This window comes from Pinus tabuliformis, chromosome 9 (genome assembly GCF_031772625.1).
Source record: "Pinus tabuliformis cultivar Carrire ecotype Pingquan chromosome 9, CPIR1, whole genome shotgun sequence".
NCBI classification, from domain to species: domain Eukaryota; kingdom Viridiplantae; phylum Streptophyta; class Pinopsida; order Pinales; family Pinaceae; genus Pinus; species Pinus tabuliformis.
In genome coordinates, this window is record NC_142307.1 from 1,262,678,206 (window position 1) to 1,262,822,384 (window position 144,179).

The following is a 144,179-nucleotide window of genomic DNA, read 5'->3' on the forward strand; positions in this document are numbered from 1 at the left end:
TGGATAACACCCTTCGGAGGCTTGATAGTCGATTCCATAGGAACCAGAGGTGAAAAAGATCAAATGAAGGTGATTTCAAACTGGTAGGTTGATCAGTATGATGATCGTTCGGTGTATTCGCATTACCGTAGTCGTTATTCAGAGTGGCCACCATGACATCGAACTTCAGCTTTGAGGAGGAAAGTATCAAAACTATGTTAGAGGAAGAGGCATCTCGGGCAACCATATGGGTCTCCTAATTGGGAAATGGGTCAGTCAGCACAATGAAGAAGTGGATGATTTAAGGAACTAATTCACTTCAGTGCGGTGTGCATAATCATGTGTAAAGTGATCCTCGTTACAAATCAAACATGGGTATTGGGGATTTTGTTTCTGTTGTGCTCTATAACAACCCCCCATTTCATATCATTTTTATTCTCAAAACTATAATATGAAATGGGTCCCTTTTTATTTTAATTGGTATCAACTTAGAAGTATTCAAAAAGGTCCGAAAACAAAATGAAAACATTACAAAACCTTTTTGATAAACCAATTTTTGGTCTTATAATATATAAATGATTAATCTTTTATCATTGCAATAAAGCGATCGCAAGATCGCATGTCGCAGTGACAAAGGAGGCATAACTTAAAGACCCATTGGTTTTCCTCGACGCGACAACACGCAATAGGCTATCAGATATCGGCAATAACAAGTTAGCATAACAAAATCCCCTTTCGCTCCGATGCGATGCAATAAAGTTCTTTTCGCTCCGATGCTATGCGATTAAGTTCCTTTCGCCCCGATGCGATGCGATATCGCTATCGGCGATCGGGGATGTACCATGCATGCTTTTCAAAGTTTTCAGTTAATACTCCCGATGCGATGCGATATCGCTATCGGCAATTGGGGATTCCAAAGGGAACCAATATAACGATTTAAGTCTTCCCCGACTGTCGATTGCGATAAAGCCAAAAGCGCGAATTTCAAAGAATTGTTAAAGCAGGGATATTACGATTAATTCGTATTAAAGGCCTTATCTTCCCAACAGAAATTCACCTGCGCTCAACCGCCAAAACATCCAAGGCACGCTTGAACAAATCATTCGGCCAATAAACGATATGATGGGCATTTAAAGGATTGGCAGGTTTTAACGGCCATTTAATGAAATAGTAAGTCTAAAAATCTTTTCACAGATTGTATCCGCGGCCACTTTAAGTTAATCCTTCATCATGCATTGATCAATATATCTCGCTCATATTTGGTTTGCACTACCAATTCTCTGTATTACGTTCATTTTCACTCCTGTGCAGAACTCTTCCGAAGCAGTAGATTTAAGCAGAATGGGGAAGAAGTCTAAGAAAGCTGCAATCGCCTCCGCTTCGCCAGCCACAGGACAACTCATCGCTGATCCAGGAGCTAAAAGAAAAGGATTGATATCCGACACTACATGTCTAGGACTTGGCAAAACTACTTGGCAAAGTACCTATAATTTGATTGAAGCCGAAGAACCCGAGGTGACAGCAGTACAAGCCACAGTAGATACCACTCGAAAATCTGATGCTACTCTAAAGGATTTAGCCAACTCTTTCCTTCATCGGATAGCAGCTCGGGAACAAATTCTCCCATATACAGATGTAGTGAGGTGGGCAATTGAGGAAATCCCAATCACAGACAGAACCTTTCGCACCAGAGATGGGAGAATCTTCGGTTCATTTCAACCTAATGATTTAAGGCAAATGTATCATTTTCCTGTACCAGAGAAGAAGTACAACAAGGCATTCCTGGAGAAATTCAGAGAAGAGAACGAAATTGAATCCGAACCCATTCGGGATTGGAGGCAAAATCCGGCAAAACACAAGCATGAATCTTCGGGTAAGTACTCTGTTGATTCTCTATGTTCTCCTTATTGTTATGCTGGGATAATGATGTGTAGATTGTGGGGGTTGCATGATTCTGCTAATTTCACTATGGAAATGGTTCCTTTGATGGAAGCGGCATGTAATAGTGAAATAATGGATTGGGAAACTATACTGTCAGATAAGCTAGCAACCGCAGTTCTTGATTTTAGAAGCAAAACCCGCGTCACTGAAAGGCTTATTCCCCCATTCTACTACAATGCTTATATACTGGACACCATGTGTTTTAATTCTGAATTTTTCATGCTTGGATGGAGATGGACTCTGCAAGACCCCATGCCCATTCACATATATCATCAGAAGTTGTGGAAAACTTACTACAAGCACCATTTATACCAAGTCTGCAATGGCTTTATGTTACCCATTCATTACTCTATTTTTGATAAACCTGCTCCTAAGATTTCCTACCAAGCAGGGGTCGATTTGACATCCATAGGAAGATGGTTCGGAGAGGAAAAGTTTACTTATATAAGAATTTTCGGCAGCCAAGCTAAACCTCATGTCCTTCCTTTGTACATACCTGATAAACTGTTGACTAGGGAGATAGCCTATCAGATTATATCCGAAGGAGTTACACAACCTCTGAAGAAAAATAAGAAGCAGGTCTGGCCCTCTTTTCCTCTGAGATGTGATGTCTACACTTTGCATGATTTCAAACATGCAAAGAAAGAAGCTGAAAAGATGAAGGCATTAACTCTAGAAACTCTCCCTAATAGGCGATTTGATCCAAACAAAGTCGCCTATAATGCACTTGAACAGGCCAAATTGACAAAGTTTGATCATAAAGAAGATAAGTTCGATGACCTGTTCTCCTCAGCCGAGTCAATGTCCCAAGTTAAATCGCTGGCCAGAATGGAATACAAAGATGACGGGTTAGTTGAATTCAACAGACTTAGAGAACAGAGGTTGCAAACTCTGCCTCTAGATCTGTTAGCAACAACCCCAACAATAGAATCAAGCGAGCCTGAGCAACGACTAACTAAGGAACCTCTTGTTACATCAAAAGAACAAGAGGAAGTGCATATGAAAAGACAAGAGGAAACCTAGACGAAAGAGCAGGAACAGAGCAGCATAGAAGTGAATGTAGATACTCAGATTGACCCGAAATTGCTCCAGGAATGGCAGCAATTCGACTCAATCATCAGCAATCTTGAGTGCTCGAAGGACGCCGAAACATCAAAAGCGGCAGACACACAGGAGACCACTTCAAAACAGGTTCCAAGTGGAACCAGCGGCCTACCCAGTTCTAAAGAAGTAGAGATAATCCCAAAGGATCCCTCCGATCAGATTATTTTGCAAGTAGAAGAAATTCCTCCTTTAGATGTCTTCTATAGCCCAAGACACAAGGTTGTGGTAAAACGACAGAGGAAGAGGAGAAGGACTGATCAACCTTCCCTATTCCTAGAACAAACAGTGACGGGCAACGTGGTTTGGAAAGAGGAATTTGACCCCTCTTATGACCTCACAAAACTATCCCAATATGTTGGAGCCTATTCGGCAGCGACAATAGACAAGGCATCAGAGGTGAGTATTTTATTAAAAACAAAAGACCAGGAGATCTTTTCACTACAAGCACAACTATCAGAGGCACAGAAGAAGGCGGAGCAAGCAGAACGGCAATTGTTTACACAACAGAAAATATATAATCAATTGACTAAACAATTGCAGGAAGAAAAATAGAGGATTGATCATAGTGCAGTCCAAAAGCAGAAAGAGCTGTCTGAGGCATTGGCACAACTGAAAGCAGTGAATGAACAAATGTTGAAGTCAAAAGATGAGCAAATTGCTCAACTATCAGCCCAGCTAGAGAAAACAAAGAATCTTCCACAGCTAACTGAATTCAGAGCAGAGGCATTACAAATAAACAAGGCATTGATAACACAGATAAAGATTTTATGTCAACAAATCGCCCAGGCGGAACCTTTATGCGAGTTGACAACATCAATAAGTGAAAAATCGGAAAAAGATAGAACAGATTTGGATCAAGCCGATGAAACATTAACTAATTTTCTTGAGTGGCAAGATACTGATCAGGGACAGGCGGCTAATTTACCAAAGATTTTAGAATCACATAAGGAGATATTATTTACAGAATGGCAGTCCCAGTTAATGAAAGCAGAGAGAGCAATTTCAAGATGCAAATCAACCACAAGTAATTTGGTTGAATTGGTTAATAATACTCTCTACTTGTCTAACATGATTTCTCAATGTACTCCAGGTAAATTGACAGCGGCTAAAACATTGGAGCGGTCATGCTATCCGGAACTAGAGAAAAATGGGAGATTAATCGCAGGAATTAACAGTTTGACATGGGACACCTATTGGTTCTTCTTAGTCAAACCATATAGCCAGAGAGCCGCCCTCAAATGCCTTACAGATGTAATCGGGTATATCATTCCCGATATACAGGATGCCACCTATGCTGCCCAACTCAATTCTTGCCTCAACAGACCACCCGAAGTGGAGCCAATGCTTGCGATATGCCAGCTCAGGTTTAAAGGCAAACAGCCTAAATGATGATTCATGCCACCGACTGCCAGATTTCTGTGAAAAAGATATTCAGAATCAATTGATACCAATTAAGTAGGATTTCAGTTTCATAGGTAGTTAGCTTAATTAAGTATTTATAGACCCTTTCATTGTATTTGGAAGGGGTCGTAAGTTTTGCATATGACTTAAAACCTGAAGTTGCACTATTGTACTTCAGGTATATTCTTTTATAAAACTGGACCAATCATTCTGATTTTGACAAAGAAGCTTTAATGCGAATGTGCACTATTGTCTTTGTTTGAAAGTATTTATGCGTTGGAAGAAGAATTTCAAATAGCGATTGATATTGGGAGTGATAAGCAGCTCATATGGTACTATTATCTATGTCTGAATTCATTCTTTTTATATGAATTGTCATTTGATCGCTTTTGCTATTATCGGATATATGTATGTGTTTTTAACAGCATTCTTTATTCCTTCCACTATTGGATGTTTACAGTATTCTTTTCTTTTGATCATATATGTATCGATGATATAAATGATAAGTGTAGCAATATTGTGTTAATCACTTTGTTTAACTATTTAAACAAAGTAATCATTGAATGAATAAATGTCTATGTTTATTAGATAGAGTCATCTATATGCCTGTCAATAGACAAAGATCATCAAGCGCTACATTGCAAAGAATAATAGTTCCCGGGATTAGTAGTAGTTCTTTTATTTTTGCTGATAGATTAAGTTATTCGCCTATCGTTAGATTAGATAATCAATCGTTCATCCACCCCTTTTATTCATTATTGGGAAATTGGTCCCATTATACCCAGTCGGAGCCACCATTCCAAACGGAAAAGGAGCTATATTAAGGTCCGGACCGGGTGGTTATCCCCCAATGTTAATACAACGATTTACGGGGCATCAACAGTTTCTCATCGGAAAACGAATTTGTTTGTTTATCCTACAGTGAGGAATCTTTCTTTTTCTTACCTTTACCTTTCTTCTTGCTTCCATGTTTCTGATGACACTTGCCTTTATCAGATGAGATGACAATTATCTCGAAAACAAAATTCACAGGAGGATGTGATGGGGGGTTTTGTGCAGGAGCGACAAGAGAAAAACCAGATGGTTTACTCACCGACTGTGAACTAGCAAAACCTATAATGTCATCGATAACATGAGATTCTTTACCGGGTGGAGGAGGAACAATATTCAAGGATCTCGGAGCGTTTAGTAACTTATCATAGAGTGTGCCCAATTGGGTATATACTAGATCTAAATATTGAGCAGGAGAAATAACTTGCCTTTGGGTCACGACTCCACCTTTAGCCACATCTTCTGTTATGGGAGCTAACAGAGACTTGAAAAACCATTACGCTAACAAATAATCGGGAACATAAGTCTTGACCAACTAGCAACGACATCTCCACTCATGAATGTGATCCGAAATGTGAGTAGAGTCTGATTGTTTAAATTTAGTCAATAGTTTTGTTCCAGTTTCATATCTGATGGGAAACTAGAAATGTGTCAGGAAGGTAGTGGCTAAAGTGTTGAAGTTGTGAAACGACACTCTAGGTAATTCAATATACCATTTAGTTCTAGTACCCATAAGCGCTCATTGGAAAAGACGGAGTCAAATGGAATCATCATTAATTGAATTAGATGAACATCATACATGATATGTCATAACATGCATTGACGGGTCTTCTCCTGGATTCCAATTGAACTTTTTGATATCAGAAGGCAACTTAGTGGGAATAATTAGCCACCATGATGAATGAGAAATGGGATCGTTAGTAAGTCGAGTTAAATTTGGTAATTCAAGAGTAGCCACAAAAGGAAATTTCTTGTTAAATTCTGGAGGTGGATGACCTGGATATGAAGGGATAGCCTCGGCAATAGGGATTTTCATTCATGGATAAGGAGGGTTCTAATAATAAGGAACCTAGTTACCAGAACATGGAGTGGTCTGATAACCAACATACAATTCAATATGTTGTCCAGTCCTAGGATGGTGATAAAGTTGTTGGAATGGTTGGGTTTGGATTTGTTGGCCTTGAAAAGGCATTTGGTGTGATCCATATTTTTACCTGATCACGGTTTGCATTGCCCCCTGGTATGGGTTCCATTGGTCCTGCGCCAAATTCTGAATAATTTGGCCTACCGAAACTTGAGGAATAGCTTGTTCAAGCGATTGAGAAGGTAAGGGACCTTGTACAGATTGACGAATAGGGATCAGGGAGAACCAGACACCATTGGAATGGGATTTAAAGGTTGGCTCACATGTATTTGAGCTTGTTTAGATACTAAACAATAGGTAGGAATTTGTGATGAAGATGGTACAGTTTGACAATTCAACAGTCGATCCCAATATGAACTAGGTTGTACGGGTAAAGTAGGTTACCAAACACTAGAATCCATTCCAGGATGAGGAGAATTGTAACTAGGAAGATTACCATATTGAGGTATACCAACAATAGGTTTCCCCCTAACCATGGGAGGAGGGGATGATGGAGGCAATTGTGATCCAGATGGAAGGTACCAAACATAAATAGGGTTGGGTTGTTGAGGGTATATTTTCCCACTAACATAGGGGCCAGCTTGTTGCTCTATTGTAGGTGTATATGGAGGAAGAGGAGAAAATTGTGTGGCATTCATAAGATAGGTACCTCACATTATTCCTAAATTGGATGTCATGGGAGAGGTCCAAGGATTGGAAGTCACACCAGAAAAGGTACCAAATAACAACTGATAGTCAGGCGGGATGGACAGGCCACCATATAAATGAGCTTCTGGTGATCTTATAAACATGGATGAGGATGCAACTCTTGATGTCTCAACCATAGTGGTGTACACAGGTTGGTAGTTTGAATCGGTTCCATTAATGGTTAACAATCCCAATGAAAATTGTCGCGAGAAATTCATGGGTAAGCCCAAAGAATCAGGTAAATGAGATTATGTCTGAGGTTGAGGAGGTAGAAGAGGCTAGATTTGATAAAAATGAAGTCCTTCCTAATGAACAAGAGTAGAAGGGTGAGGCTCTTCTTGAGGGATCTCTTCAATACTTAGAAGTTCATATGGAAGAGGTTCACCGTCAGGCCCAAGATATATTGGTTTTGTCTGAGACAAATAAAGAGAGGAGGAAGGTCCCAAAGACTCAACTAAATATAGTTGAGGCTCCTCAGGTTAAATAACCTCAGGAAGCAAAGTTTTTGACTCAAGGAGATCAGATGCAATGACCTCAGGTAACAAAGTTTGAGGGACCTTTTTTTCAATTGTGTCAGTGTCACCAACAGGATTAGATGTAATCTCGGGTTCATAACTCAAAGGGACAGATGATTTTGTCTTATCAATATCAGGTGGAGGGCCATCAGTATTCATGATGTTCCTAATTCAGTAGTTTGTGGTTGCCTATGTCTAGGACGACGGTTAGGAGTAACCTCTAGAGGAAGTGGAGGCTTATTTTGCATTCTACGCAAACGATGGGGAGGGGGATTTTGTTCTTCCACATTGGGAAATAAATTTTATTAACGCAAAAATAAATAAATCAAAAAGCAAGTAATCTAGGCATAAAGGATTACCAAGCAACAGTGAACTATAATATACATCTTGGTGAACCAAGGACTTAACATACGGTAGTCAATCTCCCTGAATGTTGTGTTCGATGTATCACGGTATACAAGGCGGCAGACTCAGTTACTTTTGAATGGATAGCAACCTATTCAGGAATCCCAAAATATACGCGACGGTACATGGCAGTGTAATCCGTAGTAGTGTTGTCTATTGCGTAACTGTTTGATGAGATTGTTCCCATATACTTTACATGCATGGAGCGCCACCAATATACTTGAAGGTACGTGGAGTACAGTCCTATACACTCACATACGTGGAACGAGATTTCACCCTCAGGATGCAACGACAGCTCCTACATTTAATGACATCGGAACACGTCTCTAGACTAGACCTCTAAATGTTTGTTTAATGTTACAAATGCTCCTTAGGTTGATTCAATAAATTTTACTCGTTATCTTTGATTATGTTTTAGTTTTAGGGTTCACCATGAATGTCACCTGAATATCATAAGATGCAAATCTAACATGAGAAAATAGAAAGTCTTTCTCTTTCAATGAAAATATAGCTAAGGGAAGAAACAATTAAGATGCAACACACAATATGCAGCAAACAAGATGCAAGATGAAATTTCCCTTCAGATGCAACTGTTCCTATACTAATGCACAAGAAAAACACCAAATTCTGATGCAAAATTTTTCGTTTCACTGCACTTAATTTTCAAAATGGAGAAAACTAAGATGAAAAAGTTCAGTTATTGATTCAATTACACTTTTCAAACTAAGTACTAGAACAACAATTCATCCAAGTGACTAGAAACCAAACAAAAATAGTGTGCAAGTGACCAAATGATAAGAACAAAAAAAAATCAAAACCAATTCTTATCAAAGGCAAACAACACAAATGCAAACCAAATGGAGGCTTTAGAGAGACCACAAGACACTAAAGACTCAAGGAAGTTCAGCTGGAAGTAGGCTGACCAAAGATAGGCTCAAGAACCAAGGCAAAATTCATGCAAAAACAAGGGCCAATGCTGGTGCAGAAGAGGCACTAGTGCATTGCAACGTTGGTGCAGAGTGGGCCAGGGTGAGGTGCAACGCTTTATCAAAGGCATAGGGGGTGCGTTAGGCCTAGGTTAGAGGTTTCTAGCACAAAAATTGCAAAAATGTTTCAATGAAATCACTTCCTAGGTCTGTTCTTGGTTGGATGATACAACAAAGGTCTCTCAAGGATGTAATCAAACACAATGGACAAGGACACCACCAAGGGAATGCTTTGTTCCTCAGTATGGTCACCAATTTGTTATACAGGATTTTTTATTGTGGAAAAAAGTATCTCCCCTAGGTCGGTGGCTAACCTAGAACAACAAAGAGACAAGTAACACAATGCTTTTCCTTAAATTAAATATTTGAAAGAGTGAGGCCTACCTATAATTCTTCACACACTTTGCTCCTTCTTTATCTTTGAAGCTCCAATTCCAGTGTGGATTGCCAAAATTGAAACCTACATAGTCACATAACACAAGCCAAGAAACTACGAGATCTCTGTCATATCATCTAAGTACTTCATTCAATATATTAACATGGTATTGAAATAAGTGAAACAACATCACATATAGGAAAACAATGAATTATTTGCAAAACTATAAATGGATGGTGATTACAACCATAAGTAGCAGTTAATATTGTAGAAGAGCTCCTCTAAGTTGTTGACTTGTCCTCTCCTTGTCACAATATCCACCTCTAATCACCCTAAATTAAGTTGGGAATATATAGAGAAGTATGGTAAGTTGGGAGTTCTTATCCAATTACCAATCTAGGGTAAGATATCCACCTTTGATGGAGGGATAAGATCAAAGGATAAGTGTTGAAAACTCCAATGTAGGGATGGATAGGATCCGAATTTTTTATCCAAGATAAGTAGTTGTTACAAGTTCTGGAAACTCCTAGAAGAGGAAGCTTTTGGAATCTCGATCATTCTCTCGGATTTCTAGAACCAATGCAGGTGCAAAGGGTAGCAACCTGTTGGTGACTAACGTAGGTGCAAATGGGAGCAACCTGCTAGTTAATGCACCTCAGTAGACTTATATGGAGCATTGGCCCTCAAACTGGCTCAAATGAAACATTTTAGGGCTCAAACTCTGGGAAATGAAAGGTACATGCATAGGGCTTTGTGCAAGATGGTGACAAGGGGGAATAGGATGTTGATTGATCCCATTAGGAGTCTCATTGATCGTACATGACAAAATGACCTATAACAAACTCTGTTACTTCAATGCCTCCTTACTCATTTAACTTGTTGAGCATTCCCTTAATCCTCCATTCAATCCATATTATGTTATGTTCATTGTTGGGTAGTAATTCTTTATTGGTTGGTGTAATAAGACCCCCTCTTTGAGCCATATTTTCCCTCTTATTTTGACTGAGTAATGGCTTTATGTTATTGAGAAATATGAATTGAATGATTTGTCATAATGTGAGATGAGTCAATAACCTCCACCTGGTTAACTCTCCTAATTGGGGAATCTTTTTCCACCTTGATTTTGTTCACAAACCTTTTTTCCATGTATGCTTTGTTTATTATTACCTTGCAAATGATTTGGCATGCAGAGGCCAACCTATGCTTGGTCTCTTGTAATGTTGGTTATGGTTAATTGCACATTTTACCTAACCAAAGATCAATGCAACTAAGCTTTCTCATTGATTACTAACGCTGAGAACATTACAGCCTCTAATTTTCCTTTAGACTAAGACAGTGTTTTGTGGGGTCATCTCATTGAATCTAGCCACGAATTATGATGGCATTTCACATCTTCACTTGAACCATTTATAATAGTGTATTGTATACCTTTGTACCAAAATTTTGCCTCACATATATGCATCTAATAATGTAACATAGCATACTAGATTTATGCTTGTTTTTCTAGCTCATGGCCTAAGGTCCTATTGTATTTTTATGAATATCACCTTTTGCGTTGGTTGTGCTCCATTAAGCCATTCATTAGAGGTCATTGTTGTCAATCCAAGTTGTAATTTGTTTCCATCTATGTTTTGTTATGTATTTCTAATTAAAGGGAATTTTGTACCAATATCATGTTGTCTATCAAGATTTTAAGAGCTTACACTTTGTTACAGATGTTTATATCTTCCCAAGCTCTATCTAACCGACAATGGCATGGGTGTATTCGAGTTGTGCAAGTAGTTTTAGCTATGTCGTGCAATATGGTTAGTAACTTCTTCATATTGGATATCTATTTATTTTTTAACGTAATACTAGTATTTGCTTGTAATTGTAAAGAGTTGCGTAAAAATGGGAAAAGCATGTGATGATTCATTGGTTAAGAATTTATGGGAAAAGAGGCAGTTAGGTCTCTTGAGATTGTTGTAAATCATTAATTATTCTTGAGTAATTGATTGTCATCACTGAAGGGTTTCTTTCATGCTTTGTGATGGCATTTATAGTTTTACATTAGCTTTGAGTATGTGACATGCTTTGTTCTTCCTTTTGGAAGAGATGGATGCATCTTGAATTTTCATATATAAGCTAAGTTGTTGCCCTATTTTATTTGTTTGTATGGTGTCAACTTTCATTGGTTGTCTATTTATATGCAAGTATTTTTTTGGTACATATAAGTCTTGATCAACTATGAAATGGGTTGCAATTCAATTCTACATTTTATAGCCATGACAATGTAGGCTTTTGACCTTCTTCAACAAAAATGGATCCACTAGGATAAAAGTTAAGCCTTCCATTCAATATAGAGTGGGAACTTTTGTTAGTTTATTCTGATATTTATAATGTAGACCCATATTTACGGTAAAATGCAAATGGAGACATTTTGAGATATCCACTTGCAAAATTGGGAAAACTATGACACAATTTAGGTGAAGAGTGGAGTACAATTCCTGCAATATATCCAAATCTTATAGTCTAGGTTAAATGAGTGGAGTATAATTCATATAATATAGACAGATGTTATAGTCACTGCATAAAGAAAGAATTGTAATAAAATTGGTACCCAATCATAAATGCCTTGCATCTCAACCAAAACCTACCCTTTTGGACCATCAAATCCCCTTCAGCTTCAAGAGAGGGACTCAAGTTAATGAACGATATTCCTGAAATGGAAAAGAAGGTCCACCCACCAATAATACAATTGAACCACCTAAACCAGGAGGAAGCAAAAACTTAAACTTATTCTGAAAGTTTAGGGTTTAATTTCATCTTAATATGTAGATTTAACATAATGCAACATAGTGTTGACCAAGCCCCAAACACATTCAAGAACTGAGGTTAGATCTCAAGCTATGGGACATAACCTGTGTTTTTTTGGTGATCTATGCTACCTTTATATTTTGATAATAGATTAATGATAGCGTATCTTAACTCAAGCAGTTGGTGGAGACTTCCCAACCAGTGCCTAATAAGCATGTAGATGCATTTAACCTCTGAACTTGGCCATCTTAGAATTTGGAAAAAAAAATAAACAACGTAATTACCCCATTCTTGTGACCACGCAATGAGAGTCGGGTAACCTAGTAACCACCTCTGGTTAATAGAAGGAAGTGTGTTACAAGCGGTATCAGAGCTCTCAAGGTTCAACACTCGGACCTAATGGGCTTTATCACAAGCATAATGAAAGATTAAGGGTGTAACCCTAGAATTTTTGGGACCACTTCAATTTATGGCTTACTTAGAGTAGAGTGTAACGCTAGAACTTTTGGGACCACTTCAATTTATGGCTTACTTAGAGTAGAGGGCCATTTATTCCAAAAGCCTTGGCATATGTGTTTCTTGTGTTTCTCATGTCCATCTTGGATTTCCTATGAATGAAGAGAAAGCCTTCGAGTCAAAGAGAGGAGAAAATTTAGAGATTACTATTCTAAGAAGCTAATTTACATGGATTGCAGTTCTAAAATTATGGTGTAAAGATCTGAAACACCCAAGGTGGAACCAACCACCAAGTTGCAAGCCCAAGTTAAACTTAGGAATTTTCCTACTATCAACACAACAACTCTTCCTCTCACTTTAGGTTATCTCTTCTATAGCACAAGAGAGGGGATTACCTAACTTGTAATTTTAAGTCCAATGTTTAATGTGTGAAATGAAATGTTCAAGGTCCTAAATCAAGTCTGAGTTTGAAATCGGGTTTCTGTTTTAGGGAGGTTTGTTTCAGATTTACAAACTAGATGCCAAACTAGTATAAATATATACGAGTGAAGTGCTAAGAGTTGTTACATATCTTATTTGAAATGATGATATCATTTGCTAAGAAATTACAATTTTTGTCAATGCATCCATAATAAATCTGCCCCTCCATAAAGTTGAAAATCAACAAAGTCAAAACCTAGAAGTATAATCAAATTGGGTCTTGATAACTCTCTTTGAAAGACGGTGTTTTGAGTATTGATATGTTAATTTAGGTGCATATTCTCAAACAAATGATCTATAAGTATAACCATAAGTTGTTGCACTCAAATAGAATGCACCCTACCTTATGAATGCACTATTTTTTTTTATTTTTTTTTAAAGGTGTTATCAAAAACACGATTTGGGACTTCTGGCATGAAAACAACCTAATTTCTATGGATCTATTCTAGTTAATCAAATATCTCAATTTTTGGATGAGGTGAATATTACTTGCTTTGTAGAATATCAACACTCTGTGCTTTTGTTTCTATGCCCTCAACATCCAAGTAACTCTTGTTGCTCAAACTTCTCTACCCATTTCATGGATTTTTCAACAATATTTTGAAATTTTTGTTGTAGTGGTTGTATCTATCTATTTGTGACTTGCAGCCTTGCAATACTATGAGTTGATTTTTCTATTGTGGGTTTCTATGGATCAGTATCACAAATACTTTCCCAGGATGTGTACTATGGATTCACCTTGTAGTAGTGTAATAAATTAATGGTATTATGAATTAAAATTGTGGTAAAGCGGATTATCCCTAAGTTATCACAAATTAAATCCATTCAAAGGCATATTTTTCCAAGTCGGGGCCATATCACAAATACTACATGTGATATCATATCTTTTAGGTCCAAATTAGCATAAGTTTGTATTTTGATGTTGTGTCATGGAACCCTTAACTCTTCCAAAGGCTCCATGGACTCCTAAGACTCCACCTTCATTAAACTCTTAGCAAAGCAAATGCAAGAGAAGAAACACCAATAGATCCCATTCTTGATGAAGCAACTTGTTATTTAGTTCTAGCAATAGAATGAATTCTAGGGAAAATTGATGCACAACCAAATAACCATGTTCTAGAAAATGGTGACCATTGTTTACACTTAAACCATACAATATAGCTATGAGAGTGACCCATTTCCTAATAGGACCCTTTTCATATATTCTATCTTTTATTTATTTTATTATGTGTTCAAACTTCAAATTAGCTTAGTGTACTCCCTCATGTTATCATCACTTATTTTACTTTAGTCCCATTAACCTACTTTTAATAAAATTATCATATCTTCGAGTTAGAGACCAAGATATTTGTCCCATATTTTAACGAAGCTTTGAATGGGGACAAGAAGGATTCCTAGCTTCATATCAAGATTATAGTAGCTAATATACACATGGAAGAATAGGCCCTCACCTAGTGGTAGACACATACACAAAATACTAGTGGCCATAAACCAACCTCTCGTCAACATTTGGGACAACTAGAAAGCAGTGGTCAGGATATATGTTGACACCTAATCTTCATGATTGGGTGAATTTATGTAAATAATTAAATTATGAATGTGAACAATCATCGGGAGATGAACTGAACAGCCAGCCCCTATTGTATATAACAAAGACCTACCTAATGGAATAAGTAGAATAAGTTTTTCTGCCTAATTGAGTTACTGCCTGGCCTGACATGGTATCAGAGCCAGCTCCCTTTTTTAGCCTTTGTGTCTTTGTAACTCCTGGTCTGCTCCACTGCTCCCCATATAATTCAGCCACTGATTACCTGCGTTCTATCTGCCATCCCTGCCTTGTACCTGCGCTCTTTGCCTGATATAGTACCTACGCTCTGCTCCATATTCCATTACCTGCTCCATACAGTACGCTGCCATACTGCTACGTTACCTGCGCCCTGCTCCATACAGTATGCTGCCTTACCATCACTGTTGTGTTTGTATCCTTCTGGCGTCACTTCCCTTTCCACTATTAGGATTTGTTTGAGGCACCAACCGTTCACGACCCTTGGCTCGCCTCCGCTTGATCACTCTTCTTCCAGCAGGAGTCCGCATCCGTAATCAGAATCCATGGGTTCGAGCTCTTGACTTACGAGACCTAGATCTCTTAGTGCAGCCAAGTTCAGCCTTACTTGCTCTTACCATCACTGCTGAGTTGTGTCTCCTTGACTGCGCAGAGGTCTTGCGTTGTGTCTCCTTGACTGCGCAGAAGCCGAACTGAAGAAAGACGTGTTCAACCCCAGACGAGCAGTATTCAATTTGATGATTTAGAAATCCGTGATGGTCAAACATTGGAAGACAGTCACAGTTGGGAGAAGCACACGGCTGTTTTAAATACTTTGATTGAAATGGCCCAGTACTTAAGAAGATGTAGGAGGAAGTCTAAAGACATGTATTTATACGGCCTTGGCCTCTTCCAATGGTGCGCAATTAGCTGCCTCGCTTGATCAAAGCCAAGAGCCATCTCCAATCACGCCTGTGTGCTTCTTTATATGGTAATGTCATATGTCATATGTAATATAATGGGCATATATTACATTTAAATCGTTGAAGTGATATGTAATATGTAAATATTTTACATTTAAAACGCTGAAGTGATATGTGATATGTAAATATATTACATTGAAGTGATATGTAATACATAATATTTGAATGTAATGCTGGATGCTTTTATCAAACATTGGAGGGATTTGAAGAAAATAAGTTTGGAGAAAATATATTGCATAAAGTTGTAGTGTGAGGTATTGACGTACATATTGGTATATGAGGAAGAGATTTGAAATCTTTTGAGAATGCCCTTTTGAGTACAATTTTACTGTATATTGGCAGAAGTATTTTCTATCAGCAGAAGTATTTTTTACAGAATGCATTCGATCATATCCATGGTGGGAATAGTTCTCACTGGCAAGGATAACTATCTTGAATGGTCCCGGATGATAAAACACACCCTCATTTTCAATGAGTTGTGGAAAGGAGTGTGTGTCGGAGAAGGAGACAATGACCCAGTACAGCCTACCTCAGACAAAGAGCTCGTCATTTGGGAAAACAAGAACAGCAAAGCTTAGGCAATAATCGCAGCATCTGTAAATGAAGAGGTGAGTCGCCATATTTCATCATATTCAACTGCCTTTGAAGCTTTACAAAAGCTGAAAGAACTCTATGACTCACATTCTGCACTTGAAGTTGTTCAACTTATGATTAAACTCTTCACTCTTGAACTGCAAAATAATGATCCTCTTGCTCTTGCATCTGAAGTAAAGTCTATAATGCATGATATCAATTCCACTAAGGTTGAGCTGGATATTTGTCTTATTGATTTTCTCAAGGCACTTTATCCTACTTGTTCCAATTATCTTGAGTCATTGCAAGCAAATGGAAATCTCAAAGATATAACCTTTGACTCTCTCGTGAAAAATTTTGCTGAAAGAGAGAAAGCTTTTGGAAAGAAGACAACCCCTGAATCTTCTGAAGAGACTGTGTGCCTTGCTCATAAAGAAAAGCATCTTGCTCAAGATCCTACAAGAGGAAGAGGTGGACGAAGAGGAAGAGGAAGATATTTCAGAGGCAGGGGGGGCAGACATTCTCAAGGAGAAAAGGCAGATCTGCACTGCATTCGCTGCAAAAGAAATGGATCACATGATGCCTCTACATGAAAGCTACCATGGGACAAAATTGAGCAGAAAAGAAATCAACAGAAACGTAAAACTGATGATACAGACAAAGGTAAAGCACCTGAATCCGCTCACTATGTTGAGGCACAATGTAACATTGGAGTAAATGAAGATTCGTTTAATGCTTCACTTGCTTCCTGGAAAAATGATTGGTTGCTTGATTCAGGAGCAACCTGTCACATGACTCATAGAAAAGATTTTTTTGAAGATTTTACTGACAATGTTGATGGAGCAGTATACTTTGCAGATCAATCAAAAATCAAGCCATCAGGGCTTGGCACAATCAGGCTTAAACTGCCTGGTCTTTCAGACTTTCTTCTGGATCATGTTCTATATCTCCCACAGCTCAAGAGAAACTTGTTGTCCTTGGTCCACATCCGCCAGCAAGGTCACTCCATTCATATGTTTGATGGCAAGCTTGAGGTAAGAAAAGCATCTGACCACTCACTTGTCATGAGGGGAATAGAAGAAGAAAGGCTTCTCAAACTGCAAGGAACATCTTCTCATGCACAACATTTCTCATACAATTCTCATCATGAAGAAGGTACACTTCCATCAAGTTTATTATGGCATGCTAGATTCAGACATTTGAACTATGACAGTCTCCGCTTATTGAAGAAAAATGGTGTTGCTGGTTTGCCTACAATTCCTAGAAAACTTAAGCAATGTGATGCTTACATTCTAGGAAAGCATAGCAAATAGTCTTTTCATGATTCACATTCAAGAGCACATAGGAAACTTGAACTCATTCATTCAGATTTATGTGGTCTAATGCCTGTTCCTTCTGCAAATGGAAATAAATATATCATGACATTTATTGATGACTACACCAGAATGTGTTGGGTTTATTTATTGAAGAACAAATCTGATGCTTTTCAAACATTCAAGAATTTTCATAAATGGATTGAAAATGATGCACAATCTCATATTGGGTCTATTCGCACTGATAATGGAAAAGAATACACATCAAATGAATTTGAAAACTATCTTCGCCAACATGGGATCAAACATCAAACAACTGTGCCTTATAATCCCCAACAGAATGGTGTAGCTGAAAGAATGAATAGAACAATCTTGAATATGGTACGATCCATGCTTTTCTTCAAAAATGTAAAGATAATGTTTTGGGTTGATGTTGTTATATGTGTTGCATATATAAAGAATAGATGTCCATCTAATGCTATAAGAAACAAGACTCCTTATGAAATGTGGTATGGACATGTTCCTTCGGTAAAACATCTCAGGGTCTTTGGTTCCACCTGTTATGCTTTGATACCAAAGGTACATAGAAACAAACTTGGTGCTAGAAGTCGTAAGTGTATCTTCCTGGGGTACTCAAACACCTCCAAATCATACCGCCTCTATGATGACGTAAATAAAAAGTTTGTTGTATCTAGAGATGTAATTTTTCTTGAATCATCCAAAACTGACAATGTTGTTGAGCGGCAACTTGATCGCTTGGATAGATTCGCAAAAACAAAATCATTTCAAGAATTTGATAATCAGATTCCACATCTTGAAGGGGGGATTCCTATACTAGATCAACATGTGGAATCTTCTTCTAAAGAACACTCTCCCCCACATGAAACTCCAACAACGGATGATGCTTTAAGTGGTGTAATTGATAGAATTGGGAGACTCAATCTTGATTCAGTCCCAACTCAATCAACAGAGCAGCCTGGACCATCTCAGAAAGGTCCCCCAAAGTGGCTGACGAAGACACTTGAAAGTGTTCATCCTGATGAAATTCGAAAAACAGGAACCAGAAATTCAAACCGACAAAATGGAGGTGATGTAGATGACTCTAATTCACCTGTTGATATGGATGTTTCTTATGATTGTGAATTGAACTTGTCTACAGATTTTGAACCAACTTCCTTCAAAGAAGCTGCTTCTCATGTTGAATGGAAAGAAGCGATGCAAAAGGAGTATGATGCCCTCATAAAGAACGGCACTTGGAAGCTCGTTGATCCTCCATTTGGAACCAAACCAATTGGCTGCAAGTGGGTCTACAAGAACAAGTACAAAGCTGATGGCTCACTTGACAAGCACAAAGCTAGGCTTGTATCAAAAGGTTTTTCACAGAAGGAAGGGGTTGATTATGAGGAGACTTTTGCCCCCACAGCAAAATGGGCCACCATCCGGACACTCTTTGCACTATCAGCTCAAAACGGTTGGAAAGTCCATCAAATGGATGTAAAAACTGCTTTCTTGAATGGAGATCTAAAAGAGAATGTTTTTATGTCCCAGCTTGAAGGATTTGTTGTGAAAGGACATGAACATAAAGTATGCAAACTTGTGAAGTCCTTGTATGGCCTCAAACAAGCACCGTGAGCCTGGTATGAAAAACTAACTGAGCATCTTCTGAAACTCAATTTCAATCATTTTGATCTTGATGATGCAACTTTATTTGTCAATAAAGTTGGCAAAACAGTTGTATATCTTGTAGTATATGTAGATGATCTTTTAATGACAGGGAACAATGAAAGCTACATTGCATCCATAAAGAAGGAATTGGGAAAAAGTTTTGAAATGATTGATTTGGGCTATGTTCATTACTATCTTGGCATTGAAGTAACCCAACATCCAAAGTCCATATTTCTTTCTCAAAAGAAATACATTGGAGATTTGTTGAACAGGTTTGGCATGACAGAGTGTAATCCTCTTACTACTCCAATGGAACAAAACTTGAAGCTCACATCTATTGAAGGAAAGGAATTTGAGGATGCAACAAAGTATAGACAGCTTGTAGGAAGTCTCAACTACCTAACTACCACCAGACCAGACATTTCATTTGATGTTGGAATCCTCTCCAGGTTTATGCAAAAGCCTTGTGAGGGACATTGGTCTGCTGCAAAAAGAGTTCTAAAGTACTTGAAGGGAACTCAAGACTTTGGAATCAAGTACACACAGGTGGATGACTTCAGCTTGATCGGATACTCTGATTCAGACTTCGATGGAGACAAAGAAACTAGGGTATCCACTTCAGGATATGCTATGAGTCTTGGATCAGGAGCTGTCTCTTGGAGATCATGCAAACAATCAGTTCCAGCAGATTCCACAACAGAAGCAGAATACGTGGCAGCAGCTGAAGCAACAAAAGAAATTGTGTGGCTCAGGAAAATTCTTGAAGATTTGCAGGCAAAACAAGTACAATCAACTCCACTCATGATTGACAACACCTCTGCAATAAAGTTGGCCAAGAACCCAAAGTTCCATGATCGAACGAAGCATATCAATACTAAATATCATCTGATTCGACATCATGTTGAGGCCAAAACAATCCATCTCCGTCATTGTTCCACAAATGACCAAATTGCAGACATCTTCACCAAAGCACTTGGAAGGGAAAAGCTTGAACAATTCAGAATGATGCTTGGACTCACCAACATCCCTTCAGATTAAGGGGGGGAATTTTGACACCTAATCTTCATGATTGGGTGAATTTATGTAAATAATTAAATTAGGAATGTGAACAGTCATCGGGAGATGAACTGAACAGTCACTCCCTATTGTATATAACAAAGACCTACCTAATGGAATAAGAAGAATCAGTTTTTCTGCCTAATGGAGTTACTGCCTGGCCTGACAATATAATTCTACCCTTTGGGATATTAAGCTGTCATGTTGGCTCAATGGTTGCAACTCAAACATATTATGCAATAATGCAGAAAATTAAAACATAACTCAAGAAATTGAATTCAAAAATGCCTTATATGTGAAAAGAGTCTAATTCGAAATCTAGAAATGAAGTATCTAGATGTTAATTCAATCTGGAAATTGACCAAACTAGCAATGAAAGGTGAATTGTAAATCTTGGCAAAGAGATAGATGATTGTAGGTGAGCATAGAGGCTAGGAAATTTAGGAAGTTTTCTTACACTATATATTTACTTTTCATTTAGACACTTAACACCCTAGTGTATTTTTTTCCGGGGGAGAAAAATCATAATTTCCATCATATGTTGAAAACTACATGTTGTAGATGCCCATAGGCATATGAAAATACAGTGACCTTAGTCACCTGATAATTCCAAACAAAAACTATGTAAACCCAGTGGGGTTTTTGTACATCAATAGTTACATAAGCAAAAAATCACCAAGTGATCGTTGTTCAGATGCCCAAAAGTGATGTATACATATATATAAACCTGTTATAAAGACAAAAAATGTTGTTGTTTTAGGGGTTGTTCGCCCGCCGAAGATCTTGATCTATATATGGCTTGTGAAAATACTGGAAGGTCCCTTCCAGTGAATGTTCTGTGATCAGCCATTCTCCTCGAGGACGATGTGATGCCTCTTTCGATAGCTTGTCTACATCTTCATTGCGCTCCCTGTAGATATGAGTGCAAGAAATATGATCAAAATGTGTTTTGAGAAAAACAATATCATCCATAATAGTTCTTAGAGTATATGCATGGCATGTAGCTGTGTTGTTAAACCAATTTATGACTGTTTTGGAGTCCCCAAAAATTTGAATGTGTCTGCAATTTTTGAGAATGGAAAAATGTATCAAGTGTCGAAGGGTGATCAGCTCTGCATAATTATTTGTGCCCTCGCCTAAGCCCATGCAAATGTGGAAAGAATGTGTGACTGATAGGTGGATAATTACACCCCCCCCACATCCTTGTGCTTGTGCTGCCCCATCAAAGTATGCCCAGGGCTTTGTTGTGTCAATCTGTTCCTGAGCGATGATCCTGGGTCGATTGATATGTTCTTCAGCTGGAATTTCCTCATAGGCCGAGCAGATCTTTGGTGGAATCAGTGCCCAATTTATAGGCCGGTCCCGGAAAATGATATTGTTTCGACACATCCATATGTGCCAAGAAACCAGAAGTGGCAGATTTCTACTTTTAGGATCCGTAGCAGCTCCCCACCAACTGTCCCAAGCAGTAGGGATGTCTGCACCATGCTAGCCTAGACTGATGTTAAGAGTGAGTAGTACTTGCGACCATAACTGTTTTGAGGTAGGACAATCAAGGAATAATTTATGGTTAGATTCCTCTTCCTGATGACAGAGTACACACCGGGAAGGTCCCATGAATGCCCTTTTCCTTAAATTTACTCCTGTGGGTGTTTTATCCTCAATGATATTCCACATTAGTAAGATAGTGCACAAGGGAGCTTTTAACTTCCAAAGCTGAGTCCACCAACTCATTTGTCTGTCCGGTTTTGCCTCTGCTTGTATGAGGTCATACCCATGCTTGGGTGAGTAGTGGCCCTTTTTGGAGAGACCCCAGAGTAGTTCGTCCTCGTCATCATTGAGTCGGACATGGGATTCTGTCAGAGCTTGGCGATAATTTTCCCACTGTCTTTCCCATTGAATCGGAATGTGCCAATCCTCACCAATGTGCCAAGCTTGATGAAAAATAGATGAGTTGCGATGATCACCAAGTTGAGAGATATACAGGACACCTATGTTGTTAAGAAATGTGATCAAATCTAGAGGAAGCTGGTATGCATTCCCACTACCGGTCCAGGGATCAAGACCGATGTGCACTGATGCCCCATTACCAATCTTCCAGATGAGGCCTCTTTTTATAATGGGCAGGGTGTTTAGGATGGCCCTCCAGATGACCGAAATACCTTTCCTGCTCCAAGAGGGTCTTCTAATCCATTCACTTAAAGTACTGGGCCAAATGTATTTGTGGGAGACCACCTTCGACTAGAGGCTCTTATGGGTCAGGAGTAACTAGCCTTGTTTTGTTGCCAGTGCTTGTGCAAAAGCCGGAAGGTGCTTTAGTCCCCAACCTCCCCATTTTTTGGGATTTGCTATTCTGCTCCATTTGACCCATGCAAATGGCTTCCCATCCTTTTGTCCCCTCCATAGAAAGTGACTGCAAATTTTTTGAATCCTATGTAGAATCCCCAAGGGAATCCAAGCCAAGGACATCCAGAAAACCGGGGTAGCTTCTAAAACTGCTTTGATGAGAATCAATCTTCCTGCCCTGGATAGAAAACGATGACACCAGATGTTTATTCTTTTCTCCACTTTAGTGAGCAGCCAAGTCCAATCTACTATTTTATATCCATCTGCTTTTATTCTAAATCCCAAATACTTCAATCCAACCTGAAGATCCAACACTTGATAGGGGAAATTTTGGAGAGAGAGTTGAATTTCCTGTTGAGAGCATTCAGAGAAAGATATAGTGGACTTTTCCCTGTTGATTTCCATTCCTGTAGCTGCATTGAAGAGTTTTAAAATCTCTTTTAAAGTAGTAATGTCCTGTACGCTTCCATTGAGAAAGACAAGAATGTCATCCACAAAGAGAAGATGGGACAGAAGGAAATGATCAGTGATTTTCAGGCCCCCAAGCCTCCCAGCATGCTTCTCCGAATCTATAAGTTTACTCAGGCCTTCCATTACAAGAAGAAATAGCAAGGGGGATAAGGGGCATCCCTGTCTGATGCCTCTTTCTACTTGAAAGGGGAGGGAGGCAGACCCATTAATAAGAACTGCAAAGGATACAGAGGTAATACAACCCATGATCCATCTTATGAATTCCAAAGGGAAACCCAGATGAGTGAGGATCATTCTAAGGTAAAGCCAACTTACTTTGTCGAAGGCTTTGGATAAGTCAATTTTGAGAGCCATCCCTTTTAGCTTTTTTAGTTTAATAGAGTGAAGGGCTTCCTGGGCAGAGCCAATGGCTTCATGAATATGTCTGTGGTGGAGGAAGGCAAATTTTTCTTGAGAGATGTGTTCAGATAAAATAGGCTTTATACGATTGGCTATAATCTTGGCAATGATTTTGTATAGATAGTTGCAAAGGGAAATAGGGTGGAAATCATGAAAGGAGGATGGAGAGTCTGTCTTTGGAATGAGGGCTATGTATGTGAAGTTGAGCGGGGCATATATACGACCAAGGGTCCGACTTTCTTCAATCACTCCAAGCAAATCCGGGCCAATGATGTCCAGGAAAGCAATATAAATTCCACAGGCCAGCCATCCGGGCCTGGACTTTTGTCTCTCTTGAACCATTTTAATGTGCTTTCAAGTTCCTCCATGGAAACAGGTTTAATAAGATCATCAATGCCATCCGGGTCCAGGTATCCAGGGAAGTGGCCAACTAGGTTAATGATATCAAGTAGAGAGGGGGCTAGAGGGGCTTTAAAAAGCTGCTTGAAGTGTGAAGTTCCAAGTTGTGCTAGCTGGGGGTGAGTGGTAGCCATTCTCTCCTGATCCATGGGCATCTGCCAAATGGTATTGTTGGCTTTCCTTCCATTAGCAAAGTTGTGGAAAAATTTTGTATTGCCATCCCCTGCTTGCAGCCATATTGCTTTGCTTCGAAGCCTCCAAAGTTCTTCCTTTTCCAGAAGGATCTTGGATCTCTGAGATTCCAATTCCATCAGGCGAATTTTTGATTCATTGGATAAATATCCAAGCCCATTGTCATCAGTTAAGGAGGCCAACTAATCTTCAATATCTACAAGTGATTGTTCATCTCTTTCTTTTTTCCTCTTAGACCAGTCAATGGTTAACTTCTTGAGCTGTTTCAGGTTTCTACAGAAATCCCCAGCCTTTCTCTGATCTCTGAGTGGAGGCTGGGCTTGCCAGAAATCCGAGACCAATTTGACATAGTCCGGGTCTTTTAAACAGGTCGAATTAAATTTGAAAGGGGCCTTAGGTTTCCTGAATGGGCCAGTCACCTCCAAATAAATTGGGGAGTGGTCTGAGATGCTGCCCGAGCCTACCCATTGTCTGTATAAGGCTAGGGATCGGAGCAGGTCTTCATGTATAAGATATCTATCAAGCCTTCTTCCAAGAGAAGCAACACCAGTACACCTGTTATGCCAAGTAGGCATCTTCTTGTTCATGGGGACATCAATAAGCCCATGTTGGTCTAGGAGAGAGCTCAGCTCATCTGAGAGAGTGTCAATTTGAGTATGATGACCCTAGGATTCCTCGTTCCATAAGGAGAAATTTCGGTCTCCTCCAATGATGGTGGAGTGGTTGATCAGAGGGGATCCCAGCAAGGAATGCCAAAAAGCAAGTCTGTTATGGTTGGGGGCATAGACATTAATAATTCGGATATGTTTGCCTATGTCCGCTGCTAAAATGTCCATGCCTAAGAAACCCAAACCACCCCAAGAGGATATCACCTTGATCGATTTAGGGTTGATCCCCATGGAAAGTCCCCCAGAACTACCCACTATATCAAGGCCTTGAAAGTGCCAACCAGGTAGTAAAGAAAGTAGGATTTTAGTGATATCCTCAGAGGGCCCAAGGGTTTCCTGAAGAAATAAAATGTCACAGGGGGTACGGGTTAAGAGACGCTTGAGAGCCAGTTTTTTCTTGGGGTTGGCTAAACCCCTGCAGTTGAAGGAGAGCCAGATCATTAGGGAACAGCATCAAGGGTGTCAGATGCTCTAAGTGCCCTTTCGATGGTGGATTGACGACCCTGTGCCACATCTGCAACCGCATATTTAATAGCTTTTGCAATCTTGGTAGGTATGCCTCTGGTAGGTTTAGACTCTGAGGGATGAGAGGGGATACCGAGGCCAAGCAGGGGAATGTTGTTCAAAGGCCGAGAACGAAGATTGTAAGAATGGGAGCCTGATGCTGAAGGCGAGGAAGATGGAAGAAGGCAAGGATTCAAAGCCTCTAGAGACGGAGGGGTAGTGGAAATGATGGGCGAGGGGGGATCAATGCCATAGGTGATGGGGGGAAAAGGACTCAAAACTGAATCCGAGAGTGACACAGGAGAATGCAATGTTGAATGTAAATGATTAAAAGGATGATCAGAAGAACAAGAGAGTGGAACATTACCCGATGTAGGAGTAGCATCCACCGCAGTCCTAGATCGAGTTCGTGGAGGGGATGTAGATGGCACCCTTGGAGTACTGGTTTGTTGTGCAGTGACTCCTTCCGCTCCCTTAGAGTGATCCAGACCCGAGGGTTGCTCGTCCACATTCGGTTCTTCAGACAGACGGTGTTTTACACCCCTTGTAGGCTCCTGAGCAGACGAAGAGAGCAGAGGGCAGTCCTTGTAAAGATGACTGACCTTGTGACATCTTCGACAATGGAAGGGCACTCCTTCATAATCCAGATTTTGGCGACGCAAGAAATGCCTCCAGTGGAGTGTTATTTTCTCCTCCAGCCCCTCCCTGGTATCCAAATGAACAAGTATTCTCACCATTGTCATGATCCCAGATTTCTCAAATGACTGGTCGTGTTCCAGATAAGTCCCAAGAGCATCCCCTATGCGCTTGAACACCACTGGAGTCCAGAACTGCATTGGTAGGCCTGGCAGGTAGACCCAAATCGGCCCTACACCCAACTGTTCATGTTCTGGGTCAAATAAGGGGTCCCATCTTTTGAGCAGAACAGGGGCAAGCTCAATATGCCAGAAGCATGAAAGAATCCAATCAGTGTATTCTTCCCTATGGAAGCGAAGGGAAAACCAGCCACGAGCCAAAACTCTGATGATGGGGAGCTCCTTGAGTAGGGAGCCCCAAATCTCTGAAGTCCACAGGCAAAGGTGCTCCACTGAGTAGTTTCTACCCCTTACACGACCAACCAAAACCTTCTTTGTCGTGTCTGCAACTTCCCCCATTGGAATATCTTCGCCAAGGGTTAAGTTAATGTCCCTATCCACAGCTTTGAGACACCTCCCCTTCTTGGGCTTATCAGAGTGTCGGGTCGTCGGATGTTCCTTAAGCAAGCCTCTGCAACCTTGATTGACAGTATGGGGGGTGGAGGGGGTAGATTTGGGGTTAGGGATGGGAGAACTGAAGCACCCAGAGCGAATGGGAGTATTAGGGTTAAAGTTGTCGGGTGCTAGGGTTGCCGAAGTGAAGGCAGGAATAGAGAGGGGAGGGGGGTCCGTCGAGGGAATACGAGAGGAGGAGGGTGTACAGGAAGGAACTGAGGACTGTGGAGGGTGGACCAAGGGAGCATCAAACGTGGGAGATGGTTGAAGGCATGTACCCAGGAGATTTAGGGTTGTAGGTGAGAGCGGAGGGCACTCTAACCTGGGAGAATCATCAATGTGAACAGAGGGCAGAGGGTGCTTATCAGACGGGCTCAGACTGAACGGAACGGACTGGGCGGCTGTCAACGATCGTAGGTTGGTAGCAAAGGGTCCAGAGCCCATCCCTGTTTGATGATGCGTCCAGATATCTTGGTCGGGATTGGGGTCCGCCTCGTAGTCTACGTCGTCGATCTCCATCGAACAGATAGTCACAGTCAGATGAACAGCAGATGTTGTGGAGGGAGAAAAACAAGGAGCTAGGTTCCAAGTGCTTCACGGTGAGTCACAAGCAAATGTCTGTAACAGGGAAGGTGTAACCGCACAGGCAGAGGGAGTGGTTAATAGTTCGGCTAGGTGTGGAGGGCTGTGAAATTTAGACCCCGGGGTTATGGCCCCCAAGGCCTCCATGGATGACCGCTACAGTCTTGCAGAACTCTCTCATCCTCTCCTTTTCAACCACTTAACACCCTAGTGCTCAGCAGATTTGGACTCATTTTTCCTACAATGAAGAACAAAGAGAAGAATATCCTTGACGGACTGTTTCCCAAAAAAAGGGAAGGATTCCCTTGAAGTATAGGGCAATGGAAGAAAGCATCATCAGTGTTTTATGGTTGGATGTGTAGGGATGTTCTGAAGTGAACAGATTAGCTATCCATGTGAGCAAATGGTTCGATAGAGTATGATAGCAGACCATAGCTTGGTTCCTTTATCCTGGTGGCATTACCCTAGCCTAGGAGTGGCATTTGCACTAGATACCTATAGTTGGGTTGAAAATTGCTCGTACACATCTAGTTTCTTAGATTATCTTCTGTTAAAATATCAGTGTTCTATCTTTGTTCACAAATCTGAATCTAAATTCTATTTCTAATATAGAAATACGTGCAGAGTATATTGTTGGAAATAATACTGAGAGGGGGGGTGAATCAGTATTATCAAATTCTTTTTAACAAATCTTCCTTATTTATACTTTGAATTATTTCAGCATATCAGTACCATAAAAATAATGAGCATGAACAAGGAAAACACCAAAGAACACCAGATGTAAGGTGGAAACCCAATGTGGGTGAAAACCACCTGCTGCAATATGTCTCTATCTTCTTTCAAATTAGAAACTTCTTTTACAATGATTTTGTACTGGTGCAGTCCTTTACCAGTACACAAGCTGCAACCTGCAGAGAGCTACAACTCTCTCTCGTTTTCCAGTCTTTCCTGGAAGGGAGCTACAACCCCCTACTTCTTTTCATAAAGCATCAATTGATCATCAAGTACATATAAGCTACAGTCCACTACAGTTATCAGATCAGCAATAACAGAACTAACCCAGAACACCTTATCAACAGAAAAAAAATTCAATCAACAGAAGATCTTAAGACAGATACACAGTTTTCTCTTCTGTGGCCTGCGTCGCTACGCACTTCACCTTCTACTTCCATGCGTATATCTGCAGAAATCCTTCTGCCGCACTGCGTGTCCACGCACTGTTCCTTCAACCGCACTGCGTATTGTTACTGCAGGTACGCACCCAGAGACACTATCGCGCCGCGTACTGTTACTGCAGGTACGCACCCAGATATACTATCGCGCCGCGTACTTTTACTGTGCGTACGCACCTGAACCTTCGTTGCCCTGCGTACCCACGCAGTTATCCTTCTTCTGCTCTGCGTACCCACGCAGCTCTCCTCTCTCTGCTCTGCGTACCCACGCAGATCTTCTGTTTCTGCTCTGCGTACCTGCGCAGCTCTCCTGTTTCTGCTCTGCGTACCTACGCAACTCTCCTGTTAAACACCTGCGTACTTCTGATTAGGGCCGAATAGGCAATCCACCAGAGTGGCACAGATGCTCAGATGCCTAGATCTGATCATGCGCTCGAGAGATCACCCTTCACAGATCCGCTTTCAACTTCATATAGATCAAGCTTTTAAGACCATAACCCAATATTTCAGATCTTAAGATATTCAATTGCAAAAGATGCTTAGCCAAGTGATCTCCTTTGCTTTATATAGGCAAGCTCCTCCTAAAATCATGGATCAATACCACGAGCCAAAACCATAGTAACACAAATACCGTCGGCTAAATACCAAAGGTTAAACATAAGAAACCCCACGTGAGCTTTTCTCTACCTTGAAATGAGTGCACTGGGGGTACGCACCTCCTGAACGGCTGACCTGCGTATCTGGCCGCGGTCCCTTCACGGTGTACCTACGGGTACACGCCTTCTGAACTGATCTCCTGCGTACTTCTTAATTTTCAACATATTGAGAGCCTTGCCACGGGAGTTTCCATCAAGTACAACATCTGTAACATATAGCCATACCAGAAACATAATGCCAACAATCTCCCCCTTTGGACTTGATGGCAACCTCACAAACTTCAGCTTCATTCTCCCCCTTTGACATCAAGGGCAAAGGGTTATGCTCCCCCTAAGAAAATGCTCCCCCTGAATATGAACCAGATCTGCAGCGAAGAACCATAAACCACCATGAAAGAGATAGAGACATATTGCAGCTACTTCCATGATCTCCTTCTGTACATCCTCCATAATGCCAACAATGCATTATATGCTCCCCCTGAACCTGTACCATCAATCTTCAACCAATCAGCCACCCAGCACATGTATGCATATACAACCATCAATCAGAAGAGGTTCAGTAATAAGATGATGCATCAACAACCCCCAGCTTTTGCCTGAGGTATTCAAAAGTGTCCCTGGGCAATGGTTTGGTGAGTATATCAGCAACTTGTTCCTTAGAAGGAACATACTCCAACTTGACCTTTTGTTCAAGCACTTGTTCCCGAAGAAAATGATACTTGATTGGTATGTGCTTGGTTTTTGAATGCATGACAGGATTCTTTGAGATGCTGATTGCACTTGTGTTATCACATAAGATGGGGATAGGTGGTGTACAAGTGATTTGAAAATCCTGCAGAGTCTGCATCATCCAAAGAAGTTGAGTGCAACAAGATGCAGCAGCAACATATTCCACTTCAGCTGTAGACAAGGCAATCGAACTCTGTTTTTTGCTGAACCAAGATAAAGTCTAGAACCCATAAAGAACGCACCACCACTTGTGCTTTTCCTGTCATCCACGCTTCCGGCCCAATCTGCATTTGTATAAGCATGAAGTGTGAGATCTGTATCTCTAGGATACCATAAGCCATAATTTTGAGTCCCTTGAAGATATTTGAAAATTCTCTTCACTGCCTGAAGATGAGTCTCCTTCGGATTTGCCTGAAATCTTCCAACTATTCCAACTGCATGCATGATGTCCGGTCGGGTACCTGTCAAATAAAGTAAACTTCCAATCATAGATCTGTAGGTTGGTTGATGTACTGCTGCAGATTCATCATTTGCACTGAGGCTACATCCTGTGACCATGGGCGTACATACTGGTTTTGCATCTTCCATGCCATATTTCTTCAAAATTTGTTTGAGATACTTGGTTTGAGACAAAAAGATTCCTCCTTTCTTTTGTTGGATTTGCAAACCAAGGAAATATGTCAGTTCTCCCAGCAAGGACATTTCAAATTCTTTCTGCATGACCAAGGCAAAGCTTTGACTCATAGCTTCTTCATTGCTGCCAAAAATAATGTCATCTACATACACAACAAGTATTAGCAATTTGTCATTTTCAACTTTTATATAAAGATTGCTATCTGATGATCCTTTTGAAAAACCTTGTTGATGAAGATATTTGTCCAAACGGTAGTACCAAGCCCTTGGAGCTTGTTTGAGACCATAGAGGGCCTTTTTCAATCTGCATACAAGATTTGGATCATTTCCAAGAATGAACCCATCTGGCTGCTCAATGTATACTTCTTCTTCCAAGTCTCCATTCAGAAAGGATGATTTCATGTCCATTTGAAATACTTTGAAGTTTTGAAAACTTGAGAGAGAAAGGAACATTCGGATGGCCTCAAGTCTTGCAACAAGAGCAAAGGTTTCTTTAAAGTCTATTCCTTCTTGCTGCGCATACCCTTTACAAACAAGTTTGGCCTGGTTTCTAATTACTTCTCCATTTTCATTCAATTTATTTTTGAAGACCCATTTTGTTCCGATAACATTCTTATCCTTTGGTCTAGGAACCAGCTCCCAAGTGTTGTTCTTTTCGATCTGCTCAAGTTCTTCATCCATTGCTTTCACCCAGCATTCATCTTTGCATGCCTCTTTCACATTTTGTGGTTCAGTAGAGGAGAGTAATGCCAAATAGCTTGAGGCTTCTGCAACTGTTCTTCTTGTTTGTACACCTGCTTCTTTCTGCCCCATAATCTGAGATTCTGGATGATTTTTCTGAACATATCTGGATGGAGTCTTTTCTTCTATTCTTGTTTGCTCCTCTGGTTCTTCTTGAGGTTCTTCTTGAGGTTCTTCTTCTTCATCATTCTGTCGTTGAGGGTAGCCTTCATCTTCTTTGATTTCTTCATGATGTACTTGCCTAGGAATGTATCCCTTCTCATCAACCACTACATCAATGCTGTCAACAATTCTGCCAAGTCTTTTATTGTAGCATTTGTATGCTTTGCTATGTGGAGAGTAACCAAGAAGAATGCCTTCATCTGCTCTAGGTTCAAGTTTGCCAAGTTGCTCATCAGTATTCTTGATATAGCATTTGCTCCCAAATATTTTGAAGTGCTTTACCGAAGGAGTCCTACCACTCCAGAGCTCATGAGGAGTTTGAGTGCTGTTCACCCGAACATTTTTTTTGTTGAGAATAACAACCACAGCATGTGCAGCTTCACCCCAGAAAGTTGCGGGAGTTCCTGACTCATCAAGCATAGCACGAGCCATTTGTTGGACTGTTCTGTTCATTCTTTCCACAACTCCATTTTGCTGAGGAGTTCTAGCTGTAGAGAATTCTCTTCTTATCCCATGTTCTTCACAGAAATCGAAAAATTCATTTGAGGTAAATTCCCCACCTCTGTCGGATCTGAGGCACTTAATTCTGTGACCTGATTCATTTTCAACCAAGGCTTTGAAGGATTTGAATTTTTCGAATGCTTCATCTTTGTGCTTCATAAGTCCTAACCAGACAAACCTGGAGAAATCGTCAATGAATAGTATCAAGTATTCTTCTCCTCGAGGTGTTCTTTTCCTGAATGGACCGCATGTATCTGTATGTACTAGCTCAAGAGGCATGCTAGCTGATCCTTCCTTCTCTGGAAAGTTAGTTCTGGTTTGTTTTCCAAACTGACATGATTTGCATGTGGTGTTGTCAGGAATTTTGATATCTGGAAGATCGCGGACTGCCTGATATTTGCATGCTTTCCTTATTTGTGAAAAGCTTAGATGTCCCAACCTCCGATGCCATAACCAGTGCTCATCATCCTTGCTCAGATAGCATTGTTGTTGTCCTTCTTCAAATATGTACAGATTATTTGGAGTTCTTTTGCCTTTGATCACTGTTTTACCTGTATCAAGATCATGAACAAGACATCCATTTGATCTGAATATCACCTCAGTTCTTTGATCACACATCTGGCTGACACTTAGAAGATTATGCTTCAATCCATCAACATACAAAACATTTCCAGCCTTAACCTTTTCTTTTAACTGAGCAGTGCCTTTTCCTTTTATAGTTGCAGGAGTATCATTTCCAAAAGAAACTTTCTTTCCCTTTTCTAGAGCAGAATATGACTCAAGTTTTTCTTTATCACCTGTCATGTGCTTCGAACATCCACTGTCAATGTACCATAGATTTTCCTGCCCCTCTGCATAAAATGCTATCCCACATCTTTCTGTTTGTGGTTCTTTTATTCTCCATGTTTTGGTGCTTGAGGCTTGTTCCTTTTTCTGCTGAAACCTGCTCCTACATTCAGAATCTTCATGACCAAAGTTATTGCAAATAGAACATTCAACTTCATTTTCAAGAGCCAAAAAGTTGTTATAGGTCCTTTCTGTAATCCCGGTCATACTTCTTTGTTTTTGAGCTTCTCTAGCCATGATTGTTTTATATGCAACACATTGAGCTGATTTGTGACCAAAGTTATGACAAGAAAAACATTGTCCATTGAAGAAACTTCTGCGTTGATCAAATCTACCGGCCAAGTGATTGTAATCTCTATTGTCATTTATTCTTGAACCAAATTGAGAAGATTTTACCTGTGGCTAGTTGTAGCTTTTGTTCACTCTCAAGACGGATTGCCCCTGATAGTCTTTGCTTGTAGTTCGTCCCTGCTTTACCTGATAGTCTCCATTGTGCTTTTGCTCATTCCTTTTTGCTGCATCAAGATAACTTTTTGAAGTGGATGCTTGAGAAGTTTCTCCATTATAGCCCAGACCTGTCTTGTTTAGAGGAGAACGCTGTACATTGATAATCTCATCCAGAGTTTCAGATCCTTTGACAAACTTAAGATTAATAGCTTTTGTTTTCTCAATCTCTTTTCTAAGAGCAACAATTTCACCTTCTAATTTTTCAAAATGTTTTTCCTTTTCATCAATTTGAAATTGTAGAGTATCAATGATCATATTCTTTTCTTCTATACATCTCTTGAGTCTAGTAATTTCTTCAAAAAGGTTATCCACATCTATAGCATCCATATAATCATCATCTTCAAATGCCATTAACAGTTTATATTCATTACCTTGTTCATCTTCATCACTATTTGATAGACCATCACTATCTTCATGAGTGTAGTAGCTTTTCTTATTTGCACCCTGTTTCTTGTTCCATCTAGCAGGTTCCTTTCCTTTATCCTTATAAGGACATTTTGCAGCATAATGACCTACTCTTCCACAAGCAAAGCATTTAAAAGGTAACTTACCTCTGAACCTTCCAGAACCCATTTGAAGATTTCTGACAAAATTTGATTCTTCTTCTTCTTCTTCTGGTACGTGACTTGCTTCATAATAATCTCCTTTGCCTGATACCTTGAAAGCAACTTCTCTTCTGTCTGATGGACCTCCCTTTCTCATTTCATAAGCAGTTAGAATTCCATGAAGCTGAGACATAGTAAGAATTCGTAGATTTTCTTTTTCTTCTATTGCAGATACTTTAGATTCAAACTTGGGGGACAATGATCTTAGAACCTTTTCGACCACAATAGCCTCTTTTATTTCTTCACCCAAATTTTTCATGCAATTAACAATCTCATCTACCCGAAGAAAATAGTTAGCCACACTTTCATCATTATACATCCTGAGATTCTCATACTGAATCCTGAGAGTTTGAAGTTTAGCACGCTTTACCTATTCATCTCCTTCGTAGCTCAAGACAATCTTGTCCCATATTTCTTTTGCAGATTTATATTGCATAACCTTTACGAATTCTGTTTGGGATAAGCATCCCAGCAAAGTATTGACTGCTTTAGCATTTGTTTCATATTTCTTTTTTTCGGCCGCATCTGTAGGAGTAGCTGAAGGAAAAGCGTAGCCCGTATCTATGATATCCCAAACTTCTGTACCAAGAGATTGAAGATAGGCAGTAACTCTTACCTTCCAATAATTGAAGTTCGTCCCATCAAAAATTGGTGGCCTGATTGATGCTTCCCTCTCGTAGTTGCTCATGATGAATGATCTTCCTTCAAGCGATCAAGCTTCTCCGAAGGACCTGCTCTGATAACAATTGTTGGAAATAATACTGAGAGGGGGGGTGAATCAGTATTATCAAATTCTTTTTAGCAAATCTTCCTTATTAATACTTTGAATTATTTCAGCATATCAGTACCATAAAAATAATGAGCATGAACAAGGAAAACACCAAAGAACACCAGATGTAAGGTGGAAACCCAATGTGGGTGAAAACCACCTGCTGCAATATGTCTCTATCTTCTTTCAAATTAGAAACTTCTTTTACAATGATTTTGTACTGGTGCAGTCCTTTACCAGTACACAGGCTGCAACTTACAAAGAGCTACAACTCTCTCTCGTTTTCCAGTCTTTCCTGGAAGGGAGCTACAACCCCCTACTTCTTTTCATAAAGCATCAAATGATCATCAAGTACATATAAGTTACAGTCCACTACAGTTATCAGATCAGCAATAACAGAACTAACCCAGAACACCTTATCAACAGAAAAAAAAATCAATCAACAGAAGATCTTAAGACAGATACGCAGTTTTCTCTTCTGTGGCCTGCGTCGCTACGCACTTCACCTTCTACTTCCCTGCGTATATCCGCAAAGATCCTTCTGCCGCACTGCGTGTCCACGCACTGTTCCTTCAACCGCACTGCGTACTGTTACTGCAGGTACGCACCCAGAGACACTATCGCGCTGCGTACTGTTACTGCAGGTATGCACCCAGATATACTATCGCGCCGCGTACTTTTACTGTGCGTACGCACCTGAACCTTCGTCGCCCTGCGTACCCACGCAATTATCCTTCTTCTGCTCTGCGTACCCACGCAGCTCTCCTCTCTCTGCTCTGCGTACCCACGCAGATCTTCTGTTTCTGCTCTGTGTACCTGCGCATCTCTCCTATTAAACACCTGCGTACTTTTGATTAGGGCCGAATAGGCAGTCCACCAGAGTGGCACAGATGCTCAGATGCCCAGATCTGATCATGCGCTCGAGAGATCACCCTTCACAAATTTGCTTTCAACTTCATATAGATCAAGCTTTTAAGACCATAACCCAATATTTCAGATCTTAAGATATTCAATTGCAAAATATGCTTAGCCAAGTGATCTCCTTTGCTTTATATAGGCAAGCTCCTCCTAAAATCATGGATCAATACCACGAGCCAAAACCATAGTAACACAAATACCGTCGGCTAAATACCAAAGGTTAAACATAAGAAACCCCACGTGAGCTTTTCTCTACCTTGAAATGAGTGCACTGGGGGTACGCACCTCCTGAACGGCTGACCTGCGTATCTGGCCGCGGTCCCTTCACGGTGTACTTGCGGGTACGCGCCTTCTGAACTGATCTCCTGCGTACTTCTTAATTTTCAACATATTGAGAGCCTTGCCACGGGAGTTTCCATCAAGTACAACATCTGTAACATATAGCCATACCAGAAACATAATGCCAACATATATATGAAAGATATCTGACTAATTCAACATTAATATTTGGATGTCATGAAATCTGTTAATCCATAAATTCTCTGTATTTTATTAATTACACATGTGCATTTTATTCAAACTTCTATTGAACTGATGTTTCATTGTTCTATGGTTATAATTTATGGGAGAGGGAAAGTGACAGAGGACTTAATATCTAACTGAATGTTCCAAACAATGTAAATATCTTTAGTCATCAATACAATTACAAGGCCCAAAAGTTTAATTGAATCATTCAGAGAGAGTGCATTTTAATATTTCTATCTTCCCCTTTTAGTCTTCCCACAACTACTATAACATCCAAAAATTGCGGTTAGGTGGTGCTTGAACATTCCCTCGATGATATGATGAATAACCTTTTAAAATTTTATATTTTTGTTTATTTTTTCTCAAATAGTTGAAACTCAAAACAAGAAAAATTCTAGAATTGCCACCCTAAAACAAAGATATTTTATCATACGTGATCATTTGTATCATTCTAGTTTTGTCAACCAGAATTAATCATGGGTCATTGCTAGTATCTTAGCATTATGCATAGCTGCTAGCATAAATGGGGCAATTGTATGAGAGAATAAGGAGAGGAGTCTGGTTTAAATTTAGTGATGCATTCTCCTTTTACAAATGAGAAAGCTTAAAAATGTGATGCATGCTCAATTATTTTGTGAGGTTGCAAGTACCATGTCTCCTAACCTTAATAAGAAGGTTGATTCCATCTAAGTGTTTAAATAGTTGATTTTGGCGGTAGTAAGGGTCTTGACAAAGAGACTGACTTTCATAACTCTGTTAGTAAGGATTGTATGTTTTGTTCTAACAATTTCCATTGCAAGATGATAACTATGAATAATGTTCATATGTGGTATTGAATTTGAAATTTAGCTCATGTAAATATTCATGTAATTGTGATTGATAACTGATAACGATCCTACTAATGTGTGAACAGTTACAGGGCGGCATGTTTGAGCTCACTTGGTAAACCATTGATTATGTATTTTTATTGTTATTATAACTAATAGTTGAGTGTGTGTGGCAGCACATGGGAGGAATAAAATACTTCAAGGCTCAACTAAGGGAATTGGAAACTGAGCTCAGAATCTGCAAGGAAAAGATAAAGAAATTGGATACACAACAATAAGAAATAACATATCAGAATGATTAATTGCAGGAACACTTCCAAGAATTGACATGTCAGGTTCAACCCTCATCGAAGGGAAGTAATGATGGCATAAAAAGACCCTGTGAGATTGAGAAGGAATGAAAACTTATCCAGTGTTGGTCTTGTGGGGAAGAGCACATAAAACGAGATTTTCCCCACAAGTTGAAAAGGAAGGGAAATTGATTTTTTTTATTTATGGTTGATAGTTGACAGTACCATGAGTATTGGACTTAGGACATGGAGTAAATTTTTGAACTACTTGTTGCTATTGTTATGCTATGCCTTTAAACTTTGAGCTTGTGACTATTTGTTTAATGATTGTGGAATATGCATGGACATGTTGTTTTGATTGTTGTTCCTTTTACAACTGCAATTATGGTTTTTATTTCCTTTTGCGATGTTGTGTTTATCATTGCCTCTTGAATTACCTATTGATTTGTATATCTAGACGTTAATTACATACATGGGGGTCTTGAAGCAAGTTGGTTTAGGTGGTAGAGAATCCATTGAGCCTCGAGAAAGGGGGAAACACATGAATTACATAAAGAGCATGAATATTGTAACAAGTACACTGAAAACATAAGTGGTTGAAAAACTGCCACATGACAACAAAGCGATACCCATTGTAACAGCCTTGGTCAAAAATCCATGTAATAAAGTTGATAAAGGAAAAATAATAACCAAGGTCATGGGACACGTAATACAAGTTGAATGTTGGGAAAAACATCCTAGTTTGGGTGCTCACTTGGTTTATTATGGCTAAGGAAATTGGCAAAGGAAAAGGCAAAGGCTTTTGAAAGGTATGAGGCATTATTTGGCATTTTATTTATGGAAATAATGGAAATTACAAGAAAAGGAATGTGAAAGGTCCCACGTTGCATGTGAGGAGGAAAATGAAGGAACATAATGGAAAGTTGAAGAAAATAGAGGCCTCATTAATAAAAATGCTTTTGAGGATCAGTTGCTACCTTTTTGTCAGTTTAGTTTTGGAGCTCTCTCTCTCTCTCTCACTCTTGGACACTTAGAGCATTTATGCATTGGATCAAGGAAATAAAAGGAAGGACAAAGAAGGAAGAGGGAAGAAAGGATCAAGCAAGGAATAACAAGATCAAGTGGCTACAATAGGATTACTTACAGGGATCGATTTTCATGTGTGATTTCCTTGTTAGATTTGGCATGCATTGTACATGCATGTGTGTATTTGGTTCTCTTGTTGTCATTGGCATGGGTTATGCCAGGTGTGACAGTGAATTTTAGCCTTGCCTTTCCATTTCTACATAGCTATGGTGTGATGGAGTTCTCTTGCTTTGGTTGAGATGGATTTTCGAATGGACTTTAAGCTGAGTGGGGTGGTCACATGATTATTCACAAGGCTTAGGAATCTCGGGATGGGATAGACGGTAAATCATGGTTGTGAACACCTCGATTGGGTTGTAGGTTTTAACCTCGTACAGAAATTACCTACATACGAATTCTAAAACACAGAAAATAAATAATGCAAGAGTATAACACATATACACAGAGATTTTCCCCTAGATCCCAAAACCGGGACTACCAACTTGATTTTTCATTATGTTCCTTTCAATGTCACAATACATATTTATACATGCCGAAGCATCCAATACCATGGACCAAAAACCATCGCGTCCAAAACCATGGACCGAAAACCATCACATCCAAAACCATGCACAAAACCATAGGTAGGTCCACCCAACTTAATATAGGGTCCAAAAAAAATTTCCCCGGGGCACTGCCCTAGACCCCGTAGAGGGGGACTACCCATCCCCCAGTTAACTACGTGGGCTAGTCATGGAAAGAATATAACACAACCCAACATTCTCCCACTTATTGTTTTCTTTCCACAGGGGGCCACATGAGAGCTTAGTCATTTATCCAACCCTGCAATGCCCATTGTTTCTCTACACCAAGAGAACTTCTCAAAGCTCACAGATTTTGTCAATGCATCTATAGTATTCTTCAAAGTGTCCACCTTTACCAGCAACACCCTTTTGTCTTCTATCATATCCCTCACAAAGTGATATTGAACATCAATGTGCTTTGTCTTTGAATGATAAGCAGGGTTCTTTGCCAAGAAAATTGCACTTTGGCTGTCACAGTCTATCCTTATAGCTCCCTGTACTAACCCCATACTTGAACACAATCTCTGCAACCAAACTGCTTCCTTGTTGGCATGAGTGGTTGTCATGCATTCTACCTCTGTAGTTGATAGTGCCACTACTGATTGTTTCTTACTCATCCAACTGACTGCACCTCCAAATAGGTTAAACACATACCCACTTGTAGATCTTCTCTGTTCCAGATCTCCAACCCAACCTGCATCAACAAAGCCACGGATATCCAACACTCTGTCCAATCCCAGTATTCTTTGGTAGCACAAGCCATAATCACTAGTGCCACGCAAATACCTGAAAATCCACTTCACTGTTGTCCAGTGCTCCTTCCCTAGTTTTGACATAAACCTGCTCAATACTCCCACAACATGTGCAATGTCTGGTCTAGTACATACCATCGCATACATCAGGCTACCAACTGCACTTGCATATGGAACACGGGAGATGTCCTCTTCCTCTTCTTTTGTCTTGGGACACAGTTCAACAGATAACTTTACACCTACAGGGATAGGAACCTTCACCGGTTTACTATCCTGCATATTAAACCCCTGCAATATTGTCTCGACATACTTCCTCTGGTTTAACCAGAGCTTCCTCTTTGCCCGATCTCTTTTAATTTCCATGCCCAAAATATAGTTTGCAGCACCAAGATCTTTCATGTCGAATTTGGAGGATAATTGGGTCTTCAAATCCTGGATAATTTCTTTGTCATTTCCAACCAGCAACATATCACCCACATACAAGACCAGATAAATAACACGGTCACCAATTAATTTAAAATACACAAAGTGATCTTCTTTCCTTCTAGTGAAGCCAAGTCCCCGTATAAATGTATCAAATTTTTGATACCACATCCTTGGTGATTGTTTTAACCCATACAGATACTTCTTTAACTTTCATACCAGTTCTTTCTTACCCTTCACTGCAAAGCCTTCAGGTTGCTTCATGTATATCTCCTCTTCCAGATCCCCGTGAAGAAATATTGTCTTCACATCCATCTGTTCTACCTCAAAATCAAAAGCAGCAACAACAGATAAAATTAATCTAATAGAAGCTACCTTGGCAACAGGAGAAAAAATATCACCAAAATCAATTCCCGACACCTAGGAATAACCTTTTGCTACCAACCGAGCTTTGTATTTCTCCACCTTTCCTTCTGCATTTGTCTTCTTCTTGAACACCCATTTACTGCCAATGGGTTTCCTTCCAACCGGCAACTCCACCATATCCCAAGCCTCATTTTTGTGCAAAGATGTCATTTCATCAATGATGGCCTCTTTCTAGAGTTTTCCATCCTCTGAATCTACTGCTTCCTTCACAGTTCTGGGATCATCATCAGTAATAGATAAAGTAAAATTTGAATAGAAAAAAAATGGACTATACCTTTTTGGTTGCCTTCTTTCTCAAACTGATCTTCTCACACCCGGAGTTTGTGGTTCTTCATCTTCTGATTCCTCTTCTATTGTAGAATCTGATTCTTCCTCCTTAAGCTCAAACTCTATCATCTCAGGTTCCTTTGATGGGACTTCATGTTTAATAACATCTTTCACCTCTCTGAACACCACATCTCGGTTGTATACAACCTTCCTTGTTACTAGGTTCCAAAGCTTATAACCCTTTAAACCATCCTTACACCCAATAAAGATGCACTTTTCAGATTTACTATCCAACTTGGTTCTTTTCTCCTTTGGAACATGTACATATGCATCGCATCCAAATACCCTTAGATGTGAAAGAGAGGGTTTTTTACCAGTCCATACCTCTTGTGGAGTCTTATCCTCCAACACTGATGAAGGTGATTTGTTGACCAGGTAACATGTTGTCTCCAATGCCTCTGCCCAAAATTCCTGTCCTAACCCGGCACCACTGAGCATGCTTCTTGCCCTTTCCATCAACGTCTTGTTCATTCTTTCTACAACTCCATTTTTCTCAGGTGTATATGGAGCAGTCTTCTGTTGTGCTATACCGCACTTCTTACAGAATCCTTCAAATTCCTTACTGCAAAACTCTCCACTGTTATCTGTCCTCAGCACCTTTATCTTCGTCTCTGTCTGGTTTTCCACCAAAGCCTTAAATTCTTTAAACCTGTTAAAGACTTCAGATTTCTTCTTAAGGAAATATATCCATGTATTCCTTGAGAAGTCATCTATAAAGATGGAACATTCACAGGTCCAAACACATCATTGTGTACAAGCTCTAATATCTCTTTCGCCCTCTTACCACTAGAAGGGAAACTCACTCGATTTTGCTTCCCATATACACAATTTTCACATAAATCAAAATCCAGAGAGTTATTACTCATACCTTCTACCATACCTTTACCATGAAGTATTCAAAGGCCCTTCTCTCCAATATGTCCAAGCCTTTGATGCCACAACATGGTCTTCTCTCTATAGACCACTAGATTTTCTGCTCCACTTTCAGGAACCACAGAACTGTTGCACCCATCAACAATAGTGCTACCTTGCAACTTGTACAAAGCTCCAATCCGAACTCCCCGCATCAATACCAGTGCTCCCTGAACCATCTTGTAGGTATCTTTCTCGAACACTGTTTTTACACCTGCATCATCCATCTTGCTTACAGAAATCATATTTTTGGCCAATGTAGGAATATGTAGAACACCCGGAAGTGTTCTAACCCTTCCACCTTGCAACTTCAACTTGACCTTTCTACGACCAACGATTCTAGCCTTCCTTTCATCCCCCAAGAAGACATCACCACCATCATCTTTCTCATACTCCCAGAACCACTCTCTATGGGGAGTGAAGTGAAAGGATGCACCTAAGTCAATCAACCATGCCTCATGATCTACAAGTGTACTTGAAGAAGCCAAGTACACATCCCCACCTTCATCTGAGGTGGTTTTCACCTCTGCAAAAGGAGCATCAACAGATCCCTTTCCTTTGTCAGGAGCTTTAGATTTACAGTCCCTTTTGTAGTGCCCTTCCTTGCCGCATTTCCAACACACCACCTTTACAGTTTTTCCTGGATATTTATATCTCCCTCTAGATTTATATCTCCCACTCGATGACTTATTTTTGTTTCTATTCTAGGACCGTCCTCATACAAACAAGGCATCACCATTCTGGCTCTCCATATTTTTCCATCTCATCTCCTCCGTCAGCAAGGATGAGACTATTTCATCAAACTACAAGGTAGTTGCATTGCTACCTATTGCAATAACCAGACAATCCCACGAATCTGGAAGAGAACACAACAAACTAATGCACTTATCTTCATCTGAAATTTTAATATCAATAGACAATAACTGACTTACCACAGTGTTAAATGCATTCAGATGCTCTGTCACTGAGTCTCCATCTTTCATCCTCAGGTTATACAGTTTTTTCCGTAGGAACATTTATTCACCAGAGACTTAGATTGGTACAAAGTCCCTAACTTGTCCCACAAAGCCTTCGTTGTAGCTTCCCCTGATACATTCAGCAATACTGAATCTGAGATACACAACCGTATTGTGCTCTTATCCTTCCAATCCAACTTCTTCCATTCTTCATCGGACACTCTCGTTGGTTTAGTACCCAGATCTATCGTGATCCACTGATCTTTATCCACCAACAGATCCTCCATCTTGAGCTTCCATAACTCAAAACTCTGACCATTAAATTTCTCGATCTCTATCTTTCCACTGCTCGCCATCTTCTTTCACCACTAGAATCGATCCCGCAGATCTCCCACTGAACAAGGTCTACCACAAGCCCGAGCAAAACCCCTCAGCAACAAAGGCGTCCCCTTGAACCCAAAACAACTCTGATACCAAATGTAGGTTTTAACCCCGTACAGAAATTACCTGCATACGAATTCTAAAACACAGAAAATAAACAATGCGAGAGCATAACACATAAAACACATATACACAGAAATTTTCCCCTGGATCCCAAAACCGGGACTACCAGCTTGATTTTTCATTATGTTCCTTTCAATGTTACAATACATATTTATACATGTCGAAGCATCCAATACCATGTACTGAAAACCATCGTGTCCAAAACCATGGACCGAAAACCATCACGTCCAAAACCATGGACCGAAAACCATCGCGTCCAAAACCATGTGTGAAAACCATGCACAAAACCATAGGTAGGTCCGCCCAACCTAATATAGGGTCCAAAAAAACTTTCACCTGGGCCCTGCCCTGGACCCTGTAGAGGGGGGCTACCCGCCCCCCTCAAACCCCGTGGACAGGGGGCGCTGCCGCCCCCCCTATGACCCCCCCGCTGTGCAATCGACGCAACGAAGGGGGGGATCCGCCCCCCCTCTAACCCCCTAGTTAACTACATCGGCTAGTCGTGGAAAGAATATAACACAACCGAACATGTGCCTAGGAATCCCAAGATAGGATAAACAGTAAAGCTCAGAGGTGAATACCCTTGATTGGGCCTAGGAATCCTTTGATTGGTAATGGAGAGATACATAGTAAATTCCAGAGGGTGGTGACCTCATAGGCCTAGGAATCCCTTGACTGGTAATGGTGGGATACAGGGTAAAGCCGAGAGATTGAAAAGGAAAAATTCCTCACAGTTTAAGTGGAGAGATCTGGAGGCATCCATACTTGTTTAGGGCTTAGTGATTCAGTGGGGATTGTGGTAAAGCCTAGTTCTATTAATGAGGGTTGAGGTGGTTCAACCTCGGGAATCCCTAGTTGGTTTTATTGTGAGTCCCACATTCATGCTTGGAATATGGAATGGTAGTGATTGGCTTAAAGAAAGAATTGGTTCAGCCCAATCTATGGTCGAGTGGTTCATGGAAGTCCCAGAACTGGTTGGCTTGCATTCATTAATAATAGATCCTTCTCCTTGTTATTTCATGTGTAAATGTACTAGTTCATATGTGATTTTTCTGGTTGTTATATCCTTGTTATTTCGATTGGTTATATGCTAGTTATGATATGTTTTATGATAGACTTGATGTATGGCTCTCATCAAGTTTTGATTTGCAAATGAATGTACAATGAATATATGACCTAATAGATGATAATACAGCTATTTTGATAAGGCGACAATGCTTATTTACGAATCTCAAATAAGTATGAGACCCCTATGCTCTGATATGTTGTTATGACCTGTAGATTACACATTTGTGACATGTTTGATGAAATTATTGTCATGGATATTAGGGGTCAAATCAAGTACTTGTACTAATGATTGCATTAGTAGCCTTATTCCATTTTTATTTATCATTTCTGAAGGTTTCATGAAGTTTTGGGCAGTGGCTTAAGACCTGGCACTGAAAAAGTGACTTAGAATTCAGGTTGCTAGCTCAGAACTGGTTGAAAAAATCCACAGTCACTGGCATGCCCTGTTGTGGGAGTGAATGGAAGGCCTCAGTCGCATGCGTAGCTTGTAAATGGAGTGGTTGAGGGTCTAGATCAGAAAAAATGTCAATTTGTCTCAGGGGTTAAGTACTTGGATGGGTTGCTTACCTCCTGAAGGGTCTGTAGCTCCTAAGGAAGGTCAGATTGGTTTGGTTTTGTTGGTTAAACTTCCTTAACTATACATGGTGATTTGAATCGCATCATAGTAGCCTCTCGACATGTTTACCCCAGTGGACTGGTTAACTTTGGTAAATGTGGGAGGAGGGTGTTCAAAGTGGTATCAGAGCATTCACCCCTTGGACTGGATGGGTGGAATGTGTTGGTCATGCATACATGTCGATTGCATATGTGTTCTTTATACTTGTCGTCTATGTGCTTATGGTGGATGCATGGTCGCAGTCATGGTCGCAGTCATGTTGCCATGTGAAAGTTGATGGTGTTGTTGTTGGATGTGTTTGTCATGAGTGTATATCGATTATGCATTGGTTATGCATGTCAATGTTTATATGTTGTTATGCACGCATTGACATGGTTATAGTTTCCGTGCATGAGATCATGGTATGTGGTGGGTATGGTCATGCATGGTAACTGGTTGATGGTTGAAATGATGTCTATATGAGAATGTCTTTCAGATTAATAACGTCATTAGGATTTGGCCGACATTTCGAACCAACTAATGTGGTTCATCCTCATGATAAAGGTGAAAAAACCAATCAATCCTATAGAATAAATAGCAAGGATGCATCAATGTCCGGAGTTAGCCGTTAGGAATAGTTATTAATTAAAATAATATCCATTTATAAACTAGTTGTTGGGAATTAGCCGTTATAGCTCTAAATTAATTAATTTTTAATAATATTATAAAAAAATTTAATGAAATGGTCAAAATATTGGAATATTTATAAGTTGAGAGTGTCGCTAAAGGTTGTCTCTTGCTCATTCAATTGATTTCTCCTCCAAATAGGTCAAGCACATACCCACTTGTAGATCTTCTAAAATCTAGATATCCAACCCAGTCTATATAAACAAAACCATGTACTTCAAACACTTTGTCCAATCTCGACCTTATTTGGTAGCACAATATGTAACTAGTAGTGCCACGCAAATACCTAAAAGACCCTCTTTATTATTATTCAATGATCCTTCATTGGTTTTGACATATATTTTCTTAACGCTCCCACTGCATGTGCAATGTCCGATCTAATATAGACATTCTAACTACACTGGCATATGGAATATGGGACATGTCTTCTTTATCTTCATATGTCATGGGACATTGTTTTGCAGATAAATTTACACCTACATGAATAGGGACCTTTTCCAATTTACATTCCTGCATATTAAATCTTGCAAAATTGTCTCAACATATCTGTGATTTAACTAGAGTTTGTTGTTTTCCCGATATCTTTCAATTTCCATGCCAAAAATGAACTTTGCAACACCAATATCCTTCATGTCAAATTTAGGGGACAACTAAGTATTCACTTCCTAGGTGATTTCACTGTCATTTCTAATCAACAACTTATCATCTACATATAACACTAAATAAGTGAAATGGCCACCAACTAATTTAAAATATACACATTGATCTAATTTTCTCCTTTTGAAGCCAAGTCCTAATATATGAGTATCAATTTTTTGATATAACATCCCTGTTTATTTCTTTAACCCATATAGGGACTTTTTCAACCTTGATATCAACTCTTTATTTTCTTGAACATCAAAACCTTCTAGCTGCTTCATATAGATTTTTTCTTCCAAATCCTCATGTAGGAATGTTTTCTTTACATCCATTTGTTCTATTAAAAAATAAAAAGCAACAACAATATATACAAGAAATCTAATAGAAGTTAACCTAGAAATAGGAGAAAAAATCTCACCATAGTCAATTCCTTGTATATGGGAATAACCTTTTGCCACTAATCGAGCTATGTGGTTCTTCTTCTTCTTATTCCTCTTCTTCCATAAAACCTGATTCATCATCCTTCAATTCAAACTCTATATTTCCTTGTCCTTTATCCCTTCGTAGGACTTCTCGTTTGACAACATCTCACTTCTCTAAATCCTACATCTTGACAATACATTATCTTCTTAGTTTCTAGGTCCCAAAGCTTATAACCTTTAGGACCATCTTCATATCTAATAAAGATACAATTTTCATGTTTCTTCTCTATCTTACTCATATTTTCCTTTGGTAGATTCACATAAGCATCATAACCAAATAACTTGTTTCAGATAATATTTCCTACCATTCCATACCTCATGTGTAGTCTTATCATCCAACGTTGATGAGGGTGATATATTTACCAAGTAGTACCCACTACCTCTTTCCCAAAAATTTGGTCCTGGCCCAACACCATTAAGCATGTTTGTTTCTTTCTCCATCAATGTTATATTCATCCTTTCTACAACTCCATTCTGATGAGGTGTGCATGGAGTATTCTTATGCCTTTGCTCTACCATATTTCTTATAAAATTCTTCACAATCAATCCCACCGAATTCTCCACCAATATCTGTCTTCAACACCTTAATTTCTTCTCTGTCAGATTTTCCACAAGAACCTTAAACTCTTTGATTTTTTCAAATACTTCATATTTCTTCCTGAGGAAATAAATCCATATATTCCCCAAGAAGTCATCTTTAGATGAGACATAGTACACAAATTTACCCAGTGATGGAACCGATATAAGTCCAAACACATCTTTGTGCTCCAACTATAATATTCCCTCTGACCTCGTAACACCATAGGAGAATCTTACCCAATTCTTCTTCCCATATAAACAATGTTCACAGAAACAAAAATCTAGAGAACAATTAAACATACCTTCGACCACCCTTCTCTCAAATATGTCCTAGTATTTGATGCCACAACATAGTATTTTCTCCGGAAACTATAGGATTGTTTTCTTCTTCTACTCCACTTTCAAGAACAATGGAAATGATTGCACCCATCACTAACATTGTTTTCTAGCAACTTACGTAAATTCCCAACCTAAACTCCTCTCATCGATACCATTTCTCCTCAAACCATCCTCTAATTATCCTTTTCAAACATTATTTTTACACCTGCATCGCTTATCTTGCTTATAGAAATCAAATTTCTAGCCAATCCTTGGATGTGGATAACACCAAGAGTGTTCTAATCCTTCAACCTATAAGCTTACACTTGACTTTCCCTTATCCTACAAATCTCAATGTTGAGTCATTTCCTAGGAAAACTTCATCACCATCATATTTTTCATACTCACAAAACCACTCCCTATGAAGATTCACATGAAAGGGTGCCCCTAAGTCAACCAACCATCCCTCATGATCTACGTGTGTACTTAAATCGGTCAAGTACACATCACCTCCTTCATTTAGGGAGGTTTTTGCTTCTGTAGAAGGAGCATCATCGGATCCCTTCCCTTTCTCAACAATTTTAGATTTACCGTATTTCTTGCAATGCTCATCTTTTTTGCATCTCTAACATACTTTATGGATTTTCTTAGAGATTTAGATCTTCCTCTAGATTTAGATCTCCCACTCGAGGACTTATTTTTATTTCTATTCTATGAGCATCCTCTTATAGACAAGGCATCTGTGTTTTGACTTTCCAAATTTTTTTGTCTCATCTCTTTTGATAACAAGGATGAGTCTATACCATCAAAACTTAGAATAGTTAGCCCTAAGGGGTTGGATCCGATGCTCAAAAACAAGGAGGATTTTTCCATTGGGAAGGTTTCAATTCCTATGAGGGTTTAACCTGGAGTCACAGTGAGACCTTGAGGTGGTGTTTAAACATGTGGTTGCACCTAAAGATATTGTATTAAATGGTTTCATGACTCATGCACACATAAGTGGATCAAATCCCACCCCCATGTCTTCCTTAATTTTAAGTCAAAGGATCTTAGCTCGAGTGGTTTGGTGAACAATTCGTTTTCCTAGTTGCATGAGTTCAAATCTCTAGAGACATGTTGTAACTGCCATGCTTGTGGCATTTATGAAATAGTTGTATCTGGTGTAATAATGGTAGTTAATCTTTCAAAGTTACCGATTCTTTAGAAATTCTTGTTCCAGTTTCATATATATATATATATATATACATACACTATTTTCATTACAACCTATGACAACAACCAAACTATTCCACAAATCTAGTAAAGAACGCAACAAATAAATACACTTATCCTCATATGAAATCTTCATATCAACAGTAAATAACTGACTTACCACAATATTGAAGATGCTTAGATGCTCTACCATAGAGTCTCCATCCTTCATCCTTAGATTATACAACTTTTTCTGTAGGAAAAATTTGTTCATTAGGGACTTAGATTGATATAAAGTCCCTAAGTTGTTCCACAATGCCTTTGTTGTAATTTCTCCTGAAACATTTTGTAGTATTGAATTTGAGAGACATAATCATATTGTGTTCTTTGTCTTTAGATCCAATTTGATCTAGTCTTCTATTGACATCCTTGTTGGTGTAGTGTTTGGATTCATAGGGATACATTTATCTTTGTCCACCAAAAGACCTTCGATTTTGAACTTCCACAACTCAAAACTATGCCCATTGAATTTATCAACCTTTATCTTTGAACTACTCGTCATTTCCTCTCACCACAAGAATCGATTCCACATATCTCCCATTGTAAGAGAGTTTACCATAAGCCCAAACAAAACCCCTTAGCCACAAAAGCATCCCCTTGAAGCTAAAACTACTCTGATATGAAATGTATTTTTGAACCTTATACAAGTTATTGTTGCAAATAAATTCTTACTAAAACAGAAAAGATGCAATGACAAATGCACACATTAACATAAATAGGGTATTTTTTAAGTATTTAATAATATTATGCCTATGTATAGTATTATTAACGATTATTCTAATTTGAAAAGTTATGCATATAGATTGTAGGCAAATATTCAATAAAAAGCGTGTAGTTTGCTATTGAAATTGGTAAATATTTGGTGAATTTCATCCATTTAAACATATATATGTAAATAATAGGCAAATTTTTTACCAAATTGGCGAATATTTTTTTATGTCCAAAATATAGCCAATTGCAAAATTTCACCCCTAACATTTTTCTCAAAAATAAAGATTTTACTCTAAAAACCCAAACCAGGAAACCTAGAAAGATATTTTCAGTATATATTCTTTACAGTATTAAATACAATATCTATATCTTGCGGTATCGATAAACTTCCAATCTATTTACCTCGGTTTAGAATACAATTGTAGTTCCTTAACCAAAACTACAAAACCATGAGCTAAACCACTGTGTGTCACAAAACCGCTAAAGACAAAAATTGTGTGCCAAGAACCACCAAAAATAGAGGCAAAAACCGACCTTTTCTTGGGGGTGAGGGGATTTTGTTCCCTGTGACCCCCTCGGAGCACTTAACGCAATGTACAACACATAAAAATGGTATGCAAATAATATAACATACCCAACCAATTTAAAAATTAAAGTTATAAATGCTTATGTTTATCAATCAAATTTGCATAAATGTCCTTTCATCTTTATGTGTATGCACCATGAATACAAAATTTGTTAATCTATATGAATAAAAAATTTATTAATCCATATATATGAATAAAGACTTTATTAATCCGTATAAAACAAAGGTGCAATGAGATTCTCATTGGTAGGGACCACAAACTGGGAGTGAGGCCACATTATCATATTTCGGATAGGCTCATTCAATGTATAAACAACTCGGGACTTTTTTTTGGATACAAGCCATAAAAACATGGAATGGTAATATCCCAATCTGGAAGGAAGTGGGGGAGATGGGCCTTAGGGGAACATAAGATTTGGAATGGGATCAAATCAGAAGAGACATGCAACTATCCGGAATATGCAGGGGGGAGGATGGAGACCAAATGGGATGGAATGGGGATATGAAGCATGGGGCTATATCGGTGTCTGACACCTACAAATTCATCTACAACAGTTATAACAACACAAATGAGGTATGTTGGTTTATCAAATTCTGGAAAATTAAGATCCCGATCAAAATCATACTTTTTGTCTGGCTTGTTTGGAAAAACAAAAAATTAACTTGGGACAATTTATAGAAGAGGAATTGGCAGGGACCTAGTATATGTGTTTTTTGTAGGGAGGAGGCAGAAAGTAATCTACATTTATTTTTAAAATGCCCGGTTACATATCATATTTGGCTGGAGCTCTCCGGCAGGCTTAAATTCCCCTTAGCTCAATTCGACTCAATCACTTCTTGTTTGTCTTGGTGGAGCCACAAACCGCCCCATTGGCGAGCTATTCCCCTCGCTACCATATGGGAAATCTGGCGATGTAGAAACCATATTATTTTTGAAGGGTCGAAGATGGACTTGGAACCGGTTGTTAACCGGATTCTAGGATGGACAACTCCGATATTGTCTACTCCCCTCTGGCCTAATTAGTCCCCTCTTCCTGATGTTAGTCCCAGGCTTAACTATCTGGCCAGTTTTTTTATGGTGTCGCACAAGGTGGCAGATGTGGATGTGGTTTTTGGATTGTTTTCTCTTTGGAACAACAATTCTGGGTATATTGGGGGGCGAGCAGTGGGACAAATATGAAGGCGGAGGCCATGGCTCTGTGGGGCCTTCTTTGGTTTGCTTCTTTCCTGAGCATTCCCTCCATTCACATATATGGGGATTCACAATCTATCATCAACCACGTCTGAGGCATCACGTGCATTCGTCATCCACATCTACAAGGTTGGCTCAGGCAAATTAAGCTCTTATGGCAGTCCTTCAGGCACATTTCCATACAACACATTGGCAGGGAGTACAATCGCAATGCGGACAAGATGTCCAAACTTGGAATACATGCTCAGCAGGATGGGATGCATATTGAGATTCTGGTGGGAGGCACTACACTGGACGCAGGCTTTCTCCCTTTTCCCTGATATGGTTTATTTGGCTGACTGTCACTTCCGTATTATTGTTTCATGTTTTCATGTCCGATTTGGTAGTGCTTATTTTGTGGACTAATCCTTCTTTTTTTTGGTCATGCTGTGGAGTTAATTATGGATGTTTTCTCATCTTAGATCTATATCATATTTCCTTGTATCTGCATACTGGGATAAAATGTGGTTTGGTTTTCATGACAAAAATCTGGTGGATGCAAACGACATCAGATCTTATGGAATATGTACTGATTTTTGTTTTATAATACAAATCTCAACATTTTTTTCTTATTGAAAAAAATAATTATATATATAGAGAGAGAGAGAAAGAGAGAGAGAGAATCACATTGTTGATTTTCATTTCATTATTGGTTTCAATAAATCGAGACATGGTCCAAAAATTTGATTGTGGAAGTAAATACCTTCCATATGGAAAACTTTGATCCATCACTTGATAAATTATTGTTAAGAACATCTTCTCCTCATACTTCAAGTTATAAGATACTCCTGAAGCATTATTAAGCCAATAAGCTTTTTATTATGAGGTTCTTCCTCGTAACATTGTAACATATTCATCGGCATGAAAAGAATATACTTTCCAGATTCCCTCTTTAAAGCCTCTGGAGCTGAAATTAGCTTTATAGAATTTATTTTTGAAGTTGGTTTCTGCCACCAATGTCTTCTCATGTGGCCGATTTATCACTAGCAAAACTACACTAGGAAAGAGGCTCTTCTTTTTGTCACTCTTTTCCACGGCTCTGGTGGCTTTCTCCGAACGGTTCCTCCTCGCAATCGTTAAGAAGTTAATTACAAGTGATTAGTTTTAAGATAGAAATTTTAAATCGCATGCATCTGTTATATAAATATGGTGGTGTTTACCATTCTATTATTCTATAATGTGAAATTTCAAATATATTTCACATTATTTTTAAAAAACTTAAACATTATTATGATTCTATATATAATTAAATATATATATATATATATATCAAGTAAACTTAAACTTATTATAATTTAAAAAAATAATTTTAATTAAAAAAAACAACAACAATTTGATGCAAATAAAATAGAATGGTTGGGAAATAAAATAGTTTCTCTTTTAATTTTTTCTTTATTTTGATTTTAATGAAAGGGAATGATTAGGGAAATAATGTAACACAAAAGCATAGTGGTTTTAACTTTTTCTTTTTTTTAAGTTAGTGTAAAATATTTAATATATGGTTTTTATTTGTTTAAATTAGAATTAGAATTGTATAAATCTACATATATTACTATGTAGATTATAATTAACATTTACTAAGGTTTATAATTGGTTTAGATTAGAATTAGAATTGTATAAATCTACATATATTACTATGTAGATTATAATTAACATTTACTAAGGTTTATAATTGGTTTAGTGTATATCTATATATATATATATATATCAAATTGAATGTGGAATTTTATTCCAAAAAAATTGTTGTCGATTTTTTATTGAACTTCAAGGTCGTCGAACTCAAATTCGAAATTGACCCAGGTGACATAGGATGCAACAAGCACATGCCGGGTTTAGGAGAGCTCTGGGATATTCCCACTCCTCCCAACAACAATGTCTTCTGAGTTTGCATATACTGTGGAGGATAATGTTTAGGGTAGACCCTTTTCCTAGAAGATTTCCATGAAAAGAAGATGATATGGACTATTTTAATGTGAAACCATTCCCTATATAGGAACTACTTATGGATCAGATCTCTGAGTTTCTTATATGTGAAGCTTTAAACTTTACCAAATATTGTTGAAAGTCCCTGAATCTAATAATATTTCAACTATATACAGATTTTAGTTTTTTTGAGGTAAGAGCGTACCATACTTTGCATATTTGAAACATATTCAAGCTTTGGTGGATGAAGATCGTTGAATCCAGGTCCAAGGCTTGGAGTTATGGCTCTGGTGGTTAAATGAAGTCATGGGCATTCTTTCATAAAGATATTTGAAGTTTGTACCGCATTCATGGATTTCAAGCATATGTCGAATATGAAAAGAAATGGATTTGAGCTTTTAGCAATTGATCAACATTTTTAGGTGTTGAAGTTGGAAATGCAAATTAAATTTATTTGATAGCGTTTTACTTAACTATTGGTTTTACTCACTTTTGTATTCCCCACTTCTCCTATCAGCATCCCTTTACACCTCTCAGAGTAAATGCTAATTACACTCACAATCTAATTCATGTGGGAGTTGTCTTTAGTGCGACTTTTTGGACTTTCCGGTGCCGGAATCTGGCAAGAAAAAATTGAAGTGAAATTTTGATTTGTGTTATTTAAACTGGTTTTTTCACTGTATATATGGATTCAGTGCCCTAAAAACTCCTAAAGCACTTCGATTCTGCAGAGATTACCCATCAAACTTGTGATTTATCAAACTTGTGATTTCAATAAATTCCTGTCATATATTAAAGATATTAGACAAAAAATACTTATCGAAAAAACTTTCAAAAAATCACACTAAAAACAACTCATTTGTAAAGCAATCATAATATCAAATACAATTGGGAAAGGAAAATCCAAAAGCGATATTACGATGATGTTTGAGTGATACTCGAGGAAGGTTCAAATGTCCGTTAATTCTTCGGTTGGTCGTTCATGGATAACTACTTTGAATGGGGAATTGGTTGTACCTCTTGATGTGGCGTTGTTCACCGGTTTAAAAGGTTTCCATTCTAATAATTAAACATGTCATACTCCATCGAGCCTAGTCACTCAATGTGGGAAAACGTTCATTAGGTTTATAATTTTTTAATAAAAACATGTTTTCCAACTCGATGAAAAATAGATTCGCATGTATTCTTTTTCAATTATAAGTTTTTTTAAATAAATGTATTCAAAATGAAATTTTATATTATAGGGAAATTTTGGTTCGAGGTATTTCAATTATCTTGCTAAATGGAAAAAACAATAAAATCATAATAATTAGCAAAAACTGTATTAATAATATTCACGTGTTTACTAATACATTAATAATATTTTTTTTAAATGAATTAAATATATAAATAATAGGTTTTTAAATGAATTAAATATATTTAAAAATATTTTTTTTAAATGAATTAAATATATAAATAGTAGAGATAAATAAAAAAATGCATATATTTCATATCATGTTTTTGATGTCAATTGGGTTATCTCAGATGGTTGGTTATGTTTATCTTCCCCACTCATATTCAATTATTTGAGAGTAACAGGATGAGAAATATTATTGTGACATGTTAGTAAGAATACAAATACAATAGAGAGTGTTTCCCCGTAAATGTACAATGAATGGCATTAGGTATAAATCACTAATTTTTTAATGTTCTTAGGTTTTACATTCCTTTTACCCTCTCGAGACAATTTAGGTCTTATCCAAACACCTAACATTTAATCTAATCATTAATTTATCCTCCATCATATGGATTCAACAAGATTTAATCTCCTAGATTTTCTCCTTTGGCATCGACCTACACACTTTTCTTCTTTACTTTCTATAAGGGTTTAGTGAAGAATTTGAGCACCTTCAATTTCTCATTCTGCATCTAAACTCCATATCATGTGAAAACTAAGAAATCATAACACAACTCTCTCTTTGACCCCACAACAAATATTTTTGTAGTTGGGTTCCCAAATTAATGTTCCATGTTTTCCATATGTATTGGCATGCAAAAGGGTCTTCTTGATTAATGCATGTGTGCCATACATATTGATGATGGACAAATTCAAAATCATTGTTACTTATATATTTTACATTGTTAATTATTTAGGAGAAGCAATGATAATGGCTATTTACAATCTAACTTGGAACTATTTTTAGAAAAAATAATGCATTTTCTCCCTTCTAAACCCAATGATATATATATTAATCAACAAAACATACTTGAAAGACACCAAGACAAACAAAAAAGCACATTCCTATATGTTGATTGGGAGGGATATGACATACTATCAATATAAGTCAAAAATAACAAAAAAATCAATATCTATGCATGCATCGTAGCATAAATCCATTTGTGCCATTGTCATATGTTGTGAATAGAAATAGGTTGATGTTGTTAAAATAAAAGATGTCATGTCAGAAAAAATGTTGATTCACAGATGATCACATGTGGACTAAGGTATCAGGTATCGAAGCTCAAAACTTGGGAAAGTTTTATGTATATCTCACAAAAAAGCATTTCTATATGATATAATGTTTATCATAGCAAAATTATTTTCAGGTGATACGATGTTAATAAGGGTCAGAACAAAGGCGCCAAAGTTTTGGAAGATTGTTGAGAAAAAAATCTCGTGAGCTAGCATAATGTTGTTTTCTAATGGCTAAATCACATGTTATTCCACATTATGTAGCGTGATATAGAGGTGAGCACTAAAAAGTAGCCATGCATTTCAAGCGACAAAGCAACCACCCATTAGGAGTTGATGTTCTATGGTGTTGTATTTGCCACCAAACTAACTGCACTTTAGATTAAGCTATGATGTGTTTTCCAAGCAAGGGATTGTTACAATTGTTGGTTTTAGGGAGATGGATTTTATTTTATTTTATTTTCCTATATGGTTTACGGTCCCTGTAGATCAATGACCCTTATATTCACAAAATATTTGTACTAGGAATATCTACCTGAAAGGATCACTTCCTATTGGATTAACCATAGAGCCTGACCCTAAAAGCATTGAGAGAATTGAACCCATAACCTCTCAATAGCAGAGATGCTTTAACGTTGAAGACTCAATCAATTGAGTTAACCCCTGAGACTAGTTATATTTTATGTATTAAAAATAATATTGTTGAAATTAAATTTTCCTTCTAATTTGTTGCCTCTCACTGGCCTACAATACATTAATTCTTTTGTTCAACTTACACTTAATTGTTAATTTTTTATACTTACTTAAATTATCATTATCATTAGAGATAGTAACCTCTCATATCAGCATGAGTGCATGGCTCAACAGACGGGGCAATCGGCTAACTTGCACCCCGCCCGCATTCGAACCCCCTTTGTGTTGCTGAGCTGCAGCATATGCTGTCCCATGGCGATTATTCCGGCTAATGTGATGGCGAATATTCCGGTTGTAATGATGATTTCGATGTGACAGTTATCAGCTTGTCTGATATGTATAAATGTAATAAAAAGAGAGCCCTGTAATGCTTCTGCTTGGGAACTAGCCCCTCCTTTTTAAAAAAAAATCCCCTCATATTACAGTACTACATTGTTTAAATTATTGCAATGGATCGTAAAAATAAAAGTTTCATTAGGATTCCCTTTGCATCATTAAATCACGTTGTAATCTATAAAAACCCTTTCATGACCATCATTGCATGTCATCGTCCATTTTATATATTATCGATATTGGTCCCAATCAGAACACCATAATACTTGTGTTTACTTGTGTTTAAATATCAATGCCACATAATATTTGTGTTTATGAATCTATTTAATATCAATGCCACATATGGTTTAGTAATTGGAAAACAAAAAACACAAAAACATATAACAACGAAAAAGAGTCCATTCTAAGTAACATGTATGTCACAACATTTACTTCATGTGTATTCGTTGGACAGGTTTATTAAAGGACGTATCCACATACCAAAAGAGCATATCTATTAAAATCCTTCGCAATGTTTTCTATCGTGTCTTTATTAATGTCCGCCATGGTGTCTTACGTAACATCTCCAAGGAGGACATTATTTATTATTTATCACCCCCACTGTAGATAATGTATAATGTTCAAAAGGATTATTTATATTTATCATTACAACAAAGTTTATCATATTATTAGTGAGAATTGAATTAGAAAGATAATAATCATTTTTTCTAATCTCTTAAGATAAATCTAATTAACAAGTATAATTACAATTTTTTATTATTTGAAATTATGTTTTTAGCGAGAATTGAATTAGAAAGATAATAATCATTTTTTCTAATCACTTAAGATAAATCCAATTAACAATTAGAATTACAATTTTTTATTATTTGAAATTATGTTTTTAATATATAAATTAATTTAGTGTCTTAAATTTTTTATTACATTTAGATTTTGCAATCTCAATAATTGATAGTAATAATTCCATTCAACAATTCCAATGAGTATTTTAATTTTTTAAATATTAATAAATTTAACAATTCAAGTCAAAAGACAATAACTCAAGTGGAGGCTAGTGGGTTTAATTCCCCCTCCACTTCGGTTCTATTCTTGGAAGACTTGTTAGTCTGTGTGGCAAAAATTTGGATATGATGAAAATAATGATTATTGATCCTAGATCATGGGTCTTACTAGTCCTCTAAAATTACCAATCTTGGGTCTTGCCCATAATATTCCTCTGAAGTTACTTATCCTCGGTCTTTCCCGAAATAGTTATTTGTTCTTCAAAGTTATCGATCTTGGGTCTTGCCCAAAAAAATACAGCCCAATGTGGCAACGATGTTGTAAAACATATTTAAGGCATTATGTAATGTAATGTTATGTTGACTCGGTCAACAATAAAATAAAATAATAATTAAATATAAGTTTGAGTTACTATGAGTTTATTAGTGGTGGTTTACAAGCTCATGGTATTGCATAGCCCATGGTATTTGTTCATTGTATGTGTTATGATGAAGCCTATTTAAAGGCTTGAGGAAATCCATTATGGAATAAAAGAGTATTAGCTTAGATCCATTAACTATGAAATTGGATATTTAAGATGGATTTAGGTTGGTACTATCAGTTATTATGCCGAGAGGTGCTCTCGAACCCAATATGGAAGAGATGTTGTAATGTCATGTCTAGTCTTGTTATGTAAACATTTTGACTCAGTCAAATTAAATAAAAAATATATATATATATATATATATATATATATAGGTAAAATAGTCAAGTTAATGTTGGCGATTTTTGGGCTTTAAGTTTTGACAACCCATGGTTATGTGAAGTATTTGAACCTTGAGAGATTTGATCCCTCTAGGCGCCTGGCAAATCCAAAGTTAAAATGGATCTAGGATTGTAAATAAAGTAATTTTATATCAAATAAAGTAAAATTAAAATTTATTTTTTACTTTCACTTTCCATTATGGGGAGATGTATAATTGATTTCGTTATTAATATGAAGTTTGTATAGAATACTTAAAAATTATCAATAATTAAAAAAAAAATGTAAGTTATAATCAAATATTTCAATATACATGTTCAGGGAGAGAGAGTGTTTTTATTCCATTAATAAGTTCTTTCTAATTCTATGTATGATTTATGATAGAGATTTATAATTCCTTCAATGTTTAATACAGAATTGACATGTAACATTTTAAAAAGTATTAATAATAAAAATAATTCAATGTGTACATATTATTATAAACAAATAGATAGATAGGTAGCATTTTAAAAAATATTAAAAATACACACACACATAAAGAGAAAGAATCCTCTATCTCTCTCTCTCTCTCTCTCTCTCTCTCTATATATATATATATATATATATATACACACACACACACCAAGCAATGAAACATGCCCTTGTATCACCTCGAGGGGAGTGAGGTTCGTAGCTCATATGTATACCCACTTAAGAGTTCAAAGGCTTGAAGCCAATACAGCAATATTGATAGGCACTAACCCATTAATACAATATTTATCAAGGCATTAAAGTTCGCCATGTCACTAGTGGGGATTTTAACCTAGGTGGGGAAGATAGCAACCCTTCCTCCCAACCACCTTACATAAACCCAATTGACATGAACTATGTATATATTATACAAAACAAGTGTAGATTGAAAATTTCTTATAGTTAAATCATTTTATTAGCATGTTGTTCAAAACCAACATATATCTATCTTAAATATAAATCAAGCAAGGGCAGAGAGGAATCAAATCTCTAGAGGTGCAAACCTTTCCTCAAGTTTTGCATTAAAAAAGAGGTCTGCATCTTGAGAGATTCATCCCTATCATCGTTTCGTAGATTTTGAGTTAAAATGGATCTATGCTGGTTTAGAATCAACCATGTTCATTAATATATATCGTTATGTGAAAAATGTAAATCCATTTTAAATTTTAATTTTTTTTCATATATATATAAGACATATTTATAATTTAGATATACCTATAGTGTTTTTTTTAAACAAAATGGATAAATTTATATTATAAGGCCTGGACTACATCGCCAGAACCACTTACATAGGAAAAAACAAAACAAGCTTCAGTTATCTTTGTTGGTTCCATATTCCTATAGATCCATAACATAGTCTTATTTCCCCTACGAGCTTTATGAGCTAGTGTTCTACACTAATATCTGCCATATAATCTAAAAAACTGACCCAACATTAAAATATACTTGCTCTACATTCAGTAGAGAAATTTAAACAGGCTTTGAGGGATCAGGTTCATTTGCGCCATTTCGGAAAACTTATTTTCCTTTGCTGGTTCCTGCAATTGTTGCACCATCGCCAGAGTATTTTTGTCGCTTCTTGTCAATAGCATTTGTCTCGACGTTCATGAAATCTTGGGTGCCTACAAATAAATCGAAGCTCAACAACTTGGCGCAGCTAGTCATCAGCTCTGCCTCCATCTTGGCGAATTTATTGTCCACCTTTCCTTCCAAACCTTCAAATTTTACTTCAACGAGCCTATCACTGGCTTCCCTTCCCTCTCCATCAGGTCCAATCTTTTGAAAATAAGGCCAATCCAGCCCATTAACATTTTAAACAAAAGTTGCATCGTTTTATTCCACCTCACAATTTCAGACTCCATGGACCTCTCACCTGTCGTTGCCAAAGACAAACAATCCAGCCGCATGCAAATGCGAAGAGAGCTCCATGGAAATTGGAATGTGAATGGCCGACAAACCATAGTTGCCTCCTTAAATATATGCTCCCCATCCATCAATCCGAAAAAAAAATTATCCTTTGTCTTCTTTAAGACCCAATCTTCTCCATAATCCAAATCTATTGCAGAATTACCCTTCATGAGGAGAAGTATCAACATTCTTCTCAGTGAATTTATGATCAAGGATGAGAGGGTTAGTTTTGGAGATCCGAGAGGGATCTCCAAACTACCAGCATCCAAACCATCCAACTGTCCAAATACGAGATCTTGACATTGTTAGAGAAGATCATTATGTATGAGAGATAAGCATGTATCAATATGTTTTTATTAAGACCTCCACGTGGTCTCTCCTTAATAATTGTGATCAGACCTTTGTTCATGAAAGATTTAAACTCCTTTAATTATGATTTAAATTAAATTTCAGCTTGGTTGGATATTTGATTTAGGTCCATCCACATGATTATGGAATGGGGTGAAACCTCTATCATTCCCTCTAATCTCAATGGCTCCACATTCCAGCTCCACTCCTCGATTGGTCAACTTGTCAGCCTCTCCATTGAGGAGTCTCATAACATGAAAAAAGGACACTTCTTAAAACTTTTTTAGTTGCAAAACAATTATTCTTACAATGGTAGGGAATGAAGATTTATCAGACAATAAAGACTTGGTTATTGTTCTGAAAACAATCATCGAGTCACCTAAAATTTGTATCTTTCTTATGCCCCTTTTCATTGTAATATTCAAACCTTTCCACACTGCTAAATAATCAGCCTTGTTGTTTGTAGTTGTACCTAGTCCACAAGCATAACTTATCTCTTTATTTTCCTCATGGCTAAAATTCACCCCTCCCACTCATATTAAGTGGAGTAAGTGTAGTGTTTTTAATAAATCAATTAATAAAAAAAAAAAAAAAATTATTCTTCATAATAATAATAAATAAATAAATACAATTAAAATTTTAGCAATTTTTATTTTAATTTTGACAATAATAATTTTCAATTAATGGAATTGTAGATAATAAATCTTACAATTTGGTTGTATAGAAGTTTAGAGGGTATTAAATCCATTTATACCTTAAAATTAATAATCTCGTAGGTTCAAAATTGTAAATTTGGCAACAATTAACTAGCCCAATTGTTGTGAAGAAGTTTGAAAATATAAATGTTTAGCCCTAAAACATATCATTGTGTTAAGAGAAGAATGAATGAGATATCACATCTAATATTGTGACAAACTTCCCCATAGTTCTCAAAATTTGGTAATACAAAAGTTAGAGTTCTCGTCAATTTAGAACTTTGGTCAATTTTGTTATGATCTTAACAAATTTAGAGTTAAGTAAAACTCCTAAATGCAATACTTCACCATGTCATAGCTTAGATCATAGTAATATTTTGCTTTTGCCTCAAACTTCTACCAAATTCTTATCAAATTTACAACTAAAAAAATTCTATATAATTGATAGTTTACTGCTCACAACTTTTGTACATGGTTAATGTTTTTTCTATTCACAAATTTTATCAAAATATTCTGATTACCTAAAAAAATTCCTTTTTGCAATATACCAACAAATATCATCTTAAAATATTTCTAAAAATATGTTAGGGTCTTTCTTATATATATATATATATATATAGAGAGAGAGAGAGAGAGAGAGAGAAAACAGTTTATGGAATTGTTAGATGTTGCCAACTATTTCCCTATATTCTTGGGATATTAGCTAAAACTAGCTCCATGGTTCAGGTTGTTTTCTCTAATATGAATTTAGAGAAAAAAAAATATAATATTATATATATATATATATATATATATATATATTATTTTTATTTTATTTTTAATGTAAAATGTTTCTTATGTAACTGCTTTAAAAGTTGTGGATAGATTTAGAAAAAATCTAACAGGTTGTTATTTATCCATGTAAGCCTATAGAGGCAATAAGAGAACACATAAATGAATGGAGAGTGTGTTGAATGGTTGGATAATGTATGCATGTGAGTTGGTTGTTGTAAATCTCCCTTGAATAATAAGAATATTGATTATCATTGCCCTATGGATGTTTCCCTCATAAGGAGGGTTTTACCACGTAAAACATTGTGTCAATTTTTGTGTTTGATTATTCTGCCCTCTTATTTATTTGTCATTATTTTATGCAATTAAATCTCTTTGCAGGTTATGCTTTCGTTGCTCAGCTCAACAAGTTGTATCAAAGCTTTTGGGAAAAGTTTGTGTTAATGGCGAAGATGTAGAATGTGAAGTTTGAAATCGAAAATTTCAATGAGAGTAATAACTTTGAGCTATGGAAGGTTAAGATGCAGTATATGCTCATGAAACAATGAGTGGCAAAGGCATTGCGGGGCAGGGAAAAGAAACTCGTGGACATGGATGAAGAACACTTGGAGTACATGGATGCAAGAGCCCTCAGCGTTATTCGTTTGTGCTTGGCAGATGAGTTGTTGTTTAACATCATTGGAGAGAGAACAATAGTAGGCTTATGCACCAAGTTAGAAAGCCTTGATATGACGAAGTGCTTTACAAACATAATCTAATTGATGCAGAAGTTATACAGTTTGCGAATGAAGGTACAAATATCTCTGATCATTTGAATTCTTTCAATACTCTTTTATGTCAGTTGTCTGGTATAGATGTAAGACTCAAAGGGGAGGACAAGGAAATTACATTGTTGTGTTCTCTGTCTAAGTCTTGAGATCATTTTGTAACCTTTATCAATTACAGTTCTACCGATACCATTGATTTTGATGTTGTCGTGGGAGCTTTTTTGTCTGAGGAAACTCAACGGAAATCTAGCCTTCAAACCTCAACATAAGAAGAAATGGTGACCAAAGGTCAATCCAAAGAAAAAGAACAAAATTCGAGAGACACATTGAGATCTAAGTCAAGAGGCAAGAAGAGTAAGTTAAAGTGTTGGTACTATAAGACATCAAGGCATCTTAAGAAGGATTGTTTAAAAAGAAAGGAGCAAGTTGCTAAAAAGGACTCTATAAAAAGAATCTTATTCCACTGGAACAAGTGCAGGTATTGTTGATGAGGTATTGCCCACTTCTATTATTTCCCAACATCATCATAATTGGTTACTAGATTCTGGTGCTTCCCATCATATGTGTCTTCGGAGGAATTGGTTCTCTTCATACCAATCTATTGATGACAGTGTGGTTTTCATGGGTAATGATGTTACTTGCAAAACTATTGGGATTGGTAGTTGTTGAGCCTCAAAATTACTCTTTCCCTAGCAACTCTTCTCATTCCTTTTCTTTGTTTTTCCATAAGATAGATGCATTCTCATCACCAATAACTGGTATATACTGTCTTGAGGAGGACATTTAGTGATTTACATATTATGCTTTTTATGTTTTGTTGTTAGAATAAATTTTTGTATATTAGCTACGGAACGCAACCTATTCTACAGCTAACAGGTTGTTTCGCATCTACCTTCATGCTCTAATAGGTTCCAGGTGTCAGAAGGAGAAACTAACCACATGGGTAGCTTTGAAATCATCATGACATGGACCCTGTCCTATTCATTCAACCGAGGTCGACAAAGAAGATGGCATAAGACTACGGTCAATGGATAAGTCAAACACAAAGAGACCGAGGGTAACAGGACTCTGTTTTGTGGTTAATTAATGCGTTTCACAGTGATGGAAAGCGTTAACCGGAGAAACTACCTGTACCTACAGACTCCAACAGCCACCTGTACAAACGAATCCAACATCCACCATGTCTTGGATTTATCTCTCCAGCAACTGAGGAAGAAATTTTGCATATCTGTCTTCTACATGTTTGGTTGTATCATGCTTTTCTCCACAAACAGTGATATGATTTTTCTTATAAATACCTGTGCAAGGGACCGAAGAAGTTAGTGATAGTAATAGTTTTTTTTATGTGAAATCGAAGTTCTAGACTCTGTAATTTTTGGGCGTTTTGTGTCCCTGTTTTAATATGAGAAGACCGCATGTTTTTATGAACATATGAAGGAGTTTTCTTGGAGTTGATTAAGCAAGCATAGCCTAATCAGTTGCAGAGGGCCCCTGCACTGAAGAAGGTTTCATTTTATTTATTTTTCTTCTTGTTGTTAACTGTAAATTCATCATTTTCTTTCTAAAACAGTGTTTATAATCATTTTCTTACTAAAAGTGTTTATAATGCAATTTCAATCATTTTCTTATTGATAATGTTTATAATTTAGAGCAGTTTCCATTAGCTCTTTTTAGTTCTTATCAGTAGTTTAGAAGATAGAACTCAATAGTGTAATCTTGTTTCTTCAATTAAAAACTAACCTTGTTTCACGATGAGAGTAGGATTGAAGAATGATAAGGATACATTGTTGGATAGTTTACTTCATTCACTGTTTTGCTAGTTTAAATTCTCAATTAAAGTGATCAGTGTCATTTACTGTCTTTGCCATTTCATTTTTAGTTTAAAATACTAACTCATGGTGTTAATGAATGTTTATGGAAAACCCTTCAAGTTGATAATGCATCCTTAACTAAGTGGTTGAACATTTCATCTATGTAATGAGTTATTTCTGCATCTTTGTATTTACTTTCTCTTAGATTAATGAAGTACATAATTACTTAAATGTCATCCCAAGGAGACTTTCTCCCAAAATTGAGAGACAGAGTAACCAAGTATTTCATTTAGTTTTATTTCTGTAATTAGTTAGACATCAATTGCAAATTTCACTTCAGCTTGAATTCATGATTTGGAAATAATGGTAAAATAAGAATAGAAACTTTGTTTTCATTTCTTAGCTTTGTTTCTGTATCTTTCTTAGCTCTGTTTTCATTTCTTCTTAGCTCTATTTTCATTTTTAGATTTTGAGCAGCCTTTAAGAAAGTTAGATTTAGTTTTGATAATTTACATTGTAAATCATCTGGAATTAAAAGACCAAAAATCCCCAAAACAACATAAAACATAAAAACAGCGAAGTAAAAAGGGTTAGCTAGCACAAACAATGCACTACACTTCATCAGTTTACGATACTCGGATTGATAATTTATGTAGAGAAATTTAGGACACTAAATTGACCAAACATTTTGGCCCCGTTGCCGGGGAAGTGTAATTAGGTAGCCTTATCTCTTACACTCAAAAAAAAAATGATATGCATAGAGAAAGAGACTCTAGGGGTAGATTTATAGCTAGGGGCAGAAGTTCAACTCCTACAACACCACCCACTCCACTAGGAACAAGAAGAAACATACCTCCATCTCAAACTCATACTCCCGGCCATAGAACTCCTGAAATTCCAGGGGCAGAAATCCAGTCAAAAGAATCTCCTACTTCATCTACCAAGTCAGTCCTAGAGGAGAAAAATTTTGAATCTCCAACAACAGGAATAGCCTTTTTCACCTCCACAAGAGAGCACATTTTAGTTGAAGAATTAGGAATACCTGGTGAGGAAGAAGAAATAGAACCTCTCTCCCATATCCGATTAATAGAAGAACCAGAGGAGAAGAAAGTAACCTTGCAGATTGAACCTTATATTGACTCTGAGGAAACTATAATGGCAGAAGAAGGAGAAGATGGGGAATTCAGTCTGTTTGGAGGGGATAGAGGAAGAGGTAGAGGAAACAATGGAGGAGGTAGAGGAAATAATGGAGGAGGCAGAGGAAATAGGGAAATAGTGTTGAGATTTGCAACAAGAAATGCTAAAAATAGCACTGTTATAAATAGTCGGGCTATAAATAGCAATTAAGCCATTGGAGATCTTAGCAACAATGGGTGAAAAGTGAAAGTGCTAAAAATAGCTTTTCTAAAAATAGCATTTCGGGATCCCTTCTTATTTTAGTCAGTCCCTGGACTAAACATAGGAAGTAAAATTCGAATTTGATATCAATAACAGTTTGGAAATTAATAAATTAATTCATCTTGAGTTAATTAGTTAAAGAAAATCAAACTTGAAGTCTATGTGAGGACAAGCAACAGTTTCTCCTCTGACTGAGGAATTTAACCTTCAGTTAAAGAGATAAGGATGAGTTGTAATATTGAGTTGTAATTAGTTGACTTAGTTTAACTTAGTCAAGTCCAGTTAGATTAATTTAACAGTTTGTTAAATTAATGAGAGTTCAGTTAGTTAATGCTTGCATGCATGTAACTATTGTAATTCAAATAACTGAAGATTCACTCATGGATAACTCATGCATGTCAGTTCAGTCAGAGACCAGCTGAGATCAGATGGAGGGACAGTGTACTATCAATTTCTAGGATATTCCTTGGTGAATATTCCTTGCATGCAGAAGGAATATTATTCCTTATGGATTGCGCAGTTGGATCTGAGGTTACAGTGAGTGTGATGAGGCCAATTCCCACATGTGATATCATTGGACCCCAATCAAAACTACGCAAGGAAATAGGAGGCTTGGAGGGCTTGAGGAAGATATATTCTATGTCTATTGAGTCCGTGAGCTGTATTTTTTGATTGCAGAGAGAGAAGGATAGCTTGAGAGCTGATTCTTTTTGTAACTTGAACAAGATTTCCACTTGTATGATAATACAGATTTGGGGTTTTAGGCTGGTGCTTTCCCCAGTGATATATCTTCTATGCTATGGTTGATTACTTCTCATTCTCAGTTATATCTGTTCATGATTGATGTTGCTCATGTTCAATTAAGCTTCGGCTAAATTGTTTGTAGAAGTAGATCAAGTGTTTTGCTTTAGTACATTGCATTACCAGGTGATCTACAGTGGGAAAATTCTACATGGTATCAGAGCAAAGGTGGTCAAGGAAGAACAGTATACAAGCAGAAGAAGTACAAAGTTTGGTTTCTGAATATTGAATTGAGTTCTTATCACATCTATTTAACCGATGGCGTTCAGTGGTTTAAGACTCGAACATGCCCTTGATGGCAGTTTGAATTATATAGCCTGGAAGGATTGCATGGAGGCAGTATTAGAAGATAACGGCCTAAAGGAATTCATTGATCAAGAAGTCCAGAAGCCAACTGATGCTACTCAACTAGCGGAATGGAAAAAGTGTGTGGCTAGAGCAAAAAGAATCCTCCTTGAGGGAGTTCAAGATCACATAGTCTCGAGCCTCCATGGGAAGGAGACTCCATTTTCGATGTGGAAAACATTGAAAGATCTTTATCAGAATAGCAGCGATCAGAGGAAGCTGGCGCTGAAAGATAAACTTCAAAAGATCAAGTGCGAAAAGGGTGACACAATCTCTACGTTCCTAAACAAGCTCACCACCTTCAGGGATGAGCTTGCAAGTGTAGGGATCATGACTGTTGATGACGACATGGTGAGTCTAGCACTCCTCGGTCTTCCTAAGAGCTAGCATAGCTACCAGGACTCGGTTAATGGAAGAGAGAAATTGCCAGATTGGGAACGACTTTGGTCAGATATGATGCGGGAGGAGATAAGGTGAGGCACCAGGATGGATCTTCATCAAAACAAGATGATGAAGAAAATCTAGCTTTAGCGAGTAAAGCTAAGAAAGGGAAAGGGAAGGCATCCCAATCGAAATCTTCTCATGGTGGGAAGAAGGTTGACAAGTTGAAGGTGTGATGCTTTCACTGTCATAAAGTGGGCCATTATGCTATGAATTGTCCACAGAAGAAATCCAAGAAGGGTTCCTCAAAGGGATCTGATGGTGATGCACTAGCTTCATAATTTGAGTTGGATTTCTCGCTTATCGCATTCATGGTTTCATCCATGGTGGGATGTGTTTGGTACCTGGACAGTGGAGCTTCTTTCCACATGTTGGGTGACAAGAATCTTTTCAGTACATTGGAGGAGAAGGATCTCCAGATGCGGATCGGATGGCTGATGATGGAAAGTATTGTGTCTCAGGTGAAGGTACAGTTGTGTTTCAGAGGGAGCATGGTGCTCCTCACACCCTATATGTTGTTAAGTATGTACCAGGTTTGAAAAGGAATCTTGTGTCTGTTGCTATGCTAGAAGATAAAGGCTATGTTGTAGTCTCTAGTAAAGGAAAAATTTCCTGAGGCATATCGGCACCGGAAAAACCAAGCGAATAGGGATTCGAGTAAAGAATCTCTACAAGATGGAGGTAGATGACTGTGTTGCACTGAGTTCCAAAGCAGAGGTGGTGCAAAGCAAAGATTTTAGTGAGCTATGGCATAGAATATTAGGCCACTTGCATCACAAGGCCTTGAAGATCATGCAGCAAATTTCTACCGAATTACCCAAGGGAAAACTTGAGCAGATGAGTACATGAAAAGGATGCACCCTCGGTAAGTATGTGAAATATTCCTTTCAAGATCGGGATAGTAGAGCTGGAGAAATCTTGGAGCAAGTTCACTTAGATGTATGTGGACCATTCTCTACAGTCTCCACCGCTAAACAAAGGTACAATGTTATTTTTATTGATGATTTTTCTCGTAGATGTTGGATCTACTTTATGCAAAAGAAGGATCAAATCTTCTTGGGGTTTTGTGAGTTTAAAGCCTCAGGAGAGAAAGAATCTGGGAAGAAAATAAAAGCCTTGCATAGCGACAATGGTGGAGAGTATATTTCCCAGCAGTTTAAAGACTTCTGTGTAGCAGAAGGAATTAAAAGGGAACTGACGGCACCCCATAACCCACAATAGAATGGGGTGGCCGAAAGGAATAACAGATCTATTGTGGGAGCAGCTCGAGCAATGTTGCATGACTAAAGCCTACCACTTCATCTGTGGGCTGAGGCATGCAATACAGCAGTGTATCTTCAGAACAGAAGTCCTCATCGTATCTTGGGGATGAAGACACCTATGGAGGCTTTTTCGGGGAAGCGACCAGATGTGAGTCACTTCCGCATCTTTGGATCACCAGTTTTCTATCATGTGACCAAAGATGCTCGGAAGAAGCTAGAACCAACAGCTGAGTTGGGGATACTTGTGGGGTACACAGATACACCCCACAACTATCGTGTGTTTCTACCTGCTAGTCAGAGGACTATAGTGCGCAAGGATCTGAAGTTCGACGAGCAGAGAGCCATGCGAGTGTCACTTGAGAGGGAGCTCAAGTTACATGGTGATGAGGAACTTTTAGTTCCAAAGGAGGAGGAGCCTCCTGATGATGTGGATCAGCCACATGCAGAGGATCCAGTAGTGGAGACCACCACTCCTGGAGAGTCTTCCAGAGACGGGCAGAAACACTCGCGGGAAGCTGACAAATTGATGCAGGATGCGAGAGAAAATGTGGGGTAGCCATCCTCTCAGCGCAGACAGAGGAGATCTCCCAAGAGATACATTGGCTACATGGCCTTGGTTGGGGAGTGTGTAGCGACCAAACCTTCTTCTTTTCAAGAGGCAGTGCAGCAACCAGTCTGGGTTGATGCAATGGTAGAAGAGTATGATTCTATCATGTGGAACAGTGTGTGGGATGTTGTCCCTAAACCTGCGGACAAGTCAATGGTTAGTTCCCAATGGCTTTACAAGGTAAAGCAAGCAGCTGATGGCAGTGTTGAGAAACACAAGGCAAGGTTTGTTGCCCGAGGTTTCTCACAGGTTGAGGGGATTGACTACGATGAGACCTTTGCTCCCGTAGCAAGGTACTCATCTATCAGATTGATGCTAGCTCTATCAGATCAGATGGGTTGGAAGATCCATCAAATGGATGTGAAGACGATGTTCCTCAATGGGAAGATTGAGGAAGAAGTATACATTGAGCAGCTCGAAGGATTTGAGACCCTCGATCGCGAGTCGCATGTTTTCTGACTCAAGTGAGCATTGTATGGGCTGAAGCAAGCACCTCGTGCTTGGTATACCATGATCGACAACTATTTCACCGGCTTGGGCTTCACCAAGAGTGAAGCAGATGCGAACCTATACCACATCATAGTAGATGGTAAGCCATTGATTATTGTACTTTATGTCGATGATCTGATTTTGACAAGTGATGACCAGCTGATACAGTCTTGCAAGGAGGACCTTGCAAGAGAGTTTGAGATGAAGGACATGGGCCTCATGCACTATTTTCTAGGCATGGAAGTGTGGCAGAAAGATGGGGAAGTATTTGTGTCTCAAGGCAAGTATGCCAATGAGATACTAAGGAGCTTTCACATGGAGAAGTGCAAGCCCATGCAGACTCCTCTAGCTGGGAACTGGAGGAAGGAGGATGCTACTTCAGGTGAGGTAGTAGTTGCTACTATTTATCGGTAGCTAGTGGGTTCACTCATGTATTTGGTGAACACACGACCCGACTTATGCTTTGCGGTGAACCAGCTGAGTCAAGCTATGGTTCAGCCTACCAAGCTGTTTTGGAAGGCAGCAAAGCATGTGTTGAGATATCTCAAAGGCACTACACAATACGGATTATGGTACAAATGGACAGAGGGAGTGAAGCTGCAAGGCTTCACAGATGCGGATTGGGCAGGTAGTCCATCAGACCAGAAGACAACTTCTGGAGGAATCTTCAACCTTGGTTCAGCAGCAGTTTCTTGGTATAGCAAGAAACAGAGATCAGTTGCACTTAGCTCAATAGAGGCTGAATACATGGCTACCAGTCAGGAAGCATGCGAGGCCATTTGGATGTGGAAGATTCTAGTGGGATTGTTTGGTCAGATGATGGATCCTACGGTGATATAGTGTGATAATCAGAGTTGCATAAAACTCTCTGAGAATCCAGTGTTTCATGACATGTCCAAGCATATAGATATTCGTTACCATCATCTACGGGACTGTGTGGTCAAGAGGATCATGATGTTGCAGTATGTTTTGACCGATGAGTAGGATGCAGATATTTTGACTAAGGCAATGTCAAACTGCAAGTTCGAGTTCCACAAAGACAGGATCGGGGTTACTGATAATCCCTTTCTTGTTGAGAGGGAGTGTTGAGATTTGCAACAAGAAATGCTAAAAATAGCACTGCTATAAATAGTCGGGCTATAAATAGTAGTTCATCCATTGGAGATATTAGCAACAATGGGTGAAAAGTGAAAGTGCTAAAAATAGCTTTTCTAAAAATAGCATTTCGGGATCCCTTCTTATTTTAGTCAGTGCTTGGACTAAACATAGGAAGTAAAATTCGAATTTGATATCAACATCAGTTTGGAAATTAATCAATTAATTCATCTTGAGTTAATTAGTTAAGGAAAATCAAACTTGAAGTCTATGTGAGGACAAGCAACAGTTTCTCCTTTGATTGAGGAATTTAACCTTCAGTTAAAGAGATAAGAATGAGTTATAATATTGAGTTGTAATTAGTTGACTTATTTTAACTTAGTCAAGTCCAGTTAGATTAATTTAACAGTTTGTTAAATTAATGAGAGTTCAGTTAGTTAATGCTTGCATGCATGTAACTACTGTAATTCGGATAACTGAAGATTCACTCATGGATAACTCATGCATGTCAATTCAGTCAGAGACCCAGTTGAGATCAGATGGAGGGACAATGTACTATCAATTGCTAGGATATTCCTTGGTGAATATTCCTTGCATGCAGAATGAATATTATTCCTTATGGATTGCACAGTTGGATCTGAGGTTACAGTGAGTGTGATGAGGCCAATTCACACATGTGATATCATTGGACCCCAATCAAAACTACGCAAGGAAATAGGAGGCTTGGAGGGCTTGAGGAAGATATATTCTATGTCTATTGAGTCTGTGAGTTGTATTGTTTGATTGCAGAGAGAGCAGGATAGCTTGAGAGCTGATTCTTTTTGTAACTTGAAAAAGATTTCCACTTGTATGATAATAAAGAGTTGGGGTTTTAGGCTGGTGCTTTCCCCAGTGATATATCTTCTATGTTATGGTTGATTACTTCTCATTCTCAATTATATTTGTTCATGCTTGATGTTGCTCATGTTCGATTAAGCTTCCGCTAAATTGTTTGTAGAAGTAGATCAAGTGTTATGCTTTAGTACATTGCATTACCAAGTGATCTACAGTGGGAAAATTCTACAAATAGATAATTCTTTTGGATTTCCTATAGTGGATGAGGAAACAAATGCCACAATGAAAAATATATCACCTTCTGTCCTCCCAAACTTCCATGGGTTAAAAAGTGAGGATCCTAAAACATTTTTATTTGAGTTTGAAGTCTTGTGTAGAACCTATGATTATCTAGAAGACTCTCAAAAACTCAAATTGTTTCCTTCAACACTAAAAGGAGCTGCTTTGAAATGGTTCATGGGGTTAGTCACTCAGTCCATTAGAACATGGAATGACATGGAAAAAACATTTTTGGATAGGTATTTGGATTATTGCATGCCTAGCAATCACAAAGATGAAGTGTTCAGAATGATGCAAAGAGAGGATGAAAACTTAGAGGATTTGATTGAGAGATTCAAATATAATTTGAAAAGAGCAAAGATGGACAATTTAGATGAAGATACCTTGAAAGCTCTTTTAATGAAAGCCATTAGAGATGAGTGGATAGATATCCTTAACATGATGGGGAAGGGAGATATCTCTCAACTCCCATTAAATGATATAGGATAATTATGTGTTCATCTCTCAAGAGGGAAACCTAAAACTGGGAAAGGTCCAAGAGATCCTTCTCTTGTTAGAGTAAACAAATCTGCAACTGGATCTGTAAGTAGGGAAGAAATTGGTAATATGCTTGATGAATTTAAAATTGACATTCTAGGGAGTCTTAGTGAGCAAATAAACACCCTTAAATTACAAAACAAGCAGAAAATTGAGGCTGATGTTTTAGCCATTTTTTATCCAAAACAAAAAACAAACAAAAAACAAGCAGAAAATAGAGGCTAGATCTGTAAGTAGGGAAGAAATTGGTAATATGCTTGATGAATTTAAAACTGACATTCTAGGGAGTCTTAGTGAGTAAATAGACACCCTTAAATTACAAAACAAGCAGAAAACTGAGGCTGATGTTTTAGCCATTTTTTGTCCAAAATGAAACAAAAAAACAAAGCAAAACAAAACAAAACAAAAAAACAAAAACAAAAACAAAAAAAAAAACAAAAAAAAACAAAACAAAACAAAAAACATGCTCTAAGAGAATGTCCTTTGGATGCAAAAGTTGTAGAAACTTGTATGATTTGCTCAGAAATCCATGAGACCAAGGGTTGTCCTTCAATTCCATGTCTTATGGTTGTCTTTCAAGAGGAAACAATCCCAAATTCTGCAAACCTCTTTGTTTTGTTGCTAGAAGACCTTGGCAGGGGCCACAAAATCAGGGATTTCACAATCAAATGTATCTTTAGCCCCCACCAAATTGGAATTCTTGGCAACAACCTTGGCCTCAACCTCAATCTCAATCTCAAACTTAGCCTCAACCTCAATCTCAATCTCAACCGTGGGCACAAGGAGTACAAAATCCTTATGGGAGATTTTCTCAATATTATCAATATCCTCCATCTTATCAAAATTATCCTCCCCACACATTCCACAACAAAATCAGCAGCCACAACTTCAAAATCAGAACCCTCAACTTTCATTACCATTTCCACAACAATCTCCACAACAAAACCAAAATCCTCAACTCTTACTGCCATTTCAGCAGAAACCAAATCAGTTACCTGCCCAACCATTACCAAACCCCAATAATAAAAACCCTCAGAATGCTTACATGGTAGAAGGACAACAATTTCCAACTTACATGATTACTCCTCTAGATCTTAATGATGTTCAACTGAGATTTGGTAGGATATTAGAAAAGGAAAGACCTTCTGTAGTTACTCAGGAACAAGACAATTCTAAGGAAGATTCTCTAAAGGTCAATAAAAGTTTTGAGGGAACATCTCTCCAAAACCAAAACATTGAAAAATAAAAACAAAAAGAATCAGTGAACACAACTCCTATTGAGTAACCAGCATCTACTTCTACACCTCCTTTCCTTGAAAGATTACAAATTGATAGAGGAATAGAAAAGCAGATTATGTTGCCCAATTATGATTTTCTAGATGAATTGAAGAATGTCCGTATCAAAATCCCTTTGCTACAAGCCATTAAAGAAATTCCAATTCTAGCCAAAACAATAAAGGATTTGAGCATAAAGAAACCAGGGAGAAAAACAAAGGAAACAAAAAGAATTCACCTAGTATGAAAAATAGCAGACATAATGATGGGAAAAAATGCCATACAAAAATATGTGGATCTAGGAAGTCCAATTGTGAAAACACATATCAATGGAGTTGAAATTCCAAATACATTGATTGACTTAGGGGCAGCAATAAACATCATGAGCAAACAAACTATGGAGCAGCTCAAGCTTCCTAATCTTCTTTACACACCTACCTTACTGCAACTAGCAGATAGATCAGAAATCAAACTAGATGGAGTGTTAGAAGATATTTCAGTATCCTTAGATTCTTGGGATATCCTGTTGATTTCATGATCTTAACTCCCAAGAACAATCTAGGAGGACATCCACTCATATTAGGAAGACCATGGTTGGCCACAGCTGATGCTTTTATTAGTTGTAGATCTGGTGACATGTATATTTCTGATGGTAATTCAACAAAAAAACCTACTTTATATCCTCCAGCAAAAGCAATCACAAAAATAGATGACAAAGAATGGATTGATAATTTATGTAGAGCAATTTAGGACACTAAATTGACCCAACAATAGTATCAAGATTAAAATGTATGATGGTACTATTAGAACGTTAACGGAGGTGAGGCGTGTGTCTGAGCTTAGCAAGAACTTAATATCTTCTGGAGTGATAGATTATGTTGGTTATAAATTTACAGTTCAAGGTGGGGTTATGAAGATGTTGAAAGGCATCTTGTTAGTCATGAAGGCGAAATTGTTTGGGAACCTTTATAAGCTTGAAGGAAGGACAGAAACAGATCATGCAACAATAACATCTGAAGGTGAAAGTGACTCTACTCTTTTATGCCATCAACACTTGGGTCATATGAGTAAGAAAGGGCTTAATGTATTGGTTTATCATAAGTTACTTACAAGCTTGAAATCTTTGAATTTGAATTTCTATAAGCACTATATATATGGAGAACAATATAGACATAAATTTAAAGCTGGAAAGCATGTGAGTAAAGGTATCCTTGAGTACATCCATTTAGATCTTTGGGGAACGTATCCTAAATTCTCTTTTGGAGGATCGTCATATTTTGTAACATTTATAAATGATTACTCTAGAAAGGTGCGGGTCTATTTACTAAAAAGAAAATTCGATCTAATTGATGCTTTTAAGCGGTGTAGAGATTTGATTGAAAAGAGCAATGACATGTCAATTAGATGTTTTGGAACTGACAATTGAACCGATTTTACTTCAAAGGAATTTAAAAATTATTGCAAGGAAGTTGGGATCAAAAGATATAAAACCACGATTTATACTCCTAAGAAAATTGATTTTGTTGAACGCATGAATATAACTCTTCTAGAGAGAGCAAGGAGCATGCTCAGTAATGCCAATTTGTAGCAGGAATTGTGGGAAAAAATAGTTCTTACAACATGCTATCTAGTAAATAGGTCACCATCAACTGTAATTAATTGTAAGATTCTAGAAGAGGTATGGACGAGTCAACCTTGTGATTATTCAAATAAAGTTTTTGGTTGTGATGCCTATGCTCTTATTCCAAAGAATCAGCGCTCTAAGTTAGGTCCAAAATCAAAAAGACTAATCTTTGTTGGATATGGTGATGGAATTAAGGGATATAGATAGTGGGATCCTACTACCCACAAAATCATCATTAATAGAGATGCCATATTTGATTAATCGTCACTCGTAAAATCATATGTAGATGGTGAAATGAAATAAGAAAAAGTACCACAAACTCAACAAGTTCAATTGGAAACTCAATCATCTTCAAAGGAGGAGGATCATGAAGATGTTTATGAAGAAACTCTTGCAGAAGGGGATGAGGATAAATAAATTTCTCAAGAAACTGAGGAAATACCACAACAACTTGTACGAAGATCGACACAGATCAAATATTTTCCTAAAAGGTATGACGATTTTGCTACATCTGTTGCTTTAATTGCTAATGATGGAGAACCTACTTGTTATCAGGAAGCAATGGGAGCATCTGATAGTGATAAATGGAAAGTAGAAATGAAAGAGGAAATGGATGCCTTACAAATAAATAAGACATGGGATCTAGTGGAACTTCCTAAGGACAGGAAGGTTGTCAATTGCAAGTGGGTTTACAAATTGAAGAAAGGTGTTGATGATATTGTTCAAAAGTACAAAGCAAGACTAGTTGCAAAAGGATATTCTTAGAAGGAAGGTATTGATTTCCATGAGATTTTTTCACCAGTTATTAAGCTTGTTTCAGTTTTATTTGTGCATTAGTTTCTCTACTTGATCTGGATTTAGAGCAGCTAGATGTTAAAACAACATTCTTAAATGGAGATTTGGATGAGGATATATATATGGAACAAATAAAAGGGTTTGTTCAAAATCGCAACAAGAAGTTTGTTTGAAAACTCAAGAAGTCATTGTATGGCCTGAAGTAGTCTCCCAATGAATGGTACAAGAAGTTTGATTCCTTCATGATGAGCCACAATTTTACCAGAAGTGAGTATGATCATTGTGTTTACTTTCAAAAGTTGGAAAATGGCATATTCATTATTTTGGTGTTATATGTTGGCGATATGCTTGTAGCAAGCAAAAGCATGGCTGGTATCAACAGGTTAAAGGCTAATTTCGCTACGAATTTAGAAATTAAGGATCTTGGAGCAGCAAAACAAATCTTGGGCATAGAGACACATAAAGAAAAGAAAAATGATAAGTTGTGGTTATTACAACAGAAGTATGTGGAGAAAATACTTCTGAGATTCGGTATGAATAATGTGAAACCTATTCAAATCCCTTTAGCTTGCCATTTCAAGCTTTCTTCAAGTTTGTGACCTAGTAATGATGAATAAAAGGAGTATATGTCTCATGTACCATATGTTAATGTAGTAGGGTGCTTAATGTATGTGATGGTTAGTACAAGGCCAGATATTTCACATGCAATTGGTGTTGTCAGTAAATACATGGAAAATCCAGGTAAAGAGCATTGGGCAGTAGTGAAATGGGTGCTTCGGTATCTTAGGGGCACAAGTAATTATTGTATCACCTATAATGGTAGTAGTGATTTAGTCTGTGGTTATGTTGATTCAGATTTTGCAGGTGACTTGGACAAGAGGAGATCCACTTTTGGATATGTCTTTACTCTTGCAGGTGGAGTTGTTAGTTGGATGTCAAAGCTTCAAAACATAGTTGCTTTATCCACTACTGAGGTAGAATACATAGTTGTCTCACATGCTTTCAAAGAGGCAATTTGGTTAAAAGGTTTGTTGGGTGAGTTTGGAAGGATGCAGGACAAGGTGAAAGTATTTTGTTATAGTCAAAGTGCTATTTATTTGGCTAAGAATCCAGCTTATCATAGTAAGACAAAACATATACCTATAAAATACCATTTTGTAAGACAGGTTATTGATGAAGGTGGAGCGGTGGCTCTAGAAAAAAGTCCATACAAAGCAAAATTGTGCAAACATGTTCACAAAGTCAGTTTTGTTAGAGACGTTGAAATGGTGTATGGCTTCTTTTGGCTTGTAAGGAAGGTGATCAATATTTTGGGCAGGATATATCACGTAAATTGTTGTCAAGGTGGAGATTGTTAGATGTTGCCAACTATTTCCTTATATTCTTGGGATAGTAGCTAAACCTGGCTCCTATGGTTCGGGTTGTTCTTTCTAATATGAGTTTAGAAAGAAAGAAAAAACATATAAAAAAGAACAATTTTGTTTTATGTAAAAAATTTCTTATGTAAATGCTTTAAAAGTTGTGGACATATTTAGAAAAAAATTGACAGGTTGCTATTTATCCATGCAAGCCTATAGAGGCAATAAGAGAACACATAAACGAATGGAGAGTATGTTGAATGGTTGGATAATGTATGTTTGTGAGTTGGTTGTTGTAAATCTCCCTTGAATAATAAGAATATCGATTATCATTGCCTCGTGGATGTTTCCCTCACAAGGAGGGTTTTACGACATAAAACATTGTGTCAATTTTTGTGTTTGATTATTCTGCTATCTTGTTTATTTTCCATTATTTTATGCAATTAAATATATTTGTAGATTATGCTTTCGCCTCTCAACTCAACAGGAATCAAGAGAATGATTGTTTTTCTCGAGGTTTTTTTTTTTATTGTTGTTTGTTTGTTTGTTTTTATATATATTTTGTTGTGTTGTGTTTATATTTATTTCTTAAAAGTGGAAAACGTTATTACAATTCAATTATCCATAAAAAATGAAGAATTATCAATGGTTGCTATTTACTAATGCATGTTGACTTATCATCATTATATAATGAAAACCATGGGAGTTTAAATAGCTCTTTGGTGGTCTCTCAAGGGGCACACTTTCATTCCTACTAGATACCTTTGGAGCTTGCTCCCTTTACAAGTTTCTTCACCTCTAAGGAAGATGAGCTCTTAGGCAGTCGAAAATAATTTTAGGTCTTACTCCAAGATCAAAAGACACTTTCAACCTCCATAGTATATGTAAGAAAGCTTACATCCCTTGATCATCATTAAGGCTTAGGTCATGTTCTTTATGGTGGCATAAAGCTTTAGTCCCATACATAAAATTAGATATTATTTTTAATCGCCATTTAATCTCTTACTCATTTGAAACATTTTATGTTTCAAAGTAAAATTTATTAAACAAAAATGTTATCCCACATATTTTTTATTAATATTTAAATATATTGAATTTATAAACTTGTCGTTGTCATTTTATTTTAAAATGAAAATATAATCATAAAAGAATCATTTTTAATCTTTTATTATAATAAATTTATTAAACAAATATTAAATCTATAAATAAAAAACCAGTTTCAAGAAATCAAACATATTATTACACAAATACATCAAAATTTTACATGCTAATCTTTTGAACCTAGATTATTCACATGACAACACTAGATCCTATTCAATGAGCCATTATATAAAGAAGGTTAGGGTTTTGACAAGGAAGGTGTGCAGGTTAGGGTTTGGCGCCATCGAGCTTCTGTGTTCGCCATTTTCTGGGTTAGAGGCTTTGAATATCAAGAGTCTCTTTGTAACTTCATATTCCTTATAGTTTTTTGGTGTTCTGAGTTTCTCTGCGGCTTGCGAGTTTTTCTTTTCTGATGATTTTCTCCTTTGGGTGGGTTTGTCTACCCCTATTTTGATTCCTTTTTGTGTGTCGAGATTTTCTTCTTTTGTAGGCAAGCTCTCTAGTTGTTTGTTTGTTTCTATTCTCACTTTTCTAGAGATTCAATCTAGTGTCAGTGGGTCTCGTGTTTTTGGCATGTCACTCTGCTCAAAAAGAATGTTACTCTTAACTCCCTCAATTATGGTGTTTTTGGGGAACCAAATATTTTCTCGTTGATTTTTTGCTTTTCTTTTGGCTTTCCTTCAAAATGGCCGACTGTACCATTTTCTCCCCTCCATGCATATAATGAGCCTCTATTTCATTTGGTGCTCCATCGTTTGATCTTGGTTCATTGAGGGTGTCTTCTCCCTGTTCGAAAGGTTTGATAGTGGGGAATATTTGTGTTTTGGTGATTCTGTCACCTTTCCTGTAGCTTCACCTTCTTTGTGGCTTAATTTCCCTCTTTCAAGATTTGAGGTGGATGGAGTTTGTTAGGGGTATTTATGCAAGTTTGATGGTGCGGGGCTAGTGGTTTTCTCCAATGATTTAGGATTTCAAGGTTTTGTTACTTTGTTCGTGGTTTGAAGCACTTATTCTCACCCTTCGATGGTATGGTCTTCTACAGTTGACTCCCTTATGTCTTATTTTCTATTTTTTCTCAGGGTGTTCATGTTTCCTCTCTAGAGCCTCACCGTGAAGCTCAATCTCCATCGGTTCATAAGTCGTTGCGTGAGGGGTTAAGTGGAGACTCTACTCGAGGACGAAATTGGAAGAAGGTCAGTAAGTCTGTTGGGTATAAACCCCCTCTAACCCTTGGAGAAGACATTAATCTTAGTAGTAGTTTGTTGCAAAGAAATTTGGTGGGTAGAATTTTTTACATTTCCTTCTCTAAAGAAAGTATTTAGAGGTGGGTTGAGGCAGCATGGAGGTCATTTTTCAATTATTCGTCGAATATTAGCTTACTGGATAATGATTGGCTGGTTTTTCGTTTCTTAAGGAATACTTGCTAAAGGTTGTAGATAAACCTTAGGTTTTTGGGAAGGGATTCTTATGGAAACAGAGGTGGCATACGAGCTTTATCCCAACTAATGAGAAGCCTCCACTCAAGTATATCTAGGTTAAGCTTCGAGGATTTCCTCCTAAGCTATGGTCTCGCAACATTTTCATGATTGTAGCAAATGTTTTGGGAAAATTCATCTTCTTTGACAATAAGTCTCTGGTATAATTTGATAAGCGAGTGGCCTAGATTCTAGTCGAAATGGATGCAGATGGAAACCTTTCGGATGAACTGATAATTTCTTATGGAGGCAAGTCATATCTTCAACCATTGGACTATTGGAAAGTGTCATTGTGTTACCTTGGATGTCACCAGATCAGTCATCTATGAAAATATTGTCTAAACCTACACAAAGCTAAATGGTCAGAGCCTCTCTTAAAGAATTTCCTAGACATGGACTATTTTTTTCCCTCTTTTGTTGGGATCTCAAGTTCGAATTCTCAAGAAGGGACCTTTGTTGGTAATATCATGATAGTTTCGGAAGATTCTTAGCTCTCATCTCATGTTGAGTCTAATGGTGTTCGCTCGGACGCAAGGGGTAATGGTGGTTTTGTTTCAACAATGATGTTAACATATTTATGAGCTCAATCTAGTGTGGTACAGTCAAAGGCGACCTCTCAAGATGTCTTTTCACTTCAATTAGAACCTCTCAAAGAAACTTTAATTTGAAATTTATCTCTAGAATATTTACTAATGTTGGATGATCTTTATGTTAATTTGTCATCCAATGGTTACTCTGTCTCTTTGGATTTATGCCTTCTTAAGAAATATTTGTATTTTTTGGGTCTCAATTTGGGGGTTTCAAACTATGCTCGTTCCACTATTTCTTGTCCTTGTTCTCTTGATGTTTTGGGTTTTATCCCACCCTCGTCCTCTTCCTCTTCCCCATCGCTTTCTTTGGGAGTTAATCTTCCCCTTTATGGGGCTAACAATCCTTTACCCCAGCAGGATCCTCTTCTTCTTTGCCAGATAATCCCATCCCTTGGCCCTCCTCTGTAAACCCATCGGGCTTCCTGGATTTAAATTTGTTCCCTCCTCTAGTTCCTTCTCTTAAATCCTTTGACTTTAGTTCTCCTAGACCCTCCATTTCCCTCTCTCAACCTTTTGTAAGAGACATTCTAAACTTGATTCCACTTCCCATCCTTAATTCTTCCTCGACGGCCTCGTCCTCTTCTATAGCTCTTATTTTTTTAGATGTTAACATCACGGTCAGAAGACGTAAATCAAATAAAAAGGCTTTAGCCATGGATGTTTATAGGGAGGGTCCTGGTCATTCTCGGTATGCTATAGGGGGTTCGTGTCTTCCTTCTATCTTTTCCTCCTACTCATTTTCTTGGGTCCTTAGAGCACAGACGCTCAGTCTCAAGGGTCGGAAATGATCTTTTTCTCTTTAAACATTAAGGGATTCAACGGAAAATATGAGTTTATTTCCCTTATGGGGCTTAACTTTCTTGAACTCCTCGGGAAAGTACCCACTCCTCCTATGAGGATGATGACAATGATGATTGTGATGATGTCTCCTAGATGAGGAATTAGTATGATACCCATACATACCATTCCTTATGTTAGGTGTATCCAATGATTTTCCACCTTTGACTGTATCCCCTTTATCCAACCTGTATCCAGACCGAGACCTAATACCATATGCTCCATTAGTATTCTCTCTATTCTCTTGATTGATCCTCACTTGTCCCTAACTCTGCAAATATGACAAGGCCTGAAGAATCATTGCAGTAACTTCTGCCTTCTTTTCCTGATCCCTTGCAAGTCTTTCCAGAGCCTCAACCAACTTGTCATTGTCTGGCTTTCAACTTCTGATCACTGCCCTCAAACTCCTTAATGTATCTGCTATACTAGGAGAATACTCATCTCCTTATTGCCCAATTGATCTGTAGGGAGAGGCATAGGAATTGTAGTCTACCATTTTTCTCATCATCTTTGATTCTCTTCTTCCTACAAGTAGGCCATGTAATATAAAACAAGTCGATACCAAAAGCAAAACCATTCCTCATTGACGTTCAGGGGAGGCTTATCTCATTTTGCAAAATCATTCCACATTAGCATGATACATATATAATCATAATCATATCAATATAAAAACATCATGCATGACCATACCAATTGTATACCATGACCCCATACATGACAACCATAACCTTGGCAACATCAAATTTTACCCAAAGAGAGTTCCTCCTCCCACATTTACCCACTTTCACCAGTTTTCCCGGGGTAAACATGAGCTGATGGTCACTATGATAAGACTCAAATTCCTATATGACATTAAGGAGATGGAGTCGACAAGTTAAGACCTTATTGACTTCCCTCATGTGGTATAGGACCTCCAGAAGCTACCCAACCCCTCCAGGTGTCCAACCCTTTGAGCTAATTCTCTTTTTCACTAACCTAGAGCCTCAATCGCTCCCTTGACAAAGCCTCCAACCGACTGTAACCCTCCAGTATGCTATAGTGGGTTCTTGTTTTCCTTCTATCTTTTCCTCCTACTCATTTTCTTGGGTCCTTAGAGCATGGACGCCCGGTCTCAAGGGTCGAAAATGACCTTTTTCTCTTTAAACATTAGGGGAGTCGGGGGAAATATGAGTTTATTTCCCTTATGGGGCTTGAATTTCTTGAACTCCTTGGGAAAGTACTCACTCCTCCTATGAGGATGATGGCGGTGATGATTGTGATGATGTCTCCTGGAAGAGGAACTAGTATGATATCCATACATACCATTCCTTTTGTCAGGTGTATCCAATGATTTTCCACCTTTAATTGTATACCCTTTATCAAACTTCTATCCATACCGAGACCTGCTACCATAGGCTCCATTAGTATTCTCTTTATTCTCTTGATTGATCCTCACTTGTCCCTAATTCTGCAAATATGACAAGCTCTAAAGAATCATTGCATTAACTTCTGCCTTCTTTTCCTGAGCCTCAACCAACCCATCATTTTCAATCTTGCAACTTCTGATCTCTGCCCTCAAACTCCTTAATGTATATGATATACTAGGAGAATACTCATCTCCTTGCTGCCCAACTAATCTGTAAGGAGAGGCATGGGAATTGTAGTCTACCATTTTGCTCGTCATCTTTGATTATCTTATTCCTGCAAGTAGGCCATGTCAGATAAACCAAGTAGATACCAAAATCAAAACCATTCCTCATTGACGTTCAGGGGAGGCTTATCTCATTTTCAAAATCATTCCACATTAGCATGATACATATATAATCACAACCATATCAATATAAAAACATCATGCATGACCATACAAAATGTATACCATGACCCCATGCATGACAAACATAACCTTGACAACATCATATTTTACCCAAAGAGAGCGCTTCCTCCCACATTTACCCACTTTCACTAGTTTTCATGGGGTAAACATGAGCTAAGGGTCACTGTGATAAGACTCAACCTCCTATATGACCTTAAGGAAATGGATTCAACAACTTAAGACCTTATTGACTTCCCTCAAGTGGTATAGGACCTCTAGAAGCTACCCAACCCCTCCCGGTGTCCAACCCCCTGAGCTAATTCTCTTTTTCAGTAACCTAGAGCCTCATTCACTCCCTTGACAAAGCCTCCAACCTACTATAACCCTTTTGTTTGAGATTTATCAATTGGCTAAAGAAGGTGTTTCTCTTTGTATCCTCATAATGTGCTATCATTTCCTCCGTGAAAATTGACCAGGTGACAAGTGGTTTACGAGAAAAAATCCCTTTATACCATAAAAATTGATTTGGTTCTAAATATAAAGATGCAATACGTACCTTTTGTAACAGTTGCACATCATGTAGATCAAAATATTTCTCCATCTGTAGTATCCATGTTATGGGATCCTTGCCATCCAACTTCCTCATATAGATCTTTGGAATATGGAGGGTATTCAATCCAATCTTAGATTCTATGAAATCAAGATTAACATTTATTTTTTTCTCATCATGAGTTTCCTCTACTACCTTTTCGTCATTAGGAGGCCTTTCTTATAGCAGCTTTGTCTCACCTTCCTTCAAACCTTCCATGTCTTTCTTCAAATATTCCATGCCTTTCTTCAAATATGCTTCCCTACCATCGATATTAGCTTCCATGGCACATATAAAACTATTTATCTTAGCTTTGATCGCATTCTTCAAATCATCCATCCAATTTTGCTTACTAGGTGTTTCTATTTTCTTGATTCGAGTCATTCTTTTTCTTGCTTTTAGCAGCTCGATATTGAATCTATTGTATCTCTGAAATTTCGGATCTCCAAGGTCTGAAATTGCGACCTGTGGTATCCCTTTGTGTCATCTTTCCAATGCCACCAGTCTGATCGAAATTGGATTCTCCAAGAAATAGTTATTTCCAATCTCCCAAGATGACCTGATTATATACTTTTTCAGTAGAGTGAACTTGTACGAAGTGCCACGTGTCATTGTTTCGACCTTTGGACCTAAAAACAATACACATAAAATTACAGTCCATCCTCTTTCTGTAAATTCTTACAAAATTTCAATCTGATGCTCAAAGAGAAAGTTATGACGATTTTCCCAAGGTCACCTATTTGGGATGTAATTTGGGAGCTTGCCGACACCCTAAATTTCTTGGATCGTACCTCCGAAAATATAGCAAAAAAAGATCTAAAATTTGGGCCCGAGCTTCACCATGATTTCAGCTCAAATGGGTTTTAATTTCAGAGTTTGAACCTTCGCAAAAAATAAATTAAAAATAAATAAATAAATAGTAATAATAACAAATAAATAAATTATAGCGAAAATTCCACGATGACATGTTTGATATGAAATTATGGAGCTTGCAAAAACCCTAACTTCCTCAGATCATATCTCTGAAAATATAGCGAGACATGATCTGAAATTCGGACCCGAGATTCAGAAAGATTTTGGCTCAAAGGGGTTTTTTTAGCTTCTGAAACTTCATAGAAAAAAAGTTATAGCGAACATACCACGATGACCTGTTTGGACCAGTGAAACCCTAGAATCCAAAGCTCTGATACCAAATGTTATGAAACCAGCTCACAAAAAGATAGAAAAGATAGATCGATGACTTCAAAATCGTCCTTTTCGAGGGGTAACCTCCTTTACATTACACAAATTAACAATTCTTGAATGATACAAATGACAAGACGTCCTTTCTATATATAGGATTCTAAGGGGTCCCAATACAATTAGAGCCTACATAACAATAATATTGTAGGGGCACAACAATAACAACAGTGGCCTTCTATGGGGCATAATAATAAGAGCATGGGGACTATATGGGCACAATAATACAATAAGGGGGTTGCACTAATAACAATAAGGGGTTACACTAGTAGTATAGGGACCTAACATAGTGTGACTCTGAGTGGCTCTGTGTCCCTCTGCATCAGCCTACTTAAGCCCTACGTCTCTCCTCTGGACTGCATCTCTTTTTATGCACCGTATTCCACTGCCCCTGCGTCACCTCCTCCTCAGTCACTGCCTATTGTGAAGCCCTCCTCTTCCTCCACCCTTCAACTCCCTTTGAAACCGATCTCCTCTTCCTTGAGAATCGAATTTTCTTGAGATACTAAGTATCTGTCGTGTGTCTCCAAATGACCCTCAAGTCTTCTCTTATACTTTTCCAGTTGATGAAACAACGGCCCGTATTAAGTCTGGTATCCAAACAGTCTTTGCGTGGATGTGAATTGCAAGCGTGAACAATGGAACGTGTAGCGATAGAGGATGAAAAAGTGATGTATGAGACCATGCTCAAAATTTCCAAAAGGGTGGAAATAATGTATGAAGCTGTACAAAAAGAGACAGAGGAAAAGGAGCAATTGCAACTTCAGTTGTGAGCGACAGAAGAGGCCCTGTGATCTGAAAATGGGGCACTAAAGGCTTCTTATCAAGCTTACAAGAACCTCTCCCACTTCCAAAGCTTAAATATTTCCCAGATCTTATGATTAACCAATTGTGGAATTCATAATGCTTGAAATAGGTGTATGCTTGTGTTTATTTTTAACTGACCAAATGCCTTTAATTTATTTACTTAAAATTTTATGCAACATATACAGTGAGATAGTGCAGCAAACAACATCATACACATAGCAATAGATGCAGCAAGTAAACAAACCATAAGACAGCAAGCTTAATATGGAGTTCACCCAAAACTCTTGGGCTACGTCTCCTTGAGGTCTATTCAACTCAACTAGGCTCTCTGGGATTATGGCATAAGTTCTTTTACAAGCTCCATGCTCAACTTCATTGGTTTACACTGAACCTATGGGTTTAGAATGCCATCTTATCCCTCTGGTTGTCCTCACTCTGCAGACAGTTCTAGGCTTCTCTGGACTTGACTCCTTCAATCAGCGCTCTGAGTGATCTTGCTCTAGCTTGCACCAACTCCCTCAGAATCCTCTTAACTATCTCTAGAATTCATTCTTCTATCTTTAGCACACTCTGGACACCAGCAACAGCTGATCATTTTGACCCTTTGTTGTTCTGCAGCTTCACTACGACATCACAGCGCTTAGAAGTCTGCTTTGAGCTCTGTGGCTCTGAGGCTCTGCCTCCAACCTCTAGTGGTTATGCCTCTTTCAAGCACTCTGGCTCTGCGGCTCTGGTGCTCTCGCTCTCAGCTCTAGCTTTGGCTCTTGACTCTGGCTCTAGCTCTCATGAGCTTCTCTCGGCCTTTGCATGCCTCTGTAGTCTGCTTGACCTCCAAGTGACTCTCAGCAACCTTCCAGCGACCTTTTTCAGTCCTCCATCTCCTGCTCTGTAATTGTGCACTCTGTGCATTTGTAACACATCGATTACAGTCCTCCATCATGGAAAACCTGACTGTTCACCACAAGAATCCGTTTACAATGGAAAGGAATCATCGGCGTGCAGAAACTCGATCGTTTTGCCTTCCTCTGGCTGTGACAGCCAAATAACGGAAATACACAGGAAAACGCACGCAAAACACATCATGGGCCTTTAGCCCAGACTTCAAATAGTATAGAATCGCATTTATAAACCCATCGGGTCCGCCATTCTATTGCAAATTGCTATCACATGGCATAATGGCCAAAAAAACCAATACTAGGATAATACACAAAAAAATCCGAAAATCCGGATTTCAAAACTTATGAAATCACGTCCATAATTCTATCAAGTATGTGCCCTAATCGCTAATTACAATCGCGTTGTGTCAACGGCCCTTTGTATCGGGGATCATCGATCTCCCAATACTCGGATAATACACAGAAAATCCGAAAATCCGGATTTCAAAACTTATGAAATCACTTCCATAATTCTATCAGGTATGCGCCCTGATCGCTAATTTCAATCGCGTTGTGTCAACGGCCCTTTGTATTGGGGGATCATCGATCTCCCGATCGTTGATTAAATCAAGACCGTTGATTTCGTTCCTCGATTCGACTGTTGACATCACACATCGCATGTCGCTATCGCAATGGCCTCGGGGGTCTTTCCATATGCCATGGACCACACCGACGTCGATCCGCCGATCGCCGATATCTCCGATCATCGTTATCAGCTCCAATCGCAAATCGCAATCGGCATATTGCAGTGCCTGGGGTCCCGATATCGCATGCGGGCCTATCTCCAATGCGATAAGTCGGAGGTCGCAGTCAAGGGAGTCCTTCTGCCTTTGCCTTAAGTCCACCCCTTTGCACATTTTCGATGCGATTTCCTCAAGGATCCTTTTAGGCCATTTTTAGAAGAAAGGCCTCATTTTTCAAAGGACAAAGGCAATCTTCTTTCTACTATAACTTCTGCATCTGAAGTCCATTTTATCCCATTCAAATTGCAGTAGATTCAGATTGAAAATATCTATGCAAATGGGACTATTCTAAGAGCATCCTTGGACTTTCATTTTCCGTTGTGAGGAACACTTTAGACTTAGAAGTCTATTCAAGATCCATTTTAGATCACCCTGGAAGAAATGAAGCACAAAAAAAAGAATCTTCAAATAGAGAACACTGAATTGAAGATGCTTCTGCATGAAGAGAAAGAGGAAAAATAGAGTTTGCTACAATAGCTGCAAGCTAAGGACGAGGCCTTGGAAAAGCTGTAGCATGACCCATGTTAGGTAAAAGGTAATTCTCTAAATTCATGTATGTGTCGTGATGATGATTTTGTTGTTTTTGAAAATCATACCACAAGAATTGGCTCCAAACTGTTGAAGAGAATGGGGTATGTAGGAAAAGGCTTGGGCATTAATGGCCAAGGCATTGTCAACCCCATCAAAGTAGAGGAGTTACCCCATCAGGCAGGACTTGGGTATATTAGGAAAGAAGTTGGGGAATCTGCCAAGACAGATAGCGAACCACCAACAACAGATGATGAGCAGCCCTCATAAGTTCTTTCCAAATCGACAGAGGAAGTAAAAGATGTTGATTTCCTTTCGGTTTCCTCTTCACATAGTATGATTTCTGTTGGAGATTTGGAGATCCCAATTACAGGGACAAACATGAGGCTCCTTACCAAGATGCGGCACAACGAGAAAAAATAACTTGGTGTTAATAACTAAGGCATAACTCAACCATTGGAGGTTGTGCAGAGACCTCAATTTGCAGGCTTGAGATACACCAAGGGAGAATGCTCGAAGGTGTCAAATTCTTCCGAGACATCGTCGAAATCATCAAGGAAAGAGAGTGATGGGAACACATCCCCATCATCCCATGGTGGTGCCCATTGCAGGGAAACAGCTAAGGCAAGCTCTCATCGTCATAATGACATCAAAGACAGAAAGGAAAGGTATAACCAGTTTCGATATTCGAATATTCATTTCGATTATAATCATGTTGTTAATGATGAATGTAAAACATGGCATCAAAAAACATGTACCTTTTGTGGATTACATAACCATACATTTTCTAAGTGTTGGAAAAGAATGGCAGCATACAGAAGGATGAGGCATGAAAGACCCTCTCAAGAACAAATGAAGAAACATGTTAAGTAGATCTAGAGGAAGAAGATGTACCGCAGTCATTGCGATAGAAATGGCCATCAAAGAGCCACTTGTTGGAGGGTCCATCTAGAGCAGCGCCTTAAACACAAAGTGTCGATGCATGAACCAGGTGAAACAATTGTTCAACAAGAAAAACCGCCACAGGAGGATGACCCATTCACAGCAATAAGTGAAAAGTGGTTTCTAGATATGTTAGGTTGTCATGGTCGTGCTTTTGTAAATCATTTGTTTCATTTTAAAATGTAAAGGTGATGATGTATTTTCCATCACTTGTTAAGCAACAATGATGTCTGGTCTTATTTTTTGTTGCATGATAAACTGTGGAGGTGATGTTGTGTTTCCATCACTTGTGTTGGCCTTACTTTTGTAAATCATGTGTTGCAGTGATGATGAGTTTTCCATCACTTGTTGAAGCAACAGTGATATGTTGGCCTTGTTTTCGTCACTGGGGTATTGTTTCCATTTTAATGTAAACTTGACCATTGAGTATGTGTTATAAACTTGTGGCAAGTATGGGATGCTTGGGTCATTAGTTGGTCATGAAAGTCAAGCATGTAATTTGCAAAATGGTACTACAGGGTGCAGAGGTTGCAGGTGTCAGATCATCGCTTAAGGCTCCGAAGAATAAAGGTGAAGGAGATGGAAGCGAGACCTTTTCAGGACACTTGAGATGCAGACAAGGTACAGAGAAGTTGCAAATTATTTTTCATGCTTTTGGAGGACCAAAAGCTCCTCAATGGGGAGGATTGATCCAGGTGGCTCCAGAGACACACACAGGACAAAGAAGGCTTATGGAAGCTCGAAAATCAAAGTGATCAGAATGCTTGCGCACCAGGACCAGAGTGCAGATCTTGTCGTCCTGATGGCAACAGTGTGAACGGTTCACCAATCCGAGCTCGTATGAGGGAGAATGAGCCAGTCAAAGTTTTGGTCAAAGTTGGACTGTGGGCCAGGTTTAAGTGTCCTACAATTTGACCAACCCCGGGGCATGAAACCTAGCTCTAGAAAGCGAACAAAAATATGGCCTCTTTAATTTGTCTAATAACCCTTATGTTAGACAAAATTGAAAAAATAGCCCTATTTTAAATAAAAATATAAATATAAATATAAATGTGTTGGCAGGCCACCACCCCCGCCACCTCCAAAACCATATTAACAAAATTTAATATTAAAATTGGGTCGACGGGCCATGACCCCCGCCAACCCCCAACCAACCACCAAAATCAAAGTTGAATTTGGGTCGATGGCCATTACCCCGTCGAACCCTCCAACATCCCATGGCATTAATACCAAGTTATACAGGGTTGGTGGGCCACCTCCGGTGGACCCGACCCACCCCAACCCTCTTAACAACCATATGTCATCGTATAAAGAGAGGTTGGTGGGAGTTGAACCCACGGACGGCAAGAGGGCTGGCCCTGCCCATGCGGCGGCCTCATATAATGCCCAACCAACAAACAACAAACCGCACCAAACCTTAAATGCCCTCCCCCCCCATTTAACACAATGAGTTATGGAGGATTACGGGGCGGGCCGCCCAATGCGGACCCGACCCCCAAAACATATATGAGGCTTTAAAAAAACGTAAAATGTATTAATATGGAGGGGTCGGGGTTTGACCACCCTACCTTCTCCTTATTACTCGGGAATTTTAACCATAATGCCAAACGACATTTTTGAACAGTTCACCCAAAAATTGATATAAACCCATCTTTTATTAATACGCCCAAGCGTGGAGGAGCAAGGAGTGTGCACAGAAACCAAGGCATCTTTTTTAATTAATTTTTAATGCAGGGTGGAACCATGAACCTAAGAAAAACACAGCGGAACCATGATGGGGCGACATTCTGAGGAGGGTGAAATTTTTGCAGTGTCCAAATTGGACAAATTTTATGTCGATCTTACACCTCTCAGCATCACGAACCTAATGGCACAGCCATAATTTCGATCTGAGCAGCAGATTTGCAGAGGACCCAGAGGAGGGAATCTCTGAGGAATCTAGGGGGAATCTAAAAGATTACTTAAGACCTAGATTTCCATTTTCTCATCATTCAGAAATTTGACAGTCGGTTTTGTACTATTCGACGCCATAAATCTGATGGTGCATTTAGATTTTCCATTTTATCATTTCATTTTTCGGCCACTTTTCAAAGTGGAGTGCAGGTGTCAGCATTCGACATGCGAGTAGTCATTCCATGAGATTCGACGCCGCGAGATTGATGGTACAACCAGCTTCGGCAGTTTGACATCCTTTTCTTCAGATGGCCTCAGGATGTGAGGTATATGCAGTGTGTTGATGTACTTCTTTTTCTTTTGCTATGAGATGCATTGTGCTGCACAATTCCCTGTTTGATGTTTGATGTGGGATCTTGTTTCTTACTTGTCTCATGATTCCTACTGGATGTGATGCGGAATCATTTGTGAGATGTACTTGTTGTCATGATTCGTCATGTTTTATTTGAGATCCCTTTGTCTTTATGTTGATGGGATACTCACGTGTTGCCATGTATGTTTGCATTGAGATCCATTTTATTCCATGTTTGCGAGATGCTCATTATCATCATGCGTGAGTTTATGTCATACTGATAGGAGTCCTTTTTGAATGAGAGTTCCTATAGTGGAACATCTCTTGGAGCCACTCCAGCATGAGGGCATTTTCCTTGTATGGTAGCGATGTCACCTCTTATGTACATCATCACTATTGACAGCACTTAATGCAGCGACCTACACCATCTTGAAACCGAGGTCGGGAGATGTAGTCCCTCCTGGATGAACTCCGTTATTAATGTCTTGTTATTTTATGTTGCTAATGATTGTCATGTTTCTTCTTATTTACAGCATGCACATGTATTCATTTAAGTTCTTTTAAAAATGCAATTTAACACATCACCAAAGTAAAATATCTTGGTTAAATCCAGGAGTTGAGTCAACTCGGATCAAAGTCCCTAATCAATGGCTAAGATTAAAACAGACTTGATCCTCATCTCTTAGAATCTTCTCATCCTTATCTTTATAAGTACCCATTAATATTTTTATTTTCCTAAGTTTAGACTTAGAAACCCATTAAAAATATTAATTATTTTAATAACTCCTCATCCGGATCAAATTTCTCAAAACGATTTCTGGGTCTTGGAGATCTCGTGTGCCTTAGCCTCTCCTCCAAATTTCAAGGCTAGATCACATCCTATGCTACCAAAAATCAACGCTCCCTCTTAGCGAGGAATGTGTTCTAGCAATCTTTCAGTATAGAAACATCACGCTGATCTTCCACATCGGTACCTATGCTGATGCTTGGCTTGTTGCCTCACATCCCCTGTTATAGACAATTTTGTGCCTTACAGCATCAGGCATGAATTGTCAATAATCCAAGGGATCCAAAGTCCCTAAACATGATGTTCCTACCCCTAGAGGAACAAGGTCAGCAAACCAACAGCTCTCAGATCAGTTCTCCACCTGAAAACACTCAAAAACAAGCAATCCTGAAATCAAAGCAGATGCTCCACTAGGCTTCTGCGCTGAAACTCAACTCCTCCATGGTGTACCTGCGTTGCAAAGCAGGTAGAACAAAGGCCACCTGCGCTGAGCGAGATGGGACAAGTGGCACACTGAGTCATTGCTCTGGAATCTTCCAAAAATGACACTTGGATCAGGGATTTCGCCTTGTGATGAGTCAGAGGCTCTGTTTCTCCAAGTGGAAGCAAGGTTCTCCAAGTGGACTCAAGAACTGAAGATCAACTGAAGAGAGAGAGGACACAAGGCAGCTACACATCAGTTGCAAGCTGACTCATCCTTTCTCAATTCATCTATATATTGAGCTCTCTCCTATGAGCTCAAGAGGCTGGAATTTTGTGCAAAGTAATGATATGCTGTTGGTTTCATTATAGAACTATTGGGTGATTGCTTGAAGGAGGTGAAGAGGAGAAATTCTTTCTGCTGGGAGGTGTTGCTGGATTGGGGCCTTCAATGGTTGTAACCTTCTCAGAACTTTACTTCTTCCATTAATAAAAGCTATTGAGGTTCTTCTATATGCATTTGTTTCAATGATGTATTGTGATGATTGTATATTTGATTTATGCTAATCCTTGAATCAGTTATGAATGCATGCTTCTTGTAGTTTCCTTCTTTGTTATTTTGCAGGATCTCATTGTAGCTGGGATAGCAAAAGAGCAAAGAGCTAGGAGCAAGCAGCAAAGAGAAGAGATTGGAGCAAATATTAAGCGCAAGGCAACGGTTAGTGAATTTCTTCATTCTCTCTTGCTTTCATAAAGAAGTAAACCTTAAGTAGTTTTATTTACAGTTGTTGCTGAGGTACTATCACCCTTAGAGTGGGATAGGGTCATCCGAATCGGATACTTTTCCCTACAACATCCCCTGCACTATTGCTTCTTGTACTGCTACCCATAACATTGCCACTGCCACTGTTGCTCCGGTACTACAGCTCCCTCTCAACTCGCTGCATCATGTTTCCCATACCACCACCACTACTAACTGTTGCACTGCAACTTCTAATACTTATCCATTATTGAATCGGATTCTTTACCATCACCATCTTCTCCCTGAAATGAACAAAGTTTGTTCTTCCTAAAGCCTTGGTGAGGATGTCTACAACATGTTCTCTTATAAGAGTGTACCTCAACTGTACTGCCCCTCGTTGGACACAATCTCTGACAAAGTGACACCTAATAGCAATCTGCTTCGACCGATCATGAAATACTGGATTCTCAGAGAGCTTGATGCAACTCTGGTTATCACACATGATCCTAGTCACTTCCATCCTTCTTCTGAATAGATTCACAAGAAAATTCCTAAGCCATATGGCTTCACATGAAGTTGTGCTAGCAGCCGTATATTATGCATCGGTTGAGCTCAGAGCCATGGATTTATGTTTCCTACTACACCAGGAGGTCATTCCTGATCAAATGTTGAAACAATACCCAATTTTACTTTTTCGATCTACTAAACTTCTAGCCCAATCTTCATTGGTGAACCCACTCATCCTGATGTCATTGCCTCTGGTGTATAATAGTCCATGTTCGATTATTCCTTGTATATACCTAAGAACATGTTTGGTTGATTCCCAGTGCGCCCTCTTAGGTTATACCATGAACTGACTGAGGGTGTTAACAGCGCAACAAATATCTGGCCTGGTATTCAGCAAATACATCAGGGACCCTATGAGTTTTCTGCACAAGGTGGGATCAACATCTTTATCTTTTGATGCATCAATCTTCTTCCAATTGGTGATCATTGGAATAGCCATAGGTTTACAGTCCTGCATCCTGAATCTCTTCAAGATTTCTGTAGCATATATCCCTTGTCTCGGGAAGATCTCACCCTTCTGCTACCAAACTTCCAACCCCAGAAAATAATGCATCTGTCCCAAATACTTCATGTTGAATTATGTGGCTAGGTTCTTCTTGCAGTCTTTGATGAGCCTAAATGATCCTGTTAGAAAGAGATCATCCACATATAACACTAGGATTAGAGGCTTATTCTCTACAACCAGATTGTAGATATTAGGGTCTACGTCACTCTTGACAAACCCCATATTCTGCAAGTAGCCATCAATTCGACCGTACCATGCCCTGGGTGCATGTTTCAGCCCATACAAGGCTTTCTTTAATCTGCATACATGAGATTTCTTCTCATGTGTTTCAAAACCTTCTGGTTGTTCGACGTACCCCGTTCAAGAATGTCATCTTGACATCCATCTGACCAATTTCCCACCCCATATGCACTGCAAGAGATATCACAGTCCTAATAGAAGTATACCTAGCTACTAGGGTGAAGGTTTCTTCATAGTCTATCCCTTCCTTCTGAGCATACCCCTTAGCCACGAACCTAGATTTGTATTTCTCCACATTGTCATATGCAACATACTTGACCTTGTAGATCCATCTCGAACCTACCACTGATATGTCCTGAGGCCTAAGTACCACTTCCCAACAATCATTGACCATTATAGAGTTGTATTCCTCCACCATAGCATCTACCCATACTTGATGTTGCACGGCCTCCTTAAAACTAAAAGGTTCCCCAACCTGAGCTACTAAGGCCTAGTATCTATCTAGTTGTCTTCACTCCCTTTTACTATTCTTGGGTGCACCAATGAAGTCTTTTGCATCCCGTAGAATCTGTTGGAGTTCCTGGCTCGTTCTTCCACTAGTAATAGGTACATCTATCAACTCCTCTTCTTCCTGAGATTCCTCCTATTCTAAAGCCTTGTCTTCAGGAGGATTTATGGTACTAGTTTCGCTGGTTGAAGTGGTATGACCGATGGCTTGTCTTTCAACTTCTCCTCGGAAGGCATGTCTCGTGATTTTCTGAAAGCTCTATCCTCCATGAACTTTACATCCTGCTAAACTACTACCTTCCTACTCCCTGGAATATAGACTATATATGCCTTAGCATTCTCGCTATATCCCACAAGATGTCCTTTCTCAATAGTTTTATCTAATTTCTTTCTCTTCTCTTCGGGTATACAACAATATACTAAACTCCCAAATATCCTGAAATGACTGACTTCAGATGTCTTCCCAGTGAATACCTTCTCTGGAGTGATTTTTCCCAATTCTCTATGAGGAGTCATGTTCTGGACATAAACTATCGTGTTGCATGCTTCTGCCCACATGAGTTTAGGCATATCCTGATCATACAACATTGCCCTAGCTGCTTCCACAATAGTCCTGTTTTTCCTTTCTTCTACTCCATTCTGCTCCGGATTGTAGGGAGTTGTCCACTCCCTTATGATGCCTTCCTTAGCACAAAAATCAGTGAATTCCTTGTCAACATACTCTCCACCATTTTCCAAGTGTGACACGTTTATCTTCTTTCCTGTCAGATTCTCCACTAAAGCCTTGAACTCTTTGAATCGACTGAAAACCTCATCCTTGGTTTTCAGAAAGTAGATCCAAGTCTTCCTGAATGGTCATTGATGAAGGTGACAAAGTACTCGACACCACTAAGAGGATTTGTGGACATGTAGAGTCTCTACTTTACACCTTATCATCCATCATTACCTACTGTTTTCATCACTTTCCTCTCTCTTTTGCCTCATTTTCCACCCAGATCATTACATTAGTTGTCATTAAACATGATCAAGTGAGCTTTGCTAATGGGTGATTGTTTTGTTTAGTTTTTGACATACTTACAGGCATTCCGCAGCCATCTGCTGATTCCGCAGCCATCTGATGATCCCGCAGCTATTTTGTTGATCTCAAGGTTCCACGTGCTATTTTGCAGAACGAGCCACGTGGGCATGTTGGAATATATGTGCTCGAGGTTCCTGTGCCATCAGTTCAGCCAGCCACGTCATCTGTACCTCCGGTCAAAAGGGGTCAAGTTACGGTCAAATAAAGGCAGCTTAACGTTGATGCGTAAGCTGTTTGGTCACGTCGGTGGAAAGGATGACTTGTCCGTGTTTTGAAAGCCGTGGGGAACATGATCTAATGCTGGATTCATTGCCCATATCGACCAGGACCTCCAGCTCGACCATGAAGCATATGACGTGTTCACTGCACCTTTAATACGCATGAATTTCAGTTTATTTTCTGTTTTATGCTTTACGCATTAGGCCATCTTGCAGATGCCTATAAATACTTGCGTCTGCGTACGCTTATGTTAACTTTTTAGCTGCTGTAGTTTATGAACTTGTGAGAATTTTAGCGCTTTTCTAAACTCTGTTTTTATAGAGCTGTTCCAGCACTTTTAACTATGTATTTCTGCATATGAAGTAATGGAAACAGTGCTGATTTGAAGTTTTAAGAGCATCTGAGTTTTCTGTGGATAATATGAATGGAGGGCCCCTGTTCGTATTAGCCTTGTAAAGTATTTTTATGTTTATACTTCTGCAATTTCTTTATTCTACATGTAGCATTTCCTTTCTTGAGTTATGTACAGCTTGACTTCTTTTCATTGCTGCAGCCTTTATTTTCACTGATCAGATTTGCTTCTTTGCAAGTTTTTACCCGGGATTGAGTGTGTTGTATTTGCTTTAATATCTAATGGTAGTTGCAGTTGTCTTGTTCATAATGCTGCCCTTTTTACTCTGTTTTCTAGACTAGTTTTTAGCTTAGTTTTACAAGTTGGATGCTAACTAATTTATGTTCTCTTTATCATGAATGGTTTATCTTTCAGAGAACAGAACACTAATTAATTGCAGCTTGTTTTTTTAGTAGTCTTGGCTTGTGGCACTAATACTTTTTCCACTTGTTACACATAATCACACATGTAGGAAGCAGTATGATGGAAAAGGCTTAGTAGTGCTATAATTTGTCACTTAGAGTTTTTATCAATTCTTGGATTTGTCTTCAGCTACTTCCTAATCGTGTTTTACGCAGTACTATGTGGTAGAAGCAGGGAGTTAGGAAGAGATAACCATTATCATCAATCCTTGAAGTGATTTTCTTGTTTCTTTTATTTGCAGCAATATGGGTAGAGACTAATGCCATTAGAACGTGGTCATTTACTTTCAAGTCATTTCAATTTATTCATTTCTTTCAAGTTCTTTTCCTTTACAAATTCAGCAAGTAATTAGAAATCACCAATCACACACTTTCACTCATCTAGAACTCACTTTTCACACACTTGCACTCATCTGTCTATAATCATCACTCCATCTTAGGAAGATAAGTTAACCATAAACAACACCCCAAACGACAAAAGCTCTAAGAAAGTTGCTTAAGTACATATAGTACACCTTCACTTCATCAGCTTACGAGCCCCGGGTTGACAATTAATGACATCAATTTAGAAACACTAAATTGACTAAACATTTTGGCGCCGTTGCCGGGGAAGTGAAATTAAGTAGCCATACTTAGAGAAAAAAAAACATAAAAAAATTTCAAGGAAAGAAGTTAATAACCTATCCAAGTATGCTCTCCTCTTGCACTTTAAAGTGATCTGGAGGATCAGAAAGGAGAAAGTTATTGATTTAGTAGTTTCTTGAGTATGCTCTCTTCTTGCACCTAGAGTGAACTGGAAGATCAGAAAAAGAACTATTAACTTGACTTGAAGAAAAATAATAAAAAAAAATGACATGCATAGAGCTAGAGATTCTAGAGGACGGTTTTTAGCTAGAGCTCGAAGTTCAATTTTTACAAGTCCATCTGCTTCAAGGGATAGACAAGAGACACCCCCCTTATCTCCAACCGAAACTCCTAGTCCTGGAATTCCTGGAATTCAAGAGCCAAGAGTTGACTCTCCTACACCTTCTATTGAGTTTGAACCAGGAAGAGACTCTTCTCTTTCTCCTACAGGAAGACCAATTGTAATTGAGGAATTGAAATCATCTGAAGAAGAAGGAGAAATCTCTTCTCATTCACCTTTTGTAGAGGAACCAGAAGATTTTGAAATCCCTAGGAGAATCATCATGGCAGAGGAAGAAGGAGGAGGTAGAGGTAGAGGTAGAGGAGGAGGAGGAAATAACAATAACAATAATGGAGGTAGAGGTCCCATTGGAGGAGGAAATAGAAATGGGGATAATTCATTTGGGTTTCCCATTGTTAATGAGGATTCCCGAGCCACTATGAAAAACATATCACCATCTGTCCTCCCTAACTTCCATGGGTTAAGGACTGAGGACCCTGAAACATTCTTATTTGAGTTTGAAGTGGTGTGTCGAACTTATGACTACCTGGATGACTCTCAGAAACTCAAGTTGTTCCCTTCAACACTGAAGGATCAAGCCTTGAAATGGTTCATGGGGTTACTCACTCAATCCATTAGGACTTGGGATGAGATGAAACAAACATTTTTGGATAGGTATTTAGACTATTGCATGCCTACTAATCACAAGGACGAGGTTTTTAAAATGGTACAAAAAGAAGATGAGAGTCTAGAAGATTTACTTGAAAGATTTCAATATAACTTGAAAAGAGCAAAAATGAATACCTTGGATGAAGAGACCTTAAAAGCCCTCTTATTAAAAGCCATCAGGGATGAATGGATAGACATCTTAAACATGATGGGGAAAGGGGATATTTCTCAACTTTCTCTCAATGACATAGCAGAACTTTGTATCCATCTCTCAAGGGGCAAATCAAAAACTCAAAAAGGGCCTAGAGATCCTTCTCTCCTTAGGGCAAATAAATCTGCAACAGGATGAGTGAGTAGGGCTGAAATCGGCAGTATGCTTGATGAATTTAAAACTGACATCTTAGGGAGTCTTAGTGAACAACTTGATACCCTTAAGATTCACAATAAACAAAAAGCAGAAGCTGAGGCTTTGGCTATCTTTTGCCCGAAATGTAGAAAGAAACATGCTTTAAGGGAATGTCCCTTAGATGCACATGTTGTAGAAACATGTGTAATTTGCTCAGAAACTCATGAGACCAAGGATTGTCCTTCAATCCCTGGCCTCAAAGCAGCCTTTCAAGAGGATCCAGATACACTTGAATCTCTCTGTTTTATTGCAAGGAGACCTTGGCAAGGACAACAGAATCAAGGGTTTAACAACTCTATGAATTCTCAATCCCAACCAAGTTGGAATCCTTGGCAACAACCTTGGCCTCAACCTCAAAATGCTTTCCAAGCATGGATGCAAAGCATGCAAAATCCTTATGGGATATTTGCACAATTCTATCAATATCCTCCATCATTTCAGAATCAGCAAGCTCCACAACTTCCAAACCAAGGTCAACAACTATCATTGCCATACCCTCAACAACAACAACCTCCTCCACAAAATCAAAATTCTCAATTAGCACTTCAATCCCAGCAGAAATCCAATCAACTTCCCTCTCAGCCATTACCAAATCCAAATAATAGGAACCCTCAAAATGCTTACATGATGGAAGGTCAACCATTCCCTACCTACATGGTTGTTCCTCTTAATGAAGTACAACTTAGATCAGGTAGAGTCCTAGATCAACCTTCCACAAGTGTTCAACAACCAAGCATTTCTGAGGAGGAATCTCTCAAAGTCAATAAAGGTTCTGAAGTATCACTTCAAAACCAAAATATCCAAAAAGAAAAAGAATCAATCTCTACAACTCCCCTAGTTGAGCAACCTACACCTACAGCTACACCTCCCTTTCCTGAAAGATTGCAAATTGATAAAGGGGTGGAAAAGCAGATATGGGTGCCTGACTATAACTTCCTAGATGAATTGAAAAATGTATGTATCAAGATCCCCTTGTTACAAGCCATTAAGGAAATTCCCATTCTAGCGAAGACAATAAAGGAGTTGAGTTTGAAGAAAACAGTAAAAAGAACCAGAGATACTAAAAGGATACATCTAGTTGGAAAAATTGCAGACATAATGATGGGTAAGATTACCATGCAAAAGTATGTAGATCCCGGTAGTCCTATTGTCAAAACTCATATTAATGGGGTTGAAATCCCAAATACTCTGATTGACTTAGGGGCCGCGATCAACATCATGAGTAGACAGACCATGGATCAGTTAAAGCTTCCTAATCTTCTCTTTACACCTACTTTGCTGCAGCTTGCAGATAGATCAATCATTAAACCTGATGGTGTATTGGAAGATATTCCAGTCTCTCTAGATTCTTGGGAGTATCCAGTTGATTTTATGATTTTAACTCCCAAGAACAATCTAGGAGGACATCCTCTTATTTTAGGAAGACCTTGGCTGGCCACAGCTGATGCTTTCATAAGCTGTAGGTCTGGAGACATGTATATATCAGATGGTAATTCCACCAAGAAGTTCAACTTGTATCCCCCAGCAAAAGCTATAACAGAAATAGGAGAAGATGAATGGGTAGAGGATGAAGATACTATACAACCAGTGTTAACCATCTCTGAGATCAGTGAGGATAGTCAAATTCTAAATACATTAGAAAATTTTGAAGTATCTTTAGAATATGACTCTGAACATTTTCAGATAGATGCAGACATTGAATATCTCTCCTCTAGACAAATGTCTCTCTTCTCAATGGAAGAGTTTGGTAGTTCTTCAGTTGAAATCCTCCCAGGAAAAACATTAAACATTAACAAAAACTTGGGAAGACCACAACAAGAAGAATTAACTAAACTGTTGCAAAAACATTCCACTGCCTTTGCATGGGAATACACTGACATGAAAGGAATCGATCCTAAGACTTGTATTCATCACATCTACATTGAAGAGAATAGCAGACCTATTAGGCAACCACAAAGAAGGATGAATCCAAACCTTAGGGAAATCGTGAAAGAAGAACTCCAGAAATTGCTCAAGGTAAACTTCATTTACCCCATCTCAGACAGCCAATGGGTTTCTCCCTTGGTTATAGTGCCCAAAAAGAATGGTAAATGGAGAGTTTGCATTGATTATCGAGAATTGAACAAGGCAACCTTAAAGGATCATTTTCCTTTACCTTTTATTGATCAGGTACTAGACACTTTAGCAAGTAAAAAGTATTTCTCATTCTTGGATGGTTTTAGTGGGTACAATCAAATTCAGGTAGCACCTGAAGATCAAGACAAAACCACATTTACTTGTCCTTGGGGAACTTTTGCCTACCGAGTACTCCCTTTTGGATTGTGCAATGCACCTGCTACATTTCAAAGGGCTGTATTAGGAATCTTTTCAGATCTGATTCATGATTGTGTAGAGGTATACATGGACGATTTCACAGTTTATGGTAATACATTTGAAGAAGCTTTGGAAAATTTGGAAAAAGTACTGGTAAGATGTAAGGAAACAAATCTTTCTTTAAGTCATGAAAAGTGTTTTATGATGTTTACTGAAGGGATTGTTTTAGGACATCATATTTCAGGAGATGGGATCAAGGTTGATAAATCCAAAGTTGAAGTCATCTCTAAGTTACCTGTTCCAAATTGCCAGAAGGATGTTAGAAGTTTTCTTGGGTTTACTGGGTATTACAGAAGATTTATTGAAAACTTCACTAGGATAGCATCTCCTCTTTTCAAATTGCTTACCAAAGACTGTGAGTTTAAATGGGATCCTGAGTGTCAATCTGCCTTTGAAGCTTTAAAGTCTAGAATATCTGAAGCACCCATCTTAAGGGGGCCAAATTGGAAACTCCCTTTCCACATCTCTACTGATGCTTCAGATACAGCTCTAGGAGCTGTTTTGGGACAAAAGGATTTGATCCCTTATGCCATTTATTACACAAGTAAGAATTTGACTCCTACTGAGTTAAATTATACTGTTACAGAAAAAGAGTTCTTAGTTGTGGTACATGCAATCAACAAGTTTAGACACTACATAACCGGCTATGAAACCTTTGTCCATACTGATCACTCTGCCATAAGATACTTAATGAACAAACCTGTCACTAATGGTAGAGTTACAAGATGGCTTTTACTCTTACAAGAATTCAACATTACTGTGTTAGATAGACCTGGAAAGCAAAACACAGTAGCTGATTTCTTGTCTAGAATCCAAAACACTAATGAGGATTCTCCAGTAGAAGATAAGTTTCCAGATGAATACTTGTTTGCAGTGACTACCAAGACTCCTTGGTATGCATATATGGCTAATTATCTTGTTATAGGGAAGCTTCCTCTACACTTATTTCCTAATGAGAAAAGGAAAATCATTCGGGAGAGTTCACATTATTCTTGGATTTCTAATGAATTGTTCAAAACAGGGCCAGATTGTATAATCAGAAGGTGTGTTCGGGAAGATGAAATGCCTGACATCCTTAAGGCATGTCATGATGAACCATGCGGCGGGCACTTTGCGGACAAGAGGACAGCCTATAAAATCCTTTCTTTAGGATATTATTGGCCTTCTCTCTTTAAAGATGCAAAGCAGTATGTTAAAAGGTGTGACAGCTGCCAAAGAGTTGGGAAACCAACTCCTTCAAATGAAATGCCTCTACAGCCTCAGGTATGCATCGAACCCTTTGAGAAATGGGCTCTAGATTTCGTTGGACCAATTAATCCACCATCAAAGCAAAAGAAGTATATACTGGTTTGTACTGATTATGTTACTAAGTGGGTAGAAGCAAAAGCATTGCCTTCTGCCACTGAAAATTCAGTTGTTCAATTTCTTTTTGAGGATATTTTCACTCGTTTTGGTGTCCCAAGGGAAATTGTGACAGATCAAGGCAGCCAGTTTACATCTAATTTGATGGAGAAGCTGATGGAGGAATATAAGATCAAGCATAGAACATCTACTCCCTACCATCCGCAATCCAATGGTCAAGTGGAATCTACAAATAAAGTTCTTGAAGGCATTATCACCAAGACTGTTCATCTTCATAGAAGAGATTGGGCAGAAAGGCTCCCTGAAGCCTTATGGGCCTATAGAACCACATGGAAGAACACAACAGGACATTCTCCCTATGAACTTGTTTATGGGAAAGAAGTCCTGCTTCCTATTGAGTTCCAAATCAAGACCTTCAAGATGGCAGTCCAATTGGGAATGAGCCTCTCAGAAGCTCAAAAACACAGAATGGACCAGCTAAATGAACTAGATGAAATAAGACAAGATGCAATTCTAAGGACCGATCTAGTTCAGCACCAAAGATCTAAATGGCATGATCGTCATATCAAGGAAAGAAAGTTTCAGAAAGGAGATTGGGCTCTATTGTTTGATTCAAAATTCAAAGACTTCAAAGGAAAGTTTCAAACTCATTGGCTTGGGCCATATGAGATTGATGAAGTCTTTAGCAATGGAGCAGTTCGAGTAAAAACTATCGATGAATTTCATACTCCTCTTATTGTGAATGGCCACCGCTTGAAAATCTACCAGAAGCCATTCTCAAAAGAAGAGTTTGTCAAATTGTTCAAAGAAGATTCTGCAATCAGGCTGGTGGAGAAGGATTCTTCTCCTCCATCAGCCTAAAGCTTTGGTTTTTGAAAAAAAAAAAAAAAAAAAAAAAATGTATGAGCCTGAAAACCAATCTCTGATTGGCAGTCTCATACAGAAAACCTGAGGTGAAAATCAGGGTCACCTGACACCTCATGTTTTCCAAAAAAAAAAATCTCTTTCTCCCCTTATTTCATCTCATTTTATCATCACCACCATTTCATCCACCATTTCATTCATTTTCACTCCACCTCATTTTTTTCATTCATCCATCCACTCACTACATTCCACTCCATCAATAAAGTCATTTTTAGATAGTTAAAAGTTGTTTTTGTGCAGTCGGAGGCTACTACTGCAGATTCCGCAGCTATCTGAAGATTCTGCAGCCATCTAATGATTCCGCAGCTCTCTGTACCTGCATAAAAAAAAACACAGTCTGTTTGAAATTTCTTTGCAGCTCAGTAGTCATCAATAATAAATGAAAAATGGTCATGCAACAGCCATAAATCAGCGAAGGGTTAGTGGCAAGTCATCAAAGGCAAATCTAAGCGGGAATCTGAGGTATGGGTTAAATCCTAAACTTACAGTTATTTCATTATGCAAAGTTTTCTAGGTTATGTTTCTTGCCACTAAGTGTAATGATTACCAGTCATGCGACCATATACCCACGTATCTCCCAAGTCTATCAGTCCTTGATTACCACGATTTTGAATTTCACTTGCGGCTGCTTCTTCCATTAAGATCTCGTACTTAGGTGACGTAACCTAATGTACTACGTCTCTATGACATTAACTCACGCAGCCAAGTGTAACTCCAAAACCGAAATCTAAGGACATAGTCGTTCCATTCATCATTCCATAACCCTTCTACCCTCTTACGCTCATATCATTTCACTTTCGCTGTTTCATTTCCACTCACACTATTTCATTCCATTTACGCTGTGCTCATTACGCTGCCACCATTCACTATACTCTGTTTTCCCTCTCCGCTAATTCTAATCACCAGTGGAGGTCTGTTACGGCCGTATCCAGAGCTAAAGCCATAATCCACTGTGTTGAGGCCGTAAATCCACCAAGTCAAGGCCATTTTAAAGCCGAGTTCCAAAACAGAGCCGTGAATTTACTGTGTAAGACCCTTGTTGAAGCCGTGTTCTAGAACAAAGCCGTGAATTGACTGTGTAAGGCCGTTTTGAAGCCGTGTTTTAAATAGAACAGAGCCGTAAGAGCCAATGGGGAAGCTCTTAAGGGCAGAACCGGAAGGTTCAAAGTTTTTGGAGGGTTATCCTCAGGTCAAAGAGGCATTACAAAAGGCAAACTGGTTACAATGCATACAGAAGTTCAAAGGCTACCATAAGGAGGTTACAAAGGCCTTTGCAAGGTCCTTCAGAGAAAAGGATAATCATGTGGAGATAGGGGACTTACAATTCACAGTCAATGAAAGCAGCATAGCACAAGCTACCTCACTTCCACAGACTGGAGAAAGGTGGTTTAAGAACCGGTCAGTTCAAGATCAGCAGTGGAAACAAATTTTAAAAAACCTAGGTATGGACACCAGTATCTTTACCAAAGGGATTCTTGTTTCTTATGTTAAGGAGGAGTGGACCACTTTACTCTTGTTAGTGCAAAAATTTTTCACTTGTGAAGGAAGATTTGGGGTCTTATATGTTTATCATGCAAAGGTTATGATGCATTTTCTAGGAGATGATATTAACCTCCCATACTTTCTATTTTCAAGTCTTAAGAAAATGTGTGCAATGGTCCAAAAGAACCCCAGAAATATTGAAGCACATTTATGTCATCACGGTCTTGTGAAATTGCTAGTTGAGGAACAATTAAAATCAAAAAGAGACACATGGGAGAGGTTTCTCATAAGAAATCATTTTCAAGAATTAGGAGAAACTTCTGGAGGGTCCCCTCAAGTGCCAAAAAGAAGTAGAAGAAAAAGAGGAGAGGGGGTTAACCAAGAAACTACTGCCCAAACAGAAACTATTGTTCCTGATACCACTATGCCTGAAACAACTGCCCAAGAGGAAACTGTTCAAGAACAGTTTGATGAGGAAACTGATATACAGCATCCTGAACAGGAAATTGATCCTGGATTTACTGAAGATGATAGCCAAGCAGCCCAAGGAATTATCACTGAAACTCTTTCAGAACTTGCTCAAGAAATTGCTCAGAAAAGAAAAGAAGGGAGGAAGAAACGAAAGCAAGATAAAGGTAAATCTGTAGTCCAAGAAACTCACCTCACTCCTGAGAATACTAGTGAGGAAGACACTCAGCCCTTAGCTCAAAGAATGGCCAAACTTCATAAAACTGCCCTCTCTAAAAAGGTGGAAAAACAGAAGCAAAAAGTACCAAAAGAAAAACAGAGTACCACCTCTGTAAGAAGGAGCAGCAGATTACAAAACAGAAAAGTAGGGGCCACAAAGGGTAAACAGTCATTCTTCATTGACTTAAGCTCACCTCAAAAAGGTGCTACAAGTCCTGACTTAGAAGAAAGTCCTTCACACGCTGAGCATATTGAGACTAGTCCTCCACGTGAGGAAAGTCCGTTTGAACATGAACTTGAGCATGAACATGGATCTGAATTTGATTATGAACCAAGTCCCAAAAAGTCACCTGAGGTTGACCCGGAGCAGCAAAAAGTGTATAATTATCTGGAAACATTGGAGCAAGCAGCCGCTGGCCCAAGCAATGTTCAACCTTTAGAACAACAAGTCCACTCCTTAAAACAGGAAATTTTTGAGATTGAGGTTCTAAATCGACATATCATGCAAGAAAATGAAAAGTTGAAAGAGCAAGCCAAATTGGATAAGATGATTCATGATAACACCATGTTACATTTGGGCCTGTGGCAAAGAAGTAACAAAAAGTTAAGGAAGAAATGCAAAAGGCTGGACAGAGCCTTGATCAACCTAAAGTTCAGATGCTTAGTAAAGAAGCCAAGGGTCAATGTGTCTACACAGAGAAAGAAGAGGAGATTGGATGTCTTGGCAGAGGCATCACAACAGGTTGATTGATCAGTGTTTTTGCATGGGGACATGCAATGCCCTCGTAGTGGGGGTATGTAGAGTCTCTACTTTACACCTTATCATCCATCATTACCTACTGTTTTCATCACTTTCCTCTCTCTTTTGCCTCATTTTCCACCCAGATCATTACATTAGTTGTCATTAAACATGATCAAGTGAGCTTTGCTAATGGGTGATTGTTTTGTTTAGTTTTTGACATACTTACAGGCATTCCGCAGCCATCTGCTGATTCCGCAGCCATCTGATGATCCCACAGCTATTTTGTTGATCTCAAGGTTCCACGTGCTATTTTGCAGAACGAGCCACGTGGGCATGTTGGAATATATGTGCTCGAGGTTCCTGTGCCATCAGTTCAGCCAGCCACGTCATCTGTACCTCCGGTCAAAAGGGGTCAAGTTACGGTCAAATAAAGGCAGCTTAACGTTGATGCGTAAGCTGTTTGGTCACGTCGGTGGAAAGGATGACTTGTCCGTGTTTTGAAAGCCGTGGGGAACATGATCTAATGCTGGATTCATTGCCCATATCGACCAGGACCTCCAGCTCGACCATGAAGCATATGACGTGTTCACTGCACCTTTAATACGCATGAATTTCAGTTTATTTTATGTTTTATGCTTTACGCATTAGGCCATCTTGCAGATGCCTATAAATACTTGCGTCTGCGTACGCTTATGTTAACTTTTTAGCTGCTGTAGTTTATGAACTTGTGAGAATTTTAGTGCTTTTCTAAACTCTGTTTTTATAGAGCTGTTCCAGCACTTTTAACTATGTATTTCTGCATATGAAGTAATGGAAACAGTGCTGATTTGAAGTTTTAAGAGCATCTGAGTTTTCTGTGGATAATATGAATGGAGGGCCCCTGTTCGTATTAGCCTTGTAAAGTATTTTTATGTTTATACTTCTGCAATTTCTTTATTCTACATGTAGCATTTCCTTTCTTGAGTTATGTACAGCTTGACTTCTTTTCATTGCTGCAGCCTTTATTTTCACTGATCAGATTTGCTTCTTTGCAGGTTTTTACCCGAGATTGAGTGTGTTGTATTTGCTTTAATATCTAATGGTAGTTGCAGTTGTCTTGTTCATAATGTTGCCCTTTTTACTCTGTTTTCTAGACTAGTTTTTAGCTTAGTTTTACAAGTTGGATGCTAACTAATTTATGTTCTCTTTATCATGAATGGTTTATCTTTCAGAGAACAGAACACTAATTAATTGCAGCTTGTTTTTTTAGTAGTCTTGGCTTGTGGCACTAATACTTTTTCCACTTGTTACACATAATCACACATGTAGGAAGCAGTATGATGGAAAAGGCTTAGTAGTGCTATAATTTGTCACTTAGAGTTTTTATCAATTCTTGGATTTGTCTTCAGCTACTTCCTAATCGTGTTTTACGCAGTACTATGTGGTAGAAGCAGGGAGTTAGGAAGAGATAACCATTATCATCAATCCTTGAAGTGATTTTCTTGTTTCTTTTATTTGCAGCAATATGGGTAGAGACTAATGCCATTAGAACGTGGTCATTTACTTTCAAGTCATTTCAATTTATTCATTTCTTTCAAGTTCTTTTCCTTTACAAATTCAGCAAGTAATTAGAAATCACCAATCACACACTTTCACTCATCTAGAACTCACTTTTCACACACTTGCACTCATCTGTCTATAATCATCACTCCATCTTAGGAAGATAAGTTAACCATAAACAACACCCCAAACGACAAAAGCTCTAAGAAAGTTGCTTAAGTACATATAGTACACCTTCACTTCATCAGCTTACGAGCCCCGGGTTGACAATTAATGACATCAATTTAGAAACACTAAATTGACTAAACAGGACATCGGTCCACAGATGTCTGAGTGTATCAATCCTAGCACACTCCTCGCCCTATTGTTACTTCTGGAAAACACAGCTTTGGCATACTTTCCCAAAGCGCACCCTCTCCATACATCATCCCATTCAGTACTTAGTTCTGGAACTCCTGATATTGTTTTCCTGAGAATTCTCAAAGCCCCATGGTGTAAGTGTCCCATCCTCCTGTGCCATAGCTCATTCAAGTCTTTGTCTCCATTACTGCCTATCAGTGCCATTGGTGATTCTAGTTGTAACTTGTACAACCTGTTACTTCTGATTCCAATTTGAGCCTTCTTTTTCCAACTTGGGTGTTTGACATATACTTTATCCTTAATGAAGAAAACACCATAGCCCTTATCTTGAAGTTGAGATACAGAAAGTAAATTCATCCCCAATCCCAACACATGCAGCACATTGGTTGCCCGAAGTTGCTCTCTTGCTTCGGTTTGAAAAACTATGGTACCTCTTCCTACTGGAGTACACTTTTCCTTATTCCCCGTCGTGATCTGAAAATTCATTCTTTCTACCTGATAATCTAAAAAGAATTCTTAAATTCTTGTCATATGCCAGGAAGCTCCACTGTCTATATACCAAACCTCCGAGGAGCCGGAGCTTGCAAGGCAAACGACTTCTTCTTCCAATCTGGAAGCTAACATCGAATATTCGTCCCTCGTGCATTCTTTTGGAAATCTACGTGAGCCCCTTGAGTGGATGCCTCTACATCATGCTCCTAACCATAATCAATTTTCCTTTCCTATTATCGAATCTCTCCTCTGATACCATGTGACAAAATCTAAACCGAAATTCTATCACAGCAGCAACTGATTTATTTCACTTACTTATTATTCTCAATAAGTTATTTACGAAATTCCTTTGGCAAATATTAAAATAAAGTATATTGCAGTTATCACATAATTACCCAGAGAAAAAATACATGCACAAGAATCAATCACATCGACACAGTTATTTTTGGACAATTGTCCTCCGAAAAACCCAATGTGGAAAAACTGATGCAGTAAATGAGGGCTTTATTAATCTTCAGCAACAATTTATTTTACAAGGAATGATTTTATAGAGAAACTGAAACAAAAGACCTGATACTTTTCCTCTGAGATCATCTTACACTTTGGAGACCCGGCTCCCACTTCTATGTCACCCCTGCATCACTCTAATTGGCCCAGCATGACTCTGAGTGGCTCTGCGTCCCTCTGCGTCAGCTTGCATAGGCCCTGCGTCTCTCCTCTAGATTGTGTCTCTCTTTCTGCACTATATTCCACTGCCCATGCGTCTCTCCTCTAGACTGCATCTCTCTTTTTGCACTATATTCCACTGCCCATGCATCACCTCCTCCTCGGTCACTGCCTACTGTTGAAGCCATCCTATTCCTCCACCCTGCAACTCCCTCTGAAATCAATCTCCTCTTCCTTGAGAATCGAATTTCCTTGAGATACTGAGTATCTGTCGATGTGTCTCCAAATGACCCTCAATTCTTCTCTTAACTTTTCTTGTTGATGAATCAACGGCCGAGATTAAATCCCTAATCAACGGATAATGTTAAAACATACTTGATCCTCATCTCTTAGAAGATTCTCATCCTTATATTTATTAATACCCATTAATATTTTTATTTTCCTAAGTTTAGACTTAGGAACCCATTAAAAATATTAATTATTTTAATAAATCCTCATCTAGATGGAATTTCTCAAAACGATTTTTGGGTCTTGAAGATCTCATGTGGATTAGCCTCTCCTCCAAATTTCAAGGCTATAGCACATCGGATGCTACCAAAAATCAACAAACCCTTGGGATTTTCCTGGGACCACCTCACCTAGATCCAAAACCTTCCAGCCATCCAAATCTCAACCAAGAATGAGTCCCATCACACCATGGTTATCCAGAAATTGCAAGGCAAGGCTAAAAACCATTATCAAAACTTGACAAAACCCATGCCACTAACAACAAATGAACCAAATACACATGCACATACCATGCATGCCAAAACCAGCTAGGAAATCATACATGCAAGCTGTTACCTGCAAGTATTCCCATTGAAGCATCTTGATCCAACCTTTCCTTTTCTTTCCTTGTCCTTCCTTTTCTTTTTCTCTTTCCTTAAATTTCCTCCTCACATGCAACATGTGACCTTTCACCTCCCTTTTCTCCTAATTTCCTTTATTTTCATAAATAAAATACCAATAATTCATTCTCAAAGCCTTTTCCATTACCTTTGCCAATTTCCCCTTATCCATAATACACAATAAGTGATGCCCACCAGGATGTTTGCCCAACATTTAGCATGGAATAAGTGTCCCATGACCTTGGTCTTATTTTTCCTTTATTAACTCTATTACATTAATTTTTAACCTGGGGTTGTGACAGACCCCTCCCCCTTAGTGGAACACCTACAACCAGCAAAACCATTGGAAACCAAAAGCATACTACCATTGGAGTTTTATAACTTAGCTTGTTGCAGTATTTACAATGAACAACCTGCTCAAAAGCAAAACCATCATGAAAAACATGACAACCTGACAACCATACCACTTATTGGAGCTTTATAACACAACTCATTGTGGTATTTACAATAGCAACCATACATAAATATGTACAAATACCAAAAACTCATTTGCCTCCACCGGAAAACAATGAAGGATACATAGAATGCATTTGATCAGCCATCTCCCATGTAGCTTCATCGGGCCTAGAGTGCTTCCACTACACTTTAACCTGCTTGATTTCTCTGTTCCAAAGCATGAATTGTTTCCATTGTAATATGCACTGAGGTTCTAGCTAGAATTCTCCTTCTTGTTCCACCTGCAATACAGACCAATCAATAACATGATCAACATCCTTTACATATCTCTCAAGTAATGAAACATGGAAAACATCATGGACTTTCACTGCAGGCCACTGGTCCAATCCTTTCATTGGAGGCAGTGTAAGTCTGTAGGTCATTGGTCCAATCCTTTCATCGAAGGTAACATAATTATGTAGGCGACTAGTCCAATCCTATCAATGATCTTGAAAGGCTCACAATACCATAGTGCCAACTTAGCACATGATCCAATCCTCAAGGAGCTCTTCTTGGGCTTGATGCACAAATACATATGCTACCTAACCTGAAAATCCTTAAATGCCCTGTGTTGATTTGCATAACTCTTATGTCATTCTTCTGCTTAGTACAACCCACTTATTATATTTATGTACCCATGTAGTGCCAATATTGTTACAATTGTGACCCATAGAAGCCCACTATTGCTATTATTGTGCCCTTACATTATTATTGTTATGTCGGCTCTGATTATGTTATGACCCCTTAGACTCCTATATATAGAAAGGAGGTCTTTTCATTTGTATGATCCAAGAATTGTTCATTTATGTAATGTAAAGGAGGTTGCCCCCTCGAAGAGGCTGAATTCTAAGGCGTTGATCTATATTTTCTATCTTTTTCTTGAGCTGGTTTCATAACATTTGGTATCAGAGCTTTGGATTCTAGGGTTTCGCTGCTCCAAACAGGTCATCGTGGCATTTTCGCTAGAACTTTTTTTTTGCACCGTTTCAGAAGCTAAAACAAAAACCCATTTGAGAAGAAATCGCGTTGAATCTCAGACCCAAATTTCAGAGCTTTTCGCGCTATATTTGCGGAGATATGATTTGAGTAACTTGGTATTTTTGCAAACTCCTGAATTACATTCCAAACAGGTGACCTAGGGAAAATCATCATAACTTTCTCTCTGAGCATCAAATTTAAATTTCGTAAGAAGGTATAGAAAGAGGACAGATTTTAGGTTCTTGTATATATTTTTTAGAGCCAAAGGTAGAAACAGTGACACGTGGCACTTCATACAAGTTCGATCTTCTGGAAAGGGCTATAATCAGGTCATCTTGGGAGATTGTGCATAACTCTTTCTTGGAGAATCCAATCTGGATCAGACTGGTGCCATTGGAAAGAGGACACAGAGGGCTACTAGAGGTCCCAATTTTAGAACTTAAATATCTGAAAGTACAGAGTTACAGTTGTTTCAAGATCAAGCTCCTAAAATCAATAAAAAGCAAGATGAGGAACTTTGATGGCAAGGATCCGGTAAATTGGATACTTCAGATGGAGCAATATTTTGATCTACATGGTGTACCATTGTTACAAAAGGTATGTATTGCATCTTCATATTTAGAGCCAGATCAGTTTTTATGGTATGAAGGGCTTTGTTCTTGTAAACAACTTGTTATGTGGTCAGTTTTCACAGAGGAAATGATAGCACATTATGAGGATACAAAGAGCAACACCTTCTTTAGAATAACACCACAACAATTGGAAAGAGTAAAAGGGCTTTGTGACATAGTGGAAAGCAAAATTATGGAAACCAGGAAGCATACCCCTCACAACTATAAAGATGGAAGTGTTGTTTCTCCTAGCCTTCCACAACCTACAAGGGTTACACCACAACAATTGGAAGAAAAAAGAGAAAAAGGGCTTTGTTACAATTGTGATAGCAAATGCACTAAAGGTCATAAGTGTGATGAGAAGAAATTATTTTACATAGAATATGAAGAGGAGGAAGAAAAGGATCAAGAAACATCAAAAGAAGAAGATATACGCCAGGACCCCACCCCAGAGAAAGAAGAAATGAATCATACCATATCTTGTAAAGCATTGGCAAGAATTACCACTCCTCAAACTCTCAAGATAGAAGAAAATATCAAGAAGAAAAAGGTGCAAGAAGTGAAAGATCACATTTAGAAAGAAGAAATGAATCCAACCATATCTTGTAATTCATTGGTTGAAATTACCACTCCTCAGAATATCAAGATAGAAGGACATATTAACAAGAAAAATGTTCAAGAAGTGAAAGATCACATCGAGCATCAAGAAATGAATCTGACCATATCTTGTAAAGGATTGGAAGAATTTACCACTCCTCAAACTCTAGAGATAGAAGGACATATCAAGAAGAAAAAGGTTCAAGCAGTGAAAGATCACATCGAGCATCAACAACAAGTTCTCCAACTTTTAAAGGATCACGCCACTTTGGTGCAAAATCAAATGAAACAACAGGTAGATCAACATCGTAATGAAAAATGTTTTGATGTAGGTGATTGGGTATTTCTACTGCTACATCTCAAGCAAGCTACTTATGAGAAGGAAATGTTGGCAATACTACATGCACTTAAAAAATGGCAACCTTACCGAATGGGAAGACTCTTCAAGGATGAGGATGTGGAAGCATTGTTTTGTGCTATTTCTATTATCCAACCAGATTGGATAAACGAAGCAAGGGATGAATGGAAGAAGGACGAAGAAGTATGGCCACTTATTCAAAAGTTGCAAAAGATCCCAATTCAAACAATATTGCCAGAAATTGAAGAGGAAGGAAAAATCATATTGGAACCTGGAGCAGTCACAGAAACAAGAACCCGACAGCTACGAAATCGATCAACTTCAAAGCATCTCATCAAGTGGAAGAACTTACCCGTTGAAGATTCCACATGGGAGGACAAGAATTTTATATAGAAGCATCAAGAACTACTCAAGCGTTGAGGACAACACTTTTTGAAGGAGAGGGGAATGTTAGGCCCCTATACTACTAGTGTAACCCTTTATTGTTATTAGTACAACCCACTTATTATATTTATGTACCCATGTAGTGCCCATATTGTTACTATTGTGCCCCATAGAGGCCCACTATTGCTATTATTGTGCCCTTACATTATTATTGTTATGTCGGCTCTGATTATGTTATGACCCCTTAGACTCCTATATATAGAAAGGAGGTCTTTTCATTTGTATCATCCAAGAATTGTTCATTTATGTAATGTAAAGGATGTTGCCCCCTCGAAGAGGCTGAATTCTAAGGCGTTGATCTATCTTTTCTATCTTTCTCTTGAGCTGGTTTCATAACAATATCCTTCTTTATAACTTGCATTTCCTGTTCCATTTCCGCCAACATACTTGGTCCAATAAGTACCTTGCTCATTGAATCACTCCATTTGATGGGATTATTACAAATCTTCCCATATAGTGCCTCAAACGGACTCATCCTCATTGACTCCTGATAACCATTGTTGTAAGAAAAATCGACCAATGGAAGGTACTCCCATCTCCTCTGCTGGTGCATGTCGTACATCCTCAACATATCCTCCAGAATCTTATTGACCCTCTCTATTTTTCCATTTTTCTGTTGATGATAAGTTGTACTGAATGCCAACTCTGTCCCCAAACCTAAAAACAACTCCTTCCAAAACTTGGAAGTGAACTTAGCATCCTTGTCTGACAAAATCTTCTTTGGAACACCATGCAACCTCATTATCTCCCTGATGAAGACTTGCGCCACCTCACTAGTTGAATAAGTAGTCTTCACTGGAATGAAGTGAGCTACCGTACTCAACCTATTGACCATAACCATGATAGAATCATCCTGCCTCGATGTTCTTGGAAGACCTGTAATGAAATCCATAGAAATGACATCCCATTTCCATTCTAGAATTAGAATAGGATGAAGCAACCCACCTGGATGCTTACACTCTGCTTTCACCTATTGAAAATCCAAACATCTAGCCATAAACTTTGCCACTTCCTTCTTCAGATTCAGCCAATAGTAGAACTTCTTCATTGTTGTCAATGTCTTCTGATATCCTGGGTGACCTGAATATGGTTTGACATGAAGCTACCTCAAGATAAGCTTCTTGAGCCCATTGTCATCCAACATATAACGACCATAAACTGAATTTCAGTAATAACCAGAACTCAATACAGTAAGAACAAAACTGAACCGGAATACAGTAAAAGAATTTGGACACCTACCTGAACTGCTGCTTGCTCTGGTGTTGCTCTGGTGATGTTGATGGCATTGTGGTTGCTTCTGATACCAATTACCGGGAAACCAATTCCACCCAGCCTAGACTGAGCAAAGCCTGGCTGCTCAATCCAGTAAGCTTCCCAACAGAAGCTTACTGTCCCCCGTGCCCAGAACCTCAGACTGATTAAAGCTCTTCCAATGGCAAAATCTCTCTCACTGCTGAATTCCTCCTCTGGTTTCTCGCTCTGTTCTTTTCCCCCCTGTTCTCGGTTCAGACCTCCGGTTTTAACCACAGGCTTGGCGGTGGCCGCCCTCCCGCATGCAACCACCGCCTCCCTCCCTGTTGCCACGCTCCTGTCCACGTCTCTCAGACCAGAAGCTAATCCCTTCGTGCTTTATGACTCAGTCACGTGGTTGGCCTTTAACTCTATTATGTTTTATGTATTTGATTTTGGGTATTCGTTTCTAAATTATAAGGTTTGTTTTGTATTTTAATATGATTTTCATATATATTCTAAATATGAAGTTTCATTAATATTATTTTAAATATAAAGTTTATAACTTTATATTAATTAATTATTATATATTTTTTTATTATTTCTTAACTTTTATAAATGGGTCATTACATACACTCCCCCTTCAGAAAACTTCGTCCCGAAGTTAGAGTTTTATCTTATCTGATTACTTATGATAGTAATTAGTACCCCCTTCTTAGTTTTAAAATTTTATTTTAATATCAAGAGACTAAAACAAAATTAGAATTTTAGGTTTATGATTTTAATGGATATATCGTGCTCCATCCAGGTTCCCAAGCTATTCTAAAATCAACCTATCCTTCCTAATCTCTTCCGCTCCCATCCTATCCGTCCTCTACTGGAGTATGCCATGGCGTCAGTTTTACTGACCCGACCATTCATAAACTCTAAGGTGACAGCGTCGGTTATATCGACCTGATCCCTAGTAGGCATCCGGCAGTCATCATCACATGTCTAGGGGAGTGTGACTCGCACAGTCCTCCCATGACTCCAGGGTTCGGAGGATAAACGGTGGGCAACACCTCCACCCCTCCCAATAGAACTCAAGGCTAACACCCTATCATAGAATCACTTGGAGCTTTAATTGTTCTGAGGTTCTGTCATCCCGGTAACTGTCTATTACCTGCAATCGTAAACTTATCCATGCATCCGTAAAATTTGCATCAGCATATTCAAAATAACTCACATAATATTCCCTTATTAATTCATTTATGATACTACAGTGCAGCATATTTTTCTATATTTCACGCATGTCTTTTGTCTTTCATCTAGAATGTATTCACTTCCTGATTTCTATCCCATTGATCATATTGTCATGTATAAATAAATCAGATCTATAATATCTTAATTTCTATCAGAAGTAAAATCATTCAATTGTCTTAACTTTACTTCGACAACTATAATTTAGTAAAATGAACCACATATATTGTTTTGGTATCCATGTACCTGCAGGAATTAAACATATATTATGCCCCAAAATTTCACGTTTATCCATAATCATTCAAAATGTTTCTGAGTCTCTGATTGTAGTGAAGTAAATATAGACTAAACATAATTTAAAGTTCTTCAAAATTGACATAGATTAGGGTATCTTTGGCATATGTCCTCTGTATCTTCCCAAGTTGCTGATCCAGGACTATACTTGTCCCATTGAACCTTAACTTGGTCCACCAGGCGGTTCCTTAGCTGTCAAACCCTACGTTCCAGTATACGTAATGGTTCGACCGTTACAATTCCCTCGTCTGATACCTGAAATTCCTTCCATTGAAGGTTATGAGATAGATCAGCTATATAATGCCTTAATACAGAAACATGAAATACATTATGAATTCTATGCAGGTGAGGTGGCAGGGCAAGACGATAGGCAACATGTCCAACTCTTTCCATGACTTTAAATGGTCCAATAAATCGGGGTGACAACTTTGTCCCTTTTCCGAATCGAATAGTACTTTTATTTGGTTTGATGGGGATGAAGACCTGATCCCCTACTTCATACCTCCTATCAATTCGGTGAGCATCCGCATAACTCTTTTGTCTATCCTGTGCTTCCTTTAATCTTTGTCTAATTTGTTTTACCTGCGCTTCCATTTCATGGATTAATTATGGTCCTATTATCACTCGATCTTCTAACCTATCCCAACTTAACAGAGTTCTGCAAGGTTTGCCATATAAAGCTTCAAATGGAGGCATCCCAATCGAACTGTGGTAACTGTTGTTGTATGCAAATTCGACTAAGGGTAAGTACTTTTCCCAATGTGATTGCTGATCCATCACATACATTCGCAACATGTCTTCAAGTACTTGATTTACCCTTTCAGTTTGCCCATCAGTCTCAGGATGGTAAGCAGTGCTTAAATTTAGCTGAGTACCTAAGGTTGTTTGCATACAAGTCCAGAATCTAGAAGTGAATCGCGAATCTCTATCGGATATAATCTTTTTAGGTACTCCATGAAATCTAATAACTTCATTTACGAATAATCGAGCTACGTCAGCAACATCGTAAGTATCTCTTATGGGAATGAAATGGGCGCTTTTCGTTAATTTATCCACCACTACCAAAATGGCATTGTGTCTTTAAGAAGTAAGAGGTAGTCCAGTGATAAAATCCATCGAAATGGTCTCCCATTTAGACATAGGAATGTCGTGGGGTTGTAAGAGGCCCGCTGGGTGACAATGATCTGCCTTTACTTGCTGACATTCCAGACATTTTGCAACAAATTGAGTGATATCACACTTCATGCCTGCCAAAAAGAAGAGTTTCTTGGTATCCGCATACATCTTCCCTCCTCCAGGATGAGCACAATATACTGCTCTGTGGGCTTCCCCAAGGATGGTATCTCGAAGATCTTTATCATCAGGAATATACATCCTTCCATGGAATCGTAAGATCCCATCGTTTTCTAATTCATATCCCTCAAATTTAGATTCTTTTGCCCTATTACCTTCAAGACCTGCTCTTACCTTTAAATACCAGCTGTCTTTTATAAGATGATCCAGTACTCGTTGTCTTAAGTCTACTTTAATGGGTATGAGAGAAAATATCCGAGGTCTTCTGCTTAAAGCATCTGCTACCACATTCTCCTTTCCCTTAATGTATGATATTTCGAAGTCATATTCACTTAGGAATTCGCTCCAGCACCTTTGCCTGGCATTTAAGTCTCTTTGGGTGAACAAATATTGTAGACTTTGATGGTCGCTTTTGAGTGTAAAACTTCGTCCTACTAGATAGTGCCTCCAAATATTTAAAGATAGCACTACAGCGGCTAGTTCTAAATCGTGAGTAGCATAGAGTTCTTCATGAGGTTTTAACTTTCTGGAAACATATGCTACCACTCCCCTATCCTGCATCAACACTGCACCCAGCCCTTGTTTGGATGCATCAGTACATACAGTAAAATCTTTGTCCATGTCTGGGACTCTTAGGATTGGTGCACTGGTGAGTAGTCTTTTGAGTTCAGAGAATGCTTTATTACATTCCTCGTTCCATTCGTACTTAACACCTTTACGCTGAAGGGTGGTAATTGGCTTTGCGATTTTGTAGAATCACTCCACAAATCTTCGGTAATAACTGGCTAAACCCATAAAGCTTCGTATCTCATGTGCATTTTTCGGTATTGGCCAATCCATGATCGCTTTTACCTTCTCAGGATCTACTGAAATCCCTTCACCTAATATGATGTGACCCAAATAATGAATCTTTTCCTGAAAGAACGAACACTTGGATAGTTTTCCATATAACCGATGTTCTCTAAGGTAGGACAATACTATCCGCAAATTATCTTCATGCTCTTTCTCATTCTTAGAATAGATGAGAATATCATCTAAAAAGACTTGCACAAATTGATCAAGATATTCACGGAAAACACTGTTCATAAGATTCATGAATACAGCTGGTGCATTTGTTAATCCAAAGGGTACCACCGTAAATTCATAGTGTCCAAAACGTGTCCGGAATGCAGTCTTAGAAATATCATTTTCAGAAATCCTTAGCTGATGGTATCCTGAGCGAAGATCAATTTTTGAAAAGACAGCAGCCCCTTTCATTTGATCGAAAAGATCATCGATTCGATGCATAGGGTATTGATTCTTTACTGTAGCTCGATTCAAGTCTCGATAATCTATGCATAATCTTAAAGATCCATCTTTCTTCTTCACAAAGATTATAGGAGCACCCCAAGGTGATGAACTAGGCCGAATATGCCCTATATTCAGTAGTTCCTTTAATTGAATTTGCAATTCCTGAAGTTCTGGAGCTGTCATTCTATAAGGCGTTTTAGAGATTGGTTGGGTACCTGGTTTTAATTCAATAGTGAGATCCAATTCTCTTACCGGGGGTAATCCAGGTAGTTCTTTTGGAAATATATCCGGGAATTCGGCTAACACCGGTTATTGTTCTAAGGATGGCCCTTTTCCATGGCTTACTTCTTGAATTGCATAAGCCTGACAACCTTTCCTTAAACAACGCATCATCTGCATTGCTAAAATGTAGCGTAAGGAAACTTCCCTCCTGATTCCTTGGATTTGGATTACTTCTCCTTCATGATTTATGCCTAGAATCCTTTTCCCATAACAGTCTACCCAAGCTTGTGATGAGCCCCAATTTTGGTACAATTTGGGCTCATTTTTGGCCTATTTTGCTTGCTCAAACCATTCATTTTTATTGTTTATGCATACACTTCTTAGTTTATTCATGTTGTTTGTAGGAGAAAGGATAGGCACTTTATCTACGTAGCTAATGCATTGTGATTCCAGGTTTTGGCATTAAAAGGGAGCAAAAGACAACGAAAAGGTGGCAAGGAGACAACGAGTTGGCATTGCTGACGTAAGGAGAGGTTGTCCACGGTCTTGGGGGACATTCCTCGTGATCCTCACCAAGAACTCCGAGCCCCACTCCATCCTCCCTCCGAGCTTAATACACGGCCAGCTGTTCTACAGGAACAGCAGTTCAAAACTGCTCTACAGGAAACAGCATTTATGATCATCCTACAGGATCAGCAGTTAAACTATAGATTGAACAGCCGAGCTCCTAGAATCATGGATACTTGTTGGAGCATCGTTTTGTATAAGTATAGAGGCCTTAGCCTTGGTTAGGTTGTTGAAACTCTCGTATTACTATTGTAATTTTGGAGCACAGCTCAAGTTTCGTTCTCTTTTGTAAGCCAATTTGGCATGTTATCAGATTATGAATAAAGAAGGCCACTTTTGAGTTAGTTCTGAGTTTTCTCAAGGAGCTATAGCTCTCAGGTTAGGGCCCAACCTGAGAGCCATAGACCTCCTCAGTGTTGTAATGCATTTACCATTAGTTCCAGCACTTGAGTTTGTTTAGTTTCCTATGCAATTCGGATTTCCAGCTTGTTAGTTTAATTGTTTTCATTAGCATAGATAGGACTGGTAGGATGCTTTGCTTTCAGTATTCAAGTTTGATAGGTTGGTAGGATAAATCTCTTGGAGCTCCAACAAAAACAGGTTGTAAAGGTTCACTGCCATCTCACTGTTTGGGATTGGGGTGTAGACCATGATCAGCCACCAAAAAGAACAGCAGTCATTTCATCTCCACGCAAGCTGCCACATGAACGTTTGTATTGAAGATCCATTCATACATTCTCGACATTGATCCATACTGCACTCTCACGCATTAGTTTCATTTCTTGTTTTCCATTTCGGATTTATAGGTTTCATGGCATAATAGGTTAATGAATTTCTTGTTTTGATGCACAGGTCATTTGTTTCATTTACACTGCTCTTTCTCAAGCCACTTCCTTCGTCGTTTTCTCCATCCACCTGCAAGTTCTATTCACCTTCTATCTCACTCACTTGCCCTCCAACTCTCTCATTTCACGTACAGCTCCATCTCCTTCACTCTCGTTGATTCCACCTTTCCAAAACATCAACCCATTGCATGCACCCTTCCTTCGTCTGACTTTCCATTCCCTGAGACATCATCAGGTCCATCTCCATCTCCCTTAGCCTCCCACACCACTCCAACACTCCATCAACTCCTAAAAACCTCCACGGCCAATCATCCTGTAGATGTGCACATCCATCCTGTAGAAAACAGAGTATCCTGTAGGATCCCCTGCAGCCTCCCTGTAGGAGGCCACTCACTTCGTTGCCGAGCTTCTGAATGTGAGGGACCTCTGTGGATGGGTGCTAAGGATCCCTAGGGACCTTTCCTAGCCTCCCCAACCTGTCCCACACTTTCCTTCCTTCTACATCCCACCTGCACAATCAAACCCTAATTAGGCCAAGTTCACACTCATTCCACACACCTAAAGGAAAAACACAAAAACACATTTCTCATGATGCAAGTAGCTTAGACCCATGCATTTACACTTGTTAGAGGTAATGACAGCATTCATAAGAGTTGCATCCACATTCTTTGCATTATAGAGGATAGACTAGTTAAATTAGGGTTTCATAGATTCACATGCTTTAAATTGCTTTTGATTCAGTTTGTCAAGTAGAGTAGCCTTCCTTTGAGTTAGCTTTCGTCCATCATTGATAAAGCTTCTTCTGTGAGCCTATAGAAGTTGGCTTAAGCCCTAGCGGACTTGTGCCAGCTGACCAAGTGACAGCTGCGACAAGGGCTAGTACTTGTGCATACAGCACCGTCGCTTCCAAGTTTGTACGAACTACTGGGTTGATAAAATTAAGAGACAGGAAGCCCCAGGAGTTGTAGCATTATTGCTACAATACTGGAGCTCACCAGCTTGGTGAGCTTCTAGCCAGTCCATACCTATGATAAGATCATACGTTCCTAAGGTTGTGACATAAACCTTCAGTTTAGTCGCACAGACCCCTAGGTCAATTTTGCATTGATCCACACTCAAGCCCACGATTTGGAGTTCTCCTGAGGCCAGTTCCACTTGGTGGAAATCATTTTGTCTACGAGCTGCCAACCCACATTTGTTTAATGCATATGATGAAATGAAACTATCTGTGGCACCAGTGTCAAATAAGATTTTGAGTTTTATACCATTGATAATACCTGAATATTCCACTACCGTGGATTGATGTGCTGCTTGTTCGTTGCCGACTACTGCGTGAATTTTATGATTACCTCGATTGTTTGATATCGTTCCCTTTCCAGTCCTATGCAATATATTTGGCGAAGCTTCTGGGCAGTCACGTTGAAAATGCGGTTCCCCACATCCCCAACAGTTAAGTTTTGTTGACCCTCTTGAATCGGGACGTGAATTTCTAGAGAATGAGTTTTGTCCTCTCATGTTGATTCCTCTTGAATTTCTTCCTCTACTGGCAGTCCCTTGAGATGTCCATGGACTAGTGTTTGATGATTCCACGGCTATAGTGTGTACTGCCATGGAAGCTCTTGTCCCCACATTTCTTGGGGTAAACCTGTTACTGTAAGGTGACCTCGAGCCACCTTCTCTGAAGAAGTTTCGGGGGGTCTTTCCTAGAAATCCTGGTTGGATAGGCCCTGTTGGCCCCATATCTTTTTTGATTCCAAGATGTTCTTCTGCATAACGACCACATTCGACTGCCTCGGCTACTGATGATGGTTTCCACATGCTTACCAAGGCTCTGATGCGAGGATTTAACCCAAATATGAAGCGTTCAGCTTGACGTTCATCAGAGTCTAAGTAGTGAATGTATTTTACCAGCTCCATAAACCTTATCTCGTACTCTTCCACCGTTTTACTTCCCTGAATTAATGTATGAAAGGCTCTGGCTTGCTGTTGTTGAAAGTATGGAGGTAAATACTTTGCGCGGAACCTTTCCTCAAATAGTTCCCAAGGGACATTATCCGATGTAAGGTGTAACTGCTTCTCCAGATTTCCCCACCAAATCAAGGCGCTTTCCTTTAATTGAAATATGACAATTTTTGTTTTTGCAGAAGAAGAATATTTTCTTAACCTAAAGCACTGGTTCATTCCTTCTAACCATGCTTCAGCGCGCTCACCTACTCGACCTCCTGAGAATTATGGGAGTCTAATTTTCTGAAGCTCCCTGGAAATGTCTTCTTTCGGTCTTCTGGGCTCATAATTATTTGGTTCCGCTGAACTGGTGGCTACATGCTGAAATTCCTCTTTGGTTTTAGCCTTAGTTGATTCCTTTAATGTCTCCAATAAGGCTTCCAAAGAGTTCATTATCACAGTCAACTCTGGCGTTGGGGCGTTTGATGTTGATAATGGTCTAGGTGGTGATGATTGTGATGGGGATGATGATGGCGACGGTGGCGGAATTAATGGTGGTGATGCTGCCTGGTCATGTCGTCGTCGCTCATACGTCCTTACCATTATAATGGTCCCTGAACACATAATAAAATTTCTATAAAAATTTGAGGTAGACAACCGAATTTAACACATAATTTTCTTTTGCAACTTCACATTTGTAAACGGGTATAGTTTTGCTATTTTTATCCGCTAGGCGGATCTTACTGGTACCGAGGTCAAGGAGGGTGGTCTCGCGACCTCCTTGTCCTAATGCAAGGTATTCGATCCTAATATGAATAATGCAGAAGTATGGTTATAGACTCCTAACGATTGGGATAATTTCTCTGTCTGGAATGATTTGCTTCGGTGGAGGAATCACATGTATAATACTGTACTAAATTCATTTTAAAGATTTTTCAAATACAAACACCCAGATTCCTCAACTTGGATATGGTGACAAGGCATGGAGCATTAACAAGCTTGCTCGTTTGGCCCGCAAGCAAGGTCTTTATGATGTGTGTGTAACTAAGCTGAACAAAAATGCTGGCTATTTCACAACTGAAGTTCAAGCACGGAAGATTTGTGAAAATAAGAGAACAAGAAAAAACTTATTTAGAAATGGGAGGGGAATTAAGAACTGGGATCAATTTAATTAATAGTACCAATCTGGAAAATTTTCCAAGTCAACACCGGGCAGAGATTTTCCGCCTTAAGGGAGAATATTTCCAGAAAATGAATAACGGTACTTATGCTAATGAGGCATATTCCTCCGCGATCGGACTCTCCAGGAATTTATCTAAAGGATGGATAAGCTGGGGAAACTATTGTGACCAGGTTTATAAAGAGAGTAATGAAGAGTTATTGCTAGAATAGGGAGTACGATGCTTTCTTGAATGCATTAAGTATGGGATTTCAAATCCTAGAACTTACTTAGCACGTGTTCTGTATTTATTGAGCTTTGATACGATAAATGAGCCTACGGGGAAAGCGTTTGATAATTACTTGGATCAGATACCTCACTGGGTTTGGTTGTCATGGATACCTCAGCTACTGCTTTCCCTGCAAAGGCCTAAGGCATCTCATTGCAAGCTTGTTCTTCTCAAAATAGCAACAGACTACCCACAGGCTCTTTATTATTGTTTGCAAACATATTTGATAGAACATCGTAACGTTGCTAACAAATCAGAACTGGGAAGGGGAACTGTAGCTGCTTGGCAACGGGTTCAACAGTTACCTGCCTCAGTTGTTAGTTCATCTTTAAATTCAGCGGAAAGTAATTCTGTAGCCTCGCATCGAAGTGCAAGTAAACTGACCTTTGAAGTTGTAAATAATCAACTTCCCCAGGCTGGCACTTTGACTGCTCATAGTGATGGTTCAAATCTTCAAGGACAAGAATCAGACAGAACACAATCATATGATGGGAATATTTCTGGAGGCTTGGAATCATTTCAGTCAAATTTTGTGGGGAAAAATTATTCTAAATGTGGCGTTAGGTGTAATGCTGGCTTTTGTTGGAAAGCATCAGAAGTGATGGCACTTGAAGCCGCCATGAATGTCATGGACACTCTGAAGAACATGCATAGAAATTTGGCCTGTGAGCTTCAGGTTTTTCTAAATGAAATTGGTAAAAGATTTATCCATTTTCCTGAAGAAAAACTTCTTTCTGAAGTCCATGCACTCGTGCACCAATGTTACAAGTATCCTACCGTGACAACAGCAGAGGTTCCCAAATCTCTCAAGAATGAGCTCTCGAAGTTGTGTAGGGATTTCTTTCCATCAGGCGGTATGAACGAAAATGTTAGGTTTGTGAATGAGTACAAACGGGACTTTGAGCGAGATCTTGATCCAGCCAGTACATCGACATTTCCAGCTACACTCTCAGATTTGACTGAGCGTTTGAGACATTGGAAGAATGTTCTGCAAACCAACGTGGAAGACAGGTTTTCTGCTTTCTTTGAAATTAGAGGAAGAAAGCAATGTCCTGAATAAGTTCCATGTGGTTGATATGGAAGTTCCAGGATAGTACCTTGTAGAACAAGATTTTGCACCTGATCATTCAGTGAAGTTGGATAGAACTGGGGCTGATTTGCAGATAGTGCGAAGACATGGAAGCAACTTCCGTCGATTGACACTAGTTGGTTCAGATGGTTCTCGATGTCATTTTCTATTACGCCCACTAACTCCTGGGGAAGAACCTTCACGAATGGTACAATTGTTTCGTGATTTAAACAGGTTGTTTGACAAACACAAGGAATCCAGACGCAGGCATCTTGCGTTTCACGCTCCAATCATTATACCAGTTTGGCCACAGGTTTGGTGTTCGACTCCACTCGAATAGGAAGAAGTCGAAGATTCAAGTTGCTGTTGAACTACTCCTCCATCGAGAACAGAATTTGATGTAGAAGGAAGGAAAAAATTGCCATTGGGCTCTGTAAAACTCGATCAGCCCGTGTTCTTCTTCTGCACCTTTTGAACAGGGAAGAAAACGCCTCCCGCCTCCAGTTTGGGTCGGATCCAGATTGAACGCATAACCTGTGCGTTCCAACAACCGCGTTTTACCAATCTCGTTCTGGGTCCATTCTCAGACTCGACCAAAGATTCGGCTGGTAAAATTACAACTCCCGCAGTTTGTCCATGCTTTTCTTCTCCGCGCGAAGCGTCCAGAATCACTGTAAAACGCCGTAGAGACTCACGCGGGGACTGGATTAATTCGAATTAAAATTCACTTACTCAAAATTCTTTCAAAGGAGACAAATTACCACTGTAAAACGCCGTAGAGAGCTCACGCGTCTAGGGTTTTGTGGTAACACACAGCGCTCGTAAAGATTGCTGGTCCAAGAATGAAAAGCCAGATGCGTTTAGGGAAGGGGCCGTCTCTATGAAACCGTAAAAATGTAGCCGAGAATTTTATTTTTTTACAAGTTTTTATGCAGCAGAATTAAATCACAGAATGTACAAGAGCGTAGGGCCTGGGAGGACCCGAAGGGTTTGAACACTCGCTCTGATACCATGTATAATGACCATAAACTGAATTTCGGTAATAACCAGAACTAAATACAGTAAGAACAAAACTGAACCGGAATACAATAAAAGAATTTGGACACCTACCTGAACTGCTGCTTGCTCTAGTGTTGCGCTGGTGATGTTGATGGCGTTGTGGTTGCTTCTGATACCAATTACCGAGAAACCAATTCCACCCAGCCTAGACTGAGCAAATCCTGGCTGCTCAATCCAGTAAGCTTCCCAACAGAAGCTTACTGTCCCCCGTGCCCAGAACCTCAGACTGATCAAAGCTCTTCCAATGGAAAAATCTCTCTCACTGCTGAATTCCTCCTCTGGTTTCTCGCTCTGTTCTTTTCCCCCCTGTTCTCGGTTCAAACCTCCGGTTTTAACCACGGGCTTGGCGGTGGCCGCCCTCCCGCATGCAACCACCTCCTCCCTCCCTATTGCCACGCTCCTGTCCACGTCTCTCAGACCAGAAGCTAATCCCTTCGTGCTTTATGACTCAGTCACGTGGTTGGCCTTTAACTCTATTATGTTTTATGTATTTGATTTTGGGTATTCGTTTCTAAATTATATGGTTTGTTTTGTATTTTTAATATGATTTTCATATATATTCTAAATATGAAATTTCATTAATATTATTTTAAATATAAAGTTTATAACTTTATATTAATTAATTATTATATATATATTTTTAATTATTTCTTAACTTTTATAAATGGGTCATTACACAACACATAGATTGTTGGAAATAATACTGAGAGGGGGGGGGGGTGAATCAGTATTATCAGATCAGATAAAACTTTTCAATTTCATACTCAGAAATATATACGCGACTTCAGTTAAGTGAACCCGCGTGTACACGCGACTGTGTCTAAAGCAACTAGCGTATATGCAGAGATCTTATGATTCAGTTAATCTTATCTTCAGTAAATGCATCAGGATATTATTAAGCATATTAACAGTAAACAGGTGCAGTATAACAGAATAGATCATCACACAAAAGCCACACACATGAACACCATGATATAAGGTGGAAACCCAATGTGGGTGAAAACCACCTGCTGCAATTTGTCTCTTTCTTCTTTAATGAGAAACTTCTTTTACAATGTACTGGTGCAGTCCTTTACCAGCACGCAGGCTACAACCTGCAGAGGGCTACAACCCTCTCTCGTTTTCCAACTACTTTTGGAAGGGAGCTACAACCCCCTCAGCTCTTGTACTAGCTGATCCATTTACTAGTACGTAGGTGCTGACCCTACAACTTCAGGGACCACGTTTCATCAATTTTCAGACTGGATCCAAGAGTACAAAGCAAACATTACCGCAATACAATCATCAACTTATACTTGCATCATAATTCATTAAACAACCCAATACCGAATCACTGAAACCCTGTCATCAAGAACACAGAACCCAAACCAGAATCTAGAACTCTGCAACAACCACCAGAATCAGCAGCAACCTGAAATATCAACACTTATCATGCATACGCTACTTCACTGTACCAAAACCGCGTGTATACGCGCTTTCTCCAAAGGCAACCCGCGTGCAGATCTAGAAATGATTACTTCTGCCTTTGCTGTCAGATCCGACCCTTGCCAAGCGTCCCGAACAGATAACCAGCAATACCAGATCCTCTCACTGCGTCAGACACCCACACACCATCTTTGCCTAGTGATCTTCTCCTTATATAGCCTTAGGCCTTGTTCAATACCAAGAGCCAAAACCATAGAAACACAATACCATCAACTTCAAAACTAGGGATCGACACGCCCGTCGAGACACAATGGTCCGAAACCATAGGCACAACTTCCAAGGACTAACCGCCATGGACCAAAGGTACTTTTCCACATACACGCGCTTTTTCTGAAGCCAACCTGCGTGTACACGCGACTTGGTCTTAACAAACCTGCGTGTATGAACTTCCTTGGCAAGCTGTACTAGGATTTGTCTTCTGATTAAGTTGCCATCTCCTGTACCAACTTCTGAGCATCTGTACCAACCTCTGAGTGAGTTGCCATCAAGGACAACACTTGAATCATAATGCCAACAATCTCCCCCTTTGGACTTGATGGCAACCACCACACCAAGTCACTCTCCCCCTTTGACATCAAGGGCAAAGGGTGGACCAAGATATTCTCTTCTTTGGTATACCCTCTCCTGTCCATACTGCTGTCCATACTCCCCCTGAGTAGATGCTGAAATCTCCAAATGTGCTCCCCCTTTGTGTATGCCAAAGTGTACCAATCTATCCATCCTGCTCTTGCTGAATTGTGCTGTTCATGCTCCCCTTGACTGTAGGCAAGATCTGCAAAAGATGTTCTTAAGAAGAACAAAGACTTATACATCATAGAAGACCTTCCTATCACCAAAAGACTCAACATACATTCATCACCCAACCTAGTGGGGATATACCAATATTGACTCATCCACCTAACCATGTGAAGATACATGATAATACATGAACATTTCATCATTCATCCCAGGCATAGTGGGGAAACCAACATAGGCCGTTACATGACCTTGACATCATAAAAGAGATACATGACATAGTGATGAAATATCTAGACCAAGACTTATGAAAGCCACCAACAGCATCATGATCTGTACCATAAGCATCAGCCTGCAATACCATTCCTAAACAGTAAGATGTATCATTTAGCTTCATAGACTTTATCAACACCTTCTAACCATAATGCCAACAATGCATTATTTGAAGAATATTCTCCCCCTGAGTGTAAGCCAACCATGTCTGAACCATTTCCTGAGTCTGTTCTGCTCCCCCTGAGCCTGAGCCAACCATGACTGAACCTGGGTCTGTTCTGCTGCCCTTTCTCCATATACGCGACTTTGCAGCCTGTAACTCGCGTATATACGTGACTTGTCTTCATTATATAAGCGTATGCAGGATGGAATACTGAATTTCATCACTTTCAGATTCCCCTGTGTCTGTTATGTCAGCTGACTGAGTTATCCCACACCTTTCTGTCTCTGTCTTCTTCAATTCCTGCAACTGTGATGATGTATGGTCCTCTTGTCTTGAATTTTGAAATCTGCTCCTGCATTCCCTTGCTTTATGCCCATAGTTGTTGCATGTATAGCACCTTATATTTTTCATGTTCCTTCTATCACAATCAATTGCTTTGTGTCCATATGCATTGCAGGCAAAGCAATACCCTCTGAAGTACCTGGGATGCGATGATCTTTCTTGAACCATTCTACTTCTGCATCTGGCTGCAACATGTCCAAGATTATGACATACATAACATTCAACATTATTCAGCGGAGGAAATAATCGTCTATTACGTCCATAGTTAGGAGTAAAGGATCTTCCTTGAGGAATTTCTTTCCTTGGTTGTTCCTTGAGCATTTCAGATTTCTCATTAGAGTTTCTTGTCTCACCTTGTGAACTAGATTCACCTTCAACATATTCATGAAAACCAAGACCAGTCTTGATAGCAGGAGATCTTTGACTATTAAGAATATCATCCAAGACTTTAGAACTATCTTGAAATCGTAAAAGCTTATCCTTTTCTTCTAGTTTACCTTTCAAGATATTTACCTCAACTTGATGTTGTTCTTCCTTTTTCAGATACTGCTTCCTTAGGTCTTCTTCAACTTTTCTCCCTTCTTCCACTTGTCGCTTTAGTTTGATCACTTCATGTTCTTGATCTTCAAGATCTTCTTTTAGAGAGAGGATCTTTGATTCAAGTCTCTGAATAGTTGTGCTCTGATCTTTTGCTATATCCTGCAATTTCTCCCTTACCCTGGTTTCTGTCTCCAATAGTTCTTTTAGTTTGGCAACTTCTTCAGTTTCTGCATTCTTCTCTTCATGCGCCATGAGACTTTTAATATCCTCGCTATTATTGGATGAAGCATTCTTCTTCTTATGTGCCATGAGACTTCTAATATCCTCACTATCATTTAATGAACTTTTAATATGGGTATAATAGCTTCTACCATCTTCTTCATATATCTTTTCTTTGTTATGAGGACATCTAGCAGCATAGTGACCAACTCTACCACATAGAAAACATTTGAAAGGTAGCTTATCTTTGAACCGTCCAGATCCCCGTTCAAGATTCTTGACAAAATTTACCTCATCTTCTTCCTCTGACACTTCGAATGCGGCCTCTGGTGGTACCTCTTGTCGCATTTCAAAAGCAGTTAAGATCCCGTGAAGCTGTGACATGGTAATTTTCCGCACATTCTCCTTTTCTTCTATGGCAGATACTTTAGAATCAAATTTAGTAGACAGAGATCTCAAAACCTTTTGAACTAAGACAACTTCCTCAAATTCTTCACCCAGATCCCTCATACAATTCACAATCTCATCCATACGCAGGAAATAATTAGCTACGCTTTCATTACTTCGCATCTTAAGAGTTTCATATCGGATTCTGAGAGTTTGAAGCTTTGCTATTTTTACCTGATCATCTCCTTCGTAGCTTGTAACGATTTTGTCCCATATTTCCTTAGCTGATTTGAGATGCATGATCTTCATAAATTCTGATTGAGTCAAAGTACTCAATAGGACAGTAACTACTTTGGCATTGAGCTCATATTGCTTTTTCTCTGCTGGATCTGTAGGAGTTGCTGATGGGAATTTGTATCCTCCTTCTACGATTCCCCAAACTTCTACTCCAAGCGACTGTAGATATGCAGTGGTTCTTATCTTCCAGTGAGTAAAATTGTTCCCGTCAAAGACTGGTGGCCTGATGTGTGCCTCTCTTTCTGGATTAGCCATTTGATGGATCTTTTCCTTCAAGCGATCAAGCTTTCTCTGAAGGACCGGCTCCGATTCCAACTGTTGGAAATAATACTGAGAGGGGGGGGGGTGAATCAGTATTATCAGATCAGATAAAACTTTTCAATTTCATACTCAGAAATATATACGCGACTTCAGTTAAGTGAACCCGCGTGTACACGCGACTGTGTCTAAAGCAACTAGCGTATATGCAGAGATCTTATGATTCAGTTAATCTTATCTTCAGTAAATGCATCAGGATATTATTAAGCATATTAACAGTAAACAGGTGCAGTATAACAGAATAGATCATCACACAAAAGCCACACACATGAACACCATGATATAAGGTGGAAACCCAATGTGGGTGAAAACCACCTGCTGCAATTTGTCTCTTTCTTCTTTAATGAGAAACTTCTTTTACAATGTACTGGTGCAGTCCTTTACCAACACGCAGGCTACAACCTGCAGAGGGCTACAACCCTCTCTCGTTTTCCAACTACTTTTGGAAGGGAGCTACAACCCCCTCAGCTCTTGTACTAGCTGATCCATTTACTAGTACGTAGGTGCTGACCCTACAACCTTCAGGGACCACGTTTCATCAATTTTCAGACTGGATCCAAGAGTACAAAGCAAACATTACCGCAATACAATCATCAACTTATACTTGCATCATAATTCATTAAACAACCCAATACCGAATCACTGAAACCCTGTCATCAAGAACACAGAACCCAAACCAGAATCTAGAACTCTGCAACAACCACCAGAATCAGCAGCAACCTGAAATATCAACACTTATCATGCATACGCTACTTCACTGTACCAAAACCGCGTGTATACGCGCTTTCTCCAAAGGCAACCCGCGTGCAGATCTAGAAATGATTACTTCTGCCTTTGCTGTCAGATCCGACCCTTGCCAAGCGTCCCGAACAGATAACCAGCAATACCAGATCCTCTCACTGCGTCAGACACCCACACACCATCTTTGCCTAGTGATCTTCTCCTTATATAGCCTTAGGCCTTGTTCAATACCAAGAGCCAAAACCATAGAAACACAATACCATCAACTTCAAAACTAGGGATCGACACGCCCGTCGAGACACAATGGTCCGAAACCATAGGCACAACTTCCAAGGACTAACCGCCATGGACCAAAGGTACTTTTCCACATACACGCGCTTTTTCTGAAGCCAACCTGCGTGTACACGCGACTTGGTCTTAACAAACCTGCGTGTATGAACTTCCTTGGCAAGCTGTACTAGGATCTGTCTTCTGATTAAGTTGCCATCTCCTGTACCAACTTCTGAGCATCTGTACCAACCTCTGAGTGAGTTGCCATCAAGGACAACACTTGAATCATAATGCCAACATAGATCTTGTCTTTGAATCTCACCAAACCATCTGTCGTGGGATAATAGTCCACATCTTGATCACCTGTACCGTGTTGTAACATGCGTCTAAGCTCCTTGCATCTGTCATCCTGCTATCCTACTTGTAAGTTCTCATCCTATAAATATGTCCAAATGGAGCTCACAATTATAATGTGGTTCATCTTCACTCTCCTATGGAGAGCATCTGCAACCTTGTTCTCCTTACCCTTAATTTATATGATCTCAAAGTCGAACTCACTAATTGTGGCCAACCAGCTAGCCTGCTTGCCATTCAAATTCGGTTGGTCAAACAGATATCTCAACCCACTACGATCACTCAACAATACAAACCTCCTGCCAAGAAGATAATGCCTCCACGTCTTCAAGGCATGAATAATAGTTTCCAAGTCAAGATCATTGGTTAGATAGTTCTTCTCATGCTCATTCAGCTTCGCAGAATCATAACACACCACCTGTCCCTCCTTCATCAGGACTCCACCAAGTCCTCTTTTTCAAGCATCTATACACACCACAAACTCTCTATATGGATCAACAATCTTAACAAAAGGAGCATTTATCAACAACTACTTCAACTGCTCAAAACTAGTTGCACATTCCTCTGTCCATTCAAATTTCTTACCTTTTCTTTGCAATGATGTAATAGGATATGAAATGTGGGATAAGTTCCTGATGAACCTCCTGTAGTAACCTACTAACCCCATGAATGATCTAACTTCATCCACATTCCTAAGAGCTTCCCACTCCATGATAGCCCTTATCTTTTCTAGATCCAATGTTATTCCTTCCACGGAAACAACATGTCCCAAGTAATGTAACTTTTTCTTAAAGAATTTGCACTTGCTAAGCTTTCCATACAATTGATGCGCTCTTAGCAATCTCAATATTGTTGCTAAGTGTTCGATATGATCTTCCTCATTCTTAGAATATATCAATATATCATCAATGAATACTATCACAAACCTATCCAGATAAGGATGAAATACACTATTTATCAAGCACATAAAAGTACTTGGGGCATTAGTCAAACCAAAAGGAACCACAATAAACCCATAGTGTCCATACCTGGTCCTAAAATCAATCTTGTAGATGTCCTCTTCTTTAATGCATACCTGCTGGTATCTTGATCTCAGATCAATCTTCGAGAACATTGTTTCTTCCTTCAACTAATCAAACAAGTCATCGATCCTCAGCAATGGGTACCTGTTCTTGATCGTCACCTTCTTCATTTGCTTGTAATCAATGCACAACCTGAGAATACCATCCTTCTTCCTCACGAACAATACTAGCGCACCCCAAGGCGATACACTTAGCCTAATGTATCCCTTATCGATCATTTCCTTCAACTACAAATTCAACTCTACTAACTCTAGTGTGCTCATCTTGTAAGGTGCCTTTGATGTTGGTGCTACTCTTAGTACCAACTCAATAGAAAATTCCACTTCCCTGTGAGGAGGCAACTCTGGAATCTCTATTAGAAACACATCCTAAAACTGTTGTAATACAGGGTACCTCTTGAAGATTTTTTCATCCTCAAAATCGTTACCCTTGTCATTGGAAATATGAACTACAAACATTACACACCCTTTCCTACAACTGTGCTTAGCTTGCATAGATGTGACCATCCTAACTGATGTAGGCTTCTTATTTCCCTCCAAGATTCTCTTTTCCCCATTCTCATCTAGGCACTCAATAGCCTTGTCATAACAATCTACTTTGGTCCTAGGAATATACAGCCAATCCATGTCCAAAAGCATACTATATGATTCAAATGGAAGCACATTTAGATGTGTTTATGTAGGCATACCATTCAGCTCAAATGTACAAGCTCTTACCCAATGATAAGCTCTCTTCTTAGTACCTGTAGCCAATTGCACCAACCAAGACTCTGCATGCACTTCTTTTCTCAAGCCGCACTTATCCACCAGGTCAGGATTAACATAACTATAATTAGATCTAGGGTCAATAAAAATAGAAACAACTTGATCACAAATCTTTTCGTCCATCTCAATAATAGATGCCTAATGATTTGCCTGCTTGTCGTCTACAACTGCATAAATCTGAGGAATTCTATGAACAACATCCCCAACTGTCTATGCCTCCTAAGCGTTATAGATCTTAAGCATGCCACCCTGGTACAATGGACAATCCTTCTTCCAATGATATTTTCCACATATACAACACTGCAATGGTCCCTTACCATCAACTTTGTTCTGCTGCTCTCCAGGTTGTGACCCATGTCCCTTCTTAACTACATTTAACTTCTTGTAAGGAGCAACATTTTCTTTCTCACCTACATTCTGAGGTCTTCTCCACTTTGATGGCCATTTCCCTTTAACTTTATCATTTCCCTTCAAATCACACTTAGGCTCAGTTTTACGCTTTGACTACTAGTGAAAATGATTTTAAACTTTGACTACTAGTAAAAATGATTTAACTTCTGGACGGCTTCCTCCAACGATCTAGGATCATCAAAATCAATCTGGTCTCTACATGTTGTTGGCAACCCACTGATGAATCTCTGAATCTTAGCCTTCTCATCCTTGAGGTAAGGCGCATACATCAACAGCTCTAGGAACTTGCTATTATACTCATCATATGTCATAGAACCCATCTACAGCTCATAAAACTCCTTAGCTTTGTCATCACAATACCTCTCAAATAGATACTTCTTCTTTAAGAGTCTCTCAAACTTATCCCAAATCAACTCTTATTTTCAAATGCTTCTAACTTTATTCACATCCTCCCACCAAATATTTGCTTTCCCTTTAAGACTGAAGGTGCCTATTTTGGATTTCATGTTCTCTTAGTAGTTATGAAATCTGAAGAATTTCTTCATCCCAAGCAACCATGCCTCTGCATCTTCTGACTTCTTCATCTCTCCATCAAATGTAGGTGGCTTTACTTTCTTGAACTCCTCGCACAAGTACTCACCCCTCCTATAAGGATGATGATGGTGATGTCTGTGGTGATGTATCGTGGATGAGGAACTAGTATGATACCCATACATACCAGTCTTCCTTTTAGGTGTATCCAATGATCTACCACCTCTGACTGTGCCCCCTTTATCCAACTTATGTTTGGACCAGGACCTAATACCATAGGCTCCATTAGTATTCTCTTCCTGCTCTTGACTTATTCTCAGTTATCCATGTTTCTGCAAATCTAACAAGCTCTGAAGAATCAATGCATTAACTTTTGCCTGCTTTTCCTGAGCCCTTGCAAGTCTTTCCTCGGCCTCAACCAACCTGTCATTGTCTGCCTTGCAATTTTTTATCTCTGCCCTCAAACTCCTCAATGTATTTGCTATACCAGGAGAATACTCATCTCCTTGTTGCCCAACTGATTTGTAGGGAGAGTCACGGGAACTGTAGCCTACCATTTTTCTTGTCATCTATGATTCTTTTCTTCTTCCAAGTAGGCCATGTCAAATAAACCAAGTAGATACCAAAATCAAAACCATGCCTCAATGACATTCAGGTGAGGCTGATCTCATCTGCAAAATCAGTCCACATTAGCATGATACATATATAATCATAATCATATCAATATAAAAAAATCATGCATGACCATACCAATTGTATACCATGACCCCATGCATGACAACCATAACCTTGACAACATCATATTTTACCCAAAGAGAGTGCCTCCTCCCAAGTTTACCCACTTTCATCGATTTTCTTGGGGTAAACATGAGCTAAAAGTCACTGTGATAAGACTCAACCTCTTATATGACCTTAAGGAAATGGATTCAACAACTTAAGACCTTATTGAGTTCCCTTAGGTGTTACAAGACCTCAAAGAGATACCCAACCCCGCCATGTGTCCAACCCCTGATCTAATTCTCTTTTTCACTGACCTAGAGCATCAGTCGCTCCCTTGACAAGGCCTTCAAGTGACTATATGCCTCCAGTCGCTCCCATAGGCCTGATTCCCAACAAATGTAGACTTTTCCAGTCAGTTTTGTGCCGCAACCCCAAATTCTGAGCCACCTTTTTCAAGGCTAGGACTCACGCCTTGCCCAGAACCCAGGGAAACTTCCAGAAATGATAAATAACATAGAAACAAAGCTTCTAAACCAAAAACTTGAATAAGGACTTGACCTGACCCCTCCCAACCAAGACATACATTCTATCAAACACATGGTAAACATGTAATCTACGGGTCATGAATGCATATCTAAACATAGGGAACTGAAACTTATTTGAGGTTTAACAAGAAGGACCAATGCCTTCTCACAATAGCTGCCATAATTCCATTTAGTTCATGCATTGATTAACCAAACATTCATTAATTAAAATGTGAGAAGAGCCATACTTAAATTTGTCATAAAACCATGCTTATAACCAACATATAACCATATAGATAACAATGATAGAACAACCATTAAAGCCACATTATAACAAGTATAATTACTCATCTCAAACAAGAGTAACTTATCTCTTATTAACCATATGCAAAATCCAACCAAGTCAGAGACTTCCACGTACCACTCAACTATAAACTGCATGTTTTTACCAAGGCATGCCACTGACAAACTTATCATGCAAGAAGTATCATACCATCTCGCTACAGGGTTGTCAGCAGTGCTACATAGGAAGAATAAAGCACCATGGCCCACTCTTCCTTAGCAGATTAGATTATATGAGATAAATAACTTGAAAGTCACGGATGCTGAGGAAAAGGCAATAGTGATATTTTAATTTGGCACTCAAGACTTTAATACGAATGATCCCCATAATATTTGAAAGGACCATTGTACGAGAGTTTACTTTCCATGGGTCGGCAAGGCATTTCATTGGCCAGAGGAGGATCCTTGGAGGTATTGCTACAATGCCTCCAGACTCAATGAGACAAACAGTTTAGTAGGGACTTTAGAGGCTGCTCCACAGATGGCAAAAACTCTGGAAGTGACAATAGCAGAAGGCAACAATCCCATATAGGACAAGGGAAAAGGGAAGATTGTTGATAGTCCAGAGGGAGAACAAAGCTGCAAGATGAATTTATATCCTATTATCATGAAAGCAGCATTGGCAGTAGAAGTGGAGAGGAAGAAAATGATACATAGAGAAAAGCAGAGGAAGAGAGAAAAACAGAGGTTGCAGGAAGCATAACTAAAGCTACAGGAGACATAACAGAAGACGAAGCAAGAATGGGACCCTAGGAGGATAGAATGAGAAGAGAAGCAGAAGCAGGAAGAAGAAAAAATATAAGGCGTGATGAGAGAGGAAAAATGTCGATACAGGTTGAAGAGTAGGAACAAGAACAACTAGCAGATGAGGAGGAAGGTGAACAGATACAGGTTCAGGATCTTGCTCAGTAGATTGAGCAGTTGATTGAAGTGACAGACATGGAGAAGGGATAGGAGCCATAGATGGAAGATCTTGATATGATGACGAGAGCACCACAGGTCATCCCTCAGTCTCCACCACCTCTAGCAGCCGACCCTGCCCCAAGTGAGCAAGGGGATGTTGTTCTCCTTGATGATGATCTGGTAATGGATGTGTACAATATATCATTCGATGAGTTCCAAAGGAGGATTGTACAAGCATGGATAAAACACTTTCTGGATGATCACGCACCACCTACATTCATTAGAAAAAGAGTGATAGTGTCGGACACCATGAAGCATCCAAATGCCAATGTCAAAGCCAACTTCGCCTAATGTAGAGCAATAAGATCAAATGTCCAGTATTTGATGGCCGAGAACGAGCAACTGGCCCACTACTTGCAAGTTTCTAGGCAAGAGGAAGAACAACTCCGTGCAGCAGGTGCATAATGCAATTTCCACGCAGTTTTACTTGGAGGAAATGAGAGCAATGATACTTATTGAAGTATCAACACTTGGAGAAACCATGCAGGAGATCTATGACGGCTTTGTCACCATACATAAAGCAATTGTTCATTTTCATGGCTTACAACAACACAGCAAAGAGTTTGTTAAAACTCTCAAGAACATACAAGCTACCATTGCCTATGTACAAGAGTGGGCAATGTGATACAAAGGGGCACTACTTAACTTAGTGAAGAAAATGAAGCCACGGGCAGAGCTGGATAAAGCGAAGGTTTGAATGTTGATTTAGAACAACATGCGACTCGCCTCATTCATTGGAAACATTAAAGCCTCATATGTATGGTTGTTCAATAGTTTGGTTGTCTTTGTGAGAACACATTAGATCCCATCAGTTGGTTCCCTAACCAAATCCAAACCTAAGAACCAAGTCCGGCAAAAGATTGAAGAGTACTTGGAGCAGCTAAGACAGAATGCCACCAGGGAAGACTTGGAGCTAAACATACAAAACATGCAAAATTTCATCGGTGGTCCTGTCAAAGTCAGAACCATGTTGTTCATGCTTCAGAACAAACTGGACACAGGTTCCAAGACAGGGTACCCAGATGCCATGGAGGCCAGAGTCCGCTTCCATCCAAACATTGTTACGCAGTTTGGGGACATCATCACACGGTATCAAGCTTAGCACCAATATGTGACCGAGAAGAAGAAAGCGGAGGCTGCTGAGCTAGACTTCTCCCAAACTCCAGCATCATAGTGTTGTGTCTTGTTAGGTTGTCAAGTTGTCTCTACCCCATTTTGTCTTATATGGGTACAAGTGTAAGATGTAATATTATTTGTAATTATGTTGTAAGTGAAATTCCAAGTGACAATATTGGAATATGCAGAGTCATCATGTAATGTAATGTGTCATTTTTTAAATAAGTTGAAGAGTCATGAGGGTAGTCCACAGGTCACACAGGGGAGTTGAAGAGTCACCCCTCTCTTGTTATAAATAGAACCTCATAACTCATGTAAGAGGCTTTTGGGATCCAAGATTTTAGCTAGGCTTAGGCTTAGCAAGATCTTGGGATTTGTGAAGAGCCTTGACTTCTCCGTAGCATAGAGCGAGTATACTTCTTTGGAGGAGAAGGTGTTCTTGACTGTAATGTTCCACTATTGGGGCTAGTGGTCATCAATGGTTTATATATGAAGGAAATTTCACCTATAATAATGAAATCAGAGCCAACACGCTTTCATGTATATGTTGTGAATATAGTATGATTATTCTTGATGTATTTGCAATGTATGTTATTTAACTTACGCTTATTCTTATGAACTATTTCGTTTGCATTTGTATGAACCTTGTGGAATATGTGTTGTTGTATTAATTCATCACTTTAACTTGTGTATTATTTGACATCTTAGGTTGTGATGTCATTCTTCTCTTGTCTTCCTTTCAAGCTGCGTACTATTACAGGATTCCAAGGGGCGCACTTCCTTTTCCCTTCATGTGTTGGAACCTTCATGCATCACACTTGCTCTCACCCAAAGTTATCATTCTTCCCTCTACACGTTTTCGCAGTCAATGCATAAGATTACCACCCACTATTGGGACTCCTACTCCAAACGGTGTGAGGTCTAGTTGGGAATTCATATCAAGGAGATCGCCTAAATGTTGGCGAGTCTGGCACCGTCAACAATAGTATAAAAGCGATAGCTCCACTCACTGACAATAATACTTGTTTGAAAATTATAATATGACCTCTTGTTGTTGAACAAGAACGTATCTGGAATACTTTTGTCCACAAAGGTTATGGTTTCCATTAAAGAACATGGCAATTGATTAATTTGCAAAAAATCTTTTTGGAATTTTCTTGGTGAGCTTGTTAAAAGATAAGTTCAAGTACTGAAGCATTTTTAATTCATTGAGAGTAATTGGTATTGTCCCTAATAAGAAGTTGGGAGAGAGATATAGGCTCACAAGACTTTGTAAAATTTCAAATGAATATGGAATAGAGCCTTGAAAGGAATTCCGATATAAATTCAAAGATAATAACTCAACACAACTTCCAAGGGTAGGTGGAATGGCCCCAGACAAGTGATTAGTAGAAATATCTATAGCTTGAGCCATTGCTATTTTACCAATCTCCATGGGCAAGGAACCTTCTAATAAATTCCATGACAAATTCAAATAGAAATGTAGATTATATAGTGCATCAATTTCTCGTGGTATGCTTCCAGTGAGTCTATTGTGAGACAAGTCAAGCAATTCCAAATTTGTACAATTTCCTAAGTTTGCGGGTATGTTTCCTGATAATTGGTTGTGATGAAGGAGGAGATCTCTTAGTTGTTTAAGGGGTGCAAGGGAATTGGGAATCTTTCCAGAGAGCATGTTTTGGCTAATGTCCAAGAGACCGAGATGTTGTAATTGTTCAAAGTCATTAGGTATGTTTCCCTCTAATTTGTTTGTCTAAATATAATCTTTCTAAATTTTTAAGGTTTCTTAAAGATGGAATGCTACCATTTAAAAAATTTCCAGATAAATTTAGATAAGTTAGGCTACTAAGATTTCCTATAGATGGAGGGATGCTTCCTTCTATCATGTTTTTTGATAATGTCAAGTAAGACAAATTGGTGGAAAGTTTTCCTATGGCAAAAGGCAAGACACCACTTAGTTTGTTATTGTACAAGTCTAATTCTTTTAGGTGGGAACAATTGGTAAGGGCTGCAAGAAAGGGCATGGTTGTAGCACTACCACTAATCATTTTGATTATGATTCAAGTATAATCTTTAAAGGAGTAGTAGCTTATCCAATTCTGGAGGTGCGCTCCCACTCAACTTGTTGTGGTCTAATAAAAGGGTTAAGAATTTTAAACAATTTCCAATGGAATTTGGTATGTTTCCACTAAGTTGATTTCCCCATAAACTAAACTCACTCAAGTTAACCATATTTGACAAAGAAGTGGGAATGCTTCATGAAAATTCATTCTCACAGAAGGCCATGGAGACTAGTGAGTTGACCCAATTCTTGTAGCATACTCCATGTGTGTTTGTTATTAGAAATTTCCAATTCAGTCAAAGTGGAGATATTTGACAAAGACGCAAGAATAATTCCTATTAATTCATTGTCAAATAGATAAAGAAGTTGGAGACTAGTGAGTCAACCTAATTCTTATGGCATACTCCCTATAAGCTTATTTGTGTAAATTGCCAATTCATTTAAAGTTGAGATATTTGACAAAGATGCATGATTGTTCCTTGATAATTCATTCTCATAAAGATCAAGAAATTGGAGACTAGTGAGTAGGCAAAATTCGTGTGGCATACTCCTTGTGAGCTTATTTTATGAAATGTCCAACCCAATCAAATTGGATAGGTTTGACCAAAATATGTGAATATTCCCTGGCAATTTACCATAATGCACTCGTTATACCTTTTTGTTTGTTTGTTGCAATATCTAAAAAATCAAAGCCTAGAGCTTTCCAAAAGAATGGTACCTATGAGCTTGTTTTCTCCTAAGTAAAGTTGTTGCAGATGTGCGAGGGTACCCAACTCCATCAGGATACTTCCTATGAGATTGTTGATGGATAGCACAAAGGAAACCAGACTTGTGCAATTGTGGAGATCATTTGGGGTGTTTCCTTCCAATTGATTGTGGTTCAACCAAAGTGTCCTCATACGAGAGAGGAATCTGAAATGAGTTGGGATATGACCACGCAGAGCATCAACACCGAGATCAAGCATATGGAGAAACAACAAATTGGCAAGGGAAGAAGAGATGTTGTTGTGCAGTTCCATACTTGGGAGGTTGAGTAAGACCACTATGTCCATGTGACAACGACTTCAGGTTATGGCAGTCTAGTTGCAAAAGGGGACTACAGGAATCCAGTCAGCCATGGAACCATGAGGGTCATGGGTTATTTCGCTCTTTAATTCCAAGAGCGAATGCCAGTTATCATGAAATGGGTGCGCAGAGGAGAAGGAGAAAATGAAGAGGAAAATAAAAACATAGAAACAACATGGTGAATGAAATAATTGCAATGTTTGCTCAAAATATGTAGAGGATTCAGTGCAGTGCAACCATAGAGGTGTTGGCCCTCCATCATTGTTATTGTCCATGTTTCAAGAGCAAAAAAAAATTCTTCATTTCTGTATATGCCTTTGAAAGGGAGCTTTGTCAATCAATTTCCATTCCTTCACTTCATTTTCATCACCCTTTTCTTTGATTTCATTTAGCATTATATTCATTGAATACATCCCTTTTTGTTTATATTTTCTTTTGACAAGCTAGGTATTAGTGGGTTAGACTTATCTAAGGTGGCTTTACATTCTTTCACTTTCATTCATTTCACTCTTTTCCTTTTTTCCTTTAAGACATTATATAGATAACGATGGCATTTTTTTCTTCAAAATAAGCTTTTTAAATTTCAAGATTTCATTCCCATATTGATATTTTGAATGATAACCTTGAAGAGCTAAGCATGAAACGAGACAACTCCATAACCTTGAAGAGCTAAGCATGAAGCAAGACAACTCCTTTTCATGAATGGAATGGAATTAAAGGGAACAAGGTGGATAGTGTTTTATATGAAGGGGATATGGAATGTGGCCTTAGTAAGTCAATTAATAGCACACCTTGACCATGGAAGATGACACATTTCTAAAGGTAAACTATGACAAATCAATATATGATGAGACAAACCAATAAATTATACATTATGAAATGTTGGTAAGTCCCACTTTAGTAAGCAACATTTTCACCACCCATTAGAAGTCAGAACACCATCCAATTCATGTGTATACATCTTCAACATTTTGCATGAGAAAATAAATGAATATGACATCTGAAAGTGAGGAAAACATTTGATGTATCATGGTTGAACTAGAACATGTATATGAACGGGAGCCTAAATGAGTAATCTAGATGAACGAGAAACAACTATGGGAATATGAGCTATCTAGATGAATTAAGCTTAAGAAGTGCAATGAAAGGGGCAAATTCACCTCATTATCATGGAATTTAAAACCATATTCAAACTTAATATTGATAGATAACCTAAATAATATCATTGCACCAAGTACAATTAATAGTGCTTTATTGACTGCAATGCGTAATTACAATTTGAAGACTGAGAGCATTATTAGTGAAATGTAATATATCAAATTTGACCATTAGGAGACACCATCTCATGTAACTAACATCATTGAGGTAACTACCATTATCTTACATCCAAAACACAAAATTTGATATTAAGTGCAACCCAACTTTGCAGCAACAATCTCTATGCCACGTTCATAATTTATCTAGGAATGTGATGGATTTATAGTTTCCTTAACAAGAGGGTTATCTTAAGACCCTTTATAGATAACATCTGCAATGATCGCAATACCAATTAATGACCAAATAAAAATATACCATGCCTAGGATTTTAAACTACATAGACATATCAATATTACAAATCTAAAATGGAGGACATTTGTTATGATGTTTGCATCATTCGACTAAGGTGTTTATCATTTTATTGCATT

At 38.7% G+C, this 144,179-nt stretch overlaps 1 protein-coding gene across 1 annotated transcript; it reads right to left on the reverse strand.

The window, feature by feature from the left end:
* Positions 1–23,695: 23,695 nt before the first annotated feature.
* Positions 23,696–24,160, reverse strand: LOC149153128 (uncharacterized). Its single transcript, XM_089443711.1, has one exon. The coding sequence runs from the start codon at positions 24,158–24,160 to the stop codon at positions 23,696–23,698; it is 465 nt and encodes a 154-aa protein (XP_089299837.1).
* Between the last annotated feature and the right edge of the window lie 120,019 nt (positions 24,161–144,179).

Excerpts from the sequence above, each read along its gene's own strand:
- LOC149153128 (XM_089443711.1), bottom strand. The coding sequence starts at position 24,160 with ATGGAATTGGAATCTCAGAGATCCAAGATCCTTCTGGAAAAGGAAGAA.